General features: G+C 49.7%; 2 protein-coding genes across 4 annotated transcripts; one reads left to right on the top strand and one right to left on the bottom strand.

Annotated features, from left to right (window-relative positions):
• Nucleotides 1-11,904: 11,904 nt before the first annotated feature.
• Nucleotides 11,905-57,561, bottom strand: TMEM63B (transmembrane protein 63B). Of its 3 annotated transcripts, XM_038761002.1 has the most exons (24): nucleotides 57,220-57,561; nucleotides 37,231-37,447; nucleotides 35,308-35,387; nucleotides 35,003-35,041; nucleotides 30,388-30,478; nucleotides 28,250-28,287; nucleotides 27,540-27,682; nucleotides 27,393-27,444; nucleotides 27,106-27,214; nucleotides 26,489-26,559; nucleotides 25,719-25,799; nucleotides 24,045-24,168; nucleotides 23,815-23,948; nucleotides 23,277-23,414; nucleotides 22,332-22,485; nucleotides 22,121-22,227; nucleotides 21,349-21,435; nucleotides 20,852-20,917; nucleotides 19,423-19,585; nucleotides 18,639-18,744; nucleotides 16,505-16,672; nucleotides 13,501-13,616; nucleotides 12,357-12,437; nucleotides 11,990-12,196 (listed from the first exon to the last, which is right to left on the bottom strand). In XM_038761002.1, the coding sequence occupies exons 2-24, from the start codon at nucleotides 37,420-37,422 to the stop codon at nucleotides 11,990-11,992; spliced, it is 2,547 nt and encodes an 848-aa protein (XP_038616930.1). In that variant the 5' UTR covers nucleotides 37,423-37,447; nucleotides 57,220-57,561. The 3 variants fall into 3 exon arrangements, with proteins under 3 accessions (XP_038616931.1, XP_038616930.1, XP_038616932.1); XM_038761003.1 differs by lacking the exon at nucleotides 57,220-57,561 and having other exon boundaries at nucleotides 11,905-12,196; nucleotides 37,231-37,422; XM_038761004.1 differs by lacking the exon at nucleotides 35,003-35,041.
• A 991-nt stretch (nucleotides 57,562-58,552) lies between these two features.
• On the top strand, nucleotides 58,553-77,843 carry MRPL14 (mitochondrial ribosomal protein L14). The gene is made up of 4 exons (XM_038761287.1): nucleotides 58,553-58,653; nucleotides 64,319-64,394; nucleotides 73,721-73,818; nucleotides 77,462-77,843. Exons 3-4 carry the CDS (start codon nucleotides 73,742-73,744, stop codon nucleotides 77,826-77,828), a joined length of 444 nt encoding a protein of 147 aa, XP_038617215.1. The 5' UTR covers nucleotides 58,553-58,653; nucleotides 64,319-64,394; nucleotides 73,721-73,741; the 3' UTR covers nucleotides 77,829-77,843.
• Nucleotides 77,844-125,975: the final 48,132 nt, after the last annotated feature.

The following is a 125,975-nucleotide window of genomic DNA, read 5'->3' as shown; positions in this document are numbered from 1 at the left end:
GAGACAGACAACAAAACAAAACATATTAACAAAATAAAATAAATAGAATAAATATGTACAAATAAAATAAATAAATAAATAGAATAATAAATCCGTACAAACATATATACAGGTGCTGTGGGGAGGGGAAGGAGGTAAGGCGGGGGCGGGATGGGGACGAGGAGGAGGGGGAATGATGATGGCATCTTCTTTTCGTTCATTCATTCATTCATTCATTCAAGCGTATTTATTGAGCACTTACTGTGTGCACAGCACTGTACTAAGCGCTTGGGAAATACAAGTTGGCAACATCTAGAGACGGTCCCTACCCAACAGCGGGCTCATGGTCTAGAAGGGGGAGACAGACAACAAAACAAAACGTATTAACAAAATAAAATAAATAGAATATGTACAAATAAAATAGAGTAATAACTACGTACAAACATATATACATATTCATTCATTCACTCACTCAATCGTATTTATTGAGCGCTTACTGTGTGCAGAGCACTGTCCTAAGCACTTGGGAAGTCCAAGTTGGCAACAGATGAGACGGTCCCTACCCAACAGCGGGCTCACAGTCTAGAAGGGGGAGACAGACAACAAAACAAAACATATTGACAAAATAAAATAAATAGAATAAATATGTACAAATAAAATAAATAAATAGAGTAATAAATATGTACAAACATGTATACATAAACAAGTTGACAACATATAGAGATGGTCCCTACCCAACAGCGGGCTCACAGTCTAGAAGGGGGAGACAGACAACAAAACAAAACATATTAACAAAACAAAATAAATAGAATAAATATGTACAAATAAAATAAATAAATAGAGTAATAAATCCGTACAAACATATATACATATATCCAGGTGTTGTGGGGAGGGGAAGGAGGTAAGGCGGGGGGAACGGGGAGGAGGGGGAATGATGATGGCATCTTCTAGACTGTGAGCCAACTGTTGGGTAGGGACCGTCTCTGTATGTTGGACTTAGAACAGTGCTTGGCACATAGTAAGCTCTTAATAAATGCCATTATTATTTAGTATAGTATACATTACATATTCATTAAATAATAATGGTATTATTAAGCTGGTAAATTATTAATTAATGGTAAGTATATTTATTAGTGGTAAGTTAAGCGCTTACTATGTGCCAAGCACTGTTCTAAGCGCTGGAGTAGATACAAGGTAATCATGTTGTCCTATGTGGGGCTCACAGTCTTTATCCCCATTTTACAGATGAGGGAACTGAGGCCCAGAGAAGTGAAGTAATTTGCCCAAAGTCACACAGCTGGTTAGTGGCGGAACTGGGATTAGAACCCACAACCTCTTACTCGTAAACCTGGGCTCGTTCCACTAAGCCACGCTGTATCTGCCTCAGTGCTTAGTACAGTGGTTGGCTCAATAAATACGATTGAATTGAATGAATATAATAAGTGCTTAACAAATACCATTAAAAAAAAAAAGAGCCCGCGGCTGAAGCCTGCTCCAACCTCCATGAGTTTGCATATTATGCTGGTGAGGACAGGGAACGTGTGTTTATTGTTATATTGTACTCTCCCGAGCGCTTAGTACAGTGCTCTGCACACTGTAAACACTCAATATGTATCTATCTGTAGATATCTGTAATTTATTGATTTATCTATTTATATTAATGTCTGTCTCCCCCAGACCGTGAGCTCGTTGTTGGGTAGGGACCGTCTCTAGATGTTGCCAACTTGTACTTCCCAAGCGCTTAGTCCAGTGCTCCGCACACAGTAAGCGCTCAATAAATACGATTGAATGAATGAATCCCCACAGCACATATGTATCTATCTGTGTATATCTGTAATTTATTGATTTATCTATTTATATTAATGACTGTCTCCCACTCTAGACTGTGAGCTCATTGTTGGGTAGGGACCGTCTCTAGTTGTTGCCAACTTGTACTTCCCAAGCGCTTAGTACAGTGCTCTGCACACAGTAAGCGCTCAATAAATACGATTGAATGAATAAATACGACTGAATGAGAGGACACTCAGCATGAGAAGCAGTGTGGCCTAGTAGAAGGAGTCTGGACCTGGGTTCTAATCCTGCCTCTCTGTGCCTCAGTTCTCCTGTTCTCCCTCCTACTTAGTCCCTGTCCCACATGGGGCTCGCAGTCTGGGTCCAACCTGATTAACTTGCATCTACTCCAGCGCTTAATTCAGTGCCTGCCATATAGTAAGCGCTGAACAAATATGATTAAAAAATAAAATGGAATTAGACTTTGGCCCGATCCCTGCCTCACCCTTTCCGGCCTCCCGTCCCCCGGGGAACCGATCCAAGACAGTAGTCAGGGCGGAATTCATGTTAAACAGAACAGGTGGTTATGCCAATCAAAGTAAACCCATCCCAGACTGGGGGGTTAGATTTATTATTATTAATAGTCCTTTACTAACGCTCACTGAGCACTCACAATGTGTAAAACATGGCATCAGAAGCTGTGTTTCTGAAAGAAAATCAGTTAAGACAGAGCACTCATGAACAAGATTGCCAGTTCTGCCAAATCTCAAATTCCTTGAGAATGAATAGGGAGAGACGTTCTCTGGTGTCAGTGGATTAGGATAAATCCTAAATTGGAAAATAATATGTAGGTAAACACTGTTATGAGAAAACATAACATCTGGCCCTTTTGCGATTATTATTATTATTATTACTTTGGGCTAGGGCCTTAGCAGCGTGGCCCCAGAAAGTAAACCCATCCCAGACTGGGGGGTCAGATTTATTATTATTAATAGTCCTCTACTAATGCTCACTAAGTGCTCACAATGTGCAAAACACGGCATCAGAAGCTGTGTTTCTGAAAGAAAATTAATTAAGACAGAGCACTCATAAACAAGATTGCCAGTTCTGCCAAATCTCAAATTCCCTGAGAATGAATAGGGAGAGACGTTCTCTGGTGTCAGTGGATTAGGATAAATACTAAATTGGAAAATAATATGTAGGTAAACACTGTTATGAGAAAACATAACATCTGGCTGTTTTGTGATTATATTATTATTATTACTCTGGGCTAGGGCCTTAGCAGCGTGGCCCTAGAAAGTAAACCCATCGCAGACTGGGGGGTCAGATTTATTATTATTAATAGTCCTTTACTAACGCTCACTAAGCACTCACAATGTGCAAAACATGGCACCAGAAGCTGTGTTTCTGAAAGAAAATCAATTGACAGAGCACTCATAAACGAGATTGCCAGTTCTGCCAAATCTCAAATTCCTTGAGAATGAATAGGGAGAGACGTTCTCTGGTGTCAGTGGATTAGGATAAATACTAAATTGGAAAATAATATGGAGGTGAACACTGTTATGAGAAAACATAACATCTGGCCCTTTTGCGATTATATTATTATTATTATTATTATTATTTTTAGTATTATTATTATTACTTTGGGTTAGGGCCTTAGCAGCATGGCCCTAGCCCAAAGTCTTCATGGAGGAACTCAGAAACAGAAACCAGTAAGGCTATAATTCAAACAACAATGAGATCCTGGCTCTGCTACTTGTCTGCAATGTGACCTCCGGCAAGTAACTTCACTTTTCTGGGCCTCAGTTACCTCATCTGTAAAATGGGGATTGAGACTCTGAGCCCACAGGGGCCAGATTCATCACTGTATCCAACCTGATGAATTTATATGTACCCCAGGGCTTAGAACAGTGCTTGGCAAATAGTAACAAGTACAATAATGATGAGGATAATTATAACATAGTGCCTAACAAATACCATCATCATCATGGGAAGCAGCGTGGCTTAGTGGAAAGTGCACGGTCTCGGGAGTCAGAGGACGTGGGTTCTAATCCCTGCTCTGTCACTCATCTGCTGTGTGACTTTGGGCAAACCTCTTCACTTCTCTGTGCCTCAGTGACCTCATCTGCAAAATGGGGATGAAGACTGGGAACCCCACGTGGGACAACCTGATGACGCTGTATCTCCCCCTGTGCTTAGAATAGTGCTTGGCACATAGTAAGCGCTTAACAAATACCAGCAGCAACCGAATAATAATAATAATAATAATAATGGCATTTATTAAGCGCTTACTATATGCAAAGCACTGTTCTAAGTGCTGGGGAGCATACAAGGTGATCAGGTTGTCCCACGGGGGTCTCACAGTCTTCATCCCCATTTTACAGATGAGAGAACTGAGGCCCAGAGAAGCGAAGTGACTTGCCCAAAGTCACACAACTGACAATTGGTGGAGCTGGGATTTGAACCCATGACCTCTGACTCCAAAGCCCGTGCCCTTTCCACTGAGACACGCTGGATTAGAACCCAGGTTCTCTGACTCCTAGGCCACTGGTCTGCAGCTGACTGTAGCTTCGCTCTGGCGGAAAGAGCACCGGCCTGGGAGTCCAAGGAACCGGGTTCAAATTCCGCTCTGCCACTTTCCAGCTGGATGACTTGGGTAATCACTTCTCTGTGCCTCAGTTTCCCATCCGAAAAATGGAGCTTCCATACCTGTTCTTCCTCCCCCTTATCCTGAGAGCCCCAAGTGGGACAGGGACTCTGTCTGACCTGATTATATTGTATCTACCCCAGCGCTTATTACAGTCCTTGGCGTACTGTCGAGTCGTCTCCGACCCATAGTGACGCCATGGACATAGAGTACGCGCACTCAATAAATGCCACAGTGATTGATATTATTATTTTGATTATTGTTGAGTGGAGGAAGGAGGTTGTCTTTGGCATTGCCTCAGGGATAATAATAATAATAATAATGATGGCATTTATTAAGCGCTTACTATTCATTCATTCATTCAATCATATTTATTGAGCACTTACTGTGTGCAGAGCACTGTACTGAGCACTTGGGAAGTACAAGTTGGCAAAGCACTGTTCTAAGTGCTGAATGCCAGGGCTCAGGTGGCAAGGGAGCCCCCAGGATGGATGACTCGATGCCACCACAGTAAAGAAGCAGTGAGTCACTACTCCAGTGCTTAGTATAGTGCATGGCACCTAGTAAGCGCTTAACAAATACCATTAAAAAAACCCAAACTTGAGGGGTAGGAAGTCAGCATTTCCCCTCCCCTCCGCCTCCCCATTTTTCTTTGGAGTTTGCCCCCTCTCCTTCACCCAAGAACTTCAGGCAACCCTATTTCTCATCAACCTGCAGCGTGGCTCAGTGGAAAGAGCCCGGGCTTTGGAGTCAGAGGTCACGGGTTCAAATCCAGACTCTGCCAAATGTCAGCTGTGTGACTTTGGGCAAGTCACTTCACTTCTCTGTGCCTTAATTACCTCACCTGTAAAATGGGGATTAAGACTGTGAGCCCCCCGTGGGACAACCTGATCGCCTTGTAAACTCCCCAGTGCTTTGAACAGTGCTTTGCACATAGTAAGTGCTTAATAAATGCTATTAAAAAAAAAGGATGATGCCCACTCCCCAATTCTTGCCCAATCAATCCATGTTGAGAAGCAGCGTGGCTCAGAGGAAAGAGCCCAGGCTTGGAAGTCAGAGGTCATGGATTCTAATCCCGGCTCCACCACTTGTCAGCTGTGTGACTTTGGGCAAGTCACTTCACTTCTCTGTGCCTCAGTTCCCTCATCTGGTAAATGAGCCCACTGTTGGGTAGGGACCGTCTCTATATGTTGCCAACTTGTACTTCCCAAGCGCTTAGTACAGTGCTCTGCACACAGTAAATGCTCAATAAATACGATTGAATGAATGAATGAAAATGGGGATTAAGGCTCTGAGCCCCATGTGGGACAACCTGATGACCTTGTGTCTACTCCAGAGCTTAATACAGCGCCTGGCACCTAGTCAGTGCTTCAAAATACCATCAAAATACCTGTATATATGTTTGTACATATTTATTACTCTATTTATTTATTTTACTTGTACATATTTATTCTATTTATTTTATTTTGTTACTATGTTTTGTTTTGTTGTCTGTCTCCCCCTCCTAGACTGTGAGCCCGCTGTTGGGTAGGGACTGTCTTTATCTGTTGCCAACTTGGACTTCCCAAGCGCTTAGGACAGTGCTCTACCCGCAGTAAGCGCTCAATAAATACGATTGAAGGAATGAATGCATGAATATGTTGCCAACTTGGACTTCCCAAGCGCTTAGTCCGGTGCTTTGCACGCAGTAAGCGCTCAATAAATACGATTGAATGAATGAAAGTGCCCGTCCAGTGTCTAATCTCTCTGTTCTGAAGGCCTTGATTAGGACTGCATAAAGGGGAGAGAGGGTCCCCCCTCCCCCTCTTCTGTCCCTTTTAATCAATCAATCGTATTTATTGAGCGCTTACTGTACTAAGCGCTTGGGAAGTCCAAGTTGGCAACATATAGAGACGGTCCCTACCCAACAGTGGGCTCACAGTCTAGAAGGGGGAGACAGAGCACAAAACACAATACATTAACAAAATAAAATAAACAGAATAGAATCTTATTCATGGGCCTAATTAGGGCAAACCTAATATCCTCGGCCCAGCCCTGCCTCATTAACACTTGAAAGGACCCTGAAAATCCTCATTCCCAGTGTCCGCCCTTTTCCCCCTCCTCCTTTGATCTCTCCCCAGCCTCTTTGAATAGCAGCCTCCCAGCCTGACTGCAGGAGGGAGAAACTGCCATAAAATGGGAAAGCAGAAGAAAGGGTTGGGAGAGGAGGAGGAGGAGGAGGAGGGGGCTCAGAGTTAGAGTAAATACTCCCTCAGATCAAAGGGAGGCCGCCACCCCTCACCGTCACTTCTTTTCTGTCTTCCCATCCCCATCAATCAACTAATCAATCAGGGGCCTTTATAATCATCAAGCAATCAATCAATCGTATTTATTGAGCGCTTATTGTGTGCAGAGCACTGTACTAAGCGCTTGGGAAGTACAAGATGGCAACATATAGTGACAGTCCCTACCCAACGGTGGGCTCGCAGTCTAAGAATAATAATAATAATGACATTTATTAAGCACTTACTCTGTGCAAAGCACTGTTCTAAGCGCTGGGGAGGTTGCAAGGTGATCAGATTGTCCCACGGGGGGATCACAGTCTTCCTCCCCATTTTACAGATGAGGTCACTGAGGCCCAGAGAAGTCAAGTGACTTGCCCAAAGTCACCCAGCTGACAGTTGGCAGAGCGGGATTCGAACCCATGACCTCTGACTCCAAAGCCCGGGCTCTGTCCACTGAGCCACGCTGCTTGGAGCACTTGGGAAAGTACAATAATTATTCCCCCCCCCCCTTCAAAGCCTTATAATAATAATAATGATGGCTTTTGTTAAGCGCTTACTATGTGCAAAGCACCGTTCTAAACGCTGGGGGATACAAGGTGATCACGTTGTCCCACGTGGGGCTCACGGTCTTCATCCCCATTTTGCCAACTTGGACTTCCCAAGCGCTTAGTCCAGTGCTCTGCACTTGGTAAGCGCTCAATAAATACGATTGATTGATTGATTGAATGAATGAAAGTGTCCATCCAGTGTCCAATCTCTCTGTTCTGAAGGCCTTGACTAGGAATGCAGAATGTAGATGAGGGAACTGAGGCTCAGAGAAGTTAAGTGACTTGCCCAAGGTCACACAGCAGACATGTGGTGGAGGTGGGATTCAAACCCATGACCTCTGACTCCCAAACCCGGGCTCTTTCCACTGAGCCCTTATCGAAGGCACATCTCCCACTGTTGGGTAGGGACCATCTCTTTATGTTGCCAACTTGTACTTCCCAAGTGCTTAGTACAGTGCTCTGCACACAGTAAGTGCTCAATAAATACGATTGATTGATTGATTGATTGATCTCCTCCATGAGTAAGCCCTCCTTTCCTCAGCAGCTTGGCTCAGTGGAAAGAGCCTGGGCTTTGGAGTCAGAGGTCATGGGTTCAAATCCCGGCTCCACCAACTGTCCGCTGTGTGACTTTGGGCAAGTCACTTAACTTTTTTCATTCATTCATTCATTCAATCGTATTTATTGAGCACTTACTGTGTGCAGGGCACTGTACTAGGTGCTTGGGAAGGAGGAATGACCTCCTGCTTGCCAAATCCAACGGTCCCTACTCTATCCTAATCCTCCTCGACCTCTCAGCTGCCTTTGACACTGCGGACCATCCCCTTCTCCTCAACACGCTATCCGACCTTGGCTTCACAGATCCGTCCTCTCCTGGTTCTCCTCTTATCTCTGCGGTCGCTCATTCTCAGACTCTTTTGCAGGCTCCTCCTCCCCCTCCCATCCCCTTACTGTGGGGATTCCCCAAGGTTCAGTGTTTGGTCTCCTTCTGTTCTCGATCTACACGCACTCCCTCGGTGACCTCATTCGCTCCCACGGCTTCAACTATCACCTCTACGCTGATGACACCCAGATCTCCATCTCTGCCCCTGCTCTCTCCCCCTCCCTCCAGGCTCGCATCTCCTCCTGCCTTCAGGACATCTCCATCTGGATGTCCGCCCGCCACCTAAAGCTCAACATGTCGAAGACTGAGCTCCTTGTCTTCCCTCCCAAACCTTGTCCTCTCCCTGACTTTCCCATCTCTGTTGACGGCACTACCATCCTTCCCGGCTCACAAGCCCGCAACCTTGGTGTCATCCTCGACTCCGCTCTCTCGTTCACCCCTCACATCCAAGCCGTCACCAAAACCTGCCGGTCTCAGCTCCGCAACATTGCCAAGATCCGCCCTTTCCTCTCCATCCCAACCGCTACCCTGCTCATTCAAGCTCTCATCCTATCCCGTCTGGACTACTGCATCAGCCTTCTCTCTGATCTCCCATCCTCGTGTCTCTCCCCACTTCAATCCATACTTCACGCTGCTGCCTGGATTGTCTTTGTCCAGAAATGCTCTGGGCATGTTACTCCCCTCCTCAAAAATCTCCAGTGGCTACCAATCAATCTGCGCATCAGGCAGAAACTCCTCACCCTGGGCTTCAAGGCTGTCCATCACCTTGCCCCCTCCTACCTCACCTCCCTTCTCTCCTTCTCCAGCCCAGCCCACACCCTCTGCTCCTCTGCCTCTAATCTCCTCACCGTACCTCGTTCTCGCCTGTCCTGCCATCAACCCCCGGCCCACGTCCTCCCCCGGGCCCGGAATGCCCTCCCTCTGCCCATCCGCCAAGCTCTCTTCCTCCCTTCAAGGCCCTACTGAGAGCTCACCTCCTCCAGGAGGCCTTCCCAGACTGAGCCCCCTCCTTCCTCTCCCCCTCCATCCCCCCGTCTTACCTCCTTCCCTTCCCCACAGCACCTGTATATATGTATATATGTTTGTACATATTTATTACTCTATTTATTTTACTTGTACATATCTATTCTATTTATTTTATTTTGTTAATATGTTTGGTTTTGTTCTCTGTCTCCCCCTTCTAGACTGTGAGCCCACTGTTGGGTAGGGACGGTCTCTACATGTTGCCAACTTGTACTTCCCAAGTGCTTAGTACAGTGCTCTGCACACAGTAAGCACTCAATAAATACGATTGATTGATCGATTGATAGTAAGCCCTGACAAACGCCATATAAGACAAAAAAAAAAAGCCTCCACTTTTTCTGGCTCCTAGCAAGCAAGCCACCAGCAGCTGGAACCTCCTTCCACCCCCATCCCGATCCCGGGCGAGGTTCCACGGATTGCTGGAATGTCGATTTGTGCGGGGCTTGGAAGCCGAAACAGTCATCACCGTACACTGCAGTGCAGTGCAATAGCAGCAGGGAAAATTCAGATTACTCACTAGGCGGCATTCCCCAATAACCTTGGAACTCTCTCCAGCTCCATATGCTCAATACAACGGACCAGGACCGTACATCCCACCCCAGCAGCGTGGCTCAATGGGAAGAGACCGGGCTTTGGAGTCAGAGGTCATGGGTTCAAATCCCGGCTCCGCCAATTGTCAGCTGGGTGACTTTGAGCAAGTCACTTCTCTGTGCATCAGTTCCCTCATCTGTAAAATGGGGATGAAGACTGTGAGCCCCCCGTGGGACCACGTGATCACCTTGTAACTTCCCCAGTGCTTAGAACAGTGCTTTGCACGTAGTAAGCACTTAATAAACACCATCATTATTATTCTCTGTGCCTCAGTTCCCTCATCTGTAAAATGTGGATGAAGACTATGAGCCCCCCATGGGACCACCTGATCACCCTGTAACTTCCCCAGCGCTTAGAACTGTGCTTTGCACATAGTAAGCGCTTAATAAATGCCATCATTATTATCCCACCCCAGCCCACTGCTGGAGAAATAGTGTGGTCTAATGGGTGGATTTATTTTGTAGACGATTTTGACACCTGTCTACATGTTTTGTTTTGCTGTCTGTCTCCCTCTTCTAGACTGGGAGCCCGTTGTTGGGTAGGGACCGTCTCTATATGTTGCCAACTTGGACTTCCCAAGCTCTTAGTCCAGTGCTCTGCACACAGTAAGCGCTCGATAAATACGACAGTGAACGAATGGATGAACTGATAGTTTGTGGGCAGGAAACCTGTCTGCTAATTCTATTGTATTGTACTCTCCCAAGTGCTTAGAATAGTGCTCTGCACAGAGTGAGCGCTCAAAAAATGCCATTGATTGACATGTGTGGGCGGGGGGCGGGGGGAAGACAGGGGTCACCCCAGACCCCTTTTATGGTATTTGTTAAGCGCTTACAATGGGCCAAACACTGTTGTAAGATACAAGTGAGATAGGTTGGACACAGTCCCTGCCTCACAGGGGGTTCACAGCCTAAGTAGGAGGGAGAACGGGCAAACTGAGGCCCAGAGAAGTGAAGCGACTTGCCTGAGGTCACACAGCAAGCACGTGGCAGAGCCGGGATTAGAACCCAGGTCCTCTGACTCCAAAGCCCATGCTCTTTCCGTTAGGCCATGCTGTTTCTCTCTTTTCTCCCCTTCCTCCTTTTTCTCCATCCCTAAATAATAATAATGACACTTATTAAGCGTTTACCATGTGCAAAGCACTGTTCTAAGCGCTGGGGAGGTTACAAGGTGATCAGGTTGTCCCATGGGGGGGCTCACAGTCTTCATCCCCATTTTACAGATGTTACTGAGGCCCAGAGAAGTGAAGTGACTTGCCCAAAGTCACACAGCTGGCAAGTGGCGGAGCCGGAATTTGAACCCATGACCTCTGACTCCAAAGCCCGGGCTCTTTCCACTGAGCCACTCTGCTTCTCTATCCCAGCCCGTGCCCCCCAGCTAGTCCCAGGGGCCTTTGGGGAGACCTCGTCCAACAGAATCACCCTTCTCCCTCGGGGCGCCGAAACCCCCAAGAAAGTCCAGAATCAGATTCAGGATGCAGGAGAGGGGCTGGTTTCTTGAACTCACTGCTGGGTTAGAGGCCAGTCCTCCTCATCCCCCCAAGCCACCGACCACCCCCCACCCCCCAGGGCTGTCCTCAGGAGGTAGGGCAGGGGTCCTAAGGGCTTGGAGCCCTTTCCGGGCCCTGGGGGGGCTCAGACCTTTCAAGGGGCATTTGTTGGGGGAGCAGAGACCCAAACTCCCCGGCTCAGGCTTTTTCTTGTCATTTTTATTTTAAAGGAAAAAATAAAAGTGCAAAACCACCCCCCCACCACCCCAGAGACCCGCTTCTCACTGTTGGCCACACCCCCACCCCAGCCTTCCTGGGCGGCTGTGCCCCCCCACCCCCCCAGGACCCCTCCAGGACCCCCCCAGACTCATGCACTGAAGCCCCCCACCCCAATTAGGGCCTTGCACCCACCCCTTCCCTAGGTCTCCAGCCAGTGGCTCTCACTAACCCGGCCTCGGCTAGGCCCCCCCGGCTTCTGGGCTAGGCCCCGGGGGCGAGCACAAGCCTCCCTCCGGCCCCCCCCAGGCCCCCACTGCTCTGCCCCGGGCCTGCACGGGGCTGCATTCCTGGGTGGGCTCGTCCTTGAGGGGGTCCCGGGTTTCAATACCTCAATTAAAGCTGGGGTGGGGAGGAGAGGGGGTGGGCATGGGGGGGGGGGTTGTTTAAATCTAATAAGTTATTAGCGTTTTAGTGTCCTTGGGGAGGAGCAGGGGAGGGGAATCCGGGGGGCTGGGGGGGGGATCCCCCAGGGGCCAGCTCTGGGCAGGGAGGGAGGGAGCCTCCAGGGCCCCCCTAGCTCGGCTACTGATGGATCTCGTTTTCGATGAGGCTGTCTTCACATGACTGGAAGTCCGTGTCTGTCAGGGCGTCGGGCTGCCGCAGCAGCAGTTCCTCGTCCTGGGAGGGGGCTTCGTCTCGGGGGGCCGCGGGCCCCGGCCCGGCCTCCGCCCCGGCCCCCTCCCCGTCCCCCTCGGAGCCGGAGTCCTGCAGCACCTGAGCGATGTACTTCTGCGGGAGAAGATGGGGGTCCGAGACGGCCCGGTCAAGGTGGGCCGAGGTGGAGGGCGGCCGGGGGGACCGCTCTCTTCCTCGTCACCTCCATCTTCCCGCTTCCCCAAGGCCCCAAGCCACGGCTGGCAGTCACCGGGGGCGGGCGGGGGGGACTTACCGCAGATTTGGGGACAGCGATGCTGGACGGGGGCCGCCCGTTGCCCCTGGTGTCGGTGGAGTCGATTTCAGTGTGATCGATCTGCAGGACAACAGGTCAGGAAAGGAGGATCGGGAGAGAGAGGGGGGAGAAATCCAATCCCAGGCCCACGGGTTTCCCCTCCCGCTCTTCTGTCTCACAGTCCACAGCTCACCCCCTCGCACCTCTCAGCCCCCTTCCCTGGAATTTCCGCAGAAAGGCAGGGGTCTCCCACGCCGGGGCTTGGAATTCATTCAGTCGTATTTATTGAGCACTTACTTTGTGCAGAACACTGTACTACGCGCTTGGGAAGTACAAGTTGGCAACATATAGAGCCCAACAGTGGGCTCACAGTCTAGAAGATGAGCAAAGGGAGGTGGGGAAGATTCTGGGAGCCAGGACAGTCTCTTAGGGAGGATTCTGGGGGCACAAGCACGCCCAGAGGGAAGATTCTGGGAGTGGGAACACATCTTCAATCAATCGTATTTATTGAGCACTTCCTGTGTGCAGAGCACTGTACTAAGCGCTTGGGAAGTACAAGTTGGACAAGTGTACACATCGTACACATCATTCTAGACTGTGAGCCTGTTGTTCAATCAATCAATCGTATTTATTGAGCGCTTACGGTGTGCAGAGCACTGTACTAAGCGCTTGGGAAGTACAAGTTGGCAACATATACAGCCCAACAGTGGGAGTCTATGAGCAAAGGGAGGTGGGGAGGATTCTGGGAGCAGGGACAGTCACTTAGGGAGGATTCTGGGGGCACAAGCATCCCCAGAGGGAAGATTCCGGGAGTGGGAACACATCCTCAATCAATCAATCAATCAATCAATCGTATTTATTGAGCACTTACTGTGTGCAGAGCACTGTACTAAGCGCTTGGGAAGTACAAGGTGGAGGACTCTAGGAGCAGGGGCACTCCCACAGGGAGAATTTGGGGATCGGAGCACTTCCCCAGAGAGGGAGGATTCCGGGGGCACGAGCATTCCCAGGGGGAAGATTCTGGGAGTGGGAACACATCCTCAGGGAGGATTCCGGGAGCAGGGGCACTCCCACAGGGAGAATTTGGGGATCAGGGGCGCTTCCCCAGAGAGGGAGGATTCCGGGGGTGGGGCTGGCCTCTCACCTTGTAGTTGTGGGCGCTGAGGTATTTGAAGTGGCCAAAGCAGACGTGGCAGAGGCAGATGACGATGGTGATGACCAGAACGACGAATGTGAACATAGATGTGGGAGCCAGGAACCCTGAGGAGCGTGGCCGAGGGGGTGGACGGAAGAGGGATAGAGTGGGTGACTGTTTTAGGGGGGTGGACAGGCATCCATTATCTTCACCAAGACCCTCAGCCCATCCTGGGGCTCCTTCACCCTCCAGTTCCCCTCAAAGCAAACACGCTAGATCTTGCTTAGTTTTTCCCTGGTGGCCCAGGGGCCGCTAACTTGGAAATAATCCATCGCAGAATAATCAATCAATCAATCAATTGTATTTACTGAGCGCTTACTGTGTGCAGAGCACTGTACTAAGCGCTTGGGAAGTACAAGCTGGCAACATATAGAGACAGTCCCTACCCAACAGTGGGCTCACAGTCTAGAAGGGGGAGGCAGAGAACAAAACCAAACATGCTAACAAAATAAAATAAATAGAATAGGTAGGTACAAGTAAAATAAATAAATGGGGTAATAAATATGTACATACATATATACAGGTGCTGTGGGGAAGGGAAGGAGGTAAGATGGGGGGATGGAGAGGGGGACGAGGGGGAGAGGAAGGAAGGGGCTCAGTTCCTTAGTAATAATAATAATGGGTTCAGTAATAATGGTTTTTGTTAAGTCCTTACTATGTGCCAAGCGCTGGAGTAGATCCTGGGCATGTCATACATGTATATATGTATATACATATGTATATATTCATTCATTCAATCATATTTATTGAGCGCTGACTGTGTGCAGAGCACTGTACTGAGCGCTTGGGAAGTCCAAGTTGACAACATTATAGGGACGGTCCCTACCCAACAGCGGGCTCACAGTCTAGAAGGGGGAGGCAGACAACAAAACAAAACACATTAGCAAAATAAAATAAATAGCAAAATAAAATCGACAAAATAAAACAAATAGGGAATAAGGACTGTGTCCAATCTGATTATTTTGTTTCAACCCCAGCACTTGGTACAGTACTTGGAAGGCAGTAAGTGCTTAACAAATACTAACATTATTATTAATAATAATAAGAGTATACAACATACAAACATATGTATATATGTTTGTACAGGTTTATTACTCTATTTTACTTGTACATACTTACTATTCTATTTATTTTGTTAATGATGTACATTTAGCTTTAATTCTATTTGTACTGACGACTTGACACCTGTCCACATGTTTTGTTTTCTTGTCTGTCTCCCCCTCCTAATAATAATAATGATGGCATTTATTAAGCGTTTACTATGTGCAAAGCACTGATCTAAGCGCTGGGGAGGTTACAAGGTGATCAGGTTGTCCCACACAGTCAATCCCCATTTTACAGATGAGGTAACTGAGGCCCAGAGAAGTGAAGTGACTTGCCCAAAGTCACACAGCTGACAGTTGGCAGAGCCGGGATTTGAACCCAGGACCACTGACTCCAAAGCCCGGGCTCTTTCCACTGAGCCATGCTGCTTCTCTAGACTGTGAGCCTGCTGTTGGGTAGGGACCGTCTCTATATGTTGCCGACTTGGACTTCCCAAGCGCTTAGTACAGTGCTCTGCACACAGTAAGTGCTCAATAAATACGATTAAATGAATGAATAGAAACGAGGTCATTATTTAGGACAGTCTCTGTCTCACAGGGGCTAACCGTCTAGGTGGGGAGGGAGAACAGGTATTCAATCTCCACTTTACAGATGAGGTTACTAAAGCACAGAGGAAGTGACTTGCCCAAGGCTACACAGCAGGCAAGTGGCGGAGTTGGAATCATTCATTCAATCATATATATTAATAATGGCATTTATTAAGCGCTGACTATTTGCAAAGCACTGTTCTAAGCACTCCAAAGCCCGGGCTCTTTCCACTGAGCCACGCTGCTTCTCCATCCCAGCCCGTGCCCCCCAGCTACTCCCTTGGGCAAAATCACTTCTCTGGCCTCGGTTACCTCATCTGTAAAATGGGGATTGAGACTACGAGCCCTACGTGGGACAGGGACTATGTAAAATGGGGATTAAGGCTGTGAGCCCATCGTGGGACAACCTGATCAACATGTATCCTCCCCAGCGCTCAGAACAGTGCTTTGCACATAGTAAGCGCTTAACAAATGCCATCATTACTATTATTATTATTATTCTCTGGGCCTCAGTTCCCTCATCTGTAAAATGGGGATTAAGGCTGTGAGCCCATCGTGGGACAACCTGATCAACTTGTATCCTCCCCAGAGCTTAGAACAGTGCTTTGCACACAGTAAGAGCTTAATAAATGCCATCATTACTATTATTATTATTATTATTATTCTCTGGGCCTCAGTTCCCTCATCTGTAAAATGGGGATTAAGGCTGTGAGCCCATCGTGGGACAACCTGATCAACTTGTATCCTCCCCAGCGCTTAGAACAGGGCTTGGCACATAGTAAGCGCTTAATAAATGCCATTATTATTATTATTCTCTGGGCCTCAGTTCCCTCATCTGTAAAACGGGGATGAAGATTGTGAGCCCCCCGTGGGACAACCTGATCACCTTGTAAGCTCCCCAACGTTTGGAACAGTGCTTTGCACATAGTAAGCGCTTAATAAATGGCATCACCATCATTATTATTATAATTATTCTATTTCCTTCTCCGTTTTAAGGTCCGCCGCCGGCCCCCACGGAGCAGCGTGGCTCAGTGGAAAGAGCCCGGGCTTTGGAGTCGGAGGTCGTGGGTTCAAATCCCGGCTCCGCCACTTGTCAGCTGTGCGACTCTGGGCAAGTCGCTTCACTTCTCTGGGCCTCAGTTCCCTCATCTGGAAAATGGGGATGAAGACTGTGAGCCCCCCGTGGGACAACCTGATCACCTTGTATCTACCCCAGCGCTTAGAAGAGTGCTTTGCACGTAGTAAGCGCTTAACAAATACCAACATTATTATTATTATTATTATTATTATTATTATTATCTCACAGCCCCCAGCCGCCTCACCTGTGCGCATGGTGGAGAAAAACAGCAGCCAGAAGAGGCAGAGGATGGGAGCGGCCACCACCTGGTTCACGGCTCCCGAGTGGATCTTCTTGTCCAGCTTGGCGGGCAGGTAGGCGTAGTAGAGGTTGTACCTGTCCACCAGGTGCTTCAGCAGCATGTACATCAGCCCTGGGGAGACAGTCACGCCAGGGCCCGCCCCCCACAAAACCCCTGCCTCTGGACGCGGGGGGCCACAGTCGTGCCGGGGTGTGCCCCCGGACCCTCAGAGGACCCCTTCCTCTGGCTCGGGGAAGACGGTCACGCCGGGGCCCGTCTCCCAAGATAGCCCCTGGGTTCCCACGAGAACCCCTTCCTCTGGCCCGTGGGAGACGGCCATGCCCGGGGTGGCCCCCCCGAGGACCCTCTCCTCTGGCCCAGGAGATTCCTCTAGACTGTCAGCTCCTTTTGGGCAGGGAACATGTCCACCAGCTGTTTACTTTCCCAAGCACTTAAAACAATGCGCTGCATCCAGTAAGCACTCAATAAATACGATCTGATTGATGGTCACACCAGGGCCTGCCCCCTCGACGGACCCTAGACCCCCAGAGAACCCCCCTCCTCCAGCCAAGAGGAGACAGTTATGCCAGGAGCCCCCCGACCCTGCTGACCTCCAAACCTCTAGACGCCCCCTTTGCCTGGCTCAGAGGAGACTAACGCCAGGGCTACCACCACCATGCCGTCCCTGGCTCTGGGACCCCCAGAGACCCCCAGCTGTGCGACCCAGGACCCCCAGAGAACTCCCTTCCTCCAGCCCTGGGTCTAGGGCTCGCCTCGCTGACCTCTCAGGGAGTCCAATCCAGGTCCCTTTTCCAACCTTCAGGACACCCCCTTTCCCTGGCTCAGAGGAGACTAACGCCAGGGCTACCACCACCATGCCATCCCTGGCTCCGGGACCCCCAGAGACCCCCAGCTGTGTGACCCAGGACCCCCAGAGAACTCCCTTCCTCCAGCCCTGGGTCTAGGGCTCGCCTCGCTGACCTCTCGGGGAGCCCAATCCAGGTCCCTTTTCCAACCTTCAGGTCGCCCCCTTCGCCTGGCTCAGAGGAGACTAACGCCAGGGCTACCACCACCATGCCGTCCCTGGCTCCGGGACCCCCAGAGACCCCCAGCTGTGTGACCCAGGACCCCCAGAGAACTCCCTTCCTCCAGCCCTGGGTCTAGGGCTCGCCTCGCTGACCTCTCGGGGAGCCCAATCCAGTTCCCTTTTCCAACCTTCAGGACGCCCCCTTCGCCTGGCTCAGAGGAGACTAACGCCAGGGCTACCACCACCATGTCGTCCCTGGCTCCGGGACCCCCAGAGACCCCCAGCTGTGTGACCCAGGACCCCCAGAGAACTCCCTTCCTCCAGCCCTGGGTCTAGGGCTCGCCTCGCTGACCTCTCGGGGAGCCCAATCCAGGTCCCTTTTCCAACCTTCAGGACACCCCCTTTCCCTGGCTCAGAGGAGACTAACGCCAGGGCTACCACCACCATGCCATCCCCGGTTCCGGGACCCCCAGTTGTTTGACCCAGGACCCCCAGAGAACTCCCTTCCTCCAGCCCTGTGTCGCTGACCTCTCGGGGAGCCCAATCCCGGTCCCTTTTCCAACCTTCAGTTGTGGGAACTCTTCCCCGTCTCTGCTTGGGTCTGGGCTCCTGCATCTGCCCCAACCCATCTGCTTCCATCTTTCCTTGTTCCCTCTGGGGCAGGAGCGTGTTTGTGTGTGCGTATGAGTGACAGAGAGTGTGTGTGTGTGTGTTTGTGTGTGTATGAAATGCACAGGGTGCCGCTTCCAAACACACCCAGACACACACACACACACGAGAGGGCTGTGGGTTCCTCGGAGTGGGCCGGAGAGGGTGGCTGTGGGCAGAGTTGGGTAGACCTGCCGGCTTCTCCCGGCCCCGGAGAGGCCCCGAGGTCCGGTGGAGCTGATGCTGGGAGGTCACGGGGATCTATCTGATCTCCCAGCCCAGGGCTCTGGCCACAGCACCCTGCCCTGGGCGGTCCAGAGGGCCGGGGCGAGGGCGTCTGGCGGGGCCGGGGCGGGAGGGGACGGACGGGGATCGGCCTGAGTCCCCCCCAGCAGGGCCCAGGGCCCGGGCGGCGCTGCCTACCGAAGGGGACGATGATGGGGCAGGTGATGCTGTAGGTCATGACCACTGTGAAGACACACATCATCCAAGCGTAGGCCGCGCCGAACTGGAACTCATAGGCCTGGTGCTGGGGGGGAGAGGGGGCGGCAGCCGAGGGGGCCGGGGGGCGGCGAGGGGGCGAGTGTCAGGCCTTGGGAGAGGGAGGGGAAGGGCTGAGGTAGAAGGGATGGGGCTGGGGCGGGAATGGGAAGGGAGGAGTGGGACTGAGGGAAGATGGGAGGGATTGAGGAGGGAGGGGTGGGGCTGTGGAAGGAGGGATGGGGCCTGAGGAGGAAGTGGTGGGACTGGGAAGGGAGGGGCGGGGCGGAGCGCTTAGTACAGTGCTTTGCACGCTGTAAGCGCTCAATGAATATGCTCGAATGAATGAATGGAAAGAAGGGGCGGCTGAGGGGTGTGGCGGGGTGAGGAGTGGGGAAGGTAGGTAGGAGGAGCTGGGCTGGATGAGGGAACGGGAGAAGGAAACTGGGAAGGAAGGGCGAGGCAGGTGGGCAGGGAAGTTGGTGCGGGGCAGTGCCATCGAACGACTGGGCCTGAGCAGAGGCCGAAGGCCTCCGAGACCAGGGTCCCCGCAGGACCACAGTGCGAGGGTGCCCGCTCCTGGAAGTCACGACAGGCCGCAGGCTGGAGACACCAGTCTCCCCGCCGCTGCCACCTCCCTCTCCTCTCCTCTGCCGCCCGCGCCCCCAGTCACCCCGGCGGTCCTCCTGCGCCCGCCCCGTGCCCCCGGCGGGGCCGCCCGCCCTACCCGCTTGACGTTGCGCCTCTCGGCGGCGGAACGCGCGAGGCAGAGGCGGATCATGTACATGAGCAGCCCGGGGATGCGCAGCAGGTCCATGGCGTTGCCGATGAAGGCCGACGCGATCACGTAGTTCACGAAGAAGGCGCCGTTGTCCGGCAGGAACACGCACCTGGGGGCGGCCCCGGGCACCTCTACCACCTGGGCCGGTCCCGGGCCCCTGCCGTGGGCCGCGCCGATGCCAGCCGGCTCTGCCCGGGCCGCAGGAGACCTCCCTGGCCTTTGATGGTCCCGGCCTCCACCGTAGGCCTCTCCGGTGCCCGCCTGCCCTGGGCCTCTTCCCCAGTCTGTGCCAGTCACCCCTCTGCCCAGTGCCTGCCTGCCTCTTTTTTTTTTTTTAAATGGTATTTGTTAAGGGCTTACTATGTGTCAAGCGGTGTACTAAGCGCTGCGATAATAATAGTGATAGCATTTACTAAGCGCTTACTACGTGCAAAGCACAGTTCTAAGCGCTGGGGAGGTTACACGGTGATCAGGTTGTCCCACGGGGGGCTCACAGTCTTCACCCCCATTTGACAGATGAGGGAACTGAGGCCCAGAGAAGTGACTTGCCCAAAGTCACAGCTGACAACTGGCGGAGCAGGGATTTGAACCCACCACCTTTGACTCCAAAGCCCGGGCTCTTTCCACTGAGCCACGCTGCGGACACAGCCCCTGTTCCACGTGGGGCTCGCAGCCTAACTTGGGGGGAGGACGATTCAATCCCTATTTGACAAGTGCGACCGAGATGAGGTAACAGTGAAGACCGAGATGAGGCAACGGTGAAGTTAAGTGACACGTCCAAGGTCACACAGCAGACAAGCGGCAGGGTCGGGATTAGGATCCAGGTCCTCTGACTTTCAGGGCCGGGCTCTTTCTACAAGGCCAGGTTATGTTAGTCTGCCCCCGCTGAGGGTCTCCCCAGTGCCTGCTCCTCTGTGCCCCCCACTTTTTTAATGCTATTTGTTAAGCGCTTACTATGTGCCAGGCACTGTATTAAGCACCAGGATAGAAACAAGCTAATCACGTTGGGCAAAGTTCCTATCCAACGTGAGGCCTACTGTCTTAATCCCCATTTCACAGGTGAAGTAACAGGGGCACAGAGAAGCTAAATGACTTGCCCAAGGTCACACAGCAGACAGGTGGCGGAGCCAGGAATCAGAACTCAGGTCCCTCTCACTCCCAGACTCGTGCTCTATCCGCTAGGCCACGCTGCTTCTCCGAGATGCCACGTGAAACCCTAGGGTGTCCCTGGGTTTCCCACAGTCCCAGAGCCTGTGTTCCTCCCGTGCCCAATCTGTGGCCCCCCCGAAGGTTCAAGACACCCCCAGTCCGTGCCCGCTTCCTGCCCCGTGCCCAAAACGCCCACGACGCCCTACGGGTTCCAACCATCACTCACTCAAACCGCACGGCCCCTTCGGCCAGGAACTTCTTGTCAAAGAGCCAGCGGAAGAAAACGTCGAGGCTGGAGGTGGGGGAGAGGAGAGGAAAAAGGGTGGGTGGGGGACACGGGGTTATTCCTGGGCTTGGAGGAATGGGCTTTTCCAACATCCCTGCCCTAGCCCTCCCGCCGATGCCAACCCCCTTCCGCGGGGGTCGGGCTCATCTCCATCCGAGTTGGGGGAGACTCGGCTCCCGCTCCTCGCTGCCGTTCTCTCCCGACTGCTCCGGCTTTCTCGGCGCTCTCCTCTTCCTTCCCCAACCCCTCTGCCCAACTCTCTCGGGCCTCTCTTCTGGCCGCTCCCGGCAGCCCCAACCCCCATCATCATCATCAATCGTATTTATTGAGCGCTTACTATGTGCAGAGCACTGTACTAAGCGCATGGGAAGTACAAATTGGCAACATAATTGCCAACCATAATTGCCATAATTGCCAAATTGGCAACCCCCACTCACCTGCTCAGCCCCAGAGAGGGTAGTAGCAGCACCATGAAGATGAGGAAAGTGTAACACTTGTGCATTGTCGTCCGGTTCTCCCCCGAGCTGGCCCGGGTGCGAAAAAATGGAGGGGAGGGTCAGTGTGGGGGCAGCACACTGGGGAAGAGGGGCCGTGACCCCTCAGTGGTCAGAGCCCCTTGGGGTTCCCTAGACCAAAACCTCCAGCTTGGGCATCCCGCCTACTCCATCGGAAATAGGTTTCCCCGAGCAACTGCGGCCGGCAGGGCACCTCTTCCAGGAAGGCTTTCCAGATTTGGGCCCTCCGACTCCGGCCGAACCCAGCTCCCTTCCCCAGTGCTTGGCTCAGTCTGAGCTCTCGAGCATCCATCCCGTTCTGCCCGTCTCCTGTGCTGTGCAGTGGCTCAGCTCTGTCCCACGAGATTGCCTGCTTGCCCCTGGACCAGACCGCACCGTTATTTTGTTAATATGTTTTGTTTTGTTCTCTGTCTCCCCCTTCTAGACTGTGAGCCCGCTGTTGGGTAGGGACCGTCTCTATATGTTGCCAACTTGGACTTCCCAAGCGCTTAGTCCAGTGCTCTGCACACAGTAAGCGCTCAATAAATATGACTGAATGACTGAATGAATCCATCCGGCCGCCCCGGACGTTTTTGGCGGTTCCGCCATCTGGAGGGACCGGGCCGGACCGGGTGACGTCTGACCCTTCGGTCTGGGCACTCCCTCCTAGCTCCCAGGTCCGGAAAGCGCTCCAAGATGTCCCGGGGGGTCTCACCGTGTCCAGTGAGCCTCGAAGAAGGCTGAATAGTATACGATGGTAGGAAGCAGGGCAGAGAAACACCACAGCAGCAACGTAGGGAAGAACTGGGTGATTATGGGGTTCTGCGGAACAAGGGGGGGACAACAAAAATCAGCCCTCGCTCCCCTTGCCTCGTTCCCCGCCCCCCCGGAAGAAGCGGGCTGAGGGCAGGGGCTCTCGGGCTCACGTTGAGGTATTCCACGGGCTTGGTGACATTGAACTTGTCCATGGTGGTGATGATGATGGCGGGTGTGGTGAGGAAGAAGAGCAGGATGAAGAGGACCACGTTGATGACCAGGCACCGGAGCCACCAGACCACGCCACGGATCGACAGGTGCTCCCTGTCGGGGGGAACGGCGTGGTGAGGGGGTGACGGAGAGGCCTTGCCCGCCCCTCGCCCTGCACCTCCACTGTCCCTAGCCCCCTTCTTATTCTACGGCCTAGAGAAGCGGGTCTGGGAGACAGGAGACCTGGGTTCTAGTCCCAGCTCTGCCCATTGCCTGCTCTGTGTCCCGGATTAAGCCACTTCGCTTCTCTGGCCCTCAGTTTCCTCATCTGTAAAATGGGGATGCCCAGCCTCCTTTCCCCATACACCGTGAGCCCCACGTGGGACACAATCCAACCTGATTAGCTTGTACCTACCTCGGCGCTTAGTACAATGCCTGGCACATAGTAAGCGCTTAACAAATACCCTTCAAAAAAATAATAAAGTAAAAATCGGTGAGCCTCATGTGGGACGGGGACTGCATCTCTGATGTCACTGAACCTACCCAAGAGCTAGTGTTGGGCACATTGTAAGCATTTAATACCACAATGATTATTATTATAATTATGACCATTTTTTACTCTCCCAGGCTCTAGCTCTACCTCTCCCATCCCACTCCGCTTTCCCCGGACCGTCTCCCGATTCTCTGCTCCAATTCCCTCCAGTCTCCCCTATCCCAACTTCCCGCTTCCTCAGCAAGGCTTCCTTAGTCCCCAGAGCCCCCTCTCCACTTTCTTCCTCCTGGCTCTCCATCTTCCCCCAGCCAGGACCCACCCAGTGACAGCCCCCACCCTTCTCCCATCTCATCCCATTTCCCCTGCCCAGGCCCCTCCTCACGCCCCATGCCCTCCGTTGCCGGCCCCTCACCAGTAGATGTTCTGAGGGTCGGGGGCGTAGGTGACCGTCCAGTTGGAGATGTGGAGGGATTCGCTGCAGGAGGAGGAGTGGGGCTCCCCTCGGCACTTGCAGCCCTGACACTTGCAGACGTTGAAGTCTTTCAGGATTCTGTCAGCAGTCAAGCGGGAGGAGGAGAAGGAAGAGATGGATGGGGAGGAGGAGGAAGAGGTGGAGGTAGAGGATGGGGAGAAGGAGGAAGAGGAGGAGGTGGAGGACGGGAAGCGGAGGAGGGAGAGGATGGAGAGAAGGAGGAAGAGGAGGAGGGAGAGGATAGAGAGAAGGAGGAAGAGGAGGAGGTGGAGGATGGGAAGAGGAGGAGGGAGAGGATGGAGAGAAGGAGGAAGAGAAGGAGGAAGAGAAGGAGGTGGAGGATGGAGAGAAGGAAGAAGACGAGGAGGTGGAGGACAGGGAGAAGGAGGAAGAGGAGGAGGTGGAGGAAAGGAAGAGGAGGATGAGGGTGAGGAAAGGGTGGGATCAAGGCTCCAGGTGGAGGCCGAGGACGACTCACATGGCGGTGACGGTCTCGTTGTGGAATGTGACAAAGGCCATGCCCAAGGGCTTCTCATTCACTTTCTCCTTCTCTTTCTTGTAGTCTTCTTTCAGACGCTGCTCCAGCTGTGTGTAGTACTCGATGGCCTCCACCTGGAGGGGTGGGACGGCCACCGAGTCACGGTCAGCGGGCTCTGGTCGCGCCCCAGGGTGTGGGCCTGGACCGTCCCCGCCTCCCGCTCCGGGTACCTGCTCGCAGCCACGGACGACGCAGCAGCAGAGGTGACCGCAGGGTTTGGGGTTGATCATGGCTGGGACGTTCTCCTTGCTTTGCAGGTTGGTGAAGTACAGCTTCCCCCGCTCGGCCTTCTTCCTGTTTGGCACCATCCCCGGATCACTGCCTGCCCCCCGCCGAGTACCCCCTCCCCGGTCGCTGCCGCGTCACCCTGGGTCCCCCCTGGAGGGCAGTTCCCCTGGTCTAGGAGGATGGGGAGAAGAAGGAAGAGGAGGAGGTGGAGGATGGGGAGGAGGAGGAGGATGGGGAGAAAGAGAGAGAGGAGGAGGTGGAGGACAGGGAGAAGGAGGAAGAGGAGGAGGTGAAGGATGGGGAGAAAGGGAGAGGAGGAGGTGAAGGATGGGGAGAAAGGGAGAGGAGGAGGTAAACGACGGGGAGAAGGAGGAAGAGGAGGAGGTGAAGGACAGGGAGAAAGGGAGAGGAGGAGGTGGAGGACAGCAAGAAGGAGGAAGAGGAGGAGGTGGAGGATGGGGAGGAGTAAGAGGATGGGGAGAAAGAGGGAAAGGAGGAGGTGGAGGGCTGGGAGAAGGAGGAAGAGGAGGAGGTGGAGGACAGGAAGAAGGAGGAAGAGGAGGAGGTGAAGGACGGGGAGAAGGAGGAAGAGGAGGAGGTGAAGGATGGGGAGAAGGAAGAAGAGGAGGAGGTGAAGGACAGGGAGAAAGGGAGAGGAGGAGGTGGAGGACAGTGAGAAGGAGGAAGAGGAGGAGGTAGAGGGTGGGAAGAAGGAGGAAGAGGAGGAGATGTAGGATGGGGAGAAGGAGGAGGATGGGGAGAAAGAGGGAGAGGAGGATGGGGAGAAAGAGGGAGAGGAGGAGGTGGAGGGCTGGGAGAAGGAGGAAGAGGAGGAGGTGAAGGACAGGGAGAAGGAGGAAGAGGAGGAGGTGAAGGTCGGGGAGAAGGAGGAAGAGGAGGAGGTGAAGGTCGGGGAGAAGGAGGAAGAGGAGGAGGTGAAGGATGGGGAGGAGGAGGAAGAGGAGGAGGTGAAGGATGGGGAGAAGGAGGAAGAGGAGGAGGTGAAGGACGGGGAGAAGGAGGAAGAGGAGGAGGTGAAGGACGGGGAGAAGGAGGAAGAGGAGGAGGTGAAGGACAGGGAGAAAGGGAGAAGAGGAGGTGAAGGACGGGAGAAGGAGGAAGAGGAGGAGGTGAAGGACGGGGAGAAAGGGAGAGGAGGAGGTGGAGGACAGTGAGAAGGAGGAAGGGGAGGAGGTGGAGGATGGGAAGAAGAAGGAGGAGGAGGAGGATGGGGAGAAAGAGGGAGAGGAGGAGGTGGAGGGCTGGGAGAAGGAGGAAAAAGAGAACAGGGGAAGGAACCAAAGCCAGCCTGTCTCCCTCCATGTGTCCTAGGGCTCCCGGGAGTCTCTTCTTTTCTGGTGCCGACAACCCCATCAGCAGGGAGAAAACCCACCAATTCGTCCTGCCCCGATCCACCTCCCCTCCCCTCCCACCAGCCCTCGCCCTCAGCCTTCTCCCGACAGAGTCACCCTGCCACCCTCCCCTGGCGCAGCATCATGGACAATAGCCCACAGTGCCTCCTATGAAGCTGGGGGTGGGGGGAGCATCTGCTGGGTCCCAAGGGAGCGGGCCAGCACTGGGGGCATTGAGAGTTGGGGGAGGAGGATGCCCATTACCTCTCGGCGTCCAGAGACATGAGTCTGGCCACGTTGTAGCAGGGCCGAGCCTCTAGCACTGTACAATTCGAATAGGCCTCCCTGGAATAGAGACCCCCGACGCCCTGCCGGTCACAACTGAAGCCCACCCCCTCTCCCCAGGTACTCCCTCCAAACCCCCGCTTTTCCCTTGGCACCACCAGTGCCTGGGAACTTTGACCCCCAGCCCCCACCTCCCAGCCCTGCGCCCCATCCAGACCCCAAATAAACCAGGCCCGAGAGCTGCCGCCTCTCTTTCTCTCCCTTCAAGAAGACCCTCTGTGGGGCAGGGCAGGTGTGTTCGCCTGCACGTACATTGTGCCGGAGGCGGGGTGTGTACTGTGTTTCTCCACAGGCATGCACCGTGTGAGTCATATCTAATGTGCACGGGTTGTGTGCGTGCTTCTCAATGCAACATGCCAACCCGCAGGTGTTTCTGCGGGTAGTGTGTATGTGGATGGGCTGCCTGTGACCGACGGTGAGCCCGTTGTTGGGTAGGGACCGTCTCTGTATGTTGCCAACTTATCTTCCCAGAGAGTGCTCTGCACACACTTTGTCCAGCCTGATTAATTTGTATCTACCCCATTGCTTGGAAAAGTGCTTGGCACATAAGTGCTTAGCAAGTACCCCAATTATTATTAGAGGTGACCAGCTGGAGTCATTCTGGACCCGAACCCGAAGGGTTAGGAGGGAGGGGGTCCCGGGGAGGGGACCCACGGACAGCACGTCGGGAGGGCTGGGGAGTGACTCACTCAAAGTGTTTCTTGATCTTCTCGGACTCTGCATACTTGGAAATGCCGTTGATGAACAGGGTGCGCTTTACCTGGGGGCGGGAGAGAGGGAGGATGGTTCTGGAGGCTGGCTGGTCCCTCGCCGGGAACGAAAGTTGTGGGGGCAGCAAGAGTGCGTGTCTATGTGTGTGTTGATATGAGGGACACGGGGCCCAGGATGAGGTGGTTGTGTGGGGAGCAACAAGGGGCCGGGCTAGCCCCACACAAGAGGCCGCGGCCCGAAGCGCCGGGAGACCCAAGGGCGACAGATGACGGCAAACGGGAAGCCGGACTCAGCTCTGCCGAGCCTTGCCTTTCCCGGGGTGTCCAGGGCCACGGCGTTGGATCTGGGATGCTCTTCCTGCTCACGCGGACTGGGAGTCCCTCGTGGGGCAGGATCCCCCGGCTAACTGACCGTCGGGCGTTTCCCGGGCGCTCAGTACGGCACGGCTTGGAGCGTAGTGAGTGCTTCGTACGCATGTGTGATCATCACGATGCCTGAGCCTCGTGGGTGGCGGGGGACAGCTGGGCCTTAGGCTGAAGTTTCGGGGAGCCCGGGGGCTGGGGCAGAGAAGGGGGCTTGGGGAGCCCCGACTCACCAGGTCGTCTTCCTTGTAGCGCATCTTCGAGGTGTGACGCCGCATGCTGTAGACGGTCAGCAGCAGGTACAGGAAGGCGAACGAGGTGTGCAGCCACAATAGGTTGTTCCTGCCCGGACCGGAGGGCTGGCGTGGGTGCCGGAGTCGCCTCCCCCTGCCCATCGGACCACCACACTCTGCCCCCCCGCCCCTCCCCAGCTCCCTATCCACTGGGATAACCGCCCCTTCCGTCCCTCCGCCACCATTCCAGGCGGAAGAGGCAGGACCTCTCCCCGTCTCCCACTTACCCAGAATTTAGGTTGGCTATCGTCGTCCTGCCAAAGCTGTAGGCGTTGTTCTCTGAGGGCAGGGACGGGACGGGGAATTGAGGTTAAGGCCCTGGGACCCTCGGCCCCGCCGCCAGCCCCCGTCCCTCCTCAGGCCCGGCCACTCACCCAGCAGGTCCCCCGAGAAGTTGACGGGCAGCACGATGCCCACGGAGAGGACCCCTATGGCCACCAGGAGCCCGATGATGTGGCGCTGGAAGGACAGGTAGTGGACGGCGTCCGCCCCGCACTTATCCCGGATTTCGTCGTCCCTGGCGGGGGGTGAGGGACGGGGGTGGGATTACAGGTGGGGAGCCGGCCGGCCGGCCGGTAGCCCGTCGGCCCGCTCCCCGGAGACCCCGGGCTTGACGATCGCATCGGAAGTGAGCTCCTGATGGCTCTGGGGATGAGGGAGGGGAGGAGAGTCTAACCTGGACTGGCTCTCTCTGCCTGCTGAGACTTTGCTGCTGGGACTTTGTTACATGCTGCCGGTTTCTGGGATTTAGCCACTCTCTGCCTGCTTCTGGGACTTAGCCACTCTCTGCTTGCTGCTGGGACTCTTTCACTTGGCCTGTTGCCGGGACTCTGTCGCTTTCTCTGCCTGCCGTTGGGCAAGATGCTCTCTCCAGGCTGGTTGCAGCTGACCCTGCTGGGGGCCCAGGGGTCTTCCTGGGGGGCCAGCCTGGCCCTGGCAGGGATGGGGGTGGGCAGAACTGAGGCCCGGAGGGGAGGGGTTGGAGGAATCCAGTACAGCCCTGGGGAGAAGGGGTGGGAGGGGTCTTCTGGCAGGTTGGGGGGGGTCAATGGGGGTTTCTCTCTCTGGGGCCTTGCTCACTTACTTTATCCTGAAGATGGCTGTCAGCCAGGAGCAGAAACCCTGCAGGGGACAAGGTGAGAGGGGCAGTTGGAGGGAAAATCCTCTTCCCTTCTCCTTCCCAAGGTCAGAGCCCTGCCCTCTCCCGCTATAGCTGCGGGACCCAAAGGGAATAACCATCATCATCACTGTGGTATTTATTAAGCACTTACTACACGCCAGGCACTGCACTAAGCGATGGGGTAGATACAAGCAAATCGGGTTGGACTTCCCTCAGCCCCCCACCGCACCCTTACAGCCCTTGTCTTTTTTTCCATGGAATTTGTTAAGCGCTTACTATGCGCCAGGCACTGTACTAAGTGCTGGGGTAGACACACGCCAATCAGGTTGGACAGAGTCCATGTCCCCTCACCCACCACACCCCCAGTCTTCCCCTTCCCTGCTTGATCTTTTCAGTTCTAGTCATTGTACGATCTCACCAACTCTGAAATCCCTCTATCCGACCACAATCAATCAATCGTATTTATTGAGCGCTTACTGTGTGCAGAGCACTGTACTAAGCGCTTGGGAAGTACAAGCTGGCAACGTATAGAGACCACAACCTCCTCACCCGCCTTCCCTCCTGCTCCCCACGACTGTCCTGTCCCCCGACAGAGATTCTGATCTCTTGACACCCCCTCCTACTATCCCAAGTCATCAAGACCCATTTCTACCATCTCTGAAATCCCGTCCGGTGACCTCAGCTCTCGCATCAAAACAAATGCATTTGAACTTTTGAGAAAACTACGTTTCTGAATCCTGTTGCCGTATCTGAAAATGTGGGTATCGCTTGATGATAACTCCTTCCTACAAGGTAGGCCTGTGAGCTCGTCTCTATTCTGTAAGCTCGCTGTGGGCCGGGATTGTGTCTGTTTGTTATACCGTATCTCCCAAGCGCTGCAGTGCTCTGCACACAGTAAGCACTCAATAAACGTGATCGACCGACAACACTACTGTATGGTGCTGTATATATGTATATATGGTTCCACATATTTATTACTCTATTTATTTATTTATTTATTTTACTTGTACATATCTATCCTATTTATTTTATTTTGTTAGTATGTTTGGTTTTGTTCTCTGTCTCCCCCTTTTAGACTGTGAGCCCACTGTTGGGTAGGGACTGTCTCTATATGTTGCCAATTTGTACTTCCCAAGCGCTTAGTACAGTGCTCTGCACATAGTAAGCGCTCAATAAATACGATTGATGATGATGGTGTTCTCCTAAGCATTCATTACAGTGCTCGGCACACAGTAAGCACTCAATAACCACGATCGACTGACAACACTATTGTATGATGCTCTCCTGAGCACTTAGTATAGTGTTCTGCACACAGTAAGCGCTCAGTAAATACCTCTGGTTGCTCGGCTGGCCGGCCCACTTCCGAACCAGATGCAGGCTGGAGTAGAGGAGGGAAAACCCCTCTCTGGAATCTTTAGCCCCGGAAAGTGGCCAGTAAACCCAGGCCGGACCTTTGTGCCTCCACGGGAATTTATCCATCCGACCTCAGCCCCTCAAGGAACCGGGCTGTCTCCCTCCTCCGCCCCTTCCCACGACACTAATAATTGTGGTGTTTATTAAGTGCTTACTACGTGCCAGACTGTTCTAAGCGCTGGGGTGCATACAAGCTAGTCAGGTTGGACACAGTCCCTGTCCCACATAATAATAATAATGATGGCATTTATTAAGCGCTTACTATGTGCAAAGCACTGTTCTAAGCGCCGGAGAGGTTACAAGGCGATCAGGTTGTCCCACAGGGGGCTCACAGTCTTCATCCCCATTTTACAGATGAGGCCCTGCGAAGTGAAGTGACTTGCCCAAAGTCACACAGCTGACATGTGGAGGAGCCATGACCTCTGACTCCAAAGCCCGGGCTCTTCTCCACTGAGCCACGCTGCTTCTCATAGCTCCACGTGGGGCTCCCCGTCTCAATCCCCATTTTCCAGATGAGGTAACTGAGGCCCAGAGAAGTGAGGTGACTCGCAAGTGGCGGAGCCGGGATTAGAACCCAGACCCTTCTGACTCCCACTCTATCCGCTAAGCCGCGCTGCTTCTCACGGACGGACGGACGGAGGATGCTCCCCGCTCGGCCCGGGAAAGGGGGATGGGGAAGACGGACTCACGTTGTCCCTCTGGTCGAAGTCCAGGGAGCTGGAGACGGAGGTGAGACGCTCGTAGCGGTCGTGGCTGTCCGCGTGCATCGCCGAGGCCACGCTGCGGGGGGATAACGGGGACGGGGGCGGGGACGGACCGGATTAACGGGGGCCCCGGGGTCCGGCGGAGGGCCGCTAGCCGGAGCCCCGGTTCCAGAAAAGGCACACGAGAGACACAAGCACAGAACGGAGACCCCCCGCTACCTGGTGGCGATCGGCTCGGGAGGGAGGTCAGAGACCCGGGCCCACTCCAACCCCTTCCTCCGATTATCCCGTGTGTGAATACTTTGGCATCCGTCTGCCCTTTTAGAGTAAAAGCCCCTTCAGGGCAGGGGATGGGACTCGTGCTTCTGGTGGCTTTTCCCGAACGCTCAGTACAGCGCATCACCCCCAGTGGGCCCTCAGTAAATATAATAATAATAATAATGATGGCATTTACTAAGCGCAGCACTGTTCTAAGCGCTGGGGAGGTTACAAGGTGATCAGGTTGTCCCACGGGGGGCTCACAGTCTTAATCCCCATTTTACAGATGAGGGAACTGAGGCCCAGAGAAGTGAAGTGACTTGCCCAAAGTCACACAGCTGACAGTTGGCGGAGCCGGGATTTGAACCCATGACCCCGTGATCTTTCCACTGAGCCAAGCTGCTTCTCTAATATATCTCTTCTAAGCATATAATATATGCTTCTCTAAATATCATTACTGTTACTACCGCTCCCCTGGTCCTTCCCGCTTATCGGGGAAACCCTGGCCAGGGAGAGGGGCAGGAGAATGATAATAATAATAATAATGGCATTTGTTAAGCGCTTACTATGTGCAAAGCACTGTTCTAAGCGCTGGGGGGATATAATGTGATCAGGTTGTCCCACGTGGGGCTCACAGTCAATCCCCATTTTACAGATAAGAGTTACCACCTTCCAGCATGGCCTAACGGAAAGAGGACGGGACTGCGAGTCGAGAGACCTGGGTTCTAATCCTGCCTCCCCCACAGGCCTGCTCTGTGATCTAGGGCAAATCCCCTAGCGTCTCTGGACCTGTTTCCTCGTTAGTAAAATGGGGATTCATTGTCCATCCTCCCTCCGCCGTGGGCTCTTGGAGCGCCGTGTGGGACCGGAGTGGTGTCCGCGCCGATGATCCTGCATCTACCCCAGTGCTGAGCACGTAACAGGCGCTTAGTAAGTCCCACAGTTACGAAGATGATGCTGAGTAACGTCTGGGTCGGAGGAGGGTTGAAGGGGGGATGAACAAGGTGACTTCTGGAGGGTTCTCTAGTTCTGGGCCTAACGGACCCACAGGAATGTTGGCTTCGGTGCCAGAGATGGGGGAAGGAGTTGTGTGTTTGTGTCTAATATGGGGGACAATCGCAGGCTACCCTCCAAGGCCAACACGCTCCGCCCTCTGCTCCCAGCCTGTGGGGATGAAATCCGTCAGCCCAGGGGACCCCAGTCCCCCGCTCCGGCAATTCTCTTCTGGCCGAGCCCCTCACCTGCGATTTAACTGGGGCTGGGGGGGAAGGAGAGAGAGAAGGGACGGGGAGGGAGGGAGCACAGCTGGGCTACTCCATCCTGGGCCTCCGGAAGAGCGGGTTGGCGGGATGGAAGGGGCTGGGCTGGGGGCTCCACCTCAAATCCCAGCCCTGGGAGGAGCCCTGAAATGCACAAAGTTGGGGACGGGTGGGGGGGAGAGGTGTCGGGGACCCAAGTCTTGTCTCTGCAGACGTGTCGGGGTGGGTGGGGAGGGGCCCCAGGGTGAGGAGAGAGAGGGTTGGGCCTGGGGCGGCCGGTCCTGGGGGACTCTGGGAGGCTGGAAGTGGCGGAAAGGGAAGCGAGGCCTCTGGGAACAGAAACCGCCCTCTGACTCCCAGCAGAGTTCAGATCTGATCCCACCTCTCGCCCTTAATAATAATAATAATAATAATGATGGCATTTGTTAAGCGCTTACTATGTGCAAAGCACTGTTCTAAGCGCTGGGGGGGATACAAGATGATCAAGTTGTCCCACGTGGGGCTCACAGTCTTCATCCCTATTTTTACAGATGAGGTAACTGAGGCTCAGAGAAGTTAAGTGACTTGCCCAAGGTCACACAGCGGACTTGTGGTGGAGCCGGGATTCGAACCCATGACCTCTGACTCCAAAGCCCAGGCTCTTTCCACTGAGCCACGCTGCTTCTCTGCCCTTGACCCCTCCAAGCTCCCTGCCTGGGAATCCCGCCACAGCATGACTGGCCACCTCCCCTCCCGCCTTGTTTCTCACAGCCTTGGGGCCGCTCGGCGTGAACCGCCTCCGCACTTCAAACCCCGCCTCCTCCAAGAAGCCTTCCAGGACCAGCTCCTCCTGACTTCAGACACCGCCCTCGGCGCAGACAAGGGGTCTCACTTAATAATAATAAAAATGATGGCATTTGTTAAGTGCTTTCGATGTGCAAAGCACTGTTCTAAGCGCTGGGGAGGATACAAGGTAATCAGGTTGTCCCATGTGGGGCTCAGAGTCTTAATCCCCATTTTACAGATGAGGTCACTGAGGCACAGAGAAGTTAAGTCTTCTAGACTGTGAGCCCACTGTTGGGTAGGGACTGTCTCTATATGTTGCCAACTTGTACTTCCCAAGTGCTTAGTACAGTGCTCTGCACACAGTAAGTGCTCAATAAATACGATTGATTGATTGATTAAGTGACTTGCCCAAAGTCACACAGCTGACAAGCGGCGGAGCCGGAATTAGAACCCATGACCTCTGACTCCCAAGCCCGTGCTCTCTCCATTGAGCCATGCTGCTTATCTGTCTGTTGTACTGAACTCTCCCAAGAGCTTAGTGCAGTGCTCTGCACATAGCGCTCAATAAATACTTTTTTAATGGTATGTGTTAAGTGCTTACTATGGGCCGGGCACTGTCCTAAGCGCTGGGGGAGATACAAACTAATCAGTTTGGGCACAGTCCAAGTCTCACATGGGGCTCACAGTCTTAATTCCTCTTTTACAGACGAGGGAACTGAGGCTCAGAAAAAATGAAGCGACTTGCCCCAGGTCACACAGCAGACAGATGGCGGAGCCACGATTAGAACCCGGGTCCTTCTGACTGACAGGCCTATGCTCTTTCCATTAGGCCACACTGCTTCTTTTAGACTGTGAGCCCACTGTTGGATAGGGACGGTCTCTATATGTTGCCAACCTGTACTTCCCAAGCGCTTAGTACAGTGCTCTGCACACAGTAAGCACTCAATAAATATGACTGATTGATTGATTGATTCTCACCATTGACTGACTGATTGTGCTCTTGGAGATTCTGCTTCCGGACACCTGCCTGTCTGCCTGTGGTTGACCCTGGAGGGGTAGGAGTGTTCTTGGGAGGGAATTCTCAAAAGGAACATTCCTCCTTGGACTTGAATCTGCACGGGCTAACCCTAACGACCGAAGAGCAAGCCAGGTACCCAGGGGCAAATGTCTCTGCAGGTTCTGACAGCTAGTCCACGCTCACAGATCACCTCGGGATCCCTCTAGACTGTAAGCTCATTATGGGCAGGGAACGCGTCTGCCGATTCTGTTGCATTCTCCCAAGTGCCGTGTACAGCGCTCTGCACAGAATAAGCACTCAATCAATGACATTTATCCACAAAGTCCGGGGCGGAATCGTCACCATTTCTTGCTGACCTCCCTGCCTCCAGTCCCTACTTTGCTGCCCTGATTATTTTTCTGAAAAACCTTTCAGTCCGCATGTCTTCTCCCCCGGTGGTTGCCCACCCACCTCTGCACCAGCCAGAAACTCCTCCCCATCGGTTTTAAAACACTCCGTCGGCTCTCCCCCTCCTAGCTGACCTCAGCGATGTACAACGAACCAGTCTGCACGCTCCGCTCCCGTGTCTAGATCTCGTCTATCTCGCCACCGACATCTCGCCCACACCCTTCCTCTGACCTGGAAGTTCCTCCCCCTTTACATCCGACAGTTGACCACCCTCCCCATCTTCTAGGCCCTTCTAATATCACAACTCCTCCAAGAGGCCTTCCCTGACTAAAAGTCCTCATTCCCCCTCCTTTTCGGGTCACCTATTTGCTTGAGTCTGAGCCACCTCACAGTCCAGAAGCCCCATCCGGACAACCTCTCAGACTCCTCTGGGGCCTTCTGACTTCAGCCCGGGCTAAAACGGGTGAGTGCGATAAGAGCAAATCCCTCCCGATCGATAGCGGGCAGTAAAAAGGGGGCGGACTGGACAGTGGCTCACTGTTTTACTCCAAGAAGCCTCGGCCTGTCTGTCTGTCCATCTCCTCTACCTGACCGCCAAGCCCCCAGCCCCAGTTTCATGTCCACAGCAGGCTCGGCCTAGCCAAGGGGCCTGGGTATTTTTGCACCCCGGCTCCGGGGCCCGGCTTTGGACGGCGAGGGTCTCCCCAGGGCGGGTGTCCCTCAGTTGGGGGAGCAGAGACAAGACCGGAGCCCCCCGCCTCGGAGCACACCAGCTGCGTTAATCCCGCAACCACGAGACTGCAGAGAGAGAAAACTGCAAAAGAAAACTACGAAGCGGCAGAGGACGAGAGAGAGAGGAGCGGGGAGGGAGAGGCAGGGAGAAGGGGCAACGGTGTGCTTGGGCCGCACGTACTATTCCTGCTCCACGCGATCCCTCTCCTGGCGTCTCTGCCTGGGGACAGAGAACAGACACGTCAGTGGTCCTGGCGGCGAGGGGATGGAGCGGACGGGGGATCCAGGCTGGATGCTACCACGGCCCAGCTCAGGGTCTCCCCTTCTGGTCTCCCACCCACACCAAGGCGTCCCTCCGACCCCCATCCAGGTCTCGGACGGAGCACAGCTGGGGAGGAGAGAGGGGCTGCGGGCCCGTGGGGAAGGACCCCCGCCCCCAACTCTGCCCTTGAGGATCCCCCGGGCCTCTCCCCCTCCTCGCCTCACCTGTCAGCGTCGGTCACCAGGGCCAGGCGCCCGTAGTCCCAGGCTACTTTGCGCAGGATAGAGAACACAAACAGGAGCGCCTGTCGGGGGGAGAATAGGCAAGGTGGGTCGAAGCCCTTGCCCGTCCATTCCCCTCCCCGGGCTGGGCCGCCCCCGTGCAGGAGCGGGAAGGGCGGTCGGGGGGCAGAGAACGGGGAAGGAAGGGGCTCCGGGACGGGAGAGAGGGCTGTGATGGTATGTGGACCCCCAGGGTGGGGGGTCTACGTAGGGGGCTTTGAGAGCTGGTGATACCAATTATGGTATTTGTTAAGCGCCAAGCACTGTTCTAAGCGCCGAGGTAGATACAAGCAGCGTGGCTCGGTGGAAAGAGCCCGGGCTTTGGAGTCAGAGTTCAGGGGTTCAAATCCCGGCTCTGCCAACTGTCAGCTGTGTGACTATAGGCAAGTCACTTGACTTCTCCTTGCCTCAGTTACCGCATCTGTAAAATCCAGCGCGTAGAAGGGTGCTTTGCACATAGTAAGTGCTTAACAAATGCCATCATCATTATTATTATTACACGATAATCAGGCTGTCTCACGTGTACCTCAACTGTAAAATCCAGTGCTTAGAACAGTGCTCTGCACATAGTAAGTGCTTAACAAATGCCATCATCCTTATTATTATTACACGGTAATCAGGCTGTCTCATGTGTACCTCATCTGTAAAATCCAGCGCTTAGAACAGTGCTTTGCACATAGTAAGTGCTTAACAAATGCCATCACCATTACTATTATTATTACAAGGTAATCAGGCTGTCTCACGTGTACCTCAACTGTAAAATCCAGCGCTTAGAACAGTGCTTTGCACATAGTAAGTGCTTAACAAATGCCATCATTATTATTATTATTACAAGGTAATCAGGCTGTCTCACGTGTACCTCATCTGTAAAATCCAGCGCTCAGAACGGTGCTTTGCACATAGTAAGTGCTTAACAAATGCCATCATCATTATTATTATTATAAGGTAATCAGGCTGTCTCACGTGTACCTCATCTGTAAAATCCAGCGCTTAGAACAGTGCTTTCACATAGTAAGTGCTTAACAAATGCCATCATCATTATTATTATTACACGGTAATCAGGCTGTCTCACGTGTACCTCATCTGTAAAATCCAGCGCATAGAACAGTGCTTTCACATAGTAAGTGCTTAACAAATGCCATCATCATTATTATTATTATAAGGTAACCAGGCTGTCTCACGTGTACCTCATCTGTAAAATCCAGCGCTTAGAACAGTGCTTTGCACATAGTAAGTGCTTAACAAATGCCATCATTATTAATATTATTACAAGGTAATCAGGCTGTCTCACATGGGGCTCACAGTCTTAATCCCCATTTTACAGGTGAGGTAACTGAGGCCCAGAGAAGTGAAGCGGCTTGCCCAAGGTCACACAGCAGACAAGTGGCGGAGCCGGAATTCGAACCCATGACCTCGGACTCTCAAGCCTGTGCTCTTGCCACTAGGCCATGCTGCTTCCTTAAGCGCTTACTTTGTACCGGGCACTGTCATAATAGTGATAATGGGATTTGTTAAGCACTTACTCTAGGCGAAGCGCTGTACTAACTGCTGGGGTGTGTACAGGCAAACCGGGTTGGAGCCAGTCCCCGTCCCATGTGGGGCTCCCAGTCTTAATCCCCATTTTGCAGATGAGGTAACTGAGGCCCTGAGACGTGAAGCGACTTGCCCGAGGTCACACAGCAGACGAGTGGCAGAGCCGGGATTACTAAGCGGCGGGACGGACACGAGCAAATCGAGTCCCACGTGGGGCTCTCGGTCGGCTAGGCGCCGGAGGACTGGCTTCTGGGGCCCGGGGGCCACTCGGAGGGGTCGTGTGATGGGTGGGATCCAGGGGACCGGGGGGCCACGGGACCGCCGTTCCCTCACCAGAAAGCACATGAAGTCGAGGGCGAGGACGGTGGGCACTCCCCCGAAGGGCAGCCCCTGCAGCACGGTACTGCGGATCCGAGCGCTGTAGCAATAGTCCTTCGTGTTGTTGCCGCCTCCGCCGCCTCCGCAGCCCGGAGCCTTGCAGGTGGCACCGGCCGAGCCCAGTGCGGCCAAGAGGAAGGGCAGCATGGCCGCTACTGCCACATCGTCCTCCCTGGGGGCCGGAGAGCTGGGGTGACCGGGCCGTCCTCCTTCCCCCTGCGCGGCCCCCTCCCGCCTCCGTTGCCCACCCTCCCAGCTTAGCCCCCCTCTCTCCCGGAGCTGGCGCTGGCGGGCCCGGGGGAAGCTGCTGGCTGCAGGAGATAAGGCCCAGAAGCAGGGCCGCGAGGGAAGGGGAGGAGAGGTGGCAGGGGAAGAGAGAAGGATGCCATTCTGCTCTGGGCGGGAACTTTCCCCGGCTTGGAGCCCAGGTGCCAGCTCGGACCGGGGCGAGGGACCTCAGGGTGCAGAATCGGGCCTCTCGTTCCCCCCCGCCTCACCCTCTGGCCCTCCGACAGCGGGTCGAGATCGGACGGGAGAGCCGCCGGCCAGGGTGGGTGGGCTCGCCGCAGGCTGAGCCGGATCAGTGGGAGCTCTGGTGGGGCCAGGGTGACGGGGTCAGGGCAGCTGGCCCTCTTGGCCCAATCCCCACCCCGCCAAGGCTCGCCGAAATCGCCCGCCACTCCTCTCGCACGGTTGTCATCCGGAGCTCGAAATGGGGACTCCCGATAAGCGGCAGCCCTGTGTTCCGCTGAGAGAGCTGAGGGCAAAGTTCAGCGGGGATGGGCCCGCTGCGGGGAGGTGGGGCGACTGGGTTTTTGCTGGAGGTGGGCTGCCCTGGCCCCGTTTCTTGGTTCCCCCTGGCTCACCCACCTCACCTGCCCCATCTTGGCTTTCTCCCCGCCCTTCCTCTATGGAAAGCAGCCTCGTTGCCGAGGGACACCAAGGTGCAGCCCCCAGGGACTACGGCTCCCAGCGTGGCACGTGGCACGGCCGCGCCCTTCAGCAGGCCGAACTGTTGGGCCCAAGATGGGTGGGGAGGCTCGGGGGAGGCCCAGGGAAGAGGTGCCGCCCGTCCTCCGCTCGTCCCGGGGCCGGCCTCGGTGGTTCCCCCGAAACCCCCCACTTCCTCCGCAGGCGGCCTGTGCCGGCGGACGGAGTGGCCAGTAGCCAACGGCATCCCCTGACCCCCAGTCTTCCTGGGGCCGGGAAGAAGGCCAACTCGGCAAAGCTGCCAGGCCACCCGAGTTCTGTGCCCTGGGTACCCCGGGGTCTCCCTGCCTCTGCTGCCGGGGCTACGGGCTCGACTCCCGCGGGAGGAGGGCAGGAGTCCCGGGAGAACGGGGCGAGCAGCAAAGGCGGCAGCGGGATAACAAAGCCGGGATGACGGCTCTGATGCTCTGAGCCCCGGACAATTCCTCCAAAGCCGCCTGCACCCCCTTCCTGTGGGGATACCCATTCGTTTTGTTCTCTGTCTCCCCCTTCTAGACTGTGAGCCCACTGTTGGGTAGGGACCATCTCTGTACGTTGCCAACTTGTACTTCCCAAGCGCTTAGTACAGTGCTCTGCACACAGTAAGCGCTCCATAAATACGACTGAATGAATGAATGAGTTCCAGACCTCTCTTCGAGTGCGGCCTACATCCCCTACCTGTGGGGATGCCCCGAGCCCCGGCTCCTGCACCCCCTTTCTAATAACAATAATAATAAAATGATGGTGCTTATTAAGTGCTTACTATGTGCAAGGCACCGTTCTAAGCGCTGGGGTGGTTACAAGGTGATCAGGTTGTCCCACGGGGGGCTCACAGTTTTAATCCCCATTTTCCAGATGAGGTCACTGAGGCCCAGAGAAGTGAAGTGACTTGCCCAAAGTCACACAGCTGACAACTGGCGGAGCCGGGATTTGAACCCATGACCTCTGACTCCAAAGCCCGGGCTCTTTCCACTGAGCCACGCTGCTTTCTGTAGTGGAGCTCTAAGGGACACAGGAGGCAACTTTGCCAGCCTCCCCAGAACTTGAGTCCTGAAGGGCCGCCACCTAGACGGGCAGTGGTGGGCAGAGGACAGAGGATATTCATTCATTCATTCAAACGTATTTATTGAGCGCTTACTGTGTGCACAGCACTGTACTAAGTGCTTGGGAAGTCCAAGTTGGCAACATATAGAGACGGTCCCTACCCAACAGCAGGCTCACAGTCTAGAAGGCCATACTGCGCGGCTCAGTGGAAAGAGCTCGGGCTTTGGAGCCAGAGGTCATGGGTTCAAATCCTGGCTCTGCCATTTGTCAGCTGGGTGACTTTGGGCAAGTCACTTCAATTCTCTGGGCCTCAGTTCCCTCATCTGGAAAATGGGGAGTAAGTCTGTGAGCCCCACGTGGGACAACTTGATTACCTTGTATCTACCCCAGCGCTTAGAACAGTGCTTTGCACATAGTAAGCGCTTAATAAATGCCATCATTATTATTATTATGTGTGTACCAGGCTGGGAGGGTACGTTTTGGCTGTAGACTGAATGCTGGTTGTGGCAGGAAATGGGTCTTTTTATTGTCGTATTGTATTCCCTCAAGTGCTTAGTACAGTGCTCTGCACAGAGTAAACGCTCAATAAATACGATTGACTGAGGTGTAAGGACGCTCTCCCCCCCAACAGGTGTCTGGTCAACGGTCTAGGGGGGGCTTCATGGTATATGTGGGCAGCCTTTCGCTAAACTTTGCTCTGCACACAGTAAGCGCTCAATAAATACGATTGATTGATTATGGGCCTGATATCAAGCTCCTTTTGCACTGGGACAATGGTAGAAATGTCCTCCGTGTCCAAGCCAGCCCTCAGTGTGCTTCACCTGTATATATGTTTGTACATATTTATTACTCTATTTATTTTACTTATATATAGCTATTCTACTTATTTTATTTTGTTAATATGTTTGGTTTTGTTCTCTGTCTCCCCCTTCTAGACTGTGAGCCCACTGTTGGGTAGGGACCGTCTCTATATGTTGCCAACTTGGACTTCCCAAGCGCTTAGTACAGTGCTCTGCACACAGTAAGCGCTCAATAAATACGATTGATTGATTGATTGATTGATTTACCTCAGAGTTTGGCTCAGGGTCTTGAGGCCTAGTCCTTCCAGACCTTATTATTCCCACTCCTCCCCAGAGATGGACGGTGGGCAGAGCTGACTGGTGGCAAAGACCACTCCTTGCCCCCACTCCCGGCTCCCAGAGGGACCCTGCCCATCCTTGCCCATCCTTGGGAATCTGGGAATTTTGGGATCCTCTGCTAGCTCCCGCCTTCCCTCTCCCTCCGCTACCGTGGGGCGATAACCTAGCCGCGGGAAGAGTGGGGGGACCATGGGAAAAGGGAGGGTCCAGAGGGAACTGCTCCGGGTTTATTTATGGAGGGCTGCTTGGATGAATCAATACTACAGTGGGTTGGGAACCGGAGATCTGCCTGGGAGGACCGTTATTCCTGGTGGGTAAATACTAATAATGACATTTGTTAAGCGCTTACTAATCAATCAATCGTATTTATTGAGTGCTTACTGTGTGTAGAGAACTGTACTAAGCGCTTGGGTAGTCCAAGTTGGCAACGTATTCATTCATTCATTCAAACGTATTTATTGAGCGCTTACTGTGTGCAGAGCACTGTACTAAGCGCTTGGGAAGTACAAGCTGGCAACATATAGAGACGGTCCCTACCCAACAGCGGGCTCACAGTCTAGAAGGGGGAGACAGACAACAAAACATATTAACAAAATAAAATAAATAGAATAGTAAATATGTACAAGTAAAATAAATAGAATAATAAATATGTACAAACATATATACAGGTGCTGTGGGGAGGGGAAGGAGGTAAGGCGGGGGGGGATGGTGAGGGGGAGGAGGGAGAGCGGAAGGAGGGGGCTCAATCTGGGAAAGCCTGATATAATCCTTATATAATCCCAACAAGGTAGTGAATGTGTGAAATGCTAAAAGAGTATTTTGAAAGATAAAACAGCTTCTAAATAGAGGTTATTTTCAAAATATTTTTGGTAAAATTTTTAGTAGTTATTTTTAGTAACCTCATATTCTTTGATTCACAGTCACCTTTTGATAACCTTATAGAGGTGATTCTAGTGAAAAACACTGGTTTTATTTGCTTAAAACCAAAGGAAACAGGATACAGTATGATGAAATACAAAAGTTACTTAACAGGGGTCTAAGGGGTTGAGGAAATACCTTACTACCCTGGAAGACGGTCCCTACCCAACAGTCTAGAAGACTCTGTGCAAAGCACTGTTCTAAGCGCTGGGGGGGGGGGGGATACAAAGCGAACAGGTTGTCCCACGTGGGGCTCACAGTCGTCATCCCCATTTTCCAGATGAGGCAACTGAGGCTCCGAGAAGGTCACCCAGCAGACATGTGGCGGAGCCGGGATTGGAACCCATGACCTCGGACTCCAAAGCCCGGGCTCTTTCCACTGAGCCACGCTGTTGCTGTAGGGTTACCAGGGTGAGCTGCTAGGCCCTTTGGCAATAAAAAGCTCTTCCCTTGGGACCCCAAACAACTTCCCGCTACTACCTGCGAGGCTTGTAGCCGGTGGTGGTGGAAAGGAGCCAAAGGACCGAGCTGGGAGAGGCGGCACAATGGGCACTGCGGAGGTGGGAAGGAGGAAGGGAGAGACGGTAGCAGCCTGGATGAGGTCGAGCCTTGGGATGGGCTTAGCGGGAGTTTATTTCTAGGTGGATTTAGAAATCCCAGTGGTGTTATCCGAGGGATGCTTAGCCGACGGGATTATTTCAGGTTTCTTACAGTTAGGCCGCCTGGGGGGAGTTGGAGGGAGGAGGGAAGGTGACGGCTGGTTACTGTCGAGTGGCTCGGGACGGGCGGGTGGGTGTTTGGGGGTTTATTATGAGGTAGGATTGCTGGGAGCTGGATGATATCTGTGGTTTTTGTTAGGCCCTTACCACGGGCCGAGCGCTAGACTAAGCCCCGGGACGGATGCAAGAGTATTAGGTCCCGCATAATAATAATGACGGCATTTGGTAAGCGCTTTCGATGCGCCGAGCACTGTTTTAAGCGCTGGGATAGATACAAGGTTAATGGTTCGTCCCACGTGGGGCTCACAATCTTAATCCCCATTTTAAAGATGAGGGAACTGAGGCCCAGAGGAGAGAGGTGACTTACCTAAAGTCACACAGCCGACAAGTGGCGGAGCCGGGATTCAAACCCACGACCTCAGTCCCCCAAGCCCGGGCTCTTTCCACTAAGCTACGCTGCTTCTCATACGGGGCTGCCCAGTCCAAGTATAATAATAATAATAATAATGGTATTTATTAAGCACTTACTACGTGCAAAGCACTGTTCTAAGTGCCGGGGAGGTTACAAGGTGACCAGGTTGTCCCACGGGGGGCTCACAGTCTTAATCCCCATTTTACAGATGAGGGAACTGAGGCCCAGAGAAGTGAAGTGACTTGCCCAAAGTCACACAGCTGACAATCGGCAGAGTCAGGAATTGAACCCGTGACCTCTGACTCCAAAGCCCGGGCTCTTTCCACTGAGCCATGCTGCTCCTCTAAGCAGGATTAAGACTGTGAGCCCCATGTGGGACAACCCGATTACCCTGTATCCCCCCAATGCCCAGAACAGTGCTTTGCACATAGTAAGCGCTTAACAAATACCATTATTATTATTATTATTACTACTCTATTTGTACATATTTATTCTATTTATTTTATTAATATGTTTTGTTGTCTGTCTCCCCCGTCTAGACTGTGAGCCCGCTGTTGGGCAGGGTTCGTCCCACGTGGGGCTCACAATCTTAATCCCCATTTTACAGATGAGGGAACTGAGGCCCAGGGGAGTGAAGTGACTTACCTAAAGTCACACAGCTGACAAGTGGCGGAGCCAGGATTCAAACCCACGACCTCAGACCCCCAAGCCCGGGCTCTTTCCACTAAAATATGCTGCTTCTCATATGGGGTGCCCAGTCCAAGTATAATAATAATAATAATGGTATTTATTAAGCACTTACTATGTGCAAAGCACTGCTTTAAGCGTTGGGGAGGTTACAAGGTGATCAGGTTGTCCCACGGGGGGCTCACAGTCTTCATCCCCATTTTACAGATGAGGGAACTGAGGCCCAGAGAAGTGAAGTGACTTGCCCAAAGTCACCCAGCTGACAATTGGCGGAGCCGGGATTTGAACCCATTTCCAGACTGCGAGCCCGCTGCTGGGTAGGGACTGTCTCTATATGTTGCCAACTTGGACTTCCCAAGCGCTTAGTACAGTGCCCTGCACACAGTAAGCGCTCAATAAATACGACTGAATGAAAGAATGCCCTCTGTCTCCAAAGCCCGGGCTCTTTCCACTGAGCCACGCTGCTTCTCCAGTATGCGGGAGAACAGATGCTGAACCCCCATTCTGCAGATAAGGGAACTGAGGCACAGAGACGTGAAGTGACTTGCCCGAGGTCACCCAGCAGCAGGTAAGTGGCGGAGCCGGGATTAGAACCCAAGTCCTGACTCCCGGGCCTGTGTTTTCTCTACTGGGCCGCACCGCTTGATGTGGATGAGTTAGGGTTATCAGTGCTTGGCACATAGTAAGCGCTTAATACCGTAATTATTATTATTACCGGGTTTTTGAGAGGAAAGACACTTTGTTTTTCTTTTCTAGACCTTCGAGCCTTCCCCCCTTAGCTGCAACGCCTTCTCACAGGCTGCTACTACAACTACTACTACTAATGGTATTTATTAGGCGTTTACTTTATGCCAAGCACTGTACTAAGCACCACTGCCTCGTACTATCCGCCGCTGCCCTCCACCCCCATCTTCAGAGGGCTGGATGGGATTAAGCATCCAAGACCAGCCCACTGCCTGACTCCATGAGGCAGCGAAGCGGCGTGGCTCAGTGGAAAGAGCCCGGGCTTTGGAGTCAGAGGTCATGGGTTCAAATCCCGGCTCCGCCGCTTGTCAGCTGTGTGACTTTGGGCAAGTCACTCCACTTCTCTGGGCCTCGGTTACCTCATCTGTAAAATGGGGATTAAGACTGTGAGCCCCTCGTGGGACAACCTGATCACCTTGTAAGCTCCCCGGCGCTTAGAACAGTGCTTTGCGCATAGCAAGCGCTTAATAAATGCCATCATTATTATTTTTATTATTATGAGGCGGGGAGGAGGAGGAGCAGAGAGGAGGGAAAGGGGAGAAACGGGAAAAGCTGGAAAGGATGAAGATCAGGTCCAGTTATGGCTGATGAAAGGAAAGGAGAATCCACGTTTATTTTTTGAATGGTATTTGTTAAGCATTTACTATGTGCCGGTAACTGTTCTAAGCGCTGGGGTAGAGACGAGCTAATCAGGTTGGAAACAGTCCCTGTCCCACCTGGGGCTCGCGGTCTTCATCCCCATTTCCCATATCAGCGGTGTGACTTTGGGCAAGTCACTTCACTTCTCTGGGCCTCAGTTCCCTCATCTGTAAAATGGGGATGAAGACCGTGAGCCCCCCGTGGGACAACCCCACCTGGGGCTCGCAGTCTTCATCCCCATTTCCCATGTCAGCTGGGTGACTTTGGGCAAGTCACTTCCCTTCTCTGGGCCTCAGTTCCCTCATCTGGAAAATGGGGATGAAGACTGTGAGCCCCCCATGGGACAACCCCACATGGGGCTCGCAGTTTTCATCCCCATTTTCCATGTCAGCGGTGTGACTTTGGGCAAGTCACTTCCCTTCTCTGGGCCTCAGTTCCCTCATCTGGAAAATGGGGGTGAAGACTGTGAGCCCCCCGTGGGACAACCTGATCACCTCGTATCCTCCCCAGCACCTAGTAAGCGCTTAAGAAATACCAACATTATTATTATTATTAACTGTTTCACAGATGAGGGCATGGAGAAGTTAAGCGACTTGCCCGGGGTCACAGAGCAGGAAAGTAGCGGAGCCGGGACTAGAACCCAGACCCTTCTGGTTCCCAGGCCTGGGTTCTACCCATTAGGCCACACTGCTTCTCCATGATGATGATGGCATTTATTAAGCGCTTACTATGTGCAAAGCACTGTTCTAAGCGCTGGGGAGGTTACAAGGTGATCAGGTTGTCCCACGCATATGTGCAATGCACTGTTGATGACGATGATGGCATTTATTAAGCGCTTACTAAGTGCAAAGCACTGTTCTAAGCGCTCGGGAGGGATACAAGGTGATCAGGTCAATCGATGGTACTTATTCATAATAATAATAATGATAATAATGGCATTTATTAAGCGCTTACTATGTCCCGCAGTCTTGTGCACTAAAGTAGCTGGGGCAGGTTGGTGGTGGTGTGTATGTGTGTAGCACACAATAATGAGTGAGGCAAGAGAGGAGGGAGGAAAGATGACTCTCTCAGTGATGATGATGATGATGGCATTTATTAAGCACTTACTATGTGCAAAGCACTGTTCTAAGCTCAGTGGCTGACCTAACTCTTCCAGAGCCATCAAACGTGATCATAACGTGGTTATTGATCAATCGGCCAGTCAGTCGCACTTACTGAGTGCTTTCTGTGCGCAGAGAGCTGTACTAAGCGCTTGGGAACGTACAACAGAACACTAAACCTGTATATATGTATATATGTTTGTACATATTTATTACTCTATTTATTTATTTTATTTGTACATATCTTTTCTATTTATTTTATTTCGTTAGTATGTTTGGTTTTGTTCTCTGTCTCCCCCTTTTAGACTGTGAGCCCACTGTTGGGTAGGGACTGTCTCTGTGTGTTGCCAATTTGTACTTCCCAAGCGCTTAGTACAGTGCTCTGCACACAGTAAGCGCTCAATAAATACGATTTATGATGATGATGATAAACAGAGTTGGTAGACACATTCCCTGCCCATGACAGGCACAGAAGCAGCGTGGCTCAATGGAAAATCAATCAATCAATCAATCGTATTTATTGAGCGCTTATTGTGTGCAGAGCCCTGCACTAAGCGCTTGGGAAGTACAAGTTGGCGACATAAGAAAGAGCCCGGCCTTTGGAGTCAGAGGTCCTGGGTTCAAATCTCTGTTCTGCCAATTGTCAGCTGTGTGACTCTGGCCAAGTCACTTCACTTCTCGGGGCCTCAGTTACCTCATCTGGAAAATGGGGACTATAAGACTGTGAGCCCCCAATGGGACAACCTGATCACCTTGTCACCTTCCCAGCGCTTAGAACAGTGCTTTGCACATAGTAAGCGCTTAATAAATGCCATCATTATTATTATTATTATTATGACAACCTTAAAGTCTAAAGGGGGAGACGGACAATATAAATAAATTACAGATACGTCCATAAGTGTTGTGGGATGAATAATAACAATGATGGTATTTATTAAGCGCTTACTATGTGCCAAGCACTGTTCTAAGCGCTGTAAAGAGAGCAAATCAGGGCGACACAGAAGGGAGTGGGAGAAGAGGAAATGAAAGCTCTAATGGAGTGGGGGTGGGGGTTGGCTTAGAATTTACGTTGAGGGGAACTGGGGGAGGGGGCTACTTAGTCGACACCCCTCCACAGCACTTACAACCTTAACCTTTTATTTGGTTGCCTCCCTTACAATAATAATAATCACTGTAGTATATGTTAAAGAAAAAGACCACTGAGCTGTATCTCCGCCCCAGTCAGTCGATCGAAGGTACTTATTCATAATAATAATAATGGCATTTACTAAGCGCTTACTATGTGCCAAGCACTGTTCTAAGCGCTGTAAAGAGAGCAAATCAGGGTGATACAGAAGGGAGTGGGAGAAGAGGAAATGAAAGCTCTAATGGAGTGGGGGTGGGGGTTGGTTTAGCATTTATGTTGAGGGGAACTGGGGGAGGGGGCTACTTAGTCGACACCCCTCCACAGCACTTACATCCTTAACCTTCTATTTGGTTGCCTCCTTTACAATAATAATAATCACTGTAGTATATGTTAAAGAAAAAGACCCCTGAGCTGTATCTCCGCCCCAGTCAGTCGATCGAAGGTACTTATTCATAATAATAATAATAATGGCATTTACTAAGCACTTACTATGTGCCAAGCACTGTTCTAAGCGCTGTAAAGAGAGCAAATCAGGGTGATACAGAAGGGAGTGGGAGAAGAGGAAATGAAAGCTCTAATGGAGTGGGGGTGGGGGTTGGCTTAGCATTTATGTTGAGGGCAACTGGGGGAGGGGGCTACTTAGTCGACACCCCTCCACAGCACTTACATCCTTAACCTTCTATTTGGTTGCCTCCCTTACAATAATAATAATCACTGTAGCATATGTTAAAGAAAAAGACCCCTGAGCTGTATCTCCGCCCCAGTCAGTCGATCGAAGGTACTTATTCATAATAATAATAATAATGGCATTTACTAAGCGCTTACTATGTGCAAAGCACTGTTCTAAGCGCTGTAAAGAGAGCAAATCAGGTCGACACAGAAGGGAGTGGGAGAAGAGGAAATGAAAGCTCTAATGGAGTGGGGGTGGGGGTTGGCTTAGCATTTAAGTTGAGGGAAACTGAGGGAGGGGGCTACTTAGTCGACACCCCACCCCAGCACTTACGTCCTTAACCTTCTATTTGGTTGCCTCCCTTACAATAATAATAATCACTGTAGCATATGTTAAAGAAAAAGACCCCTGAGCTGTATCTCCACCACAGTCAGTCGATCAATGGCACTTATTCATAACAATAATAATAATGGCATTTATTAAGCGCTTACTATGTGCAAAGTATTGTTCTAAGCGCTGGGTGATCAGTGCTTGATTACAAGGTGATCAGGTTGTCTTAATCCCCTATTTTACAGATGAGGTAACAGGCTCAGAGAAGTAAAGTCACCTGCCCAAAGTCCCACAGCTGACAATTGGCGGAGCCGGGATTTGAACCCATGGCCTCTGACTCCAAAGCCAGGGCTCTCTCCACTGAGCCACGCTGCTCAGCGCTTTCTAATAATAATAATTATGACAATTGTTGGGGGCTTCCTCTGTGCCAAGCACTGTACATAGCACTGGGGTAGATAAAAGATAATCAGGAAGGACACAGTCCCTGTCCCCCCTGGGGCGCACAGAGAGAAGGGAAAACAGGTTTTGAATCCCCATTTTACCGAGGAGGAAACGGAGTCCCGGAGAAGAGAAGTAAAGTGAACGCCCCAAGTTCACCCGGCAGGCCGGTGGTAGAGAAGCAGCGTGGCTCAGTGGAAAGAGCCCGGGCTTTGGAGTCAGAGGTCATGGGTTCAAATCCCGGCTCCGCCACTTGTCAGCTGAGTGACTTTGGGCAAGTCACTTCACTGGGCCTCAGCTACCTCATCTGTAAAATGGGGATTAGAATGGCGCTTTGCGCATAGTATGCGCTTAATAAATGCCACCATTAGACTGTGAGCCCCCCGTGGGACAACCTGATGACCTTGTAACCTCCCCAGCGCTTAGAACAGTGCTTTGCGCATAGTAAGCGCTTAATAAATGCCATCATCATGGGGATTAAGACTGTGAGCCCCCCGTGGGACAACCTGATCACCTTGTAACCTCCCCAGCGCTTAGAACAGTGCTTTGCACATAGTAAGCGCTTAATAAATGCTATTATTATTATTATTATTATTATTATTCTCTGGGCCTGTAACCTCATCTGTAAAATGGGGATTAAGACTGTGAGCCCCCCCGGGACAACCTGATCACCGTGTAACCTCCCCAGCGCTTAAAACAGTGCACTTAGAAAGCACTTAATAAATGCCATTATCACAATTATTATAATTATAATTATTATTATTGAGTTGGGATGAAAATCCAGGTCTCCAGGCTCCCAGGGCCGTGCTTTTCCCGCTAAGCCACGCCGCTTTCCTACCTATAATTTATTTTAATATCCGTCTCCCGAGCTGGGCTGCAAATTCCTCGAGGGCAGGGATCCCGTCTACTTTGTTCTCTCCCAAACGGTTAGTACAGTGCTCTACACAGCGTGGTTCAGTGGACAGAGCACAGGCTGGGGAGCCAGAGGTCATGAGTTCGAATCCCTGCTCCGCCACTTGTCAGCTGTGTGACTCTGGGCAAGTCACTTCACTTCTCTGGGCCTCAATTACCTCATCTGTAAAATTGGGATTAAGACTGTGAGCCCCCCTGGGACAACCTGATCACCTTGTAACCTCCCCAGCTTTGCACACAGTAAGCGCTTAATAAATGCTATCATTATTAGTATTATTATTATTCTCTGGGCCTCACTTACCTCATCTGAAAAAATAGGGATTAAGACTGTGAGCCCCCCGTGGGACAACCTGATCACCTTGTAACCTCCCCAGCACTTAAAACAGTGCGCTTAGTAAGCGCTTAATAAATGCCATTATTATTATTATTATTATCATTATTATAGAGTTGGGATGAAAATCCAGGTCTCCAGGCTCCCAGGGCCGTGCTTTTACCGCTAAACCACACCGCTTCCCTACCTATAATTTATTTTAATATCCGTCTCCCCAGCTGGGCTGCGAATTCCTCGAGGGCAGGGATCCCGTCTACTTTGTTGTACTCTCCCAAACGGTTAGTACAGTGCTCTACACAGCATGGTTCAGTGGAAAGAGCACGGGCTTTGGAGTCAGAGGTCATGGGTTCGAATCCCTGCTCCGCCGCCACTTGTCAGCTGTGTGACTCTGGGCAAGTCACTTCAGTTCTCTGTGCCTCAGTCACCTCATCTGTAAAATGGGGATTAAGACTGTGAGCCGCCCGGGACAACCTGATCACCTTGTAACCTCCCCAGATTTGCACATAGTAAGCGCTTAATAAATGCTATCATTATTAGTATTATTATTATTCTCTGGGCCTCAGTTACCTCATCTGTAAAATAGGGATTAAGACTGTGAGCCTCCTGTGGGACAACCTGATCACCTTGTAACCTCCCCAGCTTTGCACATAGTAAGCGCTTAATAAATGCTATCATTATTATTATTATTATTATTATTCTCTGGGCCTCAGTTACCTCATCTGTAAAATAGGGATTAAGACTGTGAGCCTCCCGTGGGACAACCTGATCACCTTGTAACCTCCCCAGTGCTTAGAACAGTGCTTTGCACATAGTAAGCGCTTAATAAATGCTATCATTATTATTATTATTATTATTATTATTCTCTAGGCCTCAGTTACCTCATCTATAAAATAGGGATTAAGACTGTGAGCCTGCCGTGGGACAACCTGATCACCTTGTAACCTCCCCAGCTTTGCGCATAGTAAGCGCTTAATAAATGCTATCATTATTATTATTATTATTCTCTGGGCCTCAGTTACCTCATCTGTAAAATAGGGATTAAGACTGTGAGCCTCCCGTGGGACAACCTGATCACCCTGTAATGTCCCCAGTGCTTAGAACAGTGCTTTGCACATAGTAAGCGCTTAATAAATGCCATTATTATTACACAGAAAGCAGTGTGGTCTGGTGGCTACAGCCCAGGCCTGGGAGCCAGAAGGACCTGGGTTCTGATCCCGGCTCTGCCGCCTGTCCGCTGTGTGACCTTGGACAAGTCACTTTGCTTCTCCGGGCCTCGGAGACTTCATCTCTAAAACGGGAGTTAAGAGTGTGAGCCCCATGGGGGCCAAGTATCGACCGCGATTGGCTTGGACAAACCCCCAGCACTTAGAACAGTGCTTGGCACAGAATAAGTCCCCAACAGGTGCCATAATTATTATTAGAAAGCGCTCAATAAGTACCATCGATCGACCAACTGGGGAGGAGATACAGCCTTTTTCTGGGCCAACCGCAAAGCACTCCCCCACATCCCTCTCGCTAGGCCCCGGGTTCGCTCATTCACTCAATCGTATTTATTGATGAAGACTGTGAGCCCCCCGTGGGACAACCTGATCACCCTGTAACCTCCCCAGCGCTTAGAACAGTGCTTTGCACATAGTAAGCGCTTAACAAATACCATCATTATTATTATTATTCTAATCTCGGCTCTGCCGCTTGCCAGCTGTGTGACTTTGGGCAAGTCACTTCACCAGGCCCCAGTTCCCTCATCTGTAAAATGGGGATGGAGACTGGGAGCCCCCCGTGGGACAACCTGATCACCCTGTAACCTCCCCAGCGCTTAGAACAGTGCTTTGCACATAGTAAGCGCTTAAATACCATCATTATTATTATTATCATTATTATAATAATCTCGGCTCAGCCACTTATCAGCTGTGTGACATTGGGCAAGTTACTTCACTAGGCCCCAGTTCCCTCACAGCGTGGCTCAGTGGAAAGAGCCCGGGCTTTGGAGTCAGAGGTCATGGGTTCGAGTCCCGGCTCCACCAATTGTCAGCTGTGTGACTTTGGGCAAGTCACTTCACTTCTCTGGGCCCCAGTTCCCTCATCTGTAAAATGGGGATTAAGACTGTGAGCCCCCCGTGGGACAACCTGATTACCTTGTATCCCCCCAGAGCTTAGAACAGTGCTTTGCACATAGTAAGCGCTTAATAAATGCCATCATTAAAATGGGGATTAAGACTGAGAGTCCCCTGTGGGACAACCTGATTACCTTGTATCCCCCCAGCGCTTAGAAGTGCTTTGCACATAGTAAGTGCTTAATAAATACCATTATTATTATTATCTGTAAAATGGAGATGAAGACTGGGAGCCCCCACCGTGGGACAACCTGATCACCTTTTCAATCAATCAATCAATCGTATTTATTGAGCGCTTACTGTGTGCAGAGCACTGGACTAAGCACTTGGGAAGTCCAAGTTGGCAACATCTAGAGACAGTCCCTACCCAACAGCGGGCTCACAGTCTAAAAGGGGGAGACAGAGAACAAAACCAAACATACTAACAAAATAAAATAAATAGAATAGATATGTCCAATTAAAATAAATAAATAAATAGAGTAATAAATATGTACAAACATATATACAGTTTTTCCTGGGCCAACCCCAAAGCACTCCCCCACATCCCTCTCGCTCGGCCCTGGGTTCGCTCTTTCACTCAATCGTATTTATTGAGCGCTTACTGCGTGCGGAGGACCGTACTAGGTGCTTGGGAGACATTCCCTGCCGACAACGAGCTTGGAGTCTAGAATATGTTTATTTGTACATATTTATTACTCTATTTATTTTACTTGTACATATTTATTCTATTCATTTTATTTTGTTAAGTTTCGTTGTCTGTCTCCCCCTTCTAGACTGTGAGCCCGCTGTTGGGTAGGGCCTGTCTCTATACGTTGCCAACTTGTACTTCCCGAGCGCTTAGTCCAGTGCTCTGCACACAGTAAGCGCTCACTAAATACGACTGAATGAATGAATGAATAGGGAGAGACAGATGCCAATAAATACATTTCAGATAGGTACCCTATGGGGTGATTGACTTCCACCCTGCTGTGCCACCCCTCCTTCCCTCCCCAACAAGGGCAGGGCCCGGGCACACCAGGGTGGGGCCACACCCTGGTCTGCTGTGTCACCCCAATGCCCAGCTGCAGGCCACCCCCTCTTTGAAGGGAAGATTGGGAAATTAAGGCTGGAAAGGGAGGGAAGGGCACGTGCCCGGGGGGCGAGGGAGGAGGGCACCCTGGCCTTCAGGAGCCTGGCGGCGGAGGGTGACCCAGCCACCTCAGACCCCTGGTTCTGCCATCCCGCCCCGACCTGGCAGAGCTCCCTGGCAACTCCGGCTCCGCCAACTGTCAGCTGTGTGACCCTGGGCAAGTCACTTGACTTCTCTGGGCCTCAGTTCCCTCATCTGGAAAACGGGGATTGAGACTGTGAGCCCCACGTGGGACAACCCCCTCCTTCCCCTCCCCACAGCACCTGTATATATGTACATAATAATAATAATAATGGCATTTATTAAGCGCTTACTATGTGCAAAGCACTGTTCTAAGCGCTGGGGAGCTTACGAGACAATCAGGTTGTCCCACATGGGGCTCACAGTCTTCATCCCCATTTGACTGATGAGGGAACTGAGGCCCAGAGAAGTGAAGTGACTTGCCCAAAGTCACCCAGCTGACAATTGGCGGAGCCAGGATTTGAACCCATGACCTCTGACTCCAAAGCCCGTGCTCTTTCCACTGAGCCATGCTGCTTCTCTTAATAATGGCATTTGTTAAGCACTTACTATGTGCAAAGCACCGTTCTAAGCGCTGGGGAGGTTACAAGGTCATCAGGTTGTCCCACGGTGGGCTCACAGTCTAACGATGGCATTTATTAAGCGCTCACTATGAGCAAAGCACCGTTCTAAGCGCTGGGGAGGTTACAAGGTGATCAGGTTGTCCCACGGGGGCCTCACGGTCTTCATCCCCATTTGACAGATGAGGTAACTGAGGCCCAGAGAAATGAAGTGACTTGCCCAAGATCACACAGCAGACATGTGGTGGAGCTGGGATTCGAACCCATGACCTCTGACTCCAAAGCCCGGGCTCTTTCCACTGAGCCTCACTGCTTCTCTGTATATGTTTGTACATATTTGTACATATTCTAGACTGTGAGCCCACTGTTGGGTAGGGACCGTCTCTAAATGTTGCCAACTTGGACTTCCCAAGCGCTTAGTACAGCGCTCGGCACACAGTAAGTGCTCAATAAATACGATTGAATGAATGAATATTTATTACTCTATTTTATTTGTCCATATTTGTTCTATTTATTTTATTCTGTTAATATGTTTTGTTTTTTTGTCTGTCTCCCCCTTCTAGTCTGTGAGCCCGCTGTTGGGTAGGGACCGTCTCTAGATGTTGCCAACTTGGACTTCCCAAACGCTTAGTACACTGCTCTGCACACAGTAAGTGCTCAATAAATACGATTGAATGAATGAACAACCCGACTCCCTGGTATCTCCCCCAGCGCTTAGGACAGTGCTTGGCACAGAGTAAGCGCTTAACAAATACTAAGATTATTCTATTCATTTTATTTTGTTAATATGCTTGGTTTTGTTGTCTGTCTCCCCCTTCTAGTCTGCGAGCCCGCTGTTGGGTAGGGACCGCCTCTATCTGTTGCCAACTTGGACTTCCCAAGCGCTTAGTACAGTGCTCTGCACACAGTAAGTGCTCAATAAATACGATTGAATGTATGAGTGAATGAGTCCCATGCTCTGCACGCAGTAAGCGCTCAAATTGCATCAACTGATTCATTGAGTGATGCTTTGGGAAAATGATCCATATTTATTACTCCATTTTACTTGTACATATTTACTATTCTATTTATTTTATTTTGTTAATATGTTTTGTTTTGTTGTCTGTCTCCCCCTTCTAGACTGTGAGCCCGCTGTTGGGTAAGGACCGTCTCTAGATGTTGCCAACTTGGACTTCCCAAGCGCTTAGTCCAGTGCTCTGCACATAGTAAGTGCTCAATAAATACGATTGATGATGATGATGAGGATGTTGCCAACTTGGACTTCCCAAGCGCTTAGTACAGTGCTCTGCAGACAGTAAGCGCTCAATAAATACGATTGAATGAAGGAATGAACTCCGGTGGCCACCTCGGTGCCCGGGCTCAGATGTGTGTTACATCTACAATTTTATTTCTTTATACCGGGGCCTGTTTACTTGTCTGAAGCAGCGTGGCTCAGTGGAAAGAGCCCGGGCTTTGGAGTCAGAGGTCCTGGGTTCAAATCCCGGCTCTGCCAGTGGTCGGCTGTGTGGCTTTGGGCGAGTCACTTCACTTCTCTGGGCCTCAGTTCCCTCATCTGTCAAATGGGGATGAAGACCGTGAGCCCCCCGTGGGACAACCTGATCACCTTGGAACCTCCCCAGTGCTTAGAACGGCGTTTTGCACATAGTAAGCGCTTAATAAATGCCATCATTAGACTGGGAGCCCCCCGTGGGACAACCTGATGACCTTGTAACCTCCCCCAGCGCTTACAACAGCGCTTTGCACATAGTAAGCGCTTAATAAATGCCATTATTAGACTGTGAGCCCCCCGTGGGACAACCTGATGACCTTGTAACCTCCCCCAGCGCTTAGAACGGTGCTTTGCGCATAGTAGGCGCTTAATAAATGCCATCATCATTATTATTATTATTATTGACTTGACGTCTGTCTCCCCTCTTCTGGACCCGGGGTGGGCAGCGATCGTCTCGCTGTGCTGCTGGATTGTACTTTCCAAACGCTCTACACATAGTAAGCGCTTAATCCGTGACTGAATCAACGATGAATGAAGGTCAATAAATGAAGGGTGGGCGACCTGTCCCACCCGCTGGGGCTTGGCACGGTGGCAGGGGAAGAGGCAACAGGGTCACAGGTGGGGAGCGGTTGGTGGAGGGGGGCGTCCAGGCCTGGCACGACCCTCTCCCTCCGGCCTCGGGGGCACCCAGGGTAGTGCCAAGCTGGAAAGGGTTGGCACGGGCCCTGCGGCTGCTGGTTGCAAGAGGGAGCCGGATGCCCCTCCTAACCTCTCCCTCTGCCTGGCAGGGTCACTGGGGTGGGGTAAGCCCAGGCCTGGCACGATCCCCTCCCTCGGGCCTCGGTGGCAACCAGGGCAGTGCCAAGCTGGAAAGGGTTGGCAGGGGCCCTGAGGCTGCTGGTTGCAAGAGGGAGCCGGACGCCCCTCCTGTCCTCTCCCTCTGCCTGGCAGGGTCAATGGGGGGGCAGTCCAGGCCTGGCACAGCCCCCTCCCTCCGGCTTCAGGGGCACCCAGGGTAGTGCCAAGCAGAAAGAGTCGGCACGGGCCCTGCGGCTGCTGGTTGCAAGAGGGAGCCGGACGCCCCTCCTGTCCTCTCCCTCTGCCTGGCAGGGTCACTGGGGGGGGCAGTCCAGGCCTGGCACGACCCCATCCCTTCGGGCTCAGTGGCACCCAGGGCAGTGCCATGCAGGAAAGGGTTGGCACGGGCCCTGCGGCTGCTGGTTGCAAGAGGGAGCCGGATGCCCCTCCTGAACACTCCCGCTGCCTGGCACGACCCCCACCCTCGGGTCTCGGGGGCACCCAGGTCAGTGCCAAGCAGAAAGAGTCGGCACGGGCCCTGCGGCTGCTGGTTGCAAGAGGGAGCCGGACGCCCCTCCTGTTCTCTCCCTCTGCCTGGCAGGGTCACTGGGGGGTCAGTCCAGGCCTGGCACGACCCCATCCCTCCGGGCTCGGTGGCACCCAGGGCAGTGCCATGCAGGAAAGGGTTGGCACGGGCCCTGCGGCTGCTGGTTGCAAGAGGGAGCCGGATGCCCCTCCTGAACACTCCCGCTGCCTGGCACGACCCCCACCCTCGGGCCTCGGGGGCACCTAGGGCAGTGGCAAGCAGGAAAGGGTTGGCAGGGGCCCTGCGGCTGCTGGTTGCAAGAGGGAGCTGGACACTACTCCTGACCTCTCCCTCTGCCTGGCAGGGTCACTGGGGGGGGGCGGGGGTGGTCCAGGCTTGGCACGACTCCCTCCCTCCGGCTTCAGGGGCACCCAGGGTAGTGCCATGCAGGAAAGGGTTGGCACGGGCCCTGCGGCTGCTGGTTGCAATAGGGAGCCGGACGCCCCTCCTGTCCTCTCCCTCTGCCTGGCAGGGTCAATGGGGGGGCAGTCCAGGCCTGGCACAGCCCCCTCCCTCCGGCTTCAGGGGCACCCAGGGTAGTGCCAAGCAGAAAGAGTCGGCACGGGCCCTGCGGCTGCTGGTTGCAAGAGGGAGCCGGGCGCCCCTCCTGTCCTCTCCCTCTGCCTGGCAGGGTCAGTGGGGGGGCAGTCCAGGCCTGGCACGACCCCCTCCCTCGGGCCTCGGGGGCACCCAGGGCAGTGCCAAGCTGGAAAGGGTTGGCAGGGGCCCTGCAGCTGCTAGTTGTAAGAGGTCAAGGGGGAGGCAGACGCCCCTCCTGTCTTCTCCTTCTGCCCAGCCGGGTCACCTTCTGCCCCTTCTCCAGGGGATGCCCCCCTCCTGCCCGGGGGGGGGGGATGGAGGAGGGGGCTTGGGCCTGATGCCAGGATGGGCTCCTTCGGCCCGGGGGGGGCCCCTGCCCCCCCTGAGTGAGCCGCATTGTGTTGGCACGGGGGGAGGGGGCGCCCACTTGGGTGGGTGGGTGCACTTTGTGGGGAGGTGGCAGGACGCCCCCTCCCCACCCATCCTCCGGGGGGGGGGCAGGGCTGGGGGGGGGGATGGCCGGACTTACCCCAGGCACAGGCTCGGTCCCCGGGGAGGGGGCACGGGCGGCGGGAGGACCCCGGACAGCCCGGCAGCCGCGCCCTCGGGAAGGGGCTAAGGACCGGCTCGGCCGCTCGGACGTTCGGGCGTTCGGGAGCTCGGCCTTTCGGGCGTTCGGGCGTTCGGGAGCTCGGCCTTTCGGGCGTTCGGGCGCTCGGCCTTTCGGGCGTTCGGGCCCACTGACGCTCGGCCTTTCGGGTGCTCGGCCTCTCGGCCGTTCGGGCGCTCGGTCCCACTACTGCTCGGCCGTTCGGGTGTTCGGCCTCTCGGGCGTTCGGTCCCACTGACGCTCGGCCTTTCGGGTGCTCGGCCGTTCGGTCCCACTACTGCTCGGCCGTTCGGGCGCTCGGCCTCTCGGGCGTTCGGTCCCACTGACGCTCGGCCTTTCGGGTTCTCGGCCTCTCGGTCCCACTACTGCTCGGCCGTTCGGGCGTTCGGGTCCCACTGACGCTCGGCCTCTCGGCCGTTCGGGCGCTCGGTCCCCCTACTGCTCGGCCGTTCGGGCGTTCGGTCCCACTGACGCTCGGCCCCACTACTACTCGGCCATTCGGGCGCTCGGCCTTTCCGGCGTTCGAGTACTCTGCCTCTCGGCCTTTCGGCGTTCGGTCCCACTACTGCTCGGCCGTTCGGCCTTTCGGGCGTTCGGGCCCACTGACGCTCGGCCTTTCGGCCGTTCGGGTGCTCGGCCTTTCGGGCGCTCGGCCTCTCGGCCGTTCGGTCGCTCGGCCTTTCGGGCGTTCGGTCCCACTGACGCTCGGCCGTTCGGGTGCTCGTCCTTTCGGGCGTTCGGTCCCACTGACGCTCGGCCGTTCGGGCGCTCAGGCGTTCGGCCGCTTTGCCTCTCGGCCGTTCGGACGTTCGGTCCCACTGACGCTCGGCCGTTCGGGCGCTCTGCCTCTCGGCCGTTCGGTCGCTCGGCCTTTCGGGCGTTCGGTCCCACTGACGCTCGGCCGTTCGGGTGCTCGGCCTTTCGGGCGTTCGGTCCCACTGACGTTCGGCCGTTCGGGTGCTCGGCCTTTCGGGCGTTCGGCCGTTCGGTCCCACTGACGTTCGGCCGTTCGGGTGCTCTGCCTCTCGGCCGTTCGGCCTTTCGGGCGTTCGGTCTCACTACCGCTCGGCCTTTCGGGCGTTCGGTCCCACTACTGCTCGGCCGTTCGGGCGCTCGGGCGTTCGGTCCCTCGGCCGTTCGGGCGTTCGACCCTTCGGGCTCCGGCTCCGGCTCGGGGGCGGGGCCCAATCACCGCAGAGCCCCACCCCTCCGGGCGCGCGTGACGTCATCCTGCACGGCCGGGAGCCACGCCCCCTCACCCGAAATGGCGGGAGGCGGGGCGCGCAGGCGCAGTGGGGCTCCTGATACAGCGCGGCTCCTTCCCTGGATATAACGCGGCGGCGGTGAAACGGGGTACAGTTGGCAGGCGGCGGGCTTCTCTTCCCCCCCTTTTTTCCTGTGGTGTTTCGAGATGGGGACGGGGGAGGGAGCGCTTTGTACGTAGTAAGCGCTCAGTAAATAAGAGGGAATGAAGGAGGAGGCCTGAGGAGAGGAAGTGGGGCCAAGGTGAGGGCAGGCCGGCCGGAAGTGGGCAACCGAGGCCTACCTGCTTTTCTCCTCATTGCCCTCTCTCCATTCATTCATTCAGTCGTACTTATTGAGCGCTTACTGTGTGTAGAGCACTGTACTAAGCGCTTGGGAAGTCCAAGTTGGTAACATAGACGGTCCCCACCCAACAGTGGGCTCACACTCTCCAGCCCTCCTCAGGAAGTTTGGGGGTCTCCCCCCTTTTTTCCTGTGGTATTCCGAGGTGGGGACGGGGGAGGGAGCGCTTTGTACGTAGTAAGCGCTCAGTAAATAGGAGGGAATGAAGGAGGAGGCCTGAGGAGAGGAAGTGGGGCCTAAAGTGGGCATCCGAGGCCTACCTGCTTTTCTCCACATTGCCCTCTCTCCAGTCCCCCTCAGGAAGTTTGGGGGTCTCCCCCCTTTTTTCCTGTGGTATTTCGAGGTGGGGACGGGGGAGGGAGTGCTTTGTACGTAGTAAGCGCCCAGTAAATAGGAGGGAATGAAGGAGGAGGCCTGAGGAGAGGAAGTGGGGCCGAAAGTGGGCATCTGAGGCCTACCTGCTTTTCTCCTCATTGTCCTCTCCCCAGCCCCCCTCAGGAAGTTTGGGGCTCTCCCCCCTTTTTTCCTGTGGTATTTCGAGGTGGGGACGGGGGAGGGAGTGCTTTGTACGTAGTAAGCGCTCAGTAAATAGGAGGGAATGAAGGAGGAGGCCTGAGGTGAGGAAGTGGGGCCACTGTGAGGGCAGGCCGGCCGGAAGTGGGGCTGAAAGTGGCATCCGAGGCCTACCTCCTTTTCTCCTCATTGCCCTCTTGCCATTCATTCATTCATTCAGTCGTACTTATTGAGCGCTTACTGTGTGCAGAGCACTGTACTAAGCGCTTGGGAAGTCCAAGTTGGTAACATAGACGGTCCCCACCCAACAGTGGGCTCACACTCTCCAGCCCTCCTCAGGTAGTTTGGGGGTCTCCCCCCTTTTTTCCTGTGGTATTTCGAGGTGGGAACGGGGGAGGGAGCGATTTGTACGTAGTAAGCGCTCAGTAAATAGGAGGGAATGAAGGAGGAGGCCTGAGGAGAGGAAGTGGGGCCGAAAGTGGGCATCCGAGGCCTACCTGCTTTTCTCCTCATTTCCCTCTCTCCAGTCCCCCTCAGGAAGTTTGGGGGTCTCCCCCCTTTTTTCCTGTGGTATTTCGAGGTGGGGACGGGGGAGGGAGTGCTTTGTACGTAGTAAGCGCTCAGTAAATAGGAGGGAATGAAGGAGGAGGCCTGAGGAGAGGACGTGGGGCCACTGTGAGGGCAGGCCGGCCGGAAGTGGGGCCGAAAGTGGGCAACCGAGGCCCACCTGCTTTTCTCCTCATTGCCCTCTCGCCATTCATTCAGTCGTATTTATTGAGCGCTTACTGTGTGCAGATCACTGTACTAAGCGCCTGGGAAGTCCAAGTTGGCAACATACAGAGACGGTTCCCACCCAACAGTGGGCTCACAATCTCCAGCCCTCCTCAGGAAGTTTGGGGCTCTCCCCCCTTTTTTCCTGTGGTATTTCGAGGTGGGGAGTGCTTTGTACGTAGTAAGCGCTCAGTAAATAGGAGGGAATGAAGGAGGAGGCCTGAGGAGAGGAAGTGGGGCCACTGTGAGGGCAGGCCGGCCCAAAGTGGGCAGTCGAGGCCTACCTGCTTTTCTCATCATTGCCCTCTCTCCATTCATTCATTCAGTCGTACTTATTGAGTGCTTACTGTGTGCAGAGCACTGTACTAAGCGCTTGGGAAGTCCAAGTTGGTAACATAGATGGTCCCAACCCAACAGTGGGCTCACACTCTCCAGCCCACCTTTCAAGATGCCAGTTAGACTGAGATTTACCGTGCACCTGAAGTGGTCACTTGGCAACATAGGTTGCCAACTTGTAGTTCCCAAGCGCTTAGTACAGTGCCCTGCACACAGTAAGCGCTCAATAAATACGATTGAATGAAGGAACGGTCTGCTTCCGACTCCCAAGCCCAGGCTCGTTCCATGGAGCCACGCTGCTTCTCCGGCCACGCCGTGTCCCCCATGGGTTCACAAGGATTGAGAACAGGCGTCGAATCCCCATTTTGCAGATGAGGGAACTCGGGGGCACGGAGAAGTTAAACGACTTTTAGACTGTGATTTTAGACTTTTTAGATTTTAGATTTAGATTTTAGATTTTAGACAGTGAGCCCACCGTTGGGTAGGGACTGTCTCTATATGTTGCCAACTTGTACTTCCCAAGCGCTTTGTACAGTGCTCTGCACACAGTAAGCGCTCAATAAATACGATCGATTGATTGACGTGTCCAAGGTCACGTAGCAGGCGAGTGGCAGAGCTGGATTAGAACCCAGGTCCCCTGGCTCCCGGGCCCTTTCGTTTGGAGGAAATCATCCCTACTGTGTGCGGAAACTTCGTTTTGGGAGGTTCCCACCGGTGTGTCCTTTTGCAGCGGCACAGAGTGAGCGCTTCATGACTACCGTCATTCCTCCTCAGGGTTACTGCACACAGTAAGCGCTCAATAAATGCGATTGATTGATTGATTGATTGATAATTTGCAGACTGAAGGTGCAGAATTTCTGCGAGATTCCTGCCCGCTTCTTCCGGAGTTGAGGGACTGTTAGCCTCAAGGCAATTATCACCCATCCAATAAAGTTAATTTAAAGACTCTCCCATAATTTTAGTAGCTCCCGTGGTGCTCGCGGTGACTTGGCTGGAGGGGATATTTTTCTTCGCAAGAGCAGCGTGGCTTAGTGGTTAGAGCCTGGGCCTGGGTGTCATTCATTCATTCAGTCGTATTTATTGAGCGCTCACTGTGTGCAGAGCACTGTACTAAGCGCTTGGGAAGCCCAAGTCGGCAACATATAGAGACGGTCCCTACCCAACAGCGGGCTCACAGTCTAGAAGGGGAAGCAGCGTGGCTCAGTGGAAAGAGCCCGGGCTTTGGAGTCCGAGGTCAAGGGTTCAAATCCTGTCTCCGCCACTTGTCAGCTGTACTTAACTCCTCTGTGCCTCAGTTTCCTCATCTGTAAAATGGAGATTAAGACCATGAGCCCCCCTGTGGGACAACCTGATCACCTTGTAAGCTCCCCAGTGCTTAGAACAGTGCTTTGAACATAGTAAGCGCTTAATAAATGCCATCATCATTATTAGAGAAGCAGCGTGGCTCAGTGGAAAAGAGCCCGGGCTTTGGAGTCAGAGGTCGTGGGTTCAAACCCCGGCTCCGCCAATTGTCAGCTGTGTGACTTTGGACAAGTCACTTCACTTCTCTGTGCCTCAGTTACCTCATCTGTAAAATGGGGATTAAGACGGTGAGCCCCCCGTGGGACAACCTGATCACCTTGTAACCTCCCCAGCGCTTAGAACAGTGCTTTGCACATAGTAAGCGATTAATAAATGCCATCATTATTATTATTATTATTAGAAGGGGGAGGCAGGCAACACCTGGCTTCTAATCCTGGACCCCCCATGCCCGCTGTGACCTTGGGCAAGTCACTTCTCTGGGCCTCAGTTACCCCATCTGAAAAATGGGGATTAAGACTGTGAGCCCCACATGGGACAACCTGATTACCTTGTATCTACCTCAGCGCTTAGAGCAGTGCTTGGCACATAGTAAGCGCTTATCAAGTTCCATAATTATTATTCATTCAATCGTATTTATTGAGCGCTTCCTGTGTGCAGAGCACTGTACTAAGCGCTTGGGAAGTCCAAGTTGGCAACATACAGAGTCGGTCCCTACCCAACAGTGGGCTTACAGTCTAGAAGGGGGAGACAGAGAACAAAACAAAACATATTAACAAAATAAAATAAATAGAATAAATATGTACAAATAAAATAAATAATTGTACAGTCTAAAGAGGGGAAGACAGACAACTAAACAAAACCAAACTTGATGTTCCTAGGGGGCTTTCCTTCTGTTTTGCAGCATTTTTTTTCCCTGCCCATGATGCAAACTCCTAGTTATGAGGCTGAAATACTTTACCTGACCCTCGAATCCTATCTTACGTTCAAGGAGTGGATTTTTCCGATTAAAAATTTGATTGAATGCAAGGAAGTGATTTCAGGTTTTAAAAAGAGTGGGCAAAACCCGTTTTCCAAGTTTCAAACTGAAAGATATATTGGGTTTTCGTTTAGCTTTTTGGATTGACCGTGTCACTTGTGCCTTTTCCGCCCTGTCTGCGGAACAGTGATTTCTTTGTAGTGTTTGCAAATGACACAAAAGGCTAAACAACAGTTCGATAACCCAGCTACTGTTAGCATACATAGCCATGGTAAGGCATTTAAAGTATTAGATTCCAGTATTAATCCCAAAATTAATGTCCACATCTTGGGTTTGAGCCAAGGGACCACTAGGATGAGAGGACTAATCCCACATGAATCCGCTGTTGGGTAGGAACCGTCTCTATATGTTGCCAACTTGTACTTCCCAAGCGCCTAGTACAGTGCTCTGCACACAGTAAGCGCTCAATAAATACGATTGAATGAATGAATGAACAACCCAACTTCCTGGTATCTCCCCCAGCGCTTAGGACAGTGCTTGGCACAGACTAAGGGCTTAACAAATACTAAGATTATTCTATTCATTTTATTTTGTTAATATGTTTTGTTGTCTGTCTCCCCTTTCTAGACTGTGAGCCCACTGTTGGGTAGGGACCGTCTCTCTATGTTGCCAACTTGGACTTCCCAAGCGCTTAGTACAGTGCTCTCCGCACAGTAAGCGCTCAATAAATACGATTGAATGAATGAATTATAAAGATTTGTACATAAGGGTATGTTTCTTTGGGGGGAATGTATGGGTGCATGCAGATGTTTTGGGGACAGAGGAGCTGAAGTGGAGGGGGAACAGTGGGATGAGGCGGTGGGTTTCCAGGATAAGGATGCATTTTAAAATGACCAAATCTTCACACTCTAAAAGGTGAAGAGGTAGGGAAAATGAAAAATTCAAATGAAGGGAGAAAAATTAAAACGTAGGGATTCTTGGGGGTGCTTAACCCTAACTCTAAAAATAATTTGGGCAGGTGGAGGTTGGATTAAATCAGTGAAACCCAGAGTAACCCTATTTAAGCTGGGCTGTAATAATAATAATAATAATAATAATGATGGCATTTATCAAGCGCTTACTATGTGCCAAGCACTGTACTAAGCGCTGGGGAGATTCCAAGGAGATCAGGTTGTCCCACGGGGGGGCTCACAGTCTTTATCCCCATTTTCCAGATGAGGGAACCGAGGCCCAGAGAAGTGAAGTGACTTGCCCAAAGTCACACAGCTGACAGTTGGCAGAGCCGGGATTCGAACCCATGACCCCTGACTCCAAAGCCCGGGCTCTTTCCACTGAGCCACGCTGCTTCTCTGTAGATCCTACCCTCAGAAGGTTTTATCCCAAGCGGTGCTTGCGGGACAAGGAAAAATGGGAATGTTTTTGGATTGGCTCCCTCCTCACAGCCCTTGGGTATAAATCTGTATGCTGGGTCATTGTCATTGATTTTCTTTTTCATGTCCTCCTCTTCCCCCACAGCCCCGCATCCTCGAGTCGGATACAAGCCTGAGTACTGTACTGAACTCCTCCCAAGCACTTAGTACGGTGTGACGCGGTAAGTGCTCAATAAATAGCATGGATTTCATTGATCCGGTTGAATCCTTAGCTCTGGAAATGCTGGATGCCAGTGTGATCCCGGCTCCGCCACCCGTCTGCTGCGTGACTTCGGGCAAGTCCCTTCACTGCTCGGTGCCTCAGTTCCCTCATCTGTAAAATGGGAATTAAGACTGTGAGCCCCATGAAGGTGATGGATTGTGTCCTTAACAAATACTATACTTAACAAAAACAAACAAGTCCGTAACAAATACCATATGTGTGTGTGTGTGTGTGTGTATGTGCATGTACGTATGCATATACGCATATATGTATATATGCATATACGTATGTATGTATATATGCATATACATACATCTATATACATGTATATATACACATACATGCATATGTATACATGTATATAGATGTATGTATATATTCATATACATATATGTATATATGCACACACACATATGCATATATGCATATGCATACATCTATATACATGTATATAGATGCATGTATATATGCACATGCATATATGTATATATGCATATGCACACATATATATGCAGATATATATATATGCATATACACACACCTATATACATGTATATATTTTGTTGTATGTATGTATATTGTGTTAAGGACACAATATGTATATCTACATATACATACATATATTCATTCATTCATTCAATCATATTTATTGAGCGCTTACTGTGTGCCGAGAACTGTACTAAGCGCTTGGGAAGTCCAAGTCGGCAACATATAGAGACGGTCCCTACCCAACAACGGGCTCACAGTCAAGAATGGGGAGACAGACAATAAAACAAAACATGTGGACGGGTGTCAAGTCGTCAGAACAAATAGAATTAAAGCTAAATGCACATCATTAACACAATAAATAGAATAGTAAATATGTACAAAGTAGTAAATATGTACAAATATGTACAGTTACTCTATTTTATTTGTACATATTTATTCTATTTATTTTGTTAATTTGTTCTGTCCTCTGTCTCCCCCTTCTAGACTGTGAGCCCACTGCTGGGTGGGGACCGTCTCTAGAAGTTGCCAACTTGGACTTCCCAAGCGCTTAGTACAGTGCCCTGCACACAGTAAGCGCTCATCATCATCATCAATCGTATTTATTGAGCGCTTACTATGTGCAGAGCACTGGACTAAGCGCTTGGGAAGTACAAATGGGCAACATCTAGAGACAGTCCCTACCCAACAGCGGGCTCACAGTCTAAAAGGGGGAGACAGAGAACAAAACCAAACATACTCACAAAATAAAATAAATAGAATAGATAGGTACAGGTAAAATAAATAAATGAATAGAGTAATAAATAGGTACAAGCATATATTAATACGACTGAATGAATTGAACGAATACAAGTAAAATAGAGTAATAAACCTGTACAAACATATATACAGGTGTTGTGGGGAGGGGAAGGAGGTGGGGCGGGGGGGATGGGGAGGAGGAGAGGAAGGAGGGGGCTGAGTGTGGGAAGGCCTCCTGGAGGAGGTGAGCTCTCAGTAGGGCCTTGAAGGGAGGAAGAGAGCGAGCTTGGAGGACGTGGGCCGGGGGTCGACGGCGGGACAGGCGAGAAGGAGGTACAGTGAGGAGGTGAGCGGCCGAGGAGCGGAGGGTGCGTTTTTCCTCCGTCAACATTTGATCCCTGAGGTTCACATTTGACCCTGCCTGCCAGCAGTCTCTCTGAGCCTCGTCGGGGAGGAGTCCAGTTCGGCCCTCGGGGTCGAGATCATCATCAATCGTATTTATTGAGCGCTTACTATGTGCAGAGCACTGTACTAAGCGCTTGGGAAGTACAAATTGGCAACATACAGAGACAGTCCCTACCCAACAGTGGGCTCACAGTCTAAAAGGGGGAGACAGAGAACAAAACCAAACATACTAACAAAATAAAATAAATAGAATATATATGTACAAATAAAATAAATAGAGTAAAAAATATGTACAAACATATATACAGGTGCTGTGGGGAAGGGAAGGAGGTAAGATGGGGGGAATGGAGAGGGGGATGAGGGGGAGAGGAAGGAAGGGGCTCAGTCTGGGAAGGCCTCCTGGAGGAGGTGAGCTCTCAGCAGGGCCTTGAAGGGAGGAAGAGAGCGAGCTTGGCGGATGGGCAGAGGGATTGGGGGCATTCCAGGCCCGGGGGATGACGTGGGCCGGGGGTCGATGGCGGGACAGGCGAGAACGAGGCATGGTGAGGAGGTTAGCGGTGGCAGAGGAGCGGAGGGTGAGGGCTGGGCTGGAGAAGGAGAGAAGGGAGGGGAGGTAGGAGGGGGCGAGGGGATGGATGGACAGCCTGGAAGCCCAGGGTGAGGAGTTTCTGCCTGATGCGCAGATTGATTGGTAGCCACTGGAGATGTTTGAGGGGGGGGAGTAACATGCCCAGAGCATTTCTGGACAAAGACAGTCCGGGCAGCAGCATGAAGTATGGATTGAAGTGGGGAGAGACACGAGGATGGGAGATCAGAGAGAAGGCTGGTGCAGTAGTCCAGACGGGATAGGATGAGAGCTTGAATTAGCAGGGTAGCGGTTTGGATGGAGAGGAAAGGGCAGATCTTGGCAATGTTGGTGTCGGTATACCTTATCGCGGAGGCTGCCAAATCGCCTTCTGATGCCGAATAATTTATTCATGGACCGGGAGGCCCTTCTCCTTGTCTTCTAGGAGCTTAAAGCAGAAGACGATTTCCAGCACGACCTCACTCGGCACTTTTTAGCAATAATAATAATGACGGCATTTGTTAAGCGCTTACTGTGTGCAAAGCACAGGGGGAGGGATCCAAGGTGATGAGGTGGTCCCATGTGGGGCTCACAGTCTTCATCCCCATTTTCCAGATGAGGTCACTGAGGCTCAGAGAAGTTCAGTGACTTGCCCGAGGTCACATAGCAGACGTGACAGAGCTGGGATTCAAACCCATGGCCTCTGACTCCAAGGGATACAAGGTGATGAGGTGGTCCCCTGTGGGGCTCACAGTCTTCACCCCCGTTTTCCAGATGAGGTCACTGAGGCCCAGAGAAGGGAAGTGACTTGCCCAAGGTCACACAGCAGACATGTGGCGGAGCCGGGATTCGAACCCATGACCTCTGACTCCAAGGGATACAAGGTGATGAGGTGGTCCCATGTGGGGCTCACAGTCTTCATCCCCATTTTCCAGATGAGGTCACTGAGGCTCAGAGAAGTTCAGTGACTTGCCCAAGGTCACACAGCAGACGTGACAGAGCTGGGATTCGAACCCATGACCTCTGACTCCAAGGGATACAAGGTGATGAGGTGGTCCCATGTGGGGCTCACAGTCTTCATCCCCGTTTTCCAGATGAGGTCACTGAGGCCCAGAGAAGGTAAGTGACTTGCCCAAGGTCACACAACAGACATGTGGCGGAGCCGGGATTCGAACCCAGGACCTCTGACTCCAAAGCCCGGGCTCTTTCCACTGAGCCACGCTGCCTCTCCTCTCTGTGGCTTTGGGCAAGCCACTTCACTTGGCTACGCCTCAGTTCCCTCACCTGTGCAGCATTGAGAAGCAGCGTGGCTCAGTGGAAAGAGCCCGGGCTTGGGAGCCAATCAATCAATCAATCGTATTTATTGAGCACTTACTGTATGCAGAGCACTGTACTAAGCGCTTGGGAAGTCCAAGTTGGCAACATATAGAGACAGTCCCTACCCAACAGTGGGCTCACAGTCTAGAAGGGGGAGACGGAGATTGTGGGTTTCAAATCCCGGCTCTGTTGCTTGTCAGCTGTGTGACTTTGGGCAAGTCACTTCACATCTCTGTGCCTCAGTTACCTCATCTGTAAAATGGGGATTAAAACTGTGAGCCCCAGGTGGGACAACCTGATCACCTTCTATCCCCCCCAGCGCTTAGAACAGTGCTTTGCACATAATAAGTGCTTAACAAATGCCATTATTATCATTATTATTATTATTATCTGTAAAATGGGAATGAAGACGGGGGAGCCCGATATGGGACTCTGTCCAACCGGATTAGCTCGGATCAGCCCCCGCGCTTAGTACAGGGAAGCAGCGTGGCTCAGTGGAAAGAGCCCGGGCTTTGGAGTCGGAGGTCATGGGTTCAAATCCCGGCTCGGCCACTTGTCAGCTGGGTGACCTTGGGCAAGTCACTTCTCTGGGCCTCAGTTACCCCATCTGTAAAATGGGGAGTAAAACTGTGAGCCCCACCTGATCACCTTGCAAACTCCCCAGCGCTTCGAACAGTGCTTTGCACATAGTAAGCGCTTAATAAATGCCATTATTATTATTATTATTATTATTATTATTACAGTGCCTAGCACATAGTAAGCGCTTAAGGGATACCATTTAAGAAAAAGGTGTGGAGAACTTGCACACTCGGAACACTCAAAGGTCATCGAGTCCTGTTCAGGGGCAGCTTGGTAAACATTTTTTGTTCAGGAAGAAAGTTGCGAAATGAAATTTTTAAGCACTGTAACCATCTGTGGATGAGCTGAAGCAGCCAGTGCCCTTCTGTGAGCCCACTGTTGGGTCGGGACCGTCTCTTGATGTTGCCAACTTGGACTTCCCAAGCGCTTAGTACAGTGCTCTGCACCCAGAAAGCGCTCAATAAATACGATTGAATGAATGAAAGTGAGGTTTTCATCCATCAATCAATCTCAATCAAAGGTATCTATTGAGCACTTAATGCAGAGCACTGTATTTGGCCCTTTCTAATTGACAGCGCTGTGGGGAACGCCACATCTTCTTTTTTTGTGGGGAGGAGTCTAATTCGCTTCATCCCCAACCAGCAGTGTAGACCAGAAACAACACTCTTGGGTGAAGCAGAATTTATAAAGCAGAATAAATTTATTTATTTTATTTTGTTAATCTGTTTGGTTTTGTTCTCTGTCTCCCCCTTCGAGACTGTGAGCCCGCTGTTGGGTAGGGACCGTCTCGAGATGCTGCCAACTTGGACTTCCCAAGCGCTTAGTCCAGTGCTCTGCACCCTGTAAGCGCTCAATAAATACGATTGAATGAATGAATGAATGAAAGTGAGGTTTTCATCAATCAGTCTCAATCAAAGGTATCTATCTATTGAGCACTTAATGCAGAGCACTGTATTTGGCCCTTTCTAATTGACAGCATTGTGGGGAACGACACATCTTCTTTTTTTCGTGGGGAGGAGTCTAATTCGCTTCATCCCCAACCAGCAGTGTAGACCAGAAACAACACTCTTGGGTGAAGCAGAATTCATAAAAGCAGAATAAATTTATTTATTTTATTTTGTTAATCTGTTTGGTTTTGTTCTCTGTCTCCCCCTTCTAGACTGTGAGCCCGCTGTTGGGTAGGGACCGTCTCTAGATGTTGCCAACTTGGACTTCCCAAGCGCTTAGTCCAGTGCTCTGCACCCTGGAAGCGCTCAATAAATACGATTGAATGAATGAACGAATGAACGAAAGTGCGGTTTTCATTCATCAATCAATCTCAATCAAAGGTATTTATTAAGCACTTAATGCAGAGCACTGTATTTGGCCCTTTCTAATTGACAGCGCTGTGGGGAACGCCACATCTTCTTTTTTTGTGGGGAGGAGTCTAATTCGCTTCATCCCCAACCAGCAGTGTAGACCAGAAACAACACTCTTGGGTGAAGCAGAATTTATAAAGCAGAATAAATTTATTTATTTTATTTTGTTAATCTGTTTGGTTTTGTTCTCTGTCTCCCCCTTCTAGACTGTGAGCCCGCTGTTGGGTAGGGACCGTCTCGAGATGCTGCCAACTTGGACTTCCCAAGCGCTTAGTCCAGTGCTCTGCACCCTGTAAGCGCTCAATAAATACGATTGAATGAATGAATGAATGAATGAATGAAAGTGAGGTTTTCATCAATCAGTCTCAATCAAAGGTATCTATCTATTGAGCACTTAATGCAGAGCACTGTATTTGGCCCTTTCTAATTGACAGCACTGTGGGGAACGACACATCTTCTTTTTTTCGTGGGGAGGAGTCTAATTCGCTTCATCCCCAACCAGCAGTGTAGACCAGAAACAACACTCTTGGGTGAAGCAGAATTTATAAAAGCAGAATAAATTTATTTATTTTATTTTGTTAATCTGTTTGGTTTTGTTCTCTGTCTCCCCCTTCGAGACTGTGAGCCCGCTGTTGGGTAGGGACCGTCTCTAGATGTTGCCAACTTGGACTTCCCAAGCTCTTAGTACAGTGCTCTGCACCCCGTCAGCGCTCAGTAAATACGATTTAATGAATGAATGAATGAATGAATGAAAGTGAGGTTTTCATCCATCAATCAATCTCAATCAAAGGTATCTATTGAGCACTTAATGCAGAGCACTGTACTTGGCCCTTTCTAATTGACAGCGCTGTGGGGAACGACACATCTTTTTTTCGTGGGGAGGAGTCCAATTCGCTTCATCCCCAACCAGCAGTGTAGACCAGAAACAACACTCTTGGGTGAAGCAGAATTTATAAAAGCAGAATAAATTTATTTATTTTATTTTGTTAATCTGTTTGGTTTTGTTCTCTGTCTCCCCCTTCTAGACTGTGAGCCCGCTGTTGGGTAGGGACCGTCTCGAGATGCTGCCAACTTGGACTTCCCAAGCGCTTAGTCCAGTGCTCTGCACCCTGTAAGCGCTCAATAAATACGATTGAATGAATGAATGAATGAATGAATGAAAGTGAGGTTTTCATCCATCAATCAATCTCAATCAAAGGTATCTATTGAGCACTTAATGCAGAGCACTGTACTTGGCCCTTTCTAATTGACAGCGCTGTGGGGAACGACACATCTTCTTTTTTTTGTGGGGAGGAGTCTAATTCGCTTCATCCCCAACCAGCCGTGTAAACCAGAAACAACACTCTTGGGTGAAGCAGAATTTATAAAAGCAGAATAAATTTATTTATTTTATTTTGTTAATCTGTTTGGTTTTGTTCTCTGTCTCCCCCTTCTAGACTGTGAGCCCGCTGTTGGGTAGGGACCGTCTCGAGATGTTGCCAACTTGGACTTCCCAAGCGCTTAGTCCAGTGCTCTGCATCCAGTAAGCGCTCAATAAATACGATTGAATGAATGAATGAAGCAGAAGGGAAGTGGCGTCTGATTGATCGATGGGATTGATCGATCAGTAGTATGGGCCAGAGCAAAGTGCCAGAAAGAAAGGCATTTAGCCCGAAGCTCCAGAATCGGTCTAAACTTACAGAGATGACGGCAACCATCACGCAGCACTTAGGTACCTATCTCTGAATTATGCATTATAAATGATTTACTCGTATTAATAATAATAATAATAATAATAATAATAATGTTGGTATTTATTAAGCGCTTACTATGGGCAAAGCACTGTTCTAAGCGCTGGGGTAATAATAATAATAATAATAATGGCATTTGTTAAGCACTTACTATGTGCAAAGCACTGTTCTAAGCGCTGGTACAAGGTTATCAGGTTGTCCCACGAGGGGCTCACAGTCCTCACCCCCATTTTACACATGAGGGAACTGAGGCCCAGAGAAGTGAAGCGACTCGCCCAAAGTCACACAGCTGACAAGTGGCGGAGCCGGGATGTCATCAATTGTATTTATTGAGCGCTTACTATGTGCAGAGCACTGGACTAAGCGCTTGGGAAGTCCAGATTGGCAACACATAGAGACAGTCCCTACCCAACAGCGGGCTCACAGTCTAAAAGGGGGAGACAGAGAACAAAACCAAACATACTAACAAAATAAAATAAATAGAATAGATATGTACAAGTAAAATAAATAAGTAAATAGAGTAATAACCCACGGCCTCTGGCTCCAAAGCCCGGGCTCTTTCCACTGAGCCACGCTGCTTCCCATTAGTAGTAGTGTCCGTCTCCCAGATTGTAAGCTCATTGTGGGCGGGGAACGGGTCTGCCGACTCGCACTGTGCTCTCCCAAGCGCTCAGTACAGTGCCCTGCACATAGGACTCGATAAGTACCATCGGTGAGGGCTGCTGTGTCAGAAACCGGTCACTCTCCCGTCCCCGATTCTCGGGTGGTTTCAGGGCTATTTTTCTGTGGCCACACCTTGAATAAATCCAGTTAAAATGCCTCTGTGGTTTCCAGGAGATGGTACTTAAGCAGCCCGTAAAATACGCTTGGAATTTTCGGAGAGGGCGTCTATTGTACTTCAAACTTTCAAACTTGTACTTCTCAAGCGCTTAGTACAGTGCTCTGCCCACAGTAAGCGCTCAATGTGATTGAATGAATGAATGAACCTAAGTAGGAAGTCTGCCCCCTTCTAGACTGTGAGCCCACTGTTGGGTAGGGAGCGTCTCTCTGTGTTGCCAACTCGGACTTCCCAAGCGCTTAGTACAGTGCTCTGCACACAGTAAGCGCCCGATAAATACGATTGAATGAATGAATGAATGAACTGAGCGCTTGGAAAGTACAATTCGGCAACAGAGAGAGACATTTCCTACCCAACAATGGGCTGACAGTCTTAGTACTATTACTATGCCTGGCACGTAGTAAGCACTTAAAAAATACAAAACACCAAAAAAGAGCCCTCCCTTATTTGCCCAATAGCCCTATTATTATTATTATTATTTGCTAAATAGCATTATCGCGTGGCTCAGCGGAAAGAGCACGGGCTTTGGAGCTGTGTGATTTTGGGCAAGTTGCTTCAGTTCTCTGGGCCTCAGTTCCCTCATCTGGAAAATGGGGATCAATCAATCAATCAATCGTATTCAATCAATCAATCAATCATATTTATTGAGCGCTTACTGTGTGCAGAGCACTGTACTAAGCACTTGGGAAGTCCAAGCTGGCAACATCTAGAGACAGTCCCTACCCATCAGTGGGCTCACAGTCTAGAAGGGGGAAACAGAGAACAAAACCAAACATACTAACAAAATAAAATAAATAGAATAGATAGGTACAAGTAAAATAAATAGAGTAATAAATATGCAGCACTGTACTAAGCGCTTGGGAAGTCCAAATTGGCAACATGTAGAGACAGTCCCTACCCAACAGTGGGCTCACAGTCTAAAAGGGGGAGACAAAACAAAGCATACTAACAAAATAACGAAGACTGGGAGCCCCCCGTGGGACATCCTGATCACCTTGTAACCTCCCCGGCGCTTAGAACGGTGCACATAGTAAGCGCTGAATAAATGCCATTATTATTATTATTATTATTATTATTATTATTATTAGGCCTGCTGGTGGATTTTAAACCGGGAACAACTTCTGCTACTTCTAAGACAGAGTTGGTGTTTGCCTCCTCACTGGTCGACTGTCCCCTGTCCCCCCTTCATTTAACCGCCCAATTTTGAAGCCTAAATCGGCTGCCGGCAGCCGCTCGACTTATTTACAAGTCATTCGGTCTCTTGCGCAGGATCTGGGATCCGGAATCGCGATGGCTTTCTGTCCTTGGGGAGCCTGGGGGTCGGCGCTAAACCGCGTGGGCCGAGCGCTAAGCCAGCACCATTTCAGGTAAGCTTGGAGGCCGACTCCGGGACGCGGGCCTCCCGGAGCGACGGGAATTATAGACGTCGGGAGCCGGGAAGGGCTCCGGGGTGGGGCCAGCTGGGCCGGAGGACCGCCGTTAGCCGGAGACCGGATGAACGGATCGGTCAGTTCATCCATTGAGCGCTTACCGTGGACAAAGCACTGTGCTGAGCGTTTGGGAGAGGACAGGATAACAACCGACAGACGCACCCCTGCCCACAACGAGCTCACGGCCTAGACCGGGGGGACGGACGTTAATATACGTAAATAAACAGATAAATGAATAAATAAATTACAGATCTATATTACAGATCTTTTAGATTTCAAATTTAGATTTAGGTTTTAAATTGCAGATCTTTTAGACTGTGAGCCCACTGTTGGGTAGGGACTGTCTCTGTATGTTGCCAACTTGGACTTCCCAAGCACTTACTGCACACAGTAAGCGCTCAATAAATACGATTGATTGATTGATCTATATATATATGGGGCAGTGCTTGGCACATAGTAAGTGCTTAACAAATGCCAGCCGTCTCTATATGCTGCCAACTTGGACTTCCCAAGTGTTTAGTACAGTGCTCTGCACACAGTAAGCACTCAATAAATATGATTGATTGATTGATCTGTATATATGGAGCAGTGCTTGGCACATAGTAAGTGCTTAACAAATGCCAGCCGTCGCTATATGCTGCCAACTTGGACTTCCCAGGCGCTTAGTACAGTGCTCTGCACACAGTAAGCGCTCAATAAATGCGATTGATTGATTGATTGATTGATCTATATATATGGAGCAGTGCTTGGCACATAGTAAGTGCTTAACAAATGCCAGCCGTCTCTATATGCTGCCAACTTGGACTTCCCAGGCGCTTAGTACAGTGCTCTGCACACAGTAAGCGCTCAATAAATGCGATTGATTGATTGATTGATTGATCTATATATATGGAGCAGTGCTTGGCACATAGTAAGTGCTTAACAAACGCCAGCCGTCTCTATATGCTGCCAACTTGGACTTCCCAAGCGCTTAGTACAGTGCTCTGCACACAGTAAGCGCTCAATAAATACGGTTGAATGGATGAATGAATGAACGTTATTATTATTATCCGAGCAAAGTGGGTTGGACGTAGTTCCTGTCCCACGTGGGGTGCTCAGTCTCTGTCCCCTTTTTACAGATGAGGGAATTGAGCCTGTCGTGGGCGGGGATGGTCTCTGTTGGTTGCTGAATTGTACTTTCCAAGCGCTTAGTACAGTGCCCTGCACACACAGTAAGTGCCCAATAAATATGATTGAATAATAATAATAATAATAATGGCATTTATTAAGCACTTACTATGTGCAAAGCACTGTTCTAAGCACTGGGGAGGTTACAAGGTGATCGGGTTGCCCCACGGGGGGCTCACAATCTTAATCCCCATTTTACAGATGAGGTAACTGGGGCCCAGAGAAGTTTACTGACTTGCCCAAAGTCACACAGCTGACAACTGGCGGAGCCGGGATTCGAACCCATGAACTCTGACTCCAAAGGCCAGTGATTGAAGTGATTTGCCCAAGCCACACAGGGGACAAGGGGCGGAGCTGGGATTAGAAGGGGGGATCTCCCCCTTCTACACTGTGAGCCCGCTGTTGGGTAGGGACCGTCTCTATATGTTGCCAACGTGGACTTCCCAAGCGCTTAGTACAGTGCTTTGCACATAGTAAGTGCTTAATAAATGCCATTATTATTATTATAGAGTCCACGTCTCACATGAGATTCCCAGTCTTAATCCCCATTTTACGGATGAGGGAACTAAGGCCCGGAGAAGCCTTAGTCTTCCCAAGCGCTTAGTACAGTGCTTTGCGCATAGTAAGCGCTTAATAAATGCCATTATTGTTACTATTATTATTATAGAGTCCACGTCCCACGTGAGATTCCCAGTCTTAATCCCCATTTTACGGATGAGGCCTGGAGAAGCCTTAGTCACCCAGCAGGCAAGTGGCAGAGCCAGGCTGAGAAACCCGTTCCTCTGACTCCCAATCAATCAATCAATCGTATTTATTGAGCACTTACTGTGTGCAGAGCACTGTACTAAGCGCTTGGGAAGTACAAGTTGGCAACATATAGAGACAGTCCCTACCCAACAGTGGGCTCCCAGGCTCGGGCTCTTTCCACTAGGCCACACGGCTCTGCTTGTGTGACCTTGGACAAGTCACTTCAGTTTTCTGGGATTCAGTCCCCTCATCCTTATCCCGGCTCCGCCGCTCGTCAGCTGGGTGACTTTGGGCAAGTCACTTAGAGAAGTCACTTAGAGAAGCAGCGTGGCTCAGCGGAAAGAGCCCGGGCTTTGGAGTCAGAGGGCATGGGTTCAAATCCCGGCTCCGCCACTTGTCAGCTGGGTGACTTTGGGCAAGTCCCTTCACTTCTCTGCAGCGTGGCTCAGTGGAAAGAGCCCGGGCTTTGAAGTCAGAGGGCATGGGTTCAAATCCCGGCTCCGCCACTTATCAGCTATGTGACTTTGGGCAAGACTGTGAGCCCACTGTTGGGTAGGGACTGTCTCTATATGTTGCCAATTTGTACTTCCCAAGCACTTAGTACAGTGCTCTGCACATAGTAAGCGCTCAATAGATACGATTGATTGATTGATTCACTTCTCTGGGCCTCAGTTCCCTCATCCGGAAAGTGGGGATGAAAACTGTGAGCCCCCTCGTGGAACAACCTGATCACCTTGTTAACCTCCCGAGTGCTTAGAACAGTGCTTAGCACATAGTAAGTGCTCAATAAATGGCATTATTATTATTATTATTATTATTAACTTCTCTATGCCTCAGTTCCCTCATCTGTAAAATGGGGATGAAGACTGTGAGTCCCACATGGGACAACTTGATCGCCTTGTAACCTCCCCAGCGCTTAGAACAGTGCTTTGCACAAAGTAAGCACTTAACAAATGCCATTATTATTATTATCCGTAAAATGGGGATGAAGACTGTTAGCCCCCCGTGGGACAACCTGATCGCCTTGTAACCTCCCCAGCGCTTAGAACAGTGCTTTGCACAAAGTAAGCGCTTAAGAAATGCCATCATTATTATTATTAGTAGTAGTAGTAGTAGTAGTAAAATGGGGATGAAGACTGTGAACCCCCCGTGGGACAACCCAATCGCCTTGTAACCTCCCCAGCGCTTAGAACAGTGCTTTGCACATAGTAAGTGCTTAACAAGTGCCATCATCATTATTATTATTAGTAGTAAGTAAAATCGGGATGAAGACTGTGAGCCCCACGTGGGCCAACCTGATCGCCTTGTAACCTCCCCAGTGCTTAGAACAGTTCTTTGCACATAGTAAGCGCTTAACAAGTGCCATCATCATTATTATTAGTAGTAAAATGGGGATGAAGACTGTGAGCCCCACGTGGGACAACCCGATCGCCTTGTAACCTCCCCAGCGCTTAGAACGGTGCTTTGCACAAAGTTATTATTATTATCCGTAAAATGGGGATGAAGACCGCGAGCTCACAGCCTTCATCCGCACTTTACGGACGAGGGGATGGAGGGCACTCCGCGCCCGCCACTGTACTAAGCGCCGAGGTAGGTTAAAGCTAATGAAGCTCAGCTTTGGGTGGGCGAGGGGCCGACGCCTGCCTTGGGTCTTCCTCCCCGCCAGCACGAGCCAAAGCCACGGCGCCATCCAGAAGCTGACCCGCGTGCGCGTGGTGGATAACAGCCCCATGGGGAACACCCCTTACCACCGCCCTCCCCGCTGCATCCACGTCTACAACAAGACCGGCGTGGGCAGAGTGGGCGACAGGATCCTGCTGGCCATCAGGGGACAGAAGAAGATGGCCCTGATCGTCGGGCACCGCAGGCCCGGGGCCCCCATGAGCCCCAGGTTCGACTCCAACAACGTGGTCCTCATCGAGGACAACGGCAACCCCGTGGGGACGCGGATCAAGACCCCCATCCCGAGCAGCCTGCGCCGGCTGGAAGGGGAGTACTCCAAGGTGTTGGCCATCGCCCAGACGTTCGTGTGAGCCCGGGGCGGGGGGGGGGGGTGGGGGGGGGACCGCCGGCGCGGGAGGGGTCCGGCCTGGAATGCCAGACCGGCCCCGGGCGGAATAAAATGTTCAAATGGTACTTGTAGCCTGCCTGGGTTCATTCAATCCATCCATCAATCCATCAATCGTATTTATTGAGCGCTTACTGCGTGCAGAGCACGGGACTAATAAGCGCTTGGGGAGCCCAAGTTGGCAACATCTAGAGACGGCCCCTACCCAACAATCAATCAATCGATCGTATTTATTGAGCGCTTACCGCGTGCAGAGCACTGGACTAATAAGCGCTTGGGAAGCCCAAGTTGGCAACATCTAGAGACGGTCCCTACCCAACAATCAATCGATCAATCGTATTTATTGAGCGCTTACCGCGTGCAGAGCACTGGACTAATAAGCGCTTGGGAAGCCCAAGTTGGCAACATCTAGAGACGGTCCCTACCCAACAATCAATCAATCAATCGTATTTATTGAGCGCTTACCGCGTGCAGAGCACTGGACTAATAAGCGCTTGGGAAGCCCAAGTTGGCAACATCTAGAGACGGCCCCTACCCAACAATCAATCAATCGATCGTATTTATTGAGCGCTTACTGCGTGCAGAGCACGGGACTAATAAGCACTTGGGGAGCCCAAGTTGGCAACATCTAGAGACAGCCCCTACCCAACAATCAATCAATCGATCGTATTTATTGAGCGCTTACCGCATGTAGAGCACTGGACTAATAAGCGCTTGGGAAGCCCAAGTTGGCAATATCTAGAGACGGTCCCTACCCAACAATCAATCAATCGATCGTATTTATTGAGCGCTTACTGCGTGCAGAGCACTGGACTAATAAGCGCTTGGGAAGCCCAAGTTGGCAACATCTAGAGACGGTCCCTACCCAACAATCAATCAATCAATCGTATTTATTGAGCGCTTACCGCGTGCAGAGCACTGGACTAATAAGCGCTTGGGAAGCCCAAGTTGGCAACATCTAGAGACGGCCCCTACCCAACAATCAATCAATCGATCGTATTTATTGAGCGCTTACCGCGTGCAGAGCACTGGACTAAGCGCTTGGGAAGTCCAAGGTGGCAACATCTAGAGACGGTCCCTACCCAACAGCGGGCTCACAGTCTAGAAGGGGGAGACAGACAACCAAACCAAACATATTAACAAAATAAAATAAGTAGAATAGATATGTACAAGTAAAGTCAATCAATCGTATTTATTGAGCGCTTACCACGTGCAGAGCACTGGACTAATAAGCGCTTGGGAAGTCCAAGTTGGCAACGTATAGAGACGGTCCCTACCCAACAGTGGGCTCACAGTCTGGAAGGGGGAGACAGACAACCAAACCAAACATACTAACAAAATAAAATAAATAGAATAGATATGTACAAGTAAAATCAATCAATCAATCGTATTTATTGAGCGCTTACTGTGTGCAGAGCACTGGACTACGCGCTTGGGAAGTCCAAGTTGGCAACATCTAGAGACGGTCCCTACCCAACAGTGGGCTCACAGTCTAGAAGGGGGAGACAGAAAACAAAACCAAACATATTAACAAAATAAAATAAATAGAATACGTATGTACAAGTAAAATAAATAAATAAATAAATCGCATTTATTGAGCGCTTACTGTGTGCAGAGCACTGTACTAAGCACTTGGGAAGTCCAAGTTGGCAACATATAGAGACAGTCTCTACCCAACAGTGGGCTCACAGTCTATAAGGGGGAGACAGAAAACAAAACCAAACATATTAACAAAATAAAATAGATATGTACAAGTAAAATAAATAGAGTAATAAATATGTACAAACATATATACATATATACAGGTGCTGTGGGGAGGGGAAGGAGGTAAGGATGGGGAGGGAGAGGAGGGGGAGTTCAGTTCAGTCATTCATTCGGTCATATTTATTGAGCGCTTCCTGTGGGCAGAGCACTTGGGATGTACAAATCGGCAACAGATAGAGATGGTCCAACAATGTTTTGCACATAGTAATAAAAATAATAATAATAATGGCACTTATTAAGCACTTACTATGTGCAAAGCACTGTTCTGAGCACTGTATAGTAAGCGCTTAATAAGTACCATTATTATTATTATTATTATGATTATTAACAACGGGCTGGAATTCCAGACCGGGCCGGGGTGGGCTCCCCCGTCTGCCCCGGGGAACGGTCCCTGGGGCGGAATAAAAATGTTCAAATGGTACTTTTAGCCCGCCTGGGTTCATTCGTTCAGTCGTTCATTCGGTCGTATTTATTGAGCGCTTCCCGTGTGCAGAGCACTTGGGATGTACAAATCGGCAACAGACAGAGGCAGTCCTCTGCACATAGTAAGCGCTTAATAAATGCCATCATTATTATTATTATTAAGTAGATAGGGGTCAATATTCAGTCGTATATATTGAGCACTTAAGGTGTGCAGAGCACTGTACTAAGCGCTGGGGACAGTACAGTAGGACAATAAAGAGACACATTCCCTGCCCGCAACGATCTTACAGTCTTAGAGGGTCTTTGGGGCAGTTAGCCCAAGGGTCTGGAGTTCCCGTCCCGTCGTTTCCGCACCAGGGCCCGAGGTGTGAAGTTAATTCGGGGAAGGGTTACTGGTTCCCAAACCTCTGTGGCTTAGTGGGTAGAGCACGGGCCTGGGGGCCTGAAGGTCATGGGTTCGAATCCCGACCCCGCCGCTTGTCTGCTGTGTGACAGGTAAGTCACTTCACTTCTCTGGGCTCCCTCATCTGTGAGACCGTGAGCCCCACGTGGGGCAGGGACCGTGTCCAAATCAATCAATCAATCGTATTTATTGAGCACTTACTGTGTGCAGAGCACTGTACTGAGCGCTTGGGATGTACAAGTTGGTAACGTATAGCGACGGTCCCTGCCCAACAGTGGGCTCACAGTCCAAAGTGATTAGCTTGTATCTACCCCGGTGCTTGGCAGCATAGTAAGCGCTTAATAAATACCACAGGCAGTGTTATGATCGTCCCGGTTTTCCCAGGGAGGGATCCCGGCCGCTTTTCCGTGAAGAGCAGCCCTTGGCCCTCGCTTCCTCCCGCTCTTGTGCCAACAGGAATTCATCCCCCCCGCCCTGGTTTCTCATCCTTGTCCTTTCTCAAATATGCTGACTCTTCTCCTCCTTCCTCTCCGGGTTGACTGACGGACCCCTCCCATCAATCAATCAATCAATCAATCGTATTTATTGAGCGCTTACTGTGTGCAGAGCACTGTACTAAGCGCTTGGGAAGTACAAGTCGGCAACACATAGAGACAGTCCCTACCCAACAGTGGGCTCCCATCCCATCCGCTCGGCCTGGGTTCGACGCAGCCGAAGACACCTGCGCTTTGTCATTTTCAGGCCTCAGTTCCCTCATCTGTCAAATGGGAATAATAATAATCATAATGTTGGTATTCATTAAGTGCTTACTATGTGCCAAGCACTGTTCTAGGCACTGGGGTAGATACAAGGTAACCAGGTTGTCCCACGTGAGGGCTCACAGTCTTCATCCCCATTTTACAGATGAGGTCACTGAGGCCCAGAGAAGTGAAGTGACTTGCCCAAAGTCACACAGCGGACAAGTGGCGGGGCCGGGATTAGAACCCATGACCTCTGACTCCCAAGCCTGGGCTCTTTCCTCTGAGCCACGCTGCTTCCCGTGAGCCCCACGAGGGACAAGCTGATCACCTTGTAACCTCCCCAGCGCTTAGTACAGTGCTTGGCATATAGTGCTTAACAAATACCATCATTATTATTATTATTATTTGGAGTCAGAGGTCAGGGGTTCAAATCCCAGCTCCACCGCTTGTCAGCTGTGTGACTTTGGGCCGGTCACTTCGCTTCTCTGGCCCTCAGTTCCCTCATCTGTCAAATGGGGATGAAGACTGTGAGCCCCCCGTGGGACAACCTGATCACCTTGTAACCTCCCCAGCGCTTAGTACAGTGCTTGGCACATAGTACTTAACAAATACCATTATTATTATTATTTGGAGTTAGAAGTCGGGGGTTCAAATCCCGGCTCCACCGCTTGTCAGCTGTGTGACTTTGGGCCGGTCACTTCGCTTCTCTGGGCCTCAGTTCCCTCATCTGTCAAATGAGAATAAAGACTGTGAGCCCCCCGTGGGACAACCTGATCACCTTGTATCCCCCCCAGCGCTTAGAACAGTGCTTGGCACATAGTAAGCGCTTAACAAATACCATCATTATTATTGTTATTATTTGGAGTCAGAGGTCGTGGGTTCAAATCCCAGCTTCACCGCTTGTCAGCTGTGTGACTTTGAGTCGGTCACTTCGCTTCTCTGGGCCTCAGTTCCCTCATCTGTCAAATGAGAATAAAGACTGTGAGCCCCCCGTGGGACAACCTGATCACCTTGTATCCCCCCCAGCGCTTAGAACAGTGCTTGGCACATAGTAAGCGCTTAACAAATACCATCATTATTATTATTATTATTTGGAATCAGAGGTCGGGGGTTCAAATTCTGGCTCCACCGCTTGTCAGCTGTGTGACTTTGGGCCGGTCACTTCGCTTCTCTGGGCCTCAGTTCCCTCATCTGTCAAATGAGGATGAAGACTGTGAGCCCCCCGTGGGACAACCTGATCACCTTGTATCCCCCCCAGCGCTTAGAACAGTGCTTGGCACATAGTAAGCGCTTAATAAATGCCATCATGATTATTATTATTAGAGGGAAAGTTCGGGGTGCGAGAAGAAACACCCTTAATCATGCGGTTAGATATCACGTGCGGCGAGTGAAACGTTCTTCCAAATGTTCCCTGCGGCTCCTGCCAGACAGGATGGCATTGATCTGATCCGGTCTGGCGCTGGTTTTTTATTTTATGGTATTTGTTAAGTGCTCACTGTGTGCCAAGAGAAGCGGCGTGGCTCAGTGGAAGGAGCCCGGGCTTTGGAGTCAGAGGTCATGAGTTCAAATCCCGGCTCCGCTAACTGTCAGCTGTGTGACCTTGGTCAGGTCGCTTCACTTCTCTGTGCCTCAGTTCCCTCGCCTGTAAAATGGGGATTGACTGGGAGCCCCACGGGGGACAACCTGATCACCTTGTAACCTCCCCAGCGCTTAGAACGGTGCTTGGCACAGAGTGAGCGCTTAATAAATGCCATCATCATTATTACTATTAGAGGGAAAGTTCGGGATGCGAGAAGAAACATCCTTAATCGTGCGGTTAGATATCACGTGCGGCGAGTGGAACGTTCTTCCAGATATTCCCTGCGGCTTCTGCCGGACAGGATGGCATTGATCTGAGCCTGTCTGGCGCTGGTTTTTTATTTATTTATGATATTTGTTAAGTGCTTACTGTGTGCCAGGCACTGTACTAAGCGCTGGGGTGGATACAAGGAGGCCTTCCCACACTGAGCCCCCTCCTTCCTCTCCCCCTCCTCATCCCCCCCGCCTTCCCTCCTTCCCTCCCCCACAGCACCTGGATAGATCATCATCATCAATCGTATTTATTGAGCGCTTACTTTGTGCAGAGCACTGTACTAAGCGCTTGGGAAGTACAAATTGCCAACATATAGAGACAGCCCCTACCCAACTGCGGGCTCACAGTCTAAAAGGGGGAGACAAAACCAAACATACTAACGAAGTAAAATAAATAGAATAGATATGTACAAGCAAAATAAATAAATAAATAAATAGAGTAATAAATATCATCATCATCATCAATCGTATTTATTGAGCGCTTACTATGTGCAGAGCACTGTACTAAGCACTTGGGAAGTACAAATTGGCAACATATAGAGACAGTCCCTACCCAACAGTGGAAATATGTACAAACATATATACATATATACAGGTGCTGTGGGGAAGGGTTTGTACGGATTTATTACTCTATTTATTGATTTATTTTACTTGTGCATATCTATGTGTATATGTTTGTATGGATTTATTACTCTATTTTATTTGTACATATCTATTCTACTTATTTTGTTAATCTGTTTTGTTGTCCGTCTCCCCCTTCTAGACTGCGAGCCGGCTGTTGGGTAGGGGCCGTCTCTATATGTTGCCAACTTGGACTTCCCAAGCGCTTAGTGCAGTGCTCTGCACACAGTAAGCGCTCAATAAATACGATTGATTGATTGATTGATTATTTGTTCATATTTATTCTATTTATTTTATTTTGTTAATATGTTTTGTCTTGCTGTCTGTCTCCCCCTTCTAGACTGTGAGCCCGCTGTTGGGTAGGGACCGTCTCTATATGTTGCCAACTTGGACTTCCCAAGCGCTTAGTGCAGTGCTCTGCACACAGTAAGCGCTCAATAAATACGATTGATTGATTGATTGATTGATCCTAGGAGGAACTGTGGCTATGTCTTAGAGGAGTTTGGCCCCGTGCCCCTTGGCAGCTGGGTTTTGCTTGCCTGTTGCGGCCAGCGCTCCGGTTCTCCGTCCCCAGCGCCCGGTCATCCGTGTCCCTCCGCTGCGGTCACCAGCGGATGGAAATCCCAAGAGCCGCCAGACAATCAATCAATCAATCAATCAATCAATCGTATTTATTGAGCGCTTACTGTGTGCAGAGCACTGGACTAAGCGCTTGGGAAGTACAAGCTGGCAACGCATAGAGACGGTCCCTACCCAACAGTGGGCTCACAGTCTAGAAGGGGGAGACAGAGAACAAAACCAAACATACTAACAAAATAAAATAAATAGAATAGATAGGTACAAGTAAAATAAAGAAATAAATAGAGTAATAAATATGTACAAACATATATACATAGATACAGGTGCTGTGGGGAAGGTTGCCAGCTGTGTGACCTTGGGCGAGTCACTTCACTTCTCTGTGCCTCAGTTATCTCATCTGTAAAATGGAGATTAAGACTGTGACCTTGGGCAAGTCACTTCACTTCTCTGGGCCTCAGTTATCTCATCTGTAAAATGGAGATTAAGACTGTGAGCCCCTCGTGGGACAACCTGATCTCCTTGTAACCTCCCCAGTGCTTAGAACAGTACTTTGCCCATAGTAAGTGCTTAATAAATGCCATTCTTAGTATTATTATCCCAAGAGCCAGTAGGGAAGCAGCGTGGCTCAGTGGAAAGAGCCCGGGCTTTGGAGTCAGAGGTCATGGGTTCAAATCCCGGCTCCGCCACTTGTCTGCTATGTGACCTTGGGCAGGTCACTTCATAATAATGATGGCATTTCTTAAGCGCTTACTATGTGCAAAGCACTGTTCTAAGCGCTGGGGAGGTTACAAGGTCAGGTTGTCCCACTTGGGTCTCACAGTCTTCACCCCCATTTTCCAAATGAGGGAACTGAGGCCCAGAGAAGTGAAGTGACTTGCCCAAAGTCACACAGCTGACAATTGGTGGAGCCGGGATTGGAACCCATGACCTCAGACTCCAAAGCCCGGGCTCTTTCCACTGAGCCACGCTGCTTCTCTCGGAGCCTCGGTTCCCTCATCTGTAAAATGGGGATGAACACTGTGAGCCCCCCGCGGGACAACCTGATCACCTTGATCCCCCCCCAGCGCTTAGAACAGTGCTTTGCACATAGTAAGCACTTAACAAATGCCATCATTATTGTTGTGTGACTTTGGGCAAGTCACTTCACTTCTCTCGGCCTCAGTTTCCTCGTCTTTAAAATGGGGATGAAGTCTGTGAGCCCTACTTGGGACACCCTGATTGCCTTGTATCTACCCCAGTGCTTAGAACAGTGCTTGGCACATAGTCTCTAGATGTTGCCAACTTGTACTTCCCAAGCGCTTAGTCCAGTGCTCTGCACACAGTAAGCGCTCAATAAATACGATTGATTAGAACAGTGCTTGGCACATAGTCTCTATATGTTGCCAACTTGTACTTCCCAAGTGCTTAGTCCAGTGCTCTGCACACAGTAAGCGCTCCATAAATACGATTGATTGATTGATTGATTGATTGATTAGAACAGTGCTTGGCACATAGTCTCTATATGTTGCCAACTTGTACTTCCCAAGTGCTTAGTCCAGTGCTCTGCAAACAGTAAGCGCTCAATAAATACGACTGATTGATTGATTGATTAGAACAGTGCTTGGCACATAGTCTCTAGATGTTCCCAAGCGCTTAGTCCAGTGCTCTGCACACAGTAAGCGCTTAATAAATACGATTGATTGATTGATTGATTAGAACAGCGCTTGGCACATAGTCTCTAGATGTTGCCAACTTGTCCTTCCCAAGCGCTTAGTCCAGTGCTCTGCACACAGCAAGCGCTCAATAAATACGATTGATTGATGGATTGATTGATTAGAACAGTGCTTGGCACACAGTCTCTAGATGTTCCCAAGCGCTTAGCCCAGTGCTCTGCACACAGTAAGCGCTCAATAAATACGATTGAATGAATGAATGAATGATTATCACTATTATTATCCCTCCCCCCCCATCCCAGGGGCAGCGGGAGAGCTGGACAGGAGCCCAGGATCCCGAGACCGGCGTTGGAAGCCATCCCAGAGGCGCCTACGTGAGGACGGCCACGACCACGGATGATTCCCGTCCGAAGGTTACGTCCGGGCCTCGCCAAGCGGCAGCCGGGCTATCGGACCCTTCCCCGGCCTCCTCTGCCCCCGTCGCCCTCCCCTCGGCCTCGTGGCCCCGGAGAGGAGCGCGTGGGACCTCACGAGGCCGAAGTGACGGCCACCTGATAGGGCCTGGTGCCACCGACAAGGGCACTGAATATTCGGTCAGTCAGTCATTCATTCAATCGTATTTACTGAGCGCTTCCTGTGTGCAGAGCACCGGACTAAGCGCTTGGGAAGTCCACATTGGCAACACATAGAGACGGTCCCTACCCACCAGCGGGCTCACGGTCTAGAAGGGGGAGACAGACAACACAACAAAATGCATTAACGAAATAAATAGAATGAATATGTACAAATAAAATCAATAAATAATATGTAATAAATATATGTAATCAATCAATCCATCAGTCGTATTTATTGAGCGCTTACTGTGTGCAGAGCACCGGACTAAGCGCTTGGGAAGTCCACGTTGGCAACATCTAGAGACGGTCCCGACCCAACAGCGGGCTCACGGTCTAGAAGGGGGAGACAGAGAACAAAACAAAACGCATTAACGAAATAAAATAAATAGAATGAATATGTACAAATAAAATCAATAAATAATGTGTGATAAATATATGTAATCAATCAGTCATATTTATTGAGCGCTTACTGTGTGCAGAGCACCGGACTAAGCGCTTGGGAAGTCCACGTTGGCAACATCTAGAGATGGTCCCGACCCAACAGCGGGGTCACGGGCTAGAAGGGGGAGACAGGGAACACAACAAAATGCATTAACGAAATAAAATAAATAGAATAAATATGTACAAATAAAATAAATAAATAATATGTAATAAATATATGTAATCAATCAATCAATCAGTCGTATTTATTGAGCGCTTACTGTGTGCAGAGCACCGGACTAAGCGCTTGGGAAGTCCACGTTGGCAACATCTAGAGATGGTCCCTACCCAACAGCGGGCTCACGGTCTAGAAGGGGGAGACAGACAACAAAAGAAAACAGATTAACCAAATAAAATAAATAGAATAAATACATACAAATAAAATAAATAAATAATATGTAATAAATATATGTAATCAATCAATCAATCATATTTATTGAGCGCTTACTGTGTGCAGACCACTGTACTAAGCGCTTGGGAAGGACAAGTTGGCAACATCTAGAGACGGTCCCTACCCAACAGCGGGTTCACGGTCTAGAAGGGGGAGACAGAGAACAAAACAAAACGCATTAATGAAATAAAATAAATAGAATAAATATGTACAAATGAAATCAATAAACAATATGTAATAAATATATGTAATCAATCAATCAATCGTATTTATTGAGCGCTTCCTGTGTGCAGAGCACTGGACTAAGTGCTTGGGAAGTCCAAGTGGGCAACATCTAGAGACGGTCCCTACCCAACAGCGGGCTCACGGTCTAGAAGGGGGAGACAGACAACAAAAGAAAACAGATTAACCAAATAAAATAAACAGAATAAATACGTACAAATAAAATAGAGTAATAAATCCGTACAAACATATATACATCTATCCAGGTGCTGTGGGGAGGGGAAGGAGGTAAGGCGGGGGGGATGGGGAGAGGAAGGAGGGGGCTGAGTGTGGGAAGGCCTCCTGGAGGAGGTGAGCTCTCAGTAGGGCCTTGAAGGGAGGAAGAGAGTCGCATTTATTGAGCGTTTACTGTGTGCAAAGCACTGTACTAAGCGCTCAGGAGAGTACGGTAGCGTGGCTCAGTGGAAAGAGCCCGGGCTTTGGAGTCAGAGGTCATCGGGTCAAATCCCGGCTCCGCCACTTGTCAGCTGGGTGACTTTGGGTAAGTCACTTCGCTTCCCAGCGCTTAGAACAGTGCTTTGCACATAGTAAGCGCTTAACACAATGCCACTATTGTTATTCTCCTTGCCTCAGTTCCCTCAACTGTAAAATGGGGATGAAGACTGTGAGCCCCACGAGGGACAACCTGATCACCCTGTAACCTCCCCAGCGCTTAGAACAGTGCTTTGCACAGAGTAAGTGCTTAATAAATGCCATCAATCAATCAATCAATCGTATTTATTGAGCGCTTACTGTGTGCAGAGCACTGGACTAAGCGCTTGGGAAGTCCAAGCTGGCAACATATAGAGACGGTCCCTACCCAACAGTGGGCTCACAGTCTAGAAGGGGGAGACAGACAACAAAACAAAACATACTAACAAAATAAAATAAATAGAATAGATAGGTACAAGTAAAATAAATAAATAAATAGAGTAATAAATATGTACAGACATATATACATATATACAGGTGCTGTGGGGAAGGGAAGGAGGTAAGGCCGGAGGGGATGGAGAGGGGGGTGAGGGGACACAGGTTGGACGCAGGCCCTGCCCCATATGGGGCTCACAGTCTCAATCCCTATTTTACAATGCCATCATTATTATTATTATTATTATTATTATTATTATTATTATTATCTTGAAGAATTTTTCTTCTCTTTAGGATATTTGTTAAGTGCTTCCTATGTACCAGACACTGTGCTACATGCTGGGGTAAATACAAGATAATCAGGTCAGACACAGTCCCTGTCCCACATGGGGCTCACAGTCTCAATCCCTATTTTACAATGCCATTATTATTATTATTATTATTATTATTATTATTATTATTATTACCTTGAAGAATTTTCCTTCTCTTTAGTATATTTGTTAAGTGCTTCCTATGTACCAGACACTGTGCTACGTGCTGGGGTAAATACAAGATAATCAGGTCAGACACAGTCCCCGTCCCACATGGGGCTCACAGTCTCAATCCCTATTTTACAATACCATTAACATTATTATTATTATTATTATCATTATTATTATCTTGAAGAATTTTCCTTCTCTTTAGTATATTTGTTTAGTGCTTCCTATGTACCAGACAATGTGCCACGTGCTGGGGTAAATACAAGTTAATCAGGTCAGACACAGTCCCTGTCCCGCATGGGGCTCACAGTCTCAATCCCTATTTTACAATGCCATTATTATTATTATTATTATTATTATTATTACCTTGAAGAATTTTCCTTCTCTTTAGTATATTTGTTAAGTGCTTCCTATGTACCAGACACTGTGCTACGTGCTGGGGTAAATACAAGATAATCAGGTCAGATACACTCCCCGTCCCACATGGGGCTCACAGTCTCAATCCCTATTTTACAATACCATTAACATTATTATTATTATTATTATCATTATTATTATCTTGAAGAATTTTCCTTCTCTTTAGTATATTTGTTTAGTGCTTCCTATGTACCAGACACTGTGCCACGTGCTGGGGTAAATACAAGATAATCAGGTCAGACATAGTCCCTGTCCCGCATGGGGCTCACAGTCTCAATCCCTATTTTACAATGTTATTATTATTATTATTATTATTATTATTATCTTGAAGAATTTTTCTTCTCTTTAGGATATTTGTCAAGTGCTTCTTATGTACCAGACTGTGCTACGTGCTGGGGTAAATACAAGATAATCAGGTCAGACACAGTCCCTGTCCCGCATGGGGCTCACAGTCTCAATCCCTATTTTACAATGCTATTATTATTATTGTTATTATTATTATCTTGAAGAATTTTTCTTCTCTTTAGGATATTTGTCAAGTGCTTCCTATGTACCAGACACTGTGCCACGTGCTGGGGTAAATACAAGATAATCAGGTCAGACACAGTCCCTGTCCCGCACGGGGCTCACAGTCTCAATCCCTATTTTACAATGGGTTCTAATCCCGCTCTGCCACTTCTCAGCTGTGTGACGGGGCAAGTTGCTTCACTTCTCTGGGCCTCAGTTCCCTCATCTGGAAAATGGGGATTCAGACTGTGAGCCCCCCGTGGGACAACAACCTCATCACCTGGTAACCTCCCCAGCGCTTAGAACAGTGCTTTGCACATCGTAAGCGCTTAATAAATGCCATCATTATTATTAGTATTCTCTGGGCCTCGGTTCCCTCATCTGTAAAATGGGGATTAAGAGTGTGACACCACCCCCCCACCACATGTTTTGCTTTGTTGTCTGTCTCCCCCTTATAGACCGTGAGCCCGCTGTTGGGTAGGGACCGGCTCTATCTGTTGCCTAATTGGACTTCCCAAGCGCTTAGTACAGTGCTCTGCACACAGGAAGCGCTCAATATTATTATTATTATTATTATTAGCCCACTGTGGGGTAGGGACTGTCTCTATATGTTGCCAACTTGTACTTCCCAAGCGCTTAGTCCAGTGCTCTGCACATAGTAAGCGCTCAATAAATACGATTGATTGATGATGATTATTATTATTAAGCACTTAACAAATACCACCATTATTATTAATACAGTGCCCAGCGCTTAGTACAGTGCCTGGAACATAGTAAGTGCTTAACAAATACCATAATAATAGTTATTATTATTAATAATAAGTATTATTGATCGACTGACTCACCCCGCCACGAGTTATGGCACCACAGGGCTCCATGTGGCCACTAGATGTCGCCTCTAGTCCAGGTTTGGGCCCGGAGGTTGGAGAAGATGATAATAATAATTAATAATAATAATAATAATAATAATAATGGCATTTATTAAGCACTTACTATGTGCAAAGCACTCTTCTAAGAGCTGGGGAGGTTACAAGGTGATCAGGCTGTCCCCCGGCGGGCTCACAGTCTTCATTCCCATGTTACAGACGAGGGAAATGAGGCCCGGAGAAGTGAGGTGACTTGCCCAAAGTCACCCAGCTGACAATTGGCGGAGCTGGGATAATAATAATAATAATAATAATGGCATTTATTAAGCGCTTACTATGTGCAAAGCACTCTTCTGAGCACTGGGGAGGTTACAAGGTGATCAGGTTGTCCCATGGGGGGCTCACAGTCTTCATCCCCGTTTTACAGACGAGGGAACTGAGGCCCAGAGAAGTGAAGTGACTTGTCCAAAGTCTACAGCTGACAATTGGCAGAGCTGGGAATAGTAATAATGGCATTTATTAAGCACTTACTATGTGCAAAGCACTGTTCTAAGCGCTGGGGAGGTTACAAGGTGATCAGGTTGTCCCATGGGGGGCTCACAGTCTTCATCCCCGTTTGACAGATGAGGGAACTGAGGCCCAGAGAAGTGAAGTGACTTGCCCAAAGTCACACAGCTGACAATTGATGGAGCTGGGATAACAATAATAATAATAATGATGGCATTTATTAAGTGCTTACTATGTGGAAAGCACTGTTCTAAGCGCTGGGGAGGTTACAAGGTGATCAGGTTGTCCCACGGGGGGCTCACAGTCTTCATCCCCGTTTTACAGACGAGGGAACTGAGGCCCAGAGAAGTGAAGTGACTTGTCCAAAGTCCACAGCTGACAATTGGCGGAGCTGGGAATAGTAATAATGGCATTTATTAAGCACTTACTATGTGCAAAGCACTGTTCTAAGCGCTGGGGAGGTTACAAGGTGATCAGGTTGTCCCACAGGGGGCTCACAGTCTTCATACCCGTTTGACAGATGAGGGAACTGAGGCCCAGAGAAGTGAAGTGACTTGTCCAAAGTCACCCAGCTGACAATTGGTGGAGCCGGGATAATAATAATAATAACAACAACAACAACAATAATAATAATAATAACAATAATAATGGCATTTATTAAGTGCTTGCTATGTGCAAAGCACTGTTCTAAGCGCTGGGGAGGTTACAAGGTGATCAGGTTGTCCCACAGGGGGCTCACAGTCTTCATCCCCGTTTGACAGATGAGGGAACTGAGGCCCAGAGAAGTGAAGTGACTTGTCCAAAGTCACCCAGCTGACAATTGGTGGAGCTGGGATAATAATAACAATAATAATAATAATAATAATAATGGCATTTATTAAGTGCTTGCTATGTGCAAAGCACTGTTCTAAGCGCTGGGGAAGTTACAAGGTGATCAGGTTGTCCCATGGGGGGTTCACAGTCTTCATACCCGTTTTATAGACGAGGGAACTGAGGCCCAGAGAAGTGAAGTGACTTGCCCAAAGTCACACAGCTGACAATTGGCGGAGCCGGGATTTGAACCCATGCCCCGTGACTCCAAAGTCCGTGCTCTTTCCACTGAGCCACGCTGCTTCTCTAGATCAATCAATCGTATTTATTGAGCGCTTACTGTGTGCAGAGCGCCGTACTAAGCGCTCGGGAAGTCCAAGTTGGCAACATCTAGAGACGGTCCCTACCCAACAGCCGGCTCACAGTTTGGTGATCTGGGCTCAGGTGGGAGAGTTAGGGGGTCCAGGGGGATGCAGAGGAAGGGGGGTGTGTGTGCTTTTGATGGGAAGGGGAAGCAATCGGTGTGTCTTCATCTCCTCTCTAGCCCTTCCCGCCATCCAACCACATGTCCAAGCGGTCTAATCTCAGTGGGAGACCCTCACCCGAGATTCAACGGAGAAACCCACCCGACCCCCGGTTGACCCTTGATTCTCTCCCTCAAGGCTGGGAGAGCGGGCAGCAGCAGGCCCGGTCCGGCTTTCTTCTTCACCCTCCGCCTCCGGGAAGCCCCTCCAGCTGGGCAGCTCCTCCGGGAGCAGGCTCGGGGCTGCTGGGGGTCTCCTCAGGTGACTCTACGACCCCCCAGACACACAGTCATTCCCATCCCTGCTCCCCCCGGCCGCGGTGGGCCCGGTCACGGCTGGGTGTGGAAAATGCCACCGGCTGAGGGTGTACCACTGGCTGTACCTGCCCCTCCCGCTCGCCCCTGGGGAAAGGAGGGGAGCGGGATGGGCAGGGAGGGAGAAAGGTCCGTCTTCGCTTCTCATCGGTGATATTGGGGGCAGGGGAGGGGGCTCTGCCCTTACCACCCTGGGTGGGTGGAGGCGGGGGGCTGCCCTGCCATGCCCTCTGCTTTGCACTGGGGTGGGCCTGCTGGGAGACGGGGGCCTGGAGGGTTCGGTGGGCCTGGTGGGCATCGTGGGCCTGGTGGATGACGTGGGGCTGGAGGGTGGCGTGGGCCCGGTGGGCAACGAGGGCCTGCCTGGTGGGCCTGGAGGGTGGCATGGGGCTGGTGGGCAACGTGGGCCTGGAGGATGGCGTGGGACTGGTGGGCAATGAGGGCCTGGTGGGCCTGGAGGGTGACATGTGACTGGTGGGCAACGTGGGCCTGGTGGGCCTGGAGGGTGGCATGGGACCATTGGTCAATGAGGGCCTGGAGGGTGGCATGGGCCCAGTGGGCAATGAGGGCTTGGTGAGCCTGGAGGGTGGCATGGGCCCGGTGGGCAATGAGGGCCTGGTGGGCCTGGAGGGTGGCATGGGCCCAGTGGGCAATGAGGGCCTGGTGGGCCTGGAGAGTGGCATGGGACTGGTGGGCAATGAGGGCTTGGTGGGCCTGGAGGGTGGCATGGGACTGGTGGGCAACGAGAACTTGGTGCATGTTGTGGCCCCGGTGGACCTGTTGGGCGACTTGGGCCTGCCGAGTGGCGTGATCCGGAGGGGCTGGTGGGCAAGGGTGATGAGAAGGGGATCCGGTGCCCTCCACTCAGTCCTCCGGCTCCGGGTGGGGCTGGGGGGTGGTGGTGCCCGCCTAGTGCAGAGAGCGGATCAGGAGGGAGGAGGCGGCGTCGGCCGGGCCCCCGCCCAGCCGTCCGGCCGGAGCGTCTGGCCCGAGCAGGGTTGCGGAGCCAAGGCCCAGTGCTCTGTGCTCTCCCGCACGTAGAGACGCCGCACACGCCCTCACGCCCACCCCCCCAGCTGTGTGCCACGGCCCAGCTTGGAGACACACCCGGAGAGCACACTCATCGCCGTCCTGCCTCAGTTTCTCCGCTCGTCCCGGCCACCCAAGGGTCGCAGAGCCTCGGGAACCGGGTCTCTGAGGGCGTTGACTCAGCAGCTGCCTTGCTCCGTCTCTAGGCCTGGCAGAGGTGTGCCTGGGCAGCGCTCAGGGCAGAGGAAACCCCCACGCTCCGCCACCAGCTCACCCCAATCCGCTGCGATCCTTGTCACCTTGTCACCTTGTCACCTTGGTGATGGGGGGGACAAAGCTGAGCTGAGCTGGCCCCAGCAGGCATTTAGCCAGAGGAGCACCGATCAATCGGTAGCCCTTACTATGTGCACAGCACTGTACTGAGCACTTGGGAGAGTACAATTTAACAGACTTGACCAAGTTCCCTGCCCGTAATGAGCTTGCAGTCTAGACGGGGGAGACAGACATTCATCGAAGGCCCCAGCGGCCTGGGGGAGAGGACCTGGGCCCCAAATAATCTTTAGGAGCTGGAGTTGAGTCACTGAGATGTAGACGTTTGTTATTTAGGTAGTAGTTTTGCCCCCCTCCCTTCCTTTCCTTTCTCCTCTCCTCTATTCTCCTCTCTTCTGCCCTTCCCTTCCCTCCCCTCTCATCTCCTCTCCTTCTCTTCCCTTCCCTCATCTCCCCTCTCTTTGGCTTCCCTCTCATCTTCCCTCTCCTCTCCTTCCCTTCCCTCCCCTTATCTCCACTCTCCTCTCCTTCCCTTCCCTCCCCTTATCTCCACTCTCCTCTCCTTCCCTTCCCTCCCCTTATCTCCACTCTCCTCTCCTTCCCTTCCCTCCCCTCATCTCCACTTTCCTCTCCTTCCCTTCCCAACCCTCATTTCCACTTTCCTCTCCTTCCCTCCCACCCCTCATTTCCACTCTCTCCTTCCCTTCCCTCCCCTCATTTCCACTTTCCTCTCCTTCCCTTCCCTCCCCTCATTTCCACTTTCCTCTCCTTCCCTTCCCTCCCCTCATTTCCACTTTCCTCTCCTTCCCTTCCCTCCCCCAGCTCCACTTTCCTCTCCTTCCCTTCCCTCCCCTCATTTCCACTCTCCTCTCCTTCCTTTCCCACTCCTCATCTCCACTCTCCTCTCCTTCCCTTCCCTCCCCTCATCTCCCCTCTCCTCCCCTTCCCTTCCCTCCCCTTCCATCTCGTCCCCTTAATTAATAATAATAATTATGGTATTTGTTAAGCACTTACATTGTACCAAGCACCTTTCTAAGCACTGGGGTAGATGCAGGGTAATCAGGTCGCCCCACGTGGGGCTCACAGTCTTAATCCCCGTATTACAGATGGAGTAACTGAGGCACAGAGAAGTGAAGTGACTTGCCCAAGGTCACACAGCAGACAAGTGGAGGAGGCAGGATTAGAACCCACATCCTCGGACTCCCAAGCCCATGTTCTCGCCACTAGGCCATGCTGCTTTGCTTTCCTTCTTCCCATCTTTCCTCTCCTTCCCTTCCCTCTCCTCTCCTTTCCTCTCCTCTCTTTTCCTTTCCTCCCCTTCCCTCCCCTTCGCATCCCTTCGTGGTTGTAACTTTTCGAAAAGTGGTATGGCCTAGTGGATAGAGCCTGGGCCTCGGAGTCAGAAGCTCATGGGTTCTAATCCCGGCTCCACCACTTGTCTGCTGTGTGACCTCGGACAAGTCATTTCACTTCTCTGGGCCTCAGTGCACCTCATCTGTAAAATGGGAATGAAGATTGTGAGCCCCATGTGGGACAACCCGATTGCCTTGTATCTACCCAATCAATCAATCAATCAATCGTATTTATTGAGCGCTTACTGTGTGCAGAGCACTGTACTAAGCGCTTGGGAAGTACAAGTTGGCAACATATAGAGACGGTCCCTACCCAACAGTGGGCTCACAGTCTACCCAGCGCTTAGAACAGTGCTTGGCACATAGGTAAGTGCTTAACAAATACCATTACTATAATTGGTAATGGTAATACCCTTGCAGTTAGAACAGTGCACTTAATAAGTACCATGATTGTTATTATTATTATTAGTATTCCCTTCCCCCTTCTCCCTCCCTCTCCTTTCCTCCTTTCCTTCCCTTCCCTCCCATCTCTCCTCCCCTTCCCTCCCCTCTCCCCTCTCCTCTCTCCTCTCCTTTCCTCTCCTCCCTTTTCCTTTCCTCCCATCTCCCTGCTCCTTTTCTCTCCTTTCCTCTCCTCTCCTCCCTTTTCCTTTCCTCCCATCTCCCCTCTCCTCTCCTCTCCTCCCTTTTCCTTTCCTCCCGTCTCCCCTCTCCTCTCCTCTTTTCCTTCCCTCCCCTCCCATCTCTCCTTTCCTCTCTTTTCCTTCCCTCCCCTCTCATCTCTTCTCCTTTCCTTTCCTCTTTTCCATCCCTCCCCTCACCTCCCCTCTCCTCTCCTCTCTTTTCCATCCCTCCCCTCCCCTCTCTTTTCCTTCCCCCTCCCATCTTCCCTCCTCTCCTCTCCTCTCCTTTCCTTTCCTCTCTTTTCCATCCCTCCCTTCTCACCTCCCCTCCCCTCTCCTCTCTTTTCCATCCCTCCCCTCTCTTTTCCTTCCCTCCCCTCCCTTTTCCTTCCCTCCCCTCCCATTTCCTTCCCTCCCCTCCCTCCTTTCCCTTCCCTTTCCTCTCATGTCTTTTCCTTACCTCCCCTCTCTTTTCCTTCCCTCCCCTCCCTCCCTTTCCTTCCCTTCTTCCCTCCCCTCTCTTTTCCTTCCCTCCCCTCCCTCCCTTTCCTTCCCTCCTTTCCTCTCATGTCTTTTCCTTCCCTCCCCTCCCCTCCCTTCCCTTCCCTCCTTCCCTCCCCTGTCTTTTCCTTCCCTCCCCTGTCTTTTCCTTCCCTCCCCTCCCTCCCTTCCCTTCCCTCCTTTCCTCTCATGTCTTTTCCTTCCCTCCCCTCTCTTTTCTTTCCCTCCCCTCTCTTTTCAATAAGTACGACTGAATGAGTGAATAACAAATGCCATCGTGAGTGTGATTGAATTCCCTCCCCCTCCCGTGGGACAACCTGCTCACCTCGCATCCCCCCGGCGCTTAGAACAGTGCTCGGAGCCTCCTAAGCGCTTAGTCCAGTGCTCTGCACACCGTCAGCGCTCAATAAATACGACTGAATGAGTGAAGAACAAATGCCATCGTGAGTGGGATTGATTTCCTTCCCCTCAAGTGGGACAACCTGCTCACCTTGCATCCCCCCAGCGCTTAGAACAGTGCTCGGCACCTCGTAAGCGCTTAGTACAGTGCTCTGCACACCTTAAACGCTCAATAAATACGATTGATTGAATGAGTGAAGAACAAATGCCATCGTGAGTGGGATTGATTTCCCCCCCTCCCGTGGGACAACCTGCTCACCTCGCATCCCCCCAGCGCTTAGAACAGTGCTCGGCACCTCGTAAGCGCTTAGTGCAGTGCTCTGCACACCGTCAGCGCTCAATAAAGCCCCTTCCTTCCTCTCCCCCTCCTCCCCCTCTCCATCCCCCCATCTTACCTCCTTCCCTTCCCCACAGCACCTGTATAGATGTATATATGTTTGTACATATTTATTACTCTATTTATTTATTTATTTATTTTACCTGTACATATCTATTCTATTTATTTTATTTTGTTAGTATGTTTGGTTTTGTTCTCTGTCTCCCCCTTCTAGACTGTGAGCCCACTGTTGGGTAGGGACCGTCTCTAGATGTTGCCAATTTGTACTTCCCAAGCGCTTAGTACAGTGCTCTGCACATCGTAAGCGCTCAATAAATACGATTGATGATGATGATGATGATGATGATGATGAACAAATGCCCTGGTGAGTGGGATGGATTTCCCTCCCCTCCCGGCGGCGGGGCCGGGGAAGCGCGTGCGCGGTCCGGGCGCTAGGGGGCAGTGCAGCCCGGCCGGCTGATGCCTGTCCGTATGTGTGTGGGGGTGGGAGGGCGCGCAGGCGCAGTGGGGGCGCGCCGCCTCATTAGCATAGGCGCGCAGGCGCAGTGGGGCGCGCCTCCTTATTAGCATAGGACACACCCATTAATTAGCATAGCCACGCCCTCTCACTCCCCCCTCCCCCTGGCGGTCGGGCGGCGAACATGTCAAACTGCACGTTGCCTCCCTGCGCGCTCCCGGGCCTGGCACGGTGCCAAGGCCTCATCTGCTCCTCCCTTCCCCCTTCCCAACAATCATTCATTCAGTGGGACTTATGGAAAAGCAGCGTGGCTCAGTGGAAACAGCCCGGGCTTTGGAGTCAGAGGTCCTGGGTTCAAATCCCGGCCCTGCCAACTGTCAGCTGTGCGACTTTGGGCCAGTCACTTCACTTCTCTGGGCCTCAGTTCCCTCATCTGGAAAATGGGGATGAAGACTGGGAGCCCCCTGTGGGACAGCCTGATCACCTTGTAACCTCCCCAGCGCTTGGAACAGCGCTTTGCACATAATAAGCGCTTAATAAATGCCATTATTATTATTACTTTATTTTGTTAGTATGTTTGGTTTTGTTCTCTGTCTCCCCCTTCTAGACCGTGAGCCCACTGTTGGGTCAGGACCGTCTCTAGATGTTGCCAACTTGGACTTCCCAAGCGCTTAGTCCAGTGCTCTGCACACAGTAAGCGCTCAATAAATACGATTGAATGAATGAATGAACAAATGCCAAGGGTTGGGGAAGTAGCTTGGGCCCTTAGCTTTAATTCTATCTGTTCTCCCAGCGCTTAGAACAGTGCTTTGCACATAGTAAGCGCTTAACAAATGCCAAGCACTGGGGAAGTAGCTTGTGCGTGGCTCAGAGGAAAAGAGCCCGGGCTTTGGAGTCGGAGGTCATGGGTTCAAATCCCACTCCACCAACTGTCAGCTGTGTGACTTTGGGCAAGTCACTTCACGTCTCTGGGCCTCAGTTACCTCATCTGGAAAATGGGGATGAAGACTGTGAGCCCCCCGTGGGACAACCTGATCACCATGTATCCCCTCCCAGCGCTTAGAACGGTGTTTTGCACAGAGTAAGCGCTTAATAAATGCCATTATTATTATTATTTAGCTTTAATTCTATTTGTTCTCCCAGGGTTTAGAACATAGTAAGCGCTTAACAAATGCCAAGCGCTGGGGAAGTAGCTTGTGCCTTTAGCTTTAATTCTATCTGTTCTCCCAGCAGTGCTTTGCACATAGTAAGCGCTTAATAAATGCCAAGAGCTGGGGAAGTAGCTTGGGCCTTTAGCTTTAATTCTATCTGTTCTCCCAGCAATGCTGTGCACGTGTAAGCGCTTAACAAATGCCAAGCGCTTGGGAAGTAGTTTGTGCCTTTAGTTTTAATTCTATCTCTTCTCCCAGCAGTGCTTTGCACATAGTAAGTGCTTAACAAATTTTGTGCCTCTAGCTTTAATTCTATTTGTTCTCCCAGCAGTGCTTTGCACATAGTAAGTGCTTAATAAATGCCAAACGCTTGGGAAGTAGTTTGTGCCTTTAGTTTTAATTCTATTTGTTCTCCCAGCAGTGCTTTGCACATAGTAAGCGCTTAACAAATTTTGTGCCTCTAGCTTTAATTCTATTTGTTCTCCCAGCAGTGCTTTGCACATAGTAAGTACTTAATAAATGCCAAACGCTTGGGAAGTAGTTTGTGCCTTTAGTTTTAATTCTATTTGTTCTCCCAGCAGTGCTTTGCACATAGTAAGCGCTTAATAAATGCCAAACGCTTGGGAAGTAGCTTGGGCCTTTAGCTTTAATTAGAGAAGCAGCGTGGCTCAGTGGAAAGAGCCCGGGTTTTGGAGTCAGAGGTCAAGGGTGCAAATCCCGGCTCTACCAATTGCCAGCTGTGTGACTCTGGGCAAGTCATTTCACTTCTCTGGGCCTCAGTTCCCTCATCTGTAAAATGGGGATTAAGACTGTGAGCCCCACGTGGGACAACCTGATCACCTTGTATCCCTCCAGCGCTTAGAACAGTGCTTGCACATAGTAAGTGCTTAACAAATGCCATTATTATTATTATTATTTAATTCTATTTGTTCTCCCAGCAGTGCTTTGCACATAGTAAGCGCTTAACAAATTTTGTGCCTTTAGCTTTAATTCTATTTGTTCTCCCAGCAGTGCTTTGCACATAGTAAGCACTTAACAAATGCCAAGCGCTTGGGAAGTAGCTTGTGCCTTTAGCTTTAATTCTATCTGTTCTCCCAGCAGTGCTTTGCACATAGTAAGCGCTTAATAAATGCCAAACGCTTGGGAAGTAGCTTGGGCCTTTAGCTTTAATTAGAGAAGCAGCGTGGCTCAGTGGAAAGAGCCCGGGTTTTGGAGTCAGAGGTCAAGGGTGCAAATCCCGGCTCTACCAATTGCCAGCTGTGTGACTCTGGGCAAGTCATTTCACTTCTCTGGGCCTCAGTTCCCTCATCTGTAAAATGGGGATTAAGACTGTGAGCCCCACGTGGGACAACCTGATCACCTTGTATCCCTCCAGCGCTTAGAACAGTGCTTGCACATAGTAAGTGCTTAACAAATGCCATTATTATTATTATTATTATTTAATTCTATTTGTTCTCCCAGCAATGCTTTGCACATAGTAAGCGCTTAACAAATGCCAAGGGCTTGGGAAGTAGTTTGTGCCTTTAGCTTTAATTCTATTTGTTCTCCCAGCAGTGCGTTGCACATACCAAACACTTAATAAATGCCAAGCGCTGGGGAAGTAGTTTGTGCCTTTAGCTTTAACTAGAAAAGCAGTGTGGCTCAATGGAAAGAGCCCGGGCTTTGGAGTCAGAGGTCATGGGTTCAAATCCCAGCTCCGCCAACTGTCAGCTGTGTGACTTTGGGGAAGTCATTTCACTTCTCTGGGCCTCAGTTACCTCATCTGGAAAATGGGGATGAAGACTGTGAGCCCCCCGTGGGCCAACCTGGTCACCTTGTATCCTGAACAGTGCTTTGCACATAGTAAGCGCTTAACAAATGCCATTATTATTATTTAATTATATTTGTTCTCCCAGCAGTGCTTTGCACATAGTAAGCGCTTAACAAATGCCATTAGTATTATTTAATTATATTTGTTCTCCCAGAAGTGCTTTGCACATAGTAAGCGCTTAACAAATGCCAAGTGCTGGGGAAGTAGCTTGGGCCTTTAGATTTAATTCTATTTGTTCTCCCAGCGTAAGCGCTGAACAAATGCCGTTATCATTATTATTATTCTGACGACTTGACACCTGTCCACATAATAATTAAATAATAATAATAATAATGGCATTTATTAAGCGCTTCGCCTATTGTCAGCTGTGTGACTTTGGACAAGTCACTTAACTTCTCTGGGCCTCAGTTACCTCATCTGGAAAATGGGAATGAATTCTGTGAGGCCCCCATGGGACAATATGATCACCTGGTAACCTCCCCAGCGCTTGGAACAGTGCTTTGCACATAGCAATAATAATTATAATAATAATGATGGCATTTATTAAGCACTTACTATGTGCACATAGTAATAATAATAATGATGATGGCATTTATTAAGCACTTACTATGTGCACATAGTAATAATAATAATGATGATGGCATTTATTAAGCACTTACTATGTGCACATAGTAATAATAATAATAGCATTTATTAAGCACTTACTATGTGCACATAGTAATAATGATAATTATGGCATTTATTAAGCACTTACTCTGTGCAAAGCACTGTTCTAAGCCCTGGGGAGGTTACTAGGTGATCAGGTTGTCCAACGGGGGGCTCACAGTTTTAATCCCCATTTTACAGATGAGGGAACGGGAACTGAGGCCCTGAGAAGTGACTTGCACAAAGTCACACAGCTGACAATTGGCGGAGCTGGGATTTGAACCCGTGACCTCTGACTCCAAAGCCCGGGTTCTTTCCACTGAGCCACGCTGCTTCTCTTCATGTTGTACTTGTACTTCCCAAGCGCTTAGTCCAGTGCTCTGCACACAGTAAGCGCTCAATAACTACGATTGAATGAATGGATGAATGTTTTGTTTTGTTGTCTTGCTCCCCCTCCTAGACTGTGAGCCCGCTGTTGGGTAGGGACCGTCTCTATCTGTTGCCAACTTGGACTTCCCAAGCGCTTAGTACAGTGCTCTGCACACAGTAAGCGCTCAATCAATACAATTGAATGAATGATTAAATACTCTTTAGCCATGGTAATTCCTTACTGCAAAAATTCTGGCGACTTGACACCCATCCACATGTTTTGTTTTGTTGTCTGTCTCCCCCTTCTAGACTGTGAGCCCGCTGTTGGGTACGTCTCTATCTGTTGCCGACTTGGACTTCCCAAGCGCTTAGTACAGTGCTCTGCGCACAGGAAGCGCTCAATAAATACGAGTGAATGAATGAGCGCGAGCTGGGGTGAAGCAGAAGAAGAACGCGGAGAGGTAAGAAGCAGCGTGGCTCAGTGAAAAGAGCCCGGGCTTGGGAGTCAGAGGTCACGGGTTCAAATCCCGGCTCCACCAATGGTCAGCCGTGTGAACTTGGGCAAGTCACTTGACTTCTCTGTGCCTCAGTTCCCTCATCTGTAAAATGGGGATTAAGACTGTGAGCCCCACGTGGGACAACCTGATGACCCTGTATCTACCCCAGTGCTTAGAACGGTGCTTGGCGCATAGTAGGCGCTTAACAATACCAACATTATTATTATTATTATTATTAAGAAGCAGATGGGCTGACCCCTTAATCCAGACCTTACTGCGTCCCTCACGTGGCTACTTCTGCCTCAAGTTTAACTGGAGTCTGTCGTGAACCCATTTCCTCCTCTTCTGGGGATTTTTTTGGCCTTGGGTCCTCCAGGCTTGGGCCAAGGTAGGTCTGGAGGAGGAGGAGGAGGAGGGAGGGAGAGGTTTTGCTCCTAAAACATGATGTATGCTATGTGCTTCCAAGCCAAGCAGCAGGGAAGGCAGGCTGGCACCGGTTGGAGGGCACAAATCCCTGTTTTCCTGGGAGGGAGGGATCAGCATCCAAAGCCGGGAGGCAAAGCCGGCTGGGGACTTGCCGGAGCCCAGAGGTTTTCCAAACAATCAATCAATCAATCAATCGTATTTATTGAGCGCTTACTGTGTGCAGAGCACTGTACCAAGTGCTTGGGAAGTCCAAGTTGGCAACATCTAGAGACGGTCCCTACCCAACAGCGGGCTCACAGTCTAGAAGGGGGAGACAGAGAACAAAACAAAACATAGTAACAAAATCAAATAAATAGAAATGGAGAGAGAGAAACAGAGAGGGGGCAGAGAAACAGACAGACAGAGAAAGAGAGGAAGAAATAGAGAAATGGAGAGAGAGAGAGAAACAGAGACAGGGCAGAGAAAGAGACAGAGAAAGAGAGGAAGAAATAGAGAAAAGGAGAGAGAGAGAGAAACAGAGAGGGGGCAGAGAAACAGAGACAGAGAAAGAGAGGAAGAAAAAGAGAAATGGAGAGAGAGAGAAACAGAGAGGGGGCAGAGAAGGAAACAGAAAGAGAGGAAGAAATAGAGAAATGGAGAGAGAGAGAAACAGAGGGGGCAGAGAAGGAGACAGAAAGAGAGGAAGCAATAGAGAAATGGAGAGAGAGAGAGAGAAACAGAGAGGGGGCAGAGAAACAGAGACAGAGAAAGAGAGGAAGAAATAGAGAAATGGAGAGAGAGAGCGAGAGAAACAGAGAGGGGGCAGAGAAACAGAGACAGAGACAAACAGGCAGAGACACAAAGAGAAACAGAGACAAACAGGGAAACAGAGACAGAGAAACAGAGAGAGAGAGAGGCAGAGGGCTTGCGGAAGGCTTGGGGAAAGGAACATGTCTGGATATTTTAATATGCCAATTAGGTGGCTCAGTGAGAAACAGCATGGCTTATCAATCAATCAATCAATCGTATTTACTGAGCGCTTACTGTGTGCAGAGCACTGTACTAAGCGCTTGGGAAGTACAAGTTGCCAACATCTAGAGACGGTCCCTACCCAACAGTGGGCTCACAGTCTAGAAAGGGGAGACAGAGCAAAACCAAACATATTAACAAAATCAAATAAATAGAAATGGAGAGAGAGAAACAGAGAGGGGGCAGAGAAACAGAGAGACAGAGAAAGAGAGGAAGAAATAGAGAAATGGAGAGAGAGAGAAAAACAGAGGGGACAGAGAAACAGACAGAGACAAAGAGAGGAAGAAATAGAGAAATGGAGAGAGAGAAACAGAGAGGGGGCAGAGAAAGAGACAGAGAAAGAGAGGAAGAAATAGAGAAATGGAGAGAGAGAGAGAAACAGAGAAAGAGAGGAAGAAATAGAGAAATGGAGAGAGAGAGAGAAACAGAGACGGGGCAGAGAAACAGAGAAAGAGAGGAAGAAATAAAGAAATGGAGAGAGAGAGAGAGAGAGAAACAGAGGGGGGCAGAGAAACAGACAGAGACAGAGAAAGAGAGGAAGAAATAGAGAAATGGAGAGAGAGAGAGAGAGAGAGAGAGAGAAACAGAGAGGGGACAGAGAGACAGAGACAGAGACAAACAGGCAGAGACAGAAAGAGAAACAGAGACAAACAGGGAAACAGAGACAGAGAAACAGAGAGAGAGAGAGGCAGAGGGCTTGCGGAAGGCTTGGGGAAAGGAACATGTCTGGATATTTTAAAATGCCAATTAGGTGGCTCAGTGAGAAGCAGCATGGCTTATCAATCAATCAATCGTATTTACTGAGCGCTTACTGTGCGCAGAGCACTGTACTAAGCGCTTGGGAAGTCCAAGTTGGCAACATATAGAGACGGTCCCTACCCAACAGTGGGCTCACAGTCTAGAAGGGGGAGACAGAGAACAAAGCCAAACATACTAACAAAATAAAATAAATAGAATAGATATGTACAAGTAAAATAAATAAATAGAGTAATAAATATGTCCAAACGTATATACATATGTACAGGTGCTGTGGGGAAGGGAAGGAGGTATGACAGGGGGGATGGAGAGGGGGACAAGGGGGAGAGTGGCTTAGTGGAAAGAGCCCGGGCTTGGGTGTCATTTGTCAGCTGTGCTTGCCCAAAGCCCCTTCTCTGGGCCTCAGTTACCTCATCTGTAAAATGGGGATGAAGACTGCGAGCCCCACGTGGGACAGCCTATCTTTCTCGGCCCTTAGAGCCCATACTTGTAGTTCCCAAGCGCTCAGTACGGTGCTCTGCGCACAGTAAGTGCTCAATAAATATGATTGAATGAATGAATGAACCGTGCTTGGCACACAGTAAGCGCTGAACAAATGCCATCATTATTAGGTGCCCCAGCTATGCTGATGGAAAAAAAAACCTGAGAGCAGGCTGGACCACGCTGCCGACTGAGCATTCAGGTGAACCGAGGACGAGAGGGGAAGGCTTCCCCCCTGCAGCAGGCGGGATTTAAGTTAGATTTTGGGAAAGACTTCTCAGCGGTCAGGGTTGAGGTGAACGCGGCTTGTCCAAACAGGAAATCTTTTAAGAGGCCCTTGGTTGGCTGGGCTAGATGAGAGGTCGTCTTGCCCAGAGGTAAAGGAAGGAACAAGATCACCTCTAAGTGAACTTTCCCCGGGCACCGAATAGTATCTGGCGTGGAGGTGGCTCTCACCAAGTCTGCCACCGCCGTATCCCGATAATCAGGTTTGTGTTTTGGGTGTGTCGATCAATCAATCATATTTACTGAATCAATCAGAGTCATTTATTGAGCATTCCCGTGTGCAGAGAACACCGTATAAGTGATTGGGAGAGGAAGATGGTTGCGGGGTAAGCAAAGTCACAGGATCCTGGACCAGACCTTTCATAAGGTCATTGGGGCTAGTCCCCTGCTTCCAGGCGGGTCAGTGGCCAAACCACCCAGGTCTGATGGGCTCTTCTCTCTCGCTTAATTCATTCATTCATCGTACTTATTGAGCGCTTACCGTGTGCAGAGCACTGGACTAAGTGCTTGGGAAGTCCAAGTCGGCAACATCTAGAGACGGTCCCTACCCAACAGCGGGCTCACAGTCTAGAAGGGGGAGACGGAAAACAAAACAAAACACGTGGACGGGTGTCAAAACCATCAGAATAAATAGAAGTGTAGTTATATGCACATCATTAATAAAATAAATGTTCATTCAGTCGTATTTATTGAGCGCTCACTGTTTGCAGAGCACTGGACTAAGCGCTTGGGAAGTCCAAGTTGGCAACATCTAGAGACGGTCCCTACCCAACAGCGGGCTCACAGTCTAGAAGGGGGAGACAGACAACAAAACAAAACACGTGGACGGGTGTCAAAACCATCAGAATAAATAGAACTATAGTTATATACATATCATTAATAAAATAAATATTCTTTCAATAGTATTTATTGAGCGCCTACTGTGTGCAGAGAGCACTGTACTAAGCACTTGGGAAGTCCAAGTTGGCAACATCTAGAGACGGTCCCTACCCAACAGCGGGCTCACAGTCTAGAAGGGGGAGACGGACAACAAAACAAAACACGTGGACGGGTGTCAAGACCGTCGGAATAAATAGGAGTGTAGTTATATGCACATCATTAATAAAATCAATATTCATTCAGTCATATTTATTGAGCACTTACTGTGTGCAGAGCACTGGACTAAGCGCTTGGGAAGTCCAAGTTGGCAAATAGAGTAGTAAATATGTACAAGTAAAATAAGTAAAAATGAATAAAATAAATCTGTACAAATATATACAAGTGCTGCGGGGAGGAGAAGGAGGTAAGGTGGCGGGGTGGGGAGGAGGAGAGGAAAATGGGGGCTCAATCGGGGAAGGCCTCCTGGAGGAGGTGAGCTCTTAGTAGGGCTTTGAAGGGGGGAAGAGAGCTAGTTTTGGTGGATGTGGGGAGGGAGGATGTGGGCCGCGGCCACGCTCTCCCCTCTTCCTCCTCCGGTTAAATGGGGTTTAATTTTGGCCGTTAGGCCCAAGGAAGGAGTCAGAGGTCACAGCTGAATGCATTCTGAGGACCCATAATAAGTATGGTATTTCTTAAGCACTTACTATGTGCCAAGCACTGTTCTAAGCACAACACCTGTATATATATATGTATATATCAATCAATCGTATTTATTGAGCGCACCTATATATATGTATATATCAATCAATCAATCAGTTGTATTTATTGAGCGCTTACTGTGTGCAGAGTACTGCACGAAGCACAGCACCTATATATATATATGTATATATCAATCAATTGTATTTATTGAGCGTACCTATATATGTATATATCAATCAATCAATCAGTTGTATTTATTGTGCGCTTACTGTGTGCAGAGCACTGCACAAAGCACAGCACCTATATATATGTATATATCAATCAATCAATCGTATTTATTGAGCGCACCTATATATATATATGTATATATCAACCAATCAATCAATCAGTCGTATTTATTGAGTGCTTACTGTGTGCAGAGCACTGCACGAAGCACAGCATCTATATATATATATATCAATCAATCGTATTTATTGAGCACACCCATATATATGTATATATCAATCAATCAGTCAGTCGTATTTATTGAGCGCTTACTGTGTGCAGAGCACTGCACGAAGCACAGCACCTATATATATATGTATATATCAATCAATCAATCGTATTTATTGAGCACACCCATATATATGTATATATCAATCAATCAGTCAATCAGTCGTATTTATTGAGCGCTTACTGTGTGCAGAGCACTGCACGAAGCGCTTGGGAAGTCCAAGTTGGCAACGTATAGCGACGGTCCCTACCCGACAGTGGGCTCACGGTCTAGAAGGGGGAGACAGAACGAAACCAAACATATTAACAAAATAAAATAAGTAGAATAGGTAGGTACAAGTAAAATAAATAAATAAATAGAGTAATAAATCTGTACAAACATATATACATATATACAGGTGCTGTGGGGAAGGGAAGGAGGTAAGGCGGGGGGATGGAGAGGGAGAGGTGGGGGAGAGGAAGGAGGGGGCTCAGTCTATATATGTTTGTACATATTTTTATTACTCTATTTTCTTGTACATATTTATTCTATTTATTTTATTTCTATTCTGATGACTTGACACCGGTCCACATGTTTTGTTTTGTTGTCTGTCTCCCCCTTCTAGACTGTGAACCCGCTGTTGGGTAGGGACCGTCTATATCTGTTGCCAACTTGGACTTCCCAAGCGCTTCGTACAGCGCTCTGCATGCAGTAAGCGCTCAATAAATACAATTGAAAGAATGAATACTAGGTAATCAGATTGTCCCACATGGGGCTCACAGTCTCAATCCCCATTTTACCGATGAGGCAACTGAGGCACAGAGAAGTGAAGTGATTTAAGTGACAGCGGAGAAGTGGTGAGCCCACTGTTGGGTAGGGACTGTCTCTAGATGTTGCCAACTTGGACTTCCCAAGCTCTTCGTACAGTGCTCTGCATGCAGTAAGCGCTCAATAAATACGATTGAAAGAATGAATACAAGGTAATCAGATTGTCCCACGTGGGGCTCACAGTCTCAATCCCCATTTTACCGATGAGGCAACTGAGGCACAGAGAAGTGAAGTGATTTAAGTGACAGCAGAGAAGTGGTGAGCCCACTGTTGGGTAGGGACTGTCTCTAGATGTTGCCAACTTGGACTTCCCAAGCGCTTCGTACAGCGCTCTGCACGCAGTAAGCGCTCAATAAATGCGATTGAATGAATGAATGAATGAATGGTGGAGCCGGGATTAGAACCCACAACCTCTGGCCCCCAAGCCTGGGCTCTTGCCCCTTGGATTTAGGTGGCATAATCAGTCTTGGAAGCCCATGAGTGCTGAATTCCTGTGACATCAGGAAGTTCCTTCTTATAGCTAACCCCATTCCTTACTACTGTATTACTGTATCTTTTAGACTGTGAGCCCACTGTTGGGTAGGGACTGTCTCTATGTGTTGCCAACTTGTACTTCCCAAGCGCTTAGTACAGTGCTCTGCACACAGTAAGCACTCAATAAATATGATTGATTGATTATTTAAAATCCCTTCCTCCCTGCGTCACTGTTCTCAGAAATGCCTTTCACAGACTGAGGCAGCTATCGATTCCCCTTTTCCCCAGATCAAATAACCCCAATTCCTTTCCTCTTTTCTCCTAGGGAGTTTCCCATTTCTTCCTTCAGCTCTGCCGGTCTTCTCCGGGCCCTCTCCCTTTCTCCCAAAAACTTTTTAAAATGTAGAGGCCGAGTATGGAGTCCTTGGACCCTGGGCTCTTTTGGTCAGTCTACACCGAGGGCAGAGGGGAAAAAGATGGCCCTGAAAAGGATAACTTCCCTCTGCGAGCCCGGGAAGAACTTGCAACTTGTACTTGTTGCCAGCTTGTACTTCCCAAGCGCTTAGTACAGTGCTCTGCACATAGTAAGCGCTCAATAAATACGATTGAATGAATGAATGAAGAACCTCTCTGTTTTCCAGAGACTTAGTTTTTTCCTGCAGCCTGGAAGCTCCTCGTGGGCAGGGAATGTGCCTACCAACTCTGTTATATTGCACTCTGCCAAGCGCTCAGTACAGTGCTCGGTGCATAGGAAGATCGAGAAGCAGCCTGACCTAATGGATAAATAATAATAATAATAATAATAAGGGCATGTATTAAGCACAGGCCTGGGAATCAGAAGGGCCTGCGTTTCAATCCCGGCCCCGCCGCTTGTTTACTGTGTGACCTTAGGCAAGTCACTTACCTTCTCTAGGCCTCAGTTACCTCATCCGGAAAATGGGGATCAAGACTGTGAGCCCCACGTGGGACAGGGACTGAGTCCAATCTGATTAGCTTGGATCTACCCCAGCGCTTAGTACAGTGCCTGGCTCCTAGTAAGTGCTTAATAAAGCCCTACCTCCTTCCCCTCCCCACAGCACCTGTATATGTTTGTACATATTTATTACTCTATTTTACTTGTACATATTCATTCATTCAATCGTATTTATTGAGTGCTTACTGTGTGCAGAGCACTGTACTAAGCACTTGGGAAGTACAAGTTGGCAACATATAGACACGGTCGCTACCCAACAGCGGGCTTACAGTCTAGAAGGGGGAGTCAGACAACAAAACAAAACATATTCACAAAATAAAATAAATAGAATAAATATGTACAAGTAAAATAAATAAATAGAGTAATAAATATGTACAAACATATTTGTGGGGAGGGGAAGGAGGTAAGGCTGGGTGGGGACATATTTATTCTATTTATTTTATTTTGATAATATGCTTTGTTTCGTTGTCTGTCTCCCCCTTCTAGACTGTGAGCCCGCTGGTGGGTAGGGACCATCTCTAGATGTTGCCGACTTGTGCTTCCCAAGCGCTTAGTACAGTGCTGTGCACACAGTAAGCGCTCAATAAATACGATTGAATGAATGAATGAATGAAATACCATTTTTTTAAAAAGTGTGCAATAGATATCATTGATTGATTGATTGATCAGAGAGGCTGTGTCATTTTCCCAAGGTCACAGAGTGCACCAGCAGCTGGGCTGGGACTATAATAACAATAACAATGATGGTATTTATTAAGCGCTTCCTCTGTGCAAAGCACTGTTCTAAGCTCTGGGGAGGGTATAAGGTGATCAGGTCGTCCCACGTGGGGCTCACAGTCTTAATCCCCATTTTAATAATAATAATAATAATAATAATGACATTTATTAAGTGCTTAGTATGTGCAAAGCACTGTTCTAAGCTCTGGGGAGGTTACAAGGTGATCAGGTTGTCCCACGAGGGGCTCACAGTCTTAATCCCCATTTTCCAGATGAGGGAACTGAGGCCCAGAGAAGTGAAGTGACTTGCCCAAAGTCACCCAGCTGACAATTGGCAGAGGCAGGATTTGAACCCATGACCTCGGACTCCAAAGCCCAGGCTCTTCCCACTGAGCCACGCTGCTTCATCAGATGACCGGCTTCTAATAGGATAGAACCTCTGCCTCTCTCCTGCCATGTAGGCGAGTCACTTAAACCGCTCTGGGCCTCAGTTTCCCTATAAAATGGGGATCACATCGCCGCTCTTCCTACTCTCAAGGTGGGAGCCGCCGCGTGGGCCGGGGACTATCGCCAATCTACGGTGTCTAACGCATCGTTCGGCCCACGGTGCTTTGCCTTACCGGGATTAATAAATTCCATAGTGAACACCTTTCGACTGGAGGAATTTTCTCCTTGGATACATCCCACCCACTCCGGGAGGGCCGGAGACGATAGTGTGTGAACTCTCCCTTCTTGCCAAGCTTCTCTAGATCTTGTCGGTGGCCTGGCAGGATGATACCATCATCCGCGGTGTGTGTCTCACCACCCATTACTTATTTGCCTCCAGAGGTTAGTCATCTCTCAATTTAGGACCGATTTCCCTCACGATAAAAAGCTAAGCCTCATTCATTCGTTCACTCATTCAATCGTATTTATTGAGCGCTTACTGTGTGCAAAGCACTAGACTAAGCGCTTGGGAAGTCCAAGTTGGCAACATCTAGAGACGGCCCCTACCCAACAGCGGGCTCACAGTCTAGAAGGGGGAGACAGACAACAAAACAAATTAACTCACTCATTCATTCATTCAATCATATTTATTGAGCGCTTACTGTGTGCAGAGCACTGTACTAAGCGCTTGGGAAGTCCAAATTGGCAACATATAGAGGCGGTCCCTACCCAACAGCGGACTCACAGTCTAGAAGGGAGAGACAGAGAACAAAAAAAAATATATTAACTCATTCATTCATTCAATCATATTTATTAAGCGCTTACTGTGTGCAGAGCACTGTACTAAGCGCTTGGGAAGTCCAAATTGGCAACATATAGAGGCGGTCCCTACCCAACAGCGGGCTCACAGTCTAGAAGGGGGCCAAATTAGGCATCCAGCTCATAGTTGAGATGACTGGATGCACTGCACAATGCAGTAACCCATCAATCGACAGTATTTATTGGGCACCAACTCTGTATCTATGCTTGTACATATTTGTTACTCTATTTATTTTAGTTGTACATATTTATTCTATTTATTTTATTTTGTTAATATGTTTTGTTTTGTTGTCTGTCTCCCCCTCTAGACTGTGAACCCGCTGTTGGGTAGGGACCGTCTTTATATGTTGCCAACTTGGACTTCCCAAGCGCTTAGTACAGTGCTCTGCACACAGTAAGCGCTCAATAAATAACGATTGAATGAATGAATCAGGGCCCACTGAGGCAGGATGCCTGAGCTGTCTCCTCCCAGGGTCCCCCCTCCCCAACTTCTCCTGCCAGTCTGTGCCTCCCCCTGTCTCCTTGTAACCTCCCCAGTGCTTAGAACAGTGCTTGGCACATAGTAAGCGCTTAACAAATGCCATCATCATTATTATTATTAACTTCTCTGTGCCTCTGTTATCTGTAAAATGGGGATGAAGACTGTGAGCCCTATGTGGGACAACCTGTTGACCTTGCATCCCCCCCAGCGCTTAGAACATAGTAAGCGCTTAACAAATGCCATCAGTATTATTATTAACTTCTCCGTGCCTCAATCTGTAAAATGGGGATGAAGACTGTGAGCCCTATGTGGGACAACCTGATGACCTTGCATCCCCCCCAGCGCTTAGAACATAGTAAGCGCTTAACAAATGCCATCATCATTATTATTATTAACTTCTCTGTGCCTCTGTTATCTGTCAAATGGGGATGAAGACTGTGAGCCCTATGTGGGACAACCTGATGACCTTGCATCCCCCCCAGCGCTTAGAACATAGTAAGCCCTTAACAAATGCCATCATCATTATTATTATTAACTTCTCTGTGCCTCTGTTATCTGTAAAATGGGGATTCATTCATCCAATCAATCATATTTATTGAGCACTTACTGTGTGCAGAGCACTGTACTAAGCGCTTGGGAAGTCCAAGTTGGCAACATCTAGAGACAGTCCCTACCCAACAGTGGGCTCACAGTCTTAAAGGGGGAGACAGACAACAAAACCAAACATACTAACAAAATAAAATAAATAGAATAGATATGTACAAGTAAAATAAATAAATAGAGTAATAAATATGTACAAACATATATACATATATACAGGTGCTGTGGGGAAGGGAAGGAGGTAAGATGAGGGGGATGAAGAAACTGTGAGCCCTATATGGGACAACCTGATGACCTTGCATCCCCCCCAGCGCTTAGAACATACTAAGCGCTTAACAAATGCCATCATCATTATTATTATTAACTTCTCTGTGCCTCTGTTATCTGTCAAATGGGGATGAAGACTGTGAGCCCTATGTGGGACAACCTGATGACCTTGCATCCCCCCCAGCGCTTAGAACATAGTAAGCGCTTAACAAATGCCATCAATATTATTATTAACTTCTCTGTGCCTCTGTTATTTGTAAACTGAGGATGAAGACTGTGAGCCCTATATGGGACAACCTGATGACCTTGCATCCCCCCCAGCGCTTAGAACATAGTAAGCGCTTAACAAATGCCATCATCATCATTATTATTAACTTCTCTGTGCCTCTGTTATCTGTCAAATGGGGATGAAGACTTTGAGCCCTATATGGGACAACCTGATAACCTTGCATCCCCCCCAGCGCTTAGAACATAGTAAGCGCTTAACAAATGCCATCATCATCATTATTATTAACTTCTCTGTGCCTCTGGTATCTGTCAAATGGGGATGAAGACAGTGAGCCCTATGTGGGACAACCTGATGACCTTGTGTCCCCCCCCCAGCGCTTAGAGCAGTGCTTGGCACATAGTAAGCGCCTAACAGATGGCATCATCATCATTATTCTTCTTCTTTTTCTTCTTCTGCATTTTCCCTCCGTTTTTTCCCGAGGCCTGCCTCTTTCCCATCCTCTCCCCGCCCCTGCTTCCATGCCCCCCTCCCCCTCCGGGCGGCAGCTGGTGCCGACGAACCGCTCTGCACGTAGTCAATGGAGGAGGAGGAGGAGGAGGAGGAGGAGGAGGAGGAAGCGGGGGCGCGCAGGGCGGGTACCCGAGCGGGCACGAGCATCCCCCCTCCCCTTCCCCACCCGCGGGGACGCGCGCCCGCACCAGCCAGCCCCTCATCCATTCAATCGTATTTATTGAGCGCTTCCTAAGTGCAGAGCACTGGACTAAGCGCTCCCCGTGCGTGCCAAAAAAATCCTGTCCTGGCCTCTGTGCATTCATTCAGTCGTATTTATTGAGCGCCTACTGTGTGCAGGGCACTGTACTAAGCGCTTGGGAAGTCCAAGTTGGCAACAACGGGCTCACAGTCTAGAAGGGGGAGACAGACATCGTTCATTCATTCAATCGTATTTATTGAGCGCTTACTGAGTGCAGAGCACTGTACTGAGCGCTTGGGAAGTCCAAGTTGGCAACAACGGGCTCACAGTCTAGAAGGGGGAGACAGACAACGTTCATTCATTCAATCGTATTTATTGAGCGCTTACTGAGTGCAGAGCACTGTACTGAGCGCTTGGGAAGTCCAAGTTGGCAACAACGGGCTCACAGTCTAGAAGGGGGAGACAGACATCGTTCATTCATTCAATCGTATTTATTGAGCGCTCACTGTGTGCAGGGCACTGTGCTAAGCGCTTGGGAAGTCCAAGTTGGCAACAACGGGTTCACAGTCTAGAAGGGGAGACAGACATCGCTCATTCATTCAATCATATTTGTTGAGCGCTTACTGAGTGCAGAGCACTGTACTGAGCGCTTGGGAAGTCCAAGTTGGCAACAACGGGCTCACAGTCTAGAAGGGGGAGACAGACATCGTTCATTCATTCAATCGTATTTATTGAGCGCTCACTGTGTGCAGGGCACTGTGCTAAGCGCTTGGGAAGTCCAAGTTGGCAACAACGGGCTCACAGTCTAGAAGGGGGAGACAGACATCGTTCATTCATTCAATCATATTTATTGAGCGCTTACTGAGTGCAGAGCACTGTACTGAGCGCTTGGGAAGTCCAAGTTGGCAACAACGGGCTCACAGTCTAGAAGGGGGAGACAGACATTGTTCATTCATTCAATCGTATTTATTGAGCGCTTACTGTGTGCAGGGCACTGTACTAAGCGCTTTGGAAGTACAAGTTGGCAACAACGGGCTCACAGTCGGGAAGGGGGAGACAGACATCGTTCATTCATTCAATCGCATTTATTGAGCGCTTACTGTGTGCAGAGCACTGTACTGAGCGCTTGGGAAGTCCAAGTTGGCAACAACGGGCTCACAGTCTAGAAGAGGGAGACAGACATCATTCATTCAATCATATTTATTGAGCGCTTACTGAGTGCAGAGCACTGTACTGAGCGCTTGGGAAGTCCAAGTTGGCAACAACGGGCTCACAGTCTAGAAGGGGGAGACAGACATCGTTCATTCATTCAATCATATTTGTTGAGCGCTTACTGAGTGCAGAGCACTGTACTGAGCGCTTGGGAAGTCCAAGTTGGCAACATCTAGAGACGGTCCCTACCCAACAGTGGGCTCACAGCCTCGAAGGGGGAGACAGACATCATTCATTCATTCAATCGTATTTATTGAGCGCTTACTGTGTGCAGAGCACTGGACTAAGCGCTTGGGAAGTCCAAGTTGGCAACAACGGGCTCACAGTCTAGAAGGGGGAGACGGACAGGAAAACAAAACATGTAGACAGGTGTCATTCATTCATTCAATCGTATTTATTGAGCGCTTACTGCGTGCAGAGCACTGTACTAAGCACTTGGAAAGTCCAAGTTGGCAACATATCAATCAATCAATCGTATTGAGCGCTTACTGTGTGCAGAGCACTGTACTAAGCGCTTGGGAAGTACAAGTTGGCAACATATAGAGACAGTCCCTACCCAACAGTGGGGCTCACAGTCTAAAAACATATATATATATATCTCATATATATATATCTCATATATATATAACCTGTATATATGTTTGTACGTATTCATTACTCCATTTATTTATTTATTTAACTTGTACTTATTTATTCTATTTATTTTATTCTGTTAATATGTTTTGTTTTGTTCTCTGTCTCCCCTTTCTAGACTGTGAGCCCACAGTTGTGTAGGGACCGTCTCTATACGTTGCCAACTTGTACTTCCCAAGCGCTTAGTCCAGTGCTCTGCACACAGTAAGCGCTCAATAAATACAATTGATTGATTGATTGATTGGACTTCCCAGGCGCTTAGTCTAATGCTCTGCACACAGCAAGCGCTCAATAGATACGATTGATTCATCAATTGATTGATTGGACTTCCCAAGCGCTTAGTCCAGTGCTCTGCACACAGCAAGTGCTCAATAAATACGATCGATTGATTGATTGATTGGACTTCCCAAACGCTTAGTCCAGTGCTCTGCACACAGTTAGCGCTCAATAAATACGATTAATGAATGAATGAATATAGAGAGGGCCTCTACCCAACAGTGGGCTCAGTGTCAAAATCGTCCGAGCAAATAGAATTAAAGCTCGATGCACATCATTAACAAAAGAAAAAGAACATTAAATATGTACTAAACGTTTTCCAGTGGCTGTTAACACTGTCCTGAGCCTCCCCGTGCGTGACAAAAATCCTGTCCTCGCCTTTGTTTATTCATTCAATCGTATTTATTGAGCACTGACTGCGTGCAGAGCACTGTACTGAGCGCTTGGGAAGTCCAAGTTGGCAACGATGGGCTCACAGTCGAGAAGGGGGAGACAGACCACAAAACAAAACATGTGGACAGGTGTCATTCATTCATTCAGTCGTATTTATTGAGCGCTTACTGTGTGCAGAGCACTGGACTAAGCGCTTAGGAAGTCCAAGTTGGCAACATATAGAGACGGCCTCTACCCGACAGTGGGCTCAGTGTCAAAATCGTCAGAACAAATAGAATTAAAGCTCGATGCACATCATTAACAAAATAAAAAGAATAGTAAATATGTACTAAACGTTTTCCAGGGGCTGTTAACACTGGCCTGAGCCTCCCCGTGCGTGGCAAAAATCCTGTCCTTGCCTTTGTTCATTCATTCATTCACTCATTCAATCGTATTTATTGAGCGCTTACTGTGTGCAGATTCATTCAGTCAGTCAGTCAATCGTATTCATTCAGTCAGTCAATCAAAGCACAGGCTTTGGAGTCAGAGGTCCTGGGTTCAAATCCCACTCTGCCAATTGTCAGCTGGGTGACTTTGGGCCCTTCACTTCACTTCTCTGGGCCTCAGTTACCTCATCTGTCAAATGGGGATTAAGACTGTGAGCGTGGGGCAACCTGATCACCTTGTAACCTCCCCAGCGCTTAGAACAGTGCTTTGCACATAGTAAGTGCTTAATAAATGCCATCATTATTATTATTATTATTATTAGAAGTCGGAAACATATGGAGACGGTTCCTACCCAACAACGGGCTCACAGTCTAGAAGGGGGAGACAGACAACAAAACAAGACATATTAACCAAATTAAATAAATAGAATAAATATGTCCAAAGAAAATAGAGTAATAAATCCGTACAAACATATATACAGGTGTATATATTTGTTGCCTCTTCCAATCAATCAATCAATCGTATTTATTGAGCGCTTACTGTGTGCAGAGCACTGTACTAAGCGCTTGGGAAGTACATAGAATAGATATGTACAAGTAAAATAGAGTAATAAATATACATATGGCTGATACTCTTTGCCATAAAAGATATATATATAAAATATTAAAAAAGATATATAAAATATTATCATTAATCACTAGATAGCTTAGTTCTTGAAGGCCTCATACCTGCACCTACACTGGTCAAAGAAAGAAAAAAATGTAAGCTCTCAAAATGGAAAAGCAGCCATGAGGATTGAGGAAAATCATCAGCTCGGTGGCATCCATCCAGTCGTCTGCGGCTGAGCCCTTGCTGCGTGCAGAGCACTGTGCTAAGCGCTCGGGCCGTACTTTGGGGCCACAAAGACTGTTGCCCAGCAACAGTCTAGAAAACACAAGGCCTCCACTTTTTTTATTTTGGGGGGCTGAGCTGGGAACTGGTTCACAGTCCCCTTGGGGGGCTGCAGGCATTATAATAATGAGAATAATAATGGCATTTAGGCAGACATTGTAATAAAAATGATAATAATGATAATGGTATTTATGCAGACAATACAACAATAATAATGATAATAATAATGGCATTTATGCAGACATAATCAATCAATCGTATTTATTGAGTGCTTACTGTGTGCAGAGCACTGTACTAAGCGCTTATAATGATAATAATAATAATGGTATTTATGCAGACATTACAATAATAATAACGATAATAATAATAATGGCATCTATGCAGACATTTTAATAATGATAATGATAATAATGGTATTTATGCAGGCATTATAAAAATGATAATAATGATAATGGTATTTATGCAGACAATACAACAATAATAATGATAATAATAATGGCATTTATGCAGACATAATCAATCAATCGTATTTATTGAGTGGTTACTGTGTGCAGAGCACTGTACTAAGCGCTTATAATGATAATAATAATAATGGTATTTATGCAGACATTACAATAATAATAACGATAATAATAATAATGGCATCTATGCAGACATTTTAATAATGATAATAATGGTATTTATGCAGGCATTATAATAATGATAATGTTAATAATGGTATTTACGCAGACATTACAATAACAATAACGATAATAATAATGGTATTTGTGCAGACATTATAATAATAACGATAATGGTATTTATGCAGACATAATAATAATAATAGTAATAATAATAATAATGGTATTTATGCGGACATAATAATAGTAATAATGGTATTTACGCAGACATTACAATAATAATGATAATAATGGTATTTAAGCAGACATTATAATAATAATGATGATAATAATAATGGTATTTATGCAGACATTATAATAATGATAATAATAATGGTATTTATGCACACATAATAATAATAATGACAATGATAATAATAATGGTATTTATGCAGACATAATAATAATGATAATAATGGTATTTATGCAGACATTACAATAATAATGATAATAGTAATGGTATTTATGCAGACATTATAATAGTAATAATAATGGTAGTTATGCAGACATTACAATAATAATGATAATAATGGTATTTAAGCAGACATTATAATAATGATAATGATAATAATGGTATTTATGCAGACATAATAATAATGATAATAATAATGGCATTTATGCAGACATTATAATAATGATAATGATAATGGTATTTATGCAGACATTATAATAGTAATAATAATGGTAGTTATGCAGACATTACAATAATAAAGATAATAATGGTATTTAAGCGGACATTATAATAATGATAATGATAATGATAGCATTTATTAAGCGCTTACTATGTGCAAAGCACTGTTCTAAGCGCTGGGGGGTTACAAGGTGATCAGGTTGTCCCACGGGGGGCTCACAGTCTTCATCCCCATTTTACAGATGAGGGAACTGAGGCCCAGAGAAGTGAAGTGACTTGCCCAAAGTCACACAGCTGACAGTTGGCGGAGCCGGGATTTGAACCCACGACCTCTGACTCCAAAGCCCGGGCTCTTTCCACTGAGCCATGCTGCTTCTCTGGTAATAATGGTATTTATGCAGACATTACAATAATAATAATGATAATAATAATGGTATTTATACAGACATTATAATAATGATAATAATAATGGTATTTATGCAGACATTACAATAATAATAATGATAATAATAATGGTATTTATGCAGACATAATAATGATAATAATAATAACAGTGGTATTTATGCAGACATAATAATAATAATAATAATGGTATTTATGCAGACTTAATAATAATGGTATTTATGCAGACATAATAATAATGACACTATTTTATGATATTAATCTAATAAATTATTTAATAATATTTATTTTATTTTGTTAATATGTTTTGCTTTATGTCTCCCCCTTCTAGTCTGTGAGCCCACTGTTGGGTAGGGACCGTCTCTCTATGTTGCCAACTTGGACTTCCCAAGCGCTTAGTCCAGTGCTCTGCACACAGGAAGCGCTCAATAAATACGATTGAATGAATGAATGATAATAATGGTATTTATGCAGATATAATAATAATAATAATAGTGATGGTATTTATTAAGCGCTTACTATGTGCCTAGCACTGTTCTAAGCGCTGGTGGTAATTACCGTGTTTGTTAAACGCTTCCTATGTGCCAAGCACTGTTCTAAGCGCTCATGGTAATTATCGTGCTTGTTAAGCGCTTACGATGTGCCAAGCACTGTTCTAAGCGCTGATGATAGTAATTATCGTGTTTGTTAAGCGCTTACGATGTGCCAAGCACTGTTCTAAGCGCTGATGGTAATAATCGGCGTTTACTATGTGCCAAGCACTGTTCCAAGCGCTGATGATAGTAATTATCGTGCTTGTTAAGCGCTTACTATGTGCCAAGCACTGTTCTAAGCGCTGATGATAGTAATTATCGTGTTGTTAAGCGTTTAATATGTGCCAAGCACTGTTCTAAGCGCTGATGGTAATTATTATGTTTGTTAAGCGCTTACTATGTGCCATGCATTGTTCTAAGCGCTGATGGTAATTATTATGTTTGTTAAGCGCTTACTATGTGCCATGCATTGTTCTAAGCGCTGATGGTAATTATTATGTTTGTTAAGCGCTTACTATGTGCCAAGCATTGTTCTAAGCGCTTTTGATAGTAATTATCGCGCTTGTTAAGCGCTTACTATGTGCCAAGCACTGTTCTAAGCGCTGATGGTAATTATCGTGCTTGTTAAGCGTTTACTATGTGCCAAGCACTGTTCTAAGCGCTGATGATGGTAATTATCGTTTTGTTAAGCGCTTACTATGTGCCAAGCACTGTTCTAAGAGCTGATGATAGTAATTATCGTGTTAAGCGCTTACTATGTGCCAAGCACTGTTCTAAGCGCTGATGGTAATTAATGATGGCATTTATTAAGCGCTTACTATGTGCAAAGCACTGTTCTAAGCGCTGGGGAGGATACAAGGTAATCAGGTTGTCCCACGGGGGGGCTCACAGTCTTAATCCCCATTTTCCAGATGAGGTCACTGAGGCACTAAAGACTCAATAAATACCACTGAGTGATTGATGGATTGATATTGGGTAGGGACCGTCTCTAGATGTTACCAACTTGGACTTCCCAAGCGCTTAGTGCAGTGCTCTGCACACAGTAAGCGCTCAATAAATACGATTGATGGATTGGATTTATTTTGTCCCCCCAAAACCAAACATTAACCAAGTAGGAGCAGCGTGGCTTAGTGGATGGAGCCCGGGCCTCGGAGTCAGAAGGTCATGGGTTCTAATTCCGGCCCTGCCACATGTCTGCTGGGTGACCTTAGGCAAGTCACTTCACTGCGCCTCGGTTACCTCATCTGTAAAATGGGGATTAAGAGTGTGAGCCCTATGTGAGACAGGGACTCTGTTCAACCCTCTATCTATCTATCTATCTATCTATCATCTATCATCTATCTATCTATCAATCAATCGTATTTATTGAGCGCTTACTGTGTGCAGAGCACTGTACTAAGCGCTTGGGAAGTCCAAGTTGGCAACATGTAGAGACAGTCCCTACCCAACAGTGGGCTCACAGTCTAAAAGGGGGAGACAGAGAACAAAACCAAACATACTAACAAAATAAAATAAATAGAATAGATATGTACAAGTAAAATAAATAAATGAATAAATAGAGTAATAAATATGTACAAACATATATACATCTATACAGGTGCTGTGGGGAAGGGAAGGAGGTAAGATATCTATCTATCTACCTGTATATATGTATATCAGCTGTATATATGTATATCACCTGTATATATGTATATATGTTTGTACGTATTTATTACTCTATTTGTGCATATTTATTTTATTTATTTTATTTTGTTAATATGTTTTGTTGTCTGTTTCCCCCTTCTAGACCGTGAGCCCGCTGTTGGGTAGGGACCGTCTTTAGATGTTGCCAAATTGGACTTCCCAAGTGCTTAGTGCAGTGCTCTGCACACAGTAAGCACTCAATAAATACGATTGAAAGAATGAATTAATGTATATATGCCTGTATATATGTATATCACCTGTATATATGCATATATGTTTGTACGTATTTATTACTCTATTTTATTTGTACATATTTATTCCATTTATTTTATTTTGTTAATATGTTTTGTTGTCTGTCTCCCCCTTCTAGACTGTGAGCCCGCTGTTGGGTAGGGACCGTCTCTCTATGTTGCCAACTTGGACTTCCCAAGCGCTTAGTGCAGTGCTCTGCACACAGTAAGCGCTCAATAAATGCGATTGAATGAACGAATGAATGTATATATATACCTGTATATATGTATATCACCTGTATATATGTTTGTATGTATTTATTACTCTTTTTATTTTATTTGTACATATTGAGTCTATTTATTTTATTTTGTTAATATGTTTCGTTTTGTTGTCCGTCTCCCCCTTCTAGACTGTGAGCCCGCTGTTGGGTAGGGACCGTCTCTAGATGTTGCCAACTTGGACTTCCCAAGCGCTTAGTCCAGTGTGCTGCACACAGTAAGTGCTCAATAAATACAATTGAATGAATGAATGAATGTATCTATACCTGTATATATGTATGTCACCTGCATATATGTATATATGTTTGTACGTATTTATTACTCTTATTTGTACATATTGATTCTATTTATTTCATTTTGTTAATATGTTTCCCTTTGTTGTCCGTCTCCCCCTTCTAGACGGTGAGCCCACTGTTGGGTAGGGACTGTCTCTATATGTTGATTGCCTCTGGGGAGGTTACAATAATAATAATGGCATTTATTAAGTGCTTACTATGTGCAAAGCACTGTTCTAAGCGCTGAGGAGGTTACAAGGTTGTCCCACAGTGGGGGCCTCCCAATCTTCATCCCCATTTGACAGATGAGGTCACTGAGGCCCAGAGAAGTGAAGTGACTCGCCCAAAGTCACCCAGCTGACAAGTGGCAGAGCCGGGATTTGAACCCTCGATCTCTGACTCCAAAGCCCGGGCTCTTTCCACTGACCCACACTGCTTCTCTAGGTGATTAGATTGTCCCACGGGGGGCTCACAGTCTTCACCCCCATTTTACAGATGAGGGAACTGAGGCCCAGAGAAGTTGTCACCCAGCTGACAGTTGGCGGAGCCTGGATTTGAACCCACAACCACTGAGCCACGCTGCTTCTCTTTTTAGCGCTCTGCACACAGGAAGCATTCAATAAATTCCATTATTGCTTGATTGACAGGTGACCCACACCCCTCTAGACTGTAAACTCACTGTGGGTCGGGAATGTCTGTTTACTGTTGTATTGCAGTCACCCCAAGTGCTTAGTACAGTGCTCTGCACACAGTGGGCGCTCAGTAAATGCAACCGACTGAGGGCCGCGGAGTCCCTTCCCCGCAGCCAGGATTGGGATGAGCTGGAATCCGAGGCATCAGGGGATGGGATGAAGCAGGGATGGATTTTCAGAGCAGGCTGGTTCTCTCCCCGGGATGGGCCGGAGGTAGGCCTGCTCTGAGGCAGGGGGGCTGCAAGTAGCCTGGCTCAGTGGAAAGAGCCCGGGCTTGGGAGCCAGAGGTCACAGGTTCAAATCCCGACTCCACCAACTGTCCGCTGTGTGACTTTGGGCAAGTCGCTTCACTTCTCTGGGCCTCAGTTCCCTCATCTGGAAAATGGGGATTAAAACTGTGAGCCCCCCTGGGACCACCTGATCACCTTATAACCCCCCCCCCCAACGCATAGAACAGTGCTTTGCACATAGTAAGCGCTTAATAAATGCCATCGTCATTATTATTATTATTCTCTGGGCCTCAGTGACCTCTTCTGTAAAATGTGGACTAAGACTGTGAGCCCCGCGTGGGACCACCTGATCATCCTGTCTCCTCCCCAGCGCTTAGAACAGTGCTTGGCACATAGTAAGCGCTTAATAAATGCCATCGTCATTATTATTATTATTCTCTGGGCCTCAGTGACCTCATCTGTGAAATGGGGACTAAGACCGTGAGCCCCGCGTGGGACCACCTGATCACCCTGTCTCCTTCCCAGCGCTTAGAACAGTGCTTGGCACATAGTAAGTGCTTAATAAATGCCCTCATTGTCATTATTATTATTCTCTGGGCCTCAGTGGCCTCATCTGTGAAATGTGGACTAAGACTGTGAGCCCCGCGTGGGACCACCTGATCACCCTGTCTCCTTCCCAGAGCTTAGAACAGTGCTTGGCACATAGTAAGCGCTTAATAAATGCCATCATTATTATGACTATTATTCTCTGGGCCTAATAAATGCCCTTATTATCATTATTATTATTCTCTGGGCCTCAGTGACCTCATCTGTAAAATGGGGACTAAGACTGTGAGCCCTGCGTGGGACCACCTGATCACCCTGTCTCCTTCCCAGCGCTTAGAACAGTGCTTGGCACATAGTAAGCGCTTAATAAATGCCTTCATTATCATTATTCTTATTCTCTGGGCCTCAGTGACCTCATCTGTAAAATGTGGGCTAAGACTGTGAGCCCCGCGTGGGACCACCTGATCATCCTGTCTCCTCCCCAGAGCTTAGGACAGCGCTGGGCACATAGTAAGCGCTTAACAAATGCCGTCATTTATTATTTTTGTTTTATGGGTTTACGGTGAGCCGGAGGATTCACTCACCCCTTCCTTCCTCTCCCCCTCGTCCCCCTCTCCATCCCCCCCATCTTACCTCCTTCCCTTCCCCACAGCACCTGTATAGATGTATTTATGTTTGTACATATTTTTTTTTACTCTATTTATTTTATTTGTACATATCTATTCTATTGTTTGGTTTTGTTCTCTGTCTCCCCCTTTTAGACTGTGAGCCCCCTGTTGGGTAGGGACCGTCTCCATATGTTGCCAATTTGTACTTCCCAAGCGCTTAGTCCAGTGCTCTGCACATAGTAAGCGCTCAATAAATACGATTGATGATGATGATGATGATTTATTGAGCGCCTCCGGCGTGCAGAGCACCGGACCGAGCGCTTGGGAAGTGCCAGTTGGCAAGGATGCTGCTGATGGAGGCGGGGAGGAATGTTCTCCTTGAGGAGCGCCTGGCCGGGTTTTCCCGGAGGTCCCTCCTGGAGGGTGTGTACGTGAGTGTCGCCTGTGTGTCTGTGTGTTTGTGGGCGTTCAGCTCACACTTTCCCCTCTGTGGCTTTCCGGGCCTGGTCCCTGCGATGAGCAGGCCGTGCCTCCCCCCACGTCCCCTCCCGCCACACTCACGTCCTCTACACTCCGCACGCATCACAGGGGCCCGCTGGTGGGTAGGGACCGTCTCTCTAGTTGCCAACTTGGACTTCCCAAGCGCTTAGTGCTATGCACATAGTAAGTGCTTAATAAATGCCATTATTATTATTAGTCCAGTGCTCTGCACTCTAGATGTTGCCAACTTGGACTTCCCCAGCGCTTAGTGCTATGCACATAGTAAGCGCTTAATCATCATCATCATCAATCGTATTTATTGAGCGCTTACTATGTGCAGAGCACTGTACTAAGCGCTTGGGAAGTACAATTTGGCAACACAAGTCCCTACCCAACAGTGGGCTCACAGTCTAAAAGGGGGAGACAGAGAACAGAACCAAACGTACCAACACAATAAAATAAATAGGATAGATATGTACAAGTAAAATAAATAAATAAATAGAGTAAAAAATAGGTACAACCATATAATCCACTTTTAAGGGGTTCAAGCCAACACCTTGTAGGAGTTCGGATAAACAGCTTATGAAACTGGTGTTCGATTTAGAGCTTTTTCTTTGACCAACGGAAGAAATATCCGTTTACATGTAACGAATCACGCCCCGCAACCTCTATTGTCTCGGCTTGATTATTAATTGGCCTTTTATGGTGGGAGGGGACTAGTTCTCTAGTTCTCCTTTGTTTCTATATTAGCGGGTTAATAAATGCCATGATTATTATTATTATTATTAGTCCAGTGCTCTGCACTCTAGATGTTGCCAACTTGGACTTCCCAAGCGCTTAGTGCTATGCGCATAGTAAGCGCTTAATAAATGCCATTATTATTATTATTATTATTATTCTTAGTCCAGTGCTCTGCACTCTAGATGTTGCCAACTTGGACTTCCCAAGCGCTTAGTCCAGCGCTCTGCACACAGGAAGTGCTCAATAAATGCGATTGATTGATTGACTAAGTGACTTGCCCAAGGTCACACAGA

This window comes from Tachyglossus aculeatus, chromosome 19, assembly GCF_015852505.1.
Source record: "Tachyglossus aculeatus isolate mTacAcu1 chromosome 19, mTacAcu1.pri, whole genome shotgun sequence".
Classification (NCBI taxonomy): Eukaryota; Metazoa; Chordata; class Mammalia; order Monotremata; family Tachyglossidae; genus Tachyglossus; species Tachyglossus aculeatus.
Note: the sequence above shows the minus strand (reverse complement) of the source record. Positions and strands in the feature narration are given on the sequence as shown.

Excerpts from the sequence above, each read along its gene's own strand:
- TMEM63B (XM_038761002.1), bottom strand. The coding sequence starts at position 37,422 with ATGCTGCCCTTCCTCTTGGCCGCACTGGGCTCGGCCGGTGCCACCTGC. Across the intron at positions 23,949-24,044 it reads TCGTCCGTGGCTGCGAGCAG|GTGGAGGCCATCGAGTACTA; the intron begins GTACCCGGAGCG and ends CCACCCCTCCAG. Across the intron at positions 20,918-21,348 it reads CCCTCTCTGGGGCTGAGCAG|CCTCGACGTTTTCTTCCGCT; the intron begins GTGAGTGGGGGT and ends CCCCACCTCCAG.
- MRPL14 (XM_038761287.1), top strand. The coding sequence starts at position 73,742 with ATGGCTTTCTGTCCTTGGGGAGCCTGGGGGTCGGCGCTAAACCGCGTG. Across the intron at positions 73,819-77,461 it reads CTAAGCCAGCACCATTTCAG|CACGAGCCAAAGCCACGGCG; the intron begins GTAAGCTTGGAG and ends CCTCCCCGCCAG.